Consider the following 136,371-nt stretch of genomic DNA (forward strand, 5'->3'; position numbering starts at 1 on the left):
TGACCGTAGATACGGCGAGGATACCTGCCCTGATTCTGTCCGTAGGACAGCAACTTTCTACGCGGTTAAATATCTTCGTTGGGTTACGCTGTTCCTTTTGATCGTTCTGTCCGTGATATATTTGTTCCCAGATTTTGTACAGACCGTTAAATCAGCCTCAATTTTTTGAAAGATATAACAGCACTGGCCTCAAGGAAAATCTTGCACCTGCCATATGAGCACGCAGAACCACCAGTAAAGACACCACTAGTGATATGGGGGCAAAAAATAGCACATTAATAAAGATCTGACAACAGCATACTCTATTTTTCCATTCAACAAAATTACCTGTTCCACTTATTACTCAGCAGTAGCAAAGGGTAAAATATTGGTGCAAGATTATCTAGTTGCCGTGAATACGGACATCTGAGAAGTCAGATGTGGTGGTAAATAAATGGATTTGCAAAAAATGAGCGGAAACCCAATTTAATGACAACCCCCCCCCCCAAAAGAAGGGGGGGGGCAGAGACCCTAGAGCTGCGCAAAACCTGCCTCGAAGCGCAGCCCTGCCTTGGCCTTAGCCATCACCAGGGGAGCAACCTCGGAAGGACTAAAGCCACGAGCAGACCACAAAGGAGAGGGTAGCTTAAAATCTTCACGAGTTGCCAGAATTACCAGCTGTGTTTCCATTACGGTCTTGAAAAACCGAGATCCTCTTGCGGACGTATTTATCGCTAAACGCATATATACATAGCTCATATTTACGTATATATCTCTCATATATACCTACATATACATATATATATGCATATAAACATTGATGGATTCAATAGGAAGCCCCAGGTCTTTAATCTGAAGAACACATGCCCTATACTCCTGCACATTGGTTCTGCTTTCAAAAGATTAAAAAGAAGGAAAACAATCACAATTTTGAAATAAAACCACAGAAAATAAACAGTAATCTAAGTGGAGTTTATTGTAAATACACCAGATCCTGAAAGCCATTAAAGCATACTAGTTATTTAAACTATTTTTATAAGCTATATAAAAATGCAGCGCAAAATTAGAATCTCGGTTTGACTTTTACATGTTTTCCGCTTTGATAATTGAAATGTTTATATAGTGAAAAAAATACTTTATACTCCTCACCGAAACCTTCCACTGAGAAGGGCGTCAGGGAACAAATAGTAAATGATTAAAGAAAAGAAATATTTAGAGCGATTTTGATGCTCTTACCAGAGTTCAAGCTTTTCTCTGCAATCTTAAGGATACTGGCAGCTTCAAATCCTTGGGTAACATAGCCAGATTTCCTAAAGCTTTATTTAAAAAAGCCCAAGTCATCACTAATTAACGTTAATGTATATCTTGGCTTTTTCCTTCACGGGAACCCACGTATTTTCCAAGAGAGAGGGGAAAAAAAATGTGGGTATTACAGCAGAGCACGGAAGGCCAGCGCGAGCATCGGAAGGGGCTTGGCGGGAAGAGGAATTCGGCAGGTTTCGAGGCGCAGGAGGCCGGGCCGGACTTTATCCATCTGGGAAGCCTGATTCCTGCATGCGGTCGTTGCGTCTCTGCTCGGCAGCTTGCCTTAGAGTAACGGCGAGGTTAAGGAAGCTGAAGGATTGCTAACGTTGGAGAAAGAGCGTTAGCCCCGGGCACTTGCCTTCCCTCCCAGCGTCCTCTCCCGGCCCCGCACGTCTCGCCGTCGAGCGGGGAACCGAGGCGTTGACGAGCGCCCTCGGACAACGACGGATACTGTTCAAAGCGAGAGCAGCTCCCGTGGAGGCAAAGCGGCTGAGATCCTACAAAGGGACGGGAAGGGCTTGGAAACGGGCCGTCCGAAGGGCCGATGGGTCATGGGCGCGCAGGGAGGCACGCGATGACCAACGTGCCGTGGGATCAACGGCACGTCCACTGGCACGTGGCCAGCTCTGGCTGAATGTGGGATACTGGCTTGGGGAGGATAGCACTCATCTCGCGTTTCTTTCCTGGTCCAGCTGGAAATCAGCAAGGCTTTTCACCTTCCTAATTCCGTTTTCCTCTTCTGAGTTGGCAGAACCACGGAAAACCAAGGCTGGAATGGCTCTGCAGAGGCCACCGCCTGGTCCAAAGGCCACCGCCTGGTCCAAGACGGATTATACTTCTGTCAACCCCAAAAGATGGTCATCAAATCTGTCCTTAGAAGCTGCCAATGATGGAGAGCCCAAAACCGCCCTGGCAGTCCGTTCCTGGCAGTCACTCTTCTTTCCAGCGGTAAACCTGAATTACTCTTCACGCACCAGAGGACTTTCTCTTGTCCACTCCTTCCTCATGGATTGCATCTCTTACAGTTCTGCTCATTTTTTGCATCCTCTAACGCAGCTACACCTACGTGGAACCGCATCCTGAGCGCAGCAGAAAGGGATCCTCACCTGCCTTGCAGCCTGCGCATGCCGGGGCGGACTTTGATTTTTTTCCCTACAGTACGATTTGGTCTCTGCTCAGCTTGTGAGACTAACTCAAATCCTTTCCGGATGAATCACTCAGTAACTGCTCGTGACAACCTTGAGGCCAACAGAGGAATTTGTTCTTTTTTTTTTTTTTTCCTTTGTATTTGTCTCTGGCTAAGCAATGACTCAGATTTCGGAGGAGAATAACTCTTCATACTTTATCAGAGCAGACACTCATTAACCACCCAGAGTGGTAAAAATCGATTGCTTGGAGTAGTGGGTTTTATCAGCAGTGGGTGAAGGTCTAAGTAGACAAGAAAGGCAGAGCCTATCGACATCTGTAGTTAGCAAAGCCTATAGCCACCGCATGGAAATTGTTAACGAGGAAAAATGTCTATTTGTCTGATTTCTACCCGCGGCGTTGGCCCCGGAATTTGCTATTTTTCATTTTGCTTCCTCTATCTCCGAAATCTCAGCAGAGAGTATCTCTTCATCCTCTTGTGGCGCTGAAATCACACGCATAGTGACTAAATTGTCCGAAGACGTTGTGACGATTTCTTCTCCCTTCGAAGTGTCTGCTTTGGGGGAGGCCGTGGGCGACCGCCGGTGTACTGGTGATTTTGGTGGAATTGGACTGAAACTGGAATCCTGCAATCCAAAAAAGGCAAAACGTTAGGAGACTCAGGTCCACGGCCAGGTCTCTTAGCCACTATCCCGAGCTACAAGCAGGGCTACACCAACCAGGGCTATACCAGTTTGTGCGTTTGGCCATCTGTCAAAGACAGCAAGGTGTTCTGGAGAGTTTTACCACACCAGACCTCATCTTCAGGATTTCACTTGCTGCAAAAAATTATCACTGAGAGAAGAGAAGCTAGATTATAACCTCAGTATCTTGAGATAAGTGTGCAGAGATTAGTGCAAAGAAGCTTTCTCGTACCCTGTACTCTAACTCTTTTTATGCTCCTGAAGCATTAGGGCATTTGCATGGGTTTGTCTTGGCAATAACTTTGCAAAACTGTTGTCATGATGAAATCAACCCCAGACTATCCTGTCTTAAGGCTCAAATTTCTCCCGTTAGGGACAAGCAGCAGCAGGTTCAGAAAACCCTTCTCTGGACATGCCCCTGGTGAGGGACAAAGCCAAAGGTCCTTTCAACAGGGCACCGGCTGGCAGCTGGGGCTCTCAATAGATGCACCTAGCGGTGATGGATTTTGGTGCCGTCATCATCTGGGCAGCTTTTAACTCATGTTTCATTCGGTTAAACTCTGAGTTGTAGGAAATCTCGCCATGCTTTTGTGAAGGACTGTCGAAATGCATTCATGGTTCTCTGCGTCTCCCCAGATGTTTACCCCACCATCAAGGCCACAGCATGCTTCACCTCGCCTGCTGTTTCAGCTCTCCTGTTTTTACGCCTTCAGATGTGACAGTCTGTATAACTCCACATTGCGGAGATTAATAAGAAGGTCTGCATGGAGATATCATCTTTTTTATGAGATTAGCAAAGAGAGTGGAAAAAAACCCCAAGAACTGGCGGGCATTTCAGTCATTTATGACACAAAACTAAGGGCAATTTCATTCCGAATCACACAGAGCTGGAAGGGCAGTGCGTCTGCTGGTGCATGGCTCTGCCCAAACCACGCTGTGAAAGCTTCGCAGATATTGCCTGCCCCATTGACTCTGGATGTCGGCATCACTGTCCATCCCACCAGCCCATCGATCAGTTATGAGCGGCTCTAGGACTGCGGAATACATGAGACTTTATTCTGTGGTTGTATCCCAGCCAACTAGAATGAGGCTTAACATTGCCAAACATTGGGCAAAAAAAGTATTGTGTTTCCCTTTTGTGTTGCAAAACAAACTAATGCATGAGCACAGGGGACGATGACCCTCTCTCAAGGTCATATATAACCTGGTTGGGTTAGCCCTTCCTGTTTATCCATGCTCCCGCAGACTCAGCTTGACGGTCTGAGTTCAGTTCTTCAAGGTGCCTTCGGCAGCCTTTTGACTGTCCTAGTTGGAGAAAAGCAAAAGCAAGGACCGAGATGCTAGGCTTGATGGTGTCTAGGCTAAATATAAGCTCCGTGAGACCCTTACTCAAACCCTGGAACCCATAGCAGAGAGCGGCGATTTGGCAGTTAATGAAGCACGCCCAAATTCCCATCCTTTCTCCTGACCTGCATGGCCTGCATTGCTTTCAGCTCCTTGAGCTTCCACCGGAGGTGAGCGAGCTTCCCTTTGCCTCCCATCCTCCCTGCGGCAGCCAGGGCGGCCTGGAAGAGTTTTGGCGTCTCAGGTCTTGGGGGAATGATCAGTGAGTCTCCGGGTGCTCCTTTCTCATCTTTGGGTTTGTTATTGTTTTTCAGCATTTTCCTGCAACAAGAAAAACAAGAGGTGATTTCTGTCCGGGGATACGTTATATTAGCTTGGTTTTATAATGCCGGAAGATCGTGATTTTATTGTAAAGGGAACTCTAAAGCCTTAGCAAGGATGGACTAGAAAATCTAAGCAATGCTAAAACCAAAGAGGCTATTTTAGTAACATTTAAAATGAATATACTTTGGCCAAGTTTGTCCCCAAGTCGCATTCATTCTGTGTGATGAAGCTTCATGGGCTCAAAAATATCACAAAAAATGCCATCTCACCCCTCATTAGCTCTGACCTGGTATCATAGGAATAGTGCTTTTTTTTTTTTTTTTTTTTTTTTTTTTTTTGCGGAAAGCTGCAAAACAGCACGTTTGGGCTCTCTCACTCACAGCAGCGCCCGCAGCGCCGGCGGTAGCTAACTGCGAGGGACGGGTGCCCTCTGCTGCCTCACCAGCAGCTCCTTTAAAATCAGGTTTTGTCTTCCTCAGACTTTCCTTAGGCTTGAGCGTGTTTCACTTCTGGGGTCTTTACGCCCAGAGGGAAACGGGCCCACAGGCTTTGGCGGATGCAGCCTGCATTTTCCCACCGCTTTGCACGCGGCTTCTGGAGAGAGCGCGATCTTCCCACCGATTCTGAGATCTCTGCTCCGTCTTTCTAAGGACCCGCGGGCTAGAGAGCAACCTGGCACTCACTTAGCTTTTCTACGCAGCAGTTTTTGAGACTCTGGATAATGCACCAAAATTTCGTTCAAGTCCTTCTTATCCAAAATGAAAAGATTAGCGAAGCCGTGAGCTATGACGTTTGCCGTTCGGCGATTCCCCCCTCCTGCCGCCAGCAAGCTGCGTAAAACGCCGAGAGATGTTAGAGCTGCTGTTAACAGGCTCGATGCAACGTTCACATTTTCGCATCTCAGCTTTCCCACCACGTGCCTCCGGCACGCTATTTCAGAGCGGGCACGGTTTAATTTTTACCCACAGTGAAGTTTTGCAAGCCTGGCATTTTAAGAATGCTGTGAAACATTGGCAGGAAACGCGATACAAAAACCCGACTTGCTTGTTTGTAAATTTTAAATATTGCAATTTGAAACGGGTTAATATGCAGTGGGCTGTGGGGAAGCGTGCTCCAGCACTGCGCGACGAGTTGGTGCAGCACTTTGAGCACCCATGCAAAGGGCGTTGAGACCCCGGGGCTGTTTCTGACGAGCAACCCACCTTCCCTTATTCGTTTTTCTTTCCCTTCATTTAACATTTAACTGTCATTAAACTATAACTAGCTCCTTGGTCGGGCAGGATGACAGCAATGTTTAAAAGCACCAATAAAACGCTGCAGCAGATGTTCATGCGGCAGGTGCTGCGCAGTGCTTATGGCTTTTAATTGCAAAGATCAGAGCGACGATCTGCCTTCCCGAAGCCTCGTTTCCCAAACCCTGCTGCTCTGCGCACCTCCCGCCTTAGTCTCCCCATGCTGATCCACTGTATTTCCCCGGCGATGCTTCGCTGACCTTATTTCTCCAAACACGGATCCGGCTTTCAGAGTTACCAGCACGCTTTTGCCATCGGGTCCCCCGAGCACCTGCACTTGGCCCGCCTGGATGATGTACATCTCACGGCCGATTTCTCCCTGCAACGCAGACGGGAGCAGGCTGTGCGGGGTGCACGGCTTGTCCCTGCGTGCCCGAAAAGCGCCAAAGGGAAAACAAGGAGATCTCCTGATGGACACCCCGTCCGCCTGTTCGTATTGCTCTCTCCAAGCATGCAAGCTGCTCTGTGTGGATGATATTCCCTCCAAGCATCCTCACCTAACCCCAAAGCCTACTCCAACCCAGCATACTTTTCCCAGCGCTCCTGCTGTTCGGGGCTGCGGCAGAAGAGGTCAGTCTCTGCACAGGAGGATCAGGAGCGACACTACTAATTGCTGCTTGAAGGGGTTTTTGCTCTGAATTTCCTCGCCCTGAAGTGGCTCAGCTCCTGCGGTGCTTGGCCAGACCCAGCTTTTACCCTTCCTTAGGGTTCACCCTCCGCCTCCTTCTGGGTTTCTTTGGTATCTGTACAGCTCCTTGCACCTCTATCCTGGGGCCATAGCACGTGGTGACGAGCGTCCAGCTCAGACACGATGCTGCCGAGACGCTGGAGGGATTAGAGAGTTCAAGTGGCTCGTTACCTTCTTGCACACGTAGTCATTAGGTAGGTAGACAACCGATCTAAGCCGCTTCAGCATGTCAAAGATCATCTGCCTGTCGCAGCCCTGAAGCAAAATAAAGCCAACAGCACCGTTAGTGTGCCGCAGCACGCCCCGTTCCCCGTGTCCGGGCCTGCAGGCGCGAGCGGTACCTGGAAAAGTGCCACTTTGCTCACGATTTTGTAGTTCACATCGATCGCAATATCCAGCCTCATCTTGTCCGGCAGCTGCACCAACAGCTCTGACTCATCTGCGAGAGGTGGAGAACGCAAAACAGGCTATTCACAGCATTTTATCCAAAGTGGCAGAGCGTGTCTTTGATGTCTAAGTGGGAAAGTTGCCCACATTTTGGCAGCAAAATGTGGGAGTCAGCTTAACCAGGAAGGTCTCCTTGAACTTTTGTGGGCCTGGGAACCCACAGGTCTAAAAGCAGATGCGTGGCATTGGCCAGCCCTTCTGTTTTCCCTGCCCTGACGGCTTACAGGAGTAAAACAAGCCTGTCTTTAGGCCATACCTTACAGCAAGCCCAAACCTATATATTTATGACCCTGGAGAGCTGGTCCAGGAGTCCATAGGGGACCGGGCAGGGGATCCCACAGAGGAGTCCTGCCACAAAGGCACGTCATGGAGGCTGGTCTGCACTCCACTCTTCGCACTCAGCTTGGCGCAGGGTATTTCTGCCAGATTGCCAGAGCCAGGATGATTTTGCTGGTGGGATGACTTGGTGGAGTTCTTTGCCATGATTTGGCCGGTGATTTCAAGCCACTGTTCTCCGCTCGTGGACAGAGAGTGGCGATGCTGGGATGGGTGTGAGCTGCGAGTGATGCCAGCTCACCGCAACTCTGCATCCTGGCAGCAGCCCAACACGTTATATAGGTGGGCAAACAAGGACATATAGAGAAAAGAGCAAAATAAGTGACATCCTGAACCTGCAGTGCTAATGCCCTATTGCTGTTTTGACATTAATATTTTAGCTCTGCCAAATAATCACAGCTAAACAGTGCGAGCATTATAAAGACGTTAATCCCCAAAGCAATTGGTGCTCACCTAGCATGCCTTGGGAATGCCACGTGTACTCGTACCACGTTTTGACCCGATTCTGAACAACTCGGGGGATTTTGTAGAAGTTCATGTATTTGATAGTACTGTCCATGCAGCTCCGATAGTAAGTTTGCCCTGCCGTAGCAGCGCCAACCACATCTCTCATCTGAATCAGAGGAAGAGTTGGAAGAGACGGTTTGTTTGTTGCTACTTATCCATCATGCTGGTTAAGTGGTCTAGAGAACATGAATGCAAATACACATTGAACCCGAACAGAGGGTTTTTAGCATCTCCCAATTCTTTTTTTTGGCCGCTGTTGATGCTGAGCTAAAGAGCCCTTGCATCAGCAAAACGAACCTGGGAATAACTGTAGAATGAACCAATTGGACCAAAATTTTTCCCTGTCTGAGAGTGAGAAGACCTGCTTGCCATCGCATGGCATCCCAGCTTTGGGAAGGGATGGTAAAATGGCACCTCATGGGAAATGGAGATTCCCACCCACCTGGCCTATCATGACAGAGAAAGCAAAGACGCCCGTGAAATAGTTCAGCAGCTGGAAGACGATCTCAAAGAGCGTCCTGGGGTCTGGCAAGCCCCCGATGGTGATGAGGGTTTTGACTGCCCAGTAATAACAGCGGATGTAACTAGGAGGAAAAGAAGAAGTGGTTTTCAACATGTTTTTTGAACAGGTTGCCTTAGAGCTCAATCCAGCCGCAGCCTTGCAGCACCTTATTTCAGCTGCACTGATTTCTCATTCCAACCCTCTTGTTCCAGCTATTCTCCTTCTCTCCTCATCCTTCCTCCCAGGGCATCCACCTTACATCAAGGTTTTTAGGAACCCAGCTGCATCCTAACGCCTTCTTTTTCGCTCCTGCTCATCACTCTAGGTTGTACCACATGAGGATCTAAGGCCTGGTTTGTACCTGTTTCCTTCCCCATCATAGACCCAAGTTGTGGAGCCCAGTCCTTCATATGCTGATGCCCAATAATAGAGGCAGGAGTTCACATGCAAACTGTAGAGTAAGTAGGCAGTGGTCCGAATCACTCTGTCAAAAAAATAAAAAAAAAAAAAAAAAAAAAAGGAAAAGAAAGAAAAAGAAAAAACAAGAGGGAAGATAATACGTTATCTGCTGGAAGAAACATACCTGAAATCTCCAAAATGTCACGAGTAAAAGGAGATAGGAGTTTTAGGGAGATGAGCTGAGTTTTGACAGCCTAAGTCCTGCTAACCCAGGAATCGGAGCGCTCCCAAATGTGCGGTGCCCCACGGTTCTCTCCAGCAAACATGCAGCAAAAACACCATGCAACTCTCAGAAAATTGAAGAAAAAGCAGCTTAACTGCTGGTTCCAACTGTTCACTGTGAACAGTGCTGTTCCCAGTGCTCTGGGGAGGAGGAATCATATGTGTGTGGGCTCCAGGACCCACACGTCCCCATGCCGCTGGCACCTGTCTTGTGGCATGATGCGCACATCAGCCTTCAGAGAAAAAAAAAGGCTGGAATTACTGATGCACATTTTGTCAAATACGGGGAAGCATAAGAAACTAAGTGGGGAACTCAGAATTGGTGAGCCAACCCAAAGGGAACTTGTTTCCCTGCTAATAAACAGCCAGTCCACAGTATCTCCCTGGATAAATAACTCATCTGTAGTTTCTCTCACCTGTAGATGTATGCCTTGCTCAGGATAGCCTCGAGGCGGTTATTAAACTCAAAGAAGGCCATGTACTGAGAAGAGAAGAAGAGCAGCATGCTTCAGCTTCCAGCAGCCACAACTGCGAGCTTCTTTTGAGCAATTTCCATGAGCAACCAATCGGGAGCATCACATTTTAGCACTGTATCCCCTTAAAAAAACCCTAGTTTCTCCTTCCATTTTACTCATACAGTCACTCTGCAGTAGGAACCACCAAGGACAGCTTGTGATTACGATCTGTACGTGCCCTTTTATTAAAATACGAGTGTGTTTTAGGATTGAAATAAAGTATTTCATCAATAGTTCCTCTCTAAGACTTTGCTTCCATGTCTAGCAAGCAATTACTTGTCCAAAACAGTGCTGGACTCTGTTATAGCCACTTAAAATGATCTTCTGAGTTATTTTGTAAGCTCCGACTTACCTTCAGACAGCGAGGGAAACGTAGGAGCGGATTGACCCCAACTTTGAAGTAGAAGAAGTCCAGAGGAAGGAGGCACAGCACATCCATCTGAAATCCAGCCAAAAAAGCGAAACCCCTGCGGTGAACCGCAAGCACGGCAGGGCTTGTCTGCACCACCACCCCCATCAAACCGGGAAGAGCTACAAGGGGGCCTCGGGGGCGTCACGCTTCGGCAGTCCTCGTGTGCTACAAGCCTTGTGGTCCTGTCTCATACGTGTAGGGTCCATCCGGGTACACACGTGGAGAGACCAGGGCCCTAACAGCCGTTCTTCCCACTTCACAGCCAAGCGGGTCAGCTCAAGCACCTCCTCTAGAGCACCGAAAGACCCACCCCCACTTGAAAATACTTCAGATTAAAGGTTCAAATTAATATTCGAATTGGCTTTGAACACGCAGCAGCGCATGTCTTCAAAAACAGAGCTGCATCACGGGTGCCCTTACAACAGCAAAACGGACAGGACAGGGAAATAAAATGTGCCAGACCTTAAAGCGTTGTGATTTCAGGTAGTTCTCTCTCATGGCCTTTTTATCACTCTGGTTGGGAACAGGAGAGAGAAAGAGAGATCATCACTTGTAGAAAGGAAGGTAAGCCCAAGCACAGGCCCACCGTGCTTCCCCCCTTTGCCCCTCGAAGGGGAACACGCTCCACGCTTCAGAGCTCGCGGGAAGAGCCTTTCTGTCTGCGCCGTTGCTCGGACAAGGGGAAGGCTGGACCTCCAGGGCTCTGTTTTTCACACCTTATTGCACTGGATTTGGAAATGAAATCAAGGGCTTTCACTTCCGTCCTACATCTCGGACAAGTGATCTACGCATTCAGATTGCAACTCCTTTTCTCCCGTCACCAAAACATATTGCCCAGCCGTGCTCTAGGGAATTAAACCCCGAACTGATTATGCCGTTTGCTCTTAGCTAGAGGCATATAAGCTGCTGGCTACGCCGGAGCCGAACAGCACGTGTCTCGCTCGTCTTTGGCAGAACCGCCCTGCGGAGCTACCACCACGGAGCAGCAGCCACCTGGGCTGGCGTCTGAGCATCCCAGATCCTGCAGGGTGCCGGGGACCACGCGTTTTCTGAGTGGGCAGGCACTGACTTTATGCGAAAAATATATACATTCGAAGGATAAAAAGGCTGCCAGCTTATCAGTCGCATGGCAGAAGAGCTGCTTGCAATTCTTGCTTCTCACAAGAACAGGCCCAATCCTGATGGCAAGGGGTGAAAAGGAGTAAATCTCCTTTTTACCTGTGACGGGAGAGCTGCTTGGTAGCTGGCAGGGCTTATTTCAAATCCCTATGACCAAAGCCTTCCTCGCCACTTTGGGTGATGGAGGTCCCCGACATCAGCCAAGGACCCTTAGAGGAGTTTGCCTCCACGGGAGGCAACGCGTGCTACCACTCACTATTACATCTCCCCCTCGGACAAACTGGAGACGGATCTGAAAGACGACGATGTCCAGGAGGTAGATGAGGTCGCAGAGATAGTCCGCAAGCAGCCAGTAGTGGATGTTTCCCGGAGTTTGGTAGGGAAAGGCCCAGCGGACGGGAATCAGCCAGCAGTTCCAGTTCCAGGCCAGAACAACGAAGAACAGCCACAGCACGTACATCAGGTCTGCGCACAGGGAAACACAGGCCTGGATCAGCTAGCAACACTTCCCAAAGTCATTTGAATCCACCAAACATGGAATTTTTCATCTCCTGTCCTGCCCTGAGTACAGTGATGTCTCCCATGAAACCTGCAGAAGTTTTCAGCCCTCTCTACGGTATTCGAATGCAAGTGCCAAGTAGGTTCCAGCACAAGGATGGAAGAGCGGGACTCTAAATGCAAAGTGAATACTGTTTGTCACAGGAAGAAGCCAAATTCCTGTGGGGTTTGCATGGTACAGTGACTCTGTCTGTCCACTGATCGGATCGAAAAGCAGAAATATGCCAGCCCTTCACTGCCTGGTAATGCTCCTGACAGTCACAGCCATCAGGGACTGTTTAGAAAAGCCTATGGATAACAATGGAATCTATAATTCTGATTTTTTTCAGTCACATCTAAGCATAAAGCAGCCCTTTCTTAGCTTCCTGCCCTTCTCCGTTACTTCTCATTTCTTGCAATTCCTCGCCTGCTCCCCTTCCCTTTCCCTCTCTCCTTCCACCGCCAGGTTTCTCACGACCGAAGCAGGAAGAGCCTTTCTCAGTCACTCACTGGTGAGCGGGTCTATGCTGCTTGGGAACTGATAGTTTTTCACACGGTCCAGCCAGGGCCGGTACTTGAACGTGCAGCACAGCATCTCGCAGTAATGCTCATCCTCCGCCGCCCTGGCCGCCTCCGGCTCCTTTCCCGAGGGAGGCGGCGGTGCTTCCGCAGGGGCTTGCTTGGAAGGAGCTGGGAGAATCCATATAATTATTTTCCACAGCAGAAAACCTTCTTATGGTCATTTGCTTTAAGAGTTTTAAACCTTTAATGAAATAACTATCATCTTCCTGCAAACGCACTGTGCGCAGGGACCCATGAATTAAATGATCGCTGTGAAAGCCTGGGGCTTTCATATCCCGTGCTCACGAAGCTCCCCCCAGCCTGAAGATTTCCAAGCACTGACTGTAAAGCTGGAAATTTAGCTTCACAGCCTTCCTCCTGAGCCGGGAAAGTGTAACAACTCCATGGACACCTAAAGCACAAACCAAGTCACCCGAAGCGCCCAGAAGGAGGGACAAGAAAGCTCCTGATTCCCAGCCTTGGCCCATATGCTCCTAGGGGGAAGAATTAGAGCCTTTTTTTTCAAAACATGAGAAACTTCAGTAAAAGCATCAGTCGTGTCCCTGGAGAGCCTATGTTGTACATGCTCACCGCTCTGGTTCACCCAGAGCTCCCAAATCATATTTTATACGCAAGGAAGGCGATATGCTTCTCTTCCTGAGAATCCCTGAGGATTTTCTAGGAAGACAGCGAAGACGTTAAGTTTCCAGCTTAGAAAGCCAAATAACAGTTTCTACTGCTTGAACTTCTCAAAGCTGCAACCACTATCTGCAGACCTACATTTTCTCCATCAACTTCTAGTTCCCCCCCAACAGTTAACATCATCGGTTTCAGACTCCCAACCCAGCTTCAACTCACATGCCACAGGGGTCTCATCGTCAGATGTGACATCAGGGTCCGTCAGCTTCTCTTTCACCTTTTCAGTCCTCTCTTTAAAGAGCTTCACCAGCTCCTGGAGCCGGTCGTTGATGACTGCGCTGTTCTGGCTTGCAGCTGAACCAATGCGTTCAGGGAGGCTGCGAAGAAACCGTCAGACATTTCACTCACTTAGGAAAGCCCTACAAAGAGCAGCTTCATGACCAATTTTTTTAGCCTATGGGAGCCTTAACCAGCATTTACCTGCATGTATATATTTATTGTATAATTGGAAGAGCATGTGTGACCCATAATGTAGATTCAGTAAGACACAATCAACAGCATCAGTGTGACCCTTATGTTTGCTCTACGATGCGAACCACACTTGCAGGTGTTTGGGAAGCCCCAAGGTCCCAGCCTGGATTTCACTTTCTTGGGCCTAGGAGAGCATTTTGAGAGAGACCTGTGGGCTGAAAACGTACTGGAAGTCCCTGAATCTGTGAACTATATTGTCCCTCTTTACTAAAACTAGAGCAGATTCAGTTCAGAATGTTTTACCTAGAAGGATGTAAAACTATTAATATCAAGGAGAACAGAAAATAGCCACGTTTAACATCGCAGTGTCTGGCTGTTACTGTAACTCCAGGCTGGTTTATCGCAATAACTGACACAGCAATTTCTGTCCAAAAAGACAAAATCCTGTATAATGTGGAATTGAAGTCACTTCCCAAGGCTGTGGTGCCTAATGAAGGCCAGTGCCTTCAAGTCTGTCCCATGGATGTGCAGGATAAGGAAGCCAGGAGTGCATCCTGCGTACATTTTTTCTCTTTCTAAATGGACAAAAAAGGTTATTTCCCAGCAATCAGTAAAAGCGAGGTGTCTTGCTATCACTGTAACGTGTGCAGGTTAAAGGTGCATCATCTCCATCGTTAAACCTGGTGTTAAGGAGAATATTTCTATCTGGATAGAGAAAGCAAGAAAATAGTTTCTACTCTGAGAGACATCGTGCTTGTTGGTTTTGGAGATGATGAGTGCGAGGGAAGCATGTTATTCATTAAACAGCATTAAACTCCGTATGTGCACTGCTTCCCCTCTCTTTGGTATCCCAGTATTTCGAAGATCTTCTGCATTTCTGCCCAAGCACCAAGATATGAAACCCTAAAAGCCAACGCCAGTTCCCAGAGAAGCGTTGTGCCTATGCCCCTTGACCTAGCTGCTCACTCTTCTCTCTCCTTGTTGTCTTGGCCAGGCCACATTTGCACGGGAGATTGGCTTGTTGAGGCCAGAGGCATCTCTTCCAGGCTGTCTTGTGGGGCCTGCACCTTCCTCCTGGAGGGACAAATGCGACAGTCAAAGCTCAGAGCACAGGAACGAACTGATTCTCCCCTTTCCTCACCCAGTTTCTGATCCTTCCTCTCCTTTTCTCTGCTCTCATTAATTCTCACTTTCCCTTCTCCTACTTTTGTCTGCTTTTCCCTAATTTTGGGCATCACCTGAGGTCACCTTGTGAAAATACCCTGCTCCTTTTGCTACTAAAGAGCTATTCCTTTGCGTGCACCAAGTCCGTGGCTAAACAGGCATGCAGCAGGCCTGTGCATTTTGAATCCCCCTTTTAGACAGCCTTGCCAGAAGGCTGGAAGGGAGGCTCTGCTCTCTGCTGCAATGCCACTGCCCTGGCGTCTCTAGGAGAAAAGCAAGGAAAATCCAACTACTGGCAGAGCAAAGCAAAGAAGTGAAATTGGGGGGGGGGGAAGAAGGTAACTGCAAAGTATCTGGGATACAACATGGCTCTAAACTGGTTCTGTGACACCTTAAACCCCTGAGACAAAGAGCGAACTGCAGAGCAGCCGATGAGAATTTAAGATGTAATATGGGCCCTCCAATGGCTGCTGATACCTGGAAAGCAGAGTGCAAAGTGTAACAGCCGAGGACTACTGCAAGGTTGAGAAAAGCCTTATAAACATTGTCCTTGAGATACTAAGCCACTGCCTTCCTAAAAGATGTGCCCTAACGCAGCTGATGCATTCATTTCTAACGCTACTGAACGGTTTCTGGGAGAACTTCCTTAAATATTCTTTGCAAACCAGCTAAGTGGTGGAGATAGACCTGAATGTGATGATGATAATGGAAAAAAATCCAAATTGCAAACCTACAGTAAAGTCCATAAGGGAGTAATTTTAACAGCAACAGAGTAATTGGCTTCTGCCACCACCAACTGTTCCTCTAAATTAATAAGGATTTCAAATAGCAAACAGCAGCAGAGCACCGATGTACAAAACACCTCTGCAGACCTCTGCTTCTCTACAATCCCATTCTCAAGCATGGAGTTTTTGAAACTTAGCAAGACCAAGCAGTTTATTCAGACCACTTCGCCATAAAAGCACCCAGGCACAAACTGGGTGGCCAAGAGAGCTAGTCTTGCCATTAGAAATCTCCTCAAGAAAGCCAAAGGTGGCAGAAAGCAGCCAGCTCCACCTTTGCTGGCTCTCAGATGTGCCCCTCTTGACTGTGAGTTTCTGCACAATCTGGCAGAGACCCAGAGAACAAGGTCCACAAAACCTTGGTTACTCAAGTGCAATGTAAAGGTGGAAGAGAAAACAACCCCAATCCTGCTGTTAAAGTGCCCTCATCTTACAGCTTTGTATGCTCAGCTATGGACCGAGAGGTTCCCAAAGCCACGTCAGATTGTCTCCAACAGAAACAGTCCTCCTAAGTCTCTTCATGCTGTTAGGACAACTCCATCACCTCTCACCGGTCTGCACAGCTTCCCTTCCCCACATTTGCCTTCTTCCAGGGATCGTGTTGCCCTCCTCACCCACAAGCAAGCCAGCTCCATCAAGTACCTGATGGACTCCAGCTCAAAAACGTGCACTGCTAAAAAGGGTATCTCCATCTCCCCTCCTTGCCCACAATATTTCACCTGATGTCCCTCAAAGCCCGCTTGGCTTCCTCTGCATATGCACCAAGTTTTTTTTGTGTCAGCTGTTGCTTGGGAAAATTTTCTCTTAGCTTTTTGCTTCAAATGAGAAGAATGCCCTTGGGAAGATGTAAAAGATGATAAACATCCTCAGGAAGGCTGTGCGTCTAGAGATTCAGAACAAAATCCTTTGATATTCTGCAGTGCCTGCAACTCACCTACTTTCCTGACAGATGCTACTGTCAGGGGGAACAGGAGCTACCCAAAAAGAAATGCAAATTTCAGCTCATTTTGAAAGGTTGTGGGTAAAAGTTCTGAAGGAATCATAGATACTGTGGTAAATCCCATGGAGAAACATATGCATCTGCAACTCTCCTATCAGGTCTCAGGTTTTTGGTCATCTTTGGAGAAAAAAAAAGGACTGCGTGGTAATCCATCCCCAGGACAAAATTCAGTCCTTTGGTATCCCCAGGCTGCACTTCCAGTGGATGTTGTTTGGGACCTCCAGAGCAGTGGTCAAACTAGCCCTAAAGCACAGATTTTTCCACTGATACGTGAAGACTTCAAACTGCATCTCCTACAAAGTGAAGGGAACCAGCCGACCTAGAGCTAACTAACGTGGGGAACGCGTATATGCAAAGTAAAAGCTAAAGGTGAGCGATTAGATAAATAATCAACACAAGGAACTAAGGAACAAATTCCAAAGTCTGTTCTGCATAGCGGGAATTTCGCTTTCCACACTGAACGCGCTTATTAATGCTCATTGAAGTAACTGAACCATTGCAATACGATCACTCGTGGACTAATAAAGACATTTTTACAGCGTCGAACAAGATGCAAATCAAATCCAACAGAGCATGCAAGCTATGAACCTAAAAATAGCAAAGTGAAAAGAGCATTTTTAGAAGTGGAAATGTGCAGCACAGGCAGGAAGAGAGGCACAGACCGAGTTACACAAATACGCAGGAAGAGAAGTATGGAAGAATTTGAATACAGGCAATAAAAATGTAAATTGCCCCCTCAAGATCCCAGGCACGGAGTGTAAATGCCTAAATAAAGACATAGTGTGAGACCTACACAGGATGCACAGAGAGCTAAGGCTTAGCAAGAGGTGCAGCACCAGCGTCTAACCACGGCCAGGAGACTTCTCCTGGGCGCTGCCTTGGGATGGCGTTATCCCGCGTATCCGAATATTCATCATCTGCAAGAGTCAGCCTATGTTATTTATCCGGGTGAACTTTGGCAACTGATAAATGGATCAAAGCAAACAATTATCAGCAAATAAATCCAGGTCGTGCTGGGAGAGCAAGAGGCTGTAGAGCCTTTGGTTCCGCTGTGGCCATAGAGCGGAGGAGTGGACAGGGATCCCACGGACTCCGTTCCCGAGGCAGCGCTTGCACAACGGTCAGCGCGGATGCACAGGGCAGGTTTGGAGTCTGTCTGTCTAGAATAGTTTTTTTTTGTTTGTTTTTTTTTTTAACCCCTGGATATGACTCATGTCCGGTTCAATGCTACGTTTCCTAGTACTTTGTTTCTGTAATGAAATAATGGATTTTTTTTTTTCTTTGTACAATGAAATATGATTTGCTTGCCCTTAAAAAGCTCTGCTAAGGGATCTCCAGTAATCTGCTTGAGAGGCGCTACCTGGATGCATGTCAGAGAGATTTATATGCGCATACATATAACTGTGAAAAAGCATGAGAAGACTGAGGTGCTCCAAACAGCGTCTACTTTGGGGAATACCGAGCTCTTTTTCTGGTAATTGCTAATAGGTGGGATGAGTGCTCTGCACTGTCCTCTTCTTCCTCTGGCTGCTGCTATCATCTTGAAAATGAGATACCTTACTAGCACTGAAATGGGCATTAAGAGAGAAAAAATAAAGATTGAAGAAGGAACTAGAGTTTGCATGTGCTAAAAGATGACTGCAGGAGATGGATTCGTACACAGATCTGATTAAATAAGCTAAGGTCATGCCTACGGATAGCTGGATCCATAGGTCCAAGCATGCCTAAGCTTTGCTAGGATGCTTAACTTGGGCATTATTCAGAATTTTTGTCCATTTTCTATGTCTACTGATGGATAAAAGGAAACTCAGGAACCTGAGCCTGATTCAGAGATGAATAAGCATCTGCATCGAAGTTACGCATCTCAACCCTCTGCTGATAACAAGAAGGCCAAATATCACCGGGAAAATAAGGGCAAACACCTAACGTGAACACCTAACCAGAAATCCTTCATCGCTGGATTAACAGGAAAAAAAAATTCTTTTTCTTTCTTTTTTTTTTTTCCAGCTGCCACAGGAGCTCGTTTGCTAAAAGACCCAAACAAGTCGGTCAGGATGGGTACAACACCCGGCTCGCGGCACTTAAAAACCACCCCGTCCGCTATCCTCGCTGCTCCGCGGCGATAAACCTCGATCAACCCTTCCGAAGCCGGCGGCCCCGAGGCGCAAAGCGGCGAGGAGAGGAGAGGAGAGGCAAGGAGCGAACCCTACCTGGGGGAGGCCACCACCGCGCTGGGCACCGCCAGCGTGTGGTTGCCGCTGCTTGTCACCAGCAAGCGCTCGCCTTCGCTCTCCGGAGCATCACCTGGGCTGTCCACGTCCTTGATGCTCACCGTGGGGTATTGGCTGGGCCCTTGGAGAAGAAGAGCGTTGCCAAGTGAGTCACCCGGTTTGGATCCCTCCTAGCCGCGGCTTTTCCCCCAAAAGCAAGCGCCGGCCTGCTGCTCTTAATTTCTATTTAAGGTTACATGGAGTTGCCTCACTCGGATGAAAGGCTCCCAACGGGCCCCAGCTAAGGGCTGGTTTTCGGCGACGGGTCCAGCCGGCAGCGGGGAGAAGCCCTCAGACCCCATCGCCCCGCAGCAAGGCTCTCCCGCGCCGCGCTCCCTTCAAAGCTCTTTCGCCATTTCCCTGTTACGCCGTACTCTTTTCTCCTAACTTTTTGAAGTGTCTAATTTCTTCCCTCCCCCCCAAAAAAAAAAATTAACAAAGTAAGAAAAAAAAAATCGCTGGTTGCTCTGCTTCTGCGGAGTGATTTAAACTTCTCAGCGCCGATACTCGGCCTCCAACAGGGAAAACTATGAAGAAATCGCTAGGATTACCAGCTGCTCGAGCTGCCTCCCGGCTTATAAAAAATCTCCTGGGTCTTCTGAATATGAACATATTTATGCAAAATGCCCTCGGTGCGGGGCTCCCCGAGTGGCCCCCTCCCCGGGGCTGCTGCGGCCTCGCGCACCGTCGGGGGGGCTTAGGCTCCAGAGCGCAGGACCGTTTCGTTTTCACGCAGAACAAGGCGTTATTCAAAGAAGCGCTTAAGGCTTCTCTGGTCGGAGGAGGTAGCGACTGCTGCCTGCAGTAAGCGAGGGTCGAAGCAGGGAGAAAAAACAGTTTATAGAGGATAAACTGAGTTGGAGGGGGATGCGCTCGTGAGGCAGAAGCAAAAACCGTGCTGTGCGACCATCGGTTTGGCTCCCCAGCTTCAGTGCTGCAACACGAAGTGTGCTTTTATTAAAATAAAATAAAATAAATGAAATAAAATAAAACAAAATAAAATAAAACGAAATAAAACGAAATAAAATAAAAGCAACGAAGACCGACGGACGACTCCGGGGCTAAAAGCCGCCCCCGGCAAGCTCGGCAAGCACGCGGCCAAAGCCAACATCGCCACTACCTAGGGGGTGGACAGGGGACCGCTCCTCGTTGGAAAAACTGGAGTTGGCAACGCCAGCCTTCGGCTCTGCGGAGACGAGGACGGGGAGGCGGGAGGCTCGGTAGCTGGGGAGGCCGGGCGGGCGCTCCACGGCGCCCGAGCGGCGCCCGAGCGGCGGGTCGCGCGCCGGCCGGCGGAGCTCGGCGTCCCGGGCGCGCTTGGCCATGCTGCTAGGGCGCCTAGGTGCTTCAAGCAAAGCGCGGGGCGTCTGAAGCTGCAATAAGAAACACAGAGGCGCCTGAGACGGGACGGTTCTTTCGGGGAGCGAAGCGAGCGCCGGGACGCTCGCGGAGCTGTGCCGCTCGGCCAGGGCGGCGGGAACGCGCTGCTGGCGCCGAGGAGCTAAGAAACCTCCAGCCTACGCTGGGGCCAGCGGCGAAGCGTCCCTTGTGCAACGCCGGCGCGGTCAACGGGGTTATGCCAGGAACCAGCGTTGCTCGCTCGGGCTGTAAGAGCAGCTCAGCAGCTAATTTTCATTACCAACCCGTTACCTCCTGAAGCATTATATTAGCACGCACTTTATGCGACCGGTTATTTCCCAGAGTGAACAAAGCAGCGCTGAAAATCCTTTTCCCCGCTCTGCCTTTCTCCCTTGGTGGGGCAGAAGCTCTTAGTTCACGTCAGGGTTTATTTAATCCACGAGACTAAGTGCTGCGTAAGGACCAGGCCTTCGCACCGGGCTCCCGCTGATAGCGACGGTGCCAGCGCGGCCTTCCCGCAGGATGCTTTCTGCTAGGGAACAGCCCGGATTGACCAAGCAGGCCTGTGCGACCGAGGGCAAGGCTCCGTTCTCCCCCTTCCCGGGCGTCTCAGCTCCTGCTTCCGTCCGCCCCAATTCAGCATCGCCCCGCGTTAGCTACGGTACCTTCAACCTCGGCTTCGGCGGCCTCCGCTATCTTCTCTTCCACCTTCAAAACCCAAAGAGCAAGTTTGAGGAGAGAAACGTCTATTCCAGCCGTAAGCAAAACAGGCTTAGCATTTCTGGCCAGTTTTAGGGTGTCCCCAGCATCCCTCGGGCCACGGGCCGGCTGCGAGCGTCTGCTCCGGAGCTGCCCTCCACGGCCGCGCAGGCTGGATTTTAACGTAAGAGCTGCGGGGCTCCTTCTGGAACGGCGAGCTGCCGAAAGCCGGGGGACTCGGACCGCCTCCCACGTTTCCCGCGGGGGCGAGCTCAGCGCCGGCGCTGCCGAGACGACGGCATCCCCACGGTAGCAGCGGCCGCCCCGCTCCGAGCCAGCTCCCGCCGGGATCCCCCAGGGACGAGCCCCGACTTCCAGGCACCCGGTGCGTGCCGGATCGCGATCAGCTTTCCACGGCTCGAAACCTAAGCCAAAAGCGTCGCCGTACCTGTATGAAAGCGCCTTCGAGATCACTTAGCTCGGTGCTTTCGAGGTCTTCAAAATTAAGGGGGTCTTCCACGAAGAAGCCTTCATCCACCCCGGCGTCGTCAGCGCTAAGGCCGGGAGGCTGGAGCAGGGGCCTGCGCGACGCAGAGGGAGCAGCGACGTGAGCCCGGGCGCGTTCGGACAAGGCGCTCGCCGCGCGCGTCGCGGGGGACTTAACAGGAAAAAAATCCTAGGCGAAGAGCGTGGAAAATAAGAAACCGGATGCAAAAATGTCTTGGGGACCAGGTGGGAGGTATATAAACTATACAGAGCATTTTCTGCAGAACGTATTTCTCTTGCGGGGCAAAATAATTTCTCCTGTAGTTAAAATTTGCCCAGGAACAACCCAAGAGCACAATTTCCACGCAGGAGCCCCTGCAAACATCATCCGAATCCCACGCTTGCCTACGTGAGGTATCTATAGGGCCCGTAATTCTCATTCGCCTTTTTTAACTGCCAGCTTCAGCCCCAAGCGCAGGCTCCAGTTCCACCGTGTTGACAAATGGGGCTCATAAGATTATTTTTATTGACTTAATACGACTTTATAACTGAAAAAAAAAAAGTGATCACGCTGCTATCTGCTGCTTTGCTGTTTTCTGGAGAGGGAAGCAAAAGAACAGCTGGGCATGATGGAAAAAAATAGAAGATACCTAAATCTATGAAAACTGAGAAACCTTTCCGCATTTTCAGCCCACCCAAAGTCACGAGATTTATCTAACAAGCAGCAGTTGATTTTTTTTTAAGCTCCATCTCTTAAAAAAAATTTATTTCACAAGTTTAGGGTTTTTTTTCCCCTGTTTTGTGCATTTAAGCCCTCTTCAAAATGCAGTCGCAAACCTTTTCATCCTAGAAAATCTATGGACTTCTCTCTTTTCCTATAACCATACAAGCCCACCGAGGGCTGGAGCAGCAGCTCCTCCGTCGCCCGCCCGAAAGGCAAATCTCTGCAGCGCGCTCGGAGTCAGGAGTTCTTGAAAACCAGGCTTTGACTAAATGAAAAGGTGTTTCCAGTCCTAGCCCTGAAAAACCAGGCGATCTCGGCTTCTTCCTGAAAAGCCGGCGGTTTTCAAACCGCAGGCAGAGAGCGCGGTGGCGCAGCCCCCGAGCGTTTCCAGCACGGGAAATCCGAGCAACCCACCAAAGCACGGAGCTTTTCTGAAGATTATCCAGCCTGACGGTACCGCCTACGAGAGCTGCCGATAGCAGCTATTTTGTTTGCAGCAGGAAAAGGTGGAAAAAACGTACCTACGTGCATTACGTAGCGTTTGCAGGATAATCCCGCCCTTAAATCCAGCTCCGTAGCGCTCGGCGTAATCCCCGCTGCCCGCTCTCGGCGCACGGGGGCTGGAATAACCCGGCGCCGCTCGCGGAGGGCCGGGCCCGGCTGGAGCCGCGTCGGCGTTTTCCTGCCGCCGCCGCTCCGGGGAGCCGCGCGGCTCCGGAGCGCCGGAGCGCGTCGCTAAGAGACGCCCGCCCGTCACCCGGGCGCCGCGCGACGGCGGCGGCGGCAGCATCCTCCAAAACCGGCGTCCGAGAAGCTGCCCCCCCCCGCCCCCGCCGCCTCCTCGCTGCTCCGCCGAGCTCGTCCGCCCGCCAGCCCGTCGGGTTTTACGGCTCGCGGACGCGTTCGAAGCGACGGCCGCGGCCGAATTTGTTTCCGAGGAGATCGCAAACGCGGCGGGAACGGCGCTTGCAGCCCCCCCCCCCCCCCCCAGCGACACTCACCCCGCGTCCTCCGCCTGCTCCTCCTCTTCCTCGGCACCGTCCGGAGAGCACGGCACCTCCACCCTTGGAGAGGGAGAGGAGCTCAGCGGGTTAAACGCGAAAAAAAATACGGCCGCAAAGGGATTGCCGGCGCGGACGCCGGCGACTGGGGACCCCGCGGTTATTTGCCGCTTTCCGGTTATTTCGCTCTCCGGCCGGTCTGGTGCCGGGCGCTCTGGAAACGGGCGCCTCGGAGCACGCGGGCGCCTCTCCTACCTGCACTCGTCTTCCTGAAGTTCCTCTTCTATGGGGGGAAGGCGACGAGCGCCCGCCACCGGCTTGGCCTCGTGTTCCCAGGCCGCCGCCGTCACGCTCGCAGCCTCCCTACTCCAGCCAGCATCCGTCTCCTCCACCACGAGATCCGCCTCCGCGTGGTCGCCCGGGGGGATATGAACTGGAAGGGGAAAAAAGAGGCGAAGAAGTCAAAGCAGCGCTGCTTGGAGGGGCCTCTCTGCGGCAGACTCCGGCCCCCGTTTTAGCTGCCCGTGAGAACCTTTCCTAAGCGCCGAGCTGCTGCCGGGTGCCGGGCTTCAAGCTCGCACGGGTTTGTACGAGTGCTGGTCTCTCCCGGAGCTACGCCAGGCCGGGGCTGGGGTATGTGTTAGGGAAGGAGGAGGAAAGTTCACCACTTTGCTCCGAGTGTGCCAAAGCCCCGTGAAAAACATCGCCCTTTGCGTATAGATGCCTGTTAACGTCCGTAAGGGAGAAGCCTCCACCCGAGGAGGGTTTAGCCCGTCTACGAACGGGCCACAGCGGGGTTCTTGCAAGCACGGGGAGATGCAAGCGCAAGCAGCCCCGGGGAGATGCTCAAAGCCCTCCTCCCAGCACGAGCGCAGGGAGGGCCAGGAGTCCCCCGCGAGCCCCAAGCGAAACGCTGAGCCCGGGAGTCGCGGGGCGCCCGTTTTCCTCGCCGAGACGCCACGTCCCCGCACGACGCTTCCCGAGTCGGCCCTCGCTCCCGGCGAACGGAGCCCCGCCAGGAACCGCTCGCGGTGGCTCCCGAAGCTCCCCCGGGTACCGCCTGAGCCCTCGGCTTTGGAGACATCCCTGCTCCACCACCTGCTTCCCACCACCGTGGGAGCGGACGTATGCAACTCCGCTATCCAGGCGGTCGTCGGAGCAGCTTTCTGCACCGCGAGGAGCTCGGGTCCGAGCCGCAGCCCCGCTGCCTGCGAAGGGCGCTTTCCCTCGCCCTCGGTCTACGCTGGCCCAGGTCCCGCTGGCCCCACGCAGCTCCTGCAGCGCTAGTCACGCGCCGGAAAAACAGGAGGAGGAAGTACATCCGCGTACCGTAAAACCAGTTTATTGGGAGGTCTCACCAGCAACAAAACTCAGGGGAACTTAGATGTCTGCAGTGAAATTAATAGGAAACACGTGCAAGTTTAAATACAGAAAAAAAGGGGGAAAAAAACGCACTTTGGATGCTGCCTGTTCTGTATCGTGTTTACAGCATCGCGCTGTCGCCGGGGGGCGGTTCACGCAGCACCGGGCCGGTGCCGCACCGTCTCCTCCGCTCCTGCTCCACTTTCTCTAGCTCTACCGGCCTTAAAGCACGGGACGAGGGTTTGTTTCGGAGCCCGCTGCAAACGTTTTGACACGGTCCGTGGAAACGGGGCAAATGCTAAAACCGCCGCCCGCTTCCGGCTGGGCTCGGCGCAAATGCGGAGACGGGATCCGTCAGTTTGGCCGTCTGGGTGGGAACCCGTCGTCGAGGCTGCCCGTCCCACCCTGAAGAGCTGCCAAGCGCTGGCGCGTGTTCAAACCAGCGGGACTCAGGGGCGCTCGCCCGGCTCAGCGCAAGGTGCCGGCGCTCCCGACGCCTGCCCGCGCGCGTCCCTGCGGGAGACGTCCCGGCGGGAGCTGCTTTCCCCGCCGGGAAGCTCCCGTCTCCGTGTTTCAGCGCTACATCTAGGAGGCTGCACCAGGGGAGAGCAGCAAAAATCCCGGGCGTATTAAACGCAGTCCTTCCCCTAAGGAACGGCCGGGCAGAGGCTTTTAGCCGTTAACTCCTACCTATTCATCCCAGGATTCATCTCACCCTCCAGCATTTGCAGACCCCCGTTCCCCTGGAAGAAAATACTCAGTTAACGGAAGGAAAGTGGAAGAAAAGCCCGAGGAGCTTTGCAATGCGACAACACCTCCACGGGGCAGAAGAAGATTTGAAGGAGTCTGCGGGCGTTTTTGAGAGCCTCGGGAGCGACTCGAGCGGCAGGCGTTAGTCGCGGCCGGAGCTTCACGGAGCCGTCGCGGCGAGCAGAGGGGAAAGACGCCGCCGGCTGCAAGAGCGCCGAAAGCTGAGTCCCCTCCGGCAGCCGGGCAAAGGTTTTGGCCGCGGAGGACGCGCCGGGCCCGCCGCGGCTACGTCCCGCCGCCGCCGCCGGCATCCCGGGCGCTGCGGCAGAGGCGGGCGTCAGCCTCGGGGCGCCCGCGCTCGGTGCCGGAAAACGTTTCGCAGCCGCCGCTTTGCTTTGGCGCCCCGACTGCGCTCCCGCTCGCTCGCTCTTGGGGTCGGGTTCGTTTTAGCAGGGAGGGGTGGGGGGAAAGGGCGGCTCCGCGCCGTCCGCGGTTTCCGTTCCTTTCGGAGGCGCTAAGCCCCTTTGCCCCCTGAAACGAAAGCAGAAGGGAAACGTTAAGGAGCCGGCGCGGGCGCCCGCCGCTCGCTCCGTCCGAGCCCTCCCGCCGAGGCGCTTTAAAGGAAGCCGGGCACGGACGGCGTCTCGCTGAGCCCCCCGCCTCACCCCTCCTTATTGCCCCCCCCCCCCAAGGAGAGAGCACGCCGCTTCCCGGCGGGTTTCGGGGGCTTTTCCTCACTCGGGAAGGTCCCCGGCGATAGCCGGCCGGCCGCCCCGGGCCGAGCCCGCGGAGGAACGCGCGGAAAACGCCACGAGGGGCCGCGGGAGCCGCCGCGCTCCCGGCGGCTCCGTCCCCGCAGGAGCATCTCGCGGCCCGGCTGACGCTGCCGGCCTCCGTCTCCGGAAAGGGCGCCGCGCCGGGAGCATCGGTTGCGAGCGGCCCCGCCGCACGCGCGCGCGCCGGCGCGAAGGTCGCCGCTCCGCCGCAAAAGCGCGTGCCCGCAGGTAACGTATTTGAACCTACCAGCGATAAGGGGTTTTTTTTTTTTTGGTTTCGTTTTGTTTCGTTCTGTTTTCCCAAGGGATCTCTCAGACCCTGCGCACCAGGCTTTGAAACCGCCCTCGAGTTCGGCGGCAAATAGCTCAGAGGGGTGAACCGGAGGGGCCGCGGTGGGTTTCGTTGCTCGCGCGCACCTCTGCGCAATCCCGGCGGCTTGGAGAGCACCCTCCGGCACAGCTCCGGGATAGACCTCAATGCCAGCGCTACTCTCAAAAATTCAGCTCTCGGGGCTTCGCGCCCCAACGCGCTCCTGTCTCCGCTGCGTTCGGAGCCGTAATCCCAAGGCGGGGGAATCTGCGCGCGGGAGCTCCGGTCCGCAGCAGAGCTCCAAAAATCACTAGAGCTCCCCAAATCGGTGCTCCAGCTTTCCCGGGAAAGGCTTCCACCAGCTTTTACCAAGCTCCTTACTCCAGGCGGGGATCTGTCCCCCGCTCTCCAGCAGCAGTAGCTGCCAACGGCCTCGCGCAGCTCGTCCGGGTATTTGTGGAAGCTCCCAAAACGGCCCGGGCAGCAGGTTAGCGCGTAAAACGGGTGACTGCCAGCAGCTCTTCTTCTTCAACCACCTCATTAAAAGTGTCTAATGCCCACAAGTTAAGCGACATGGCGGGGACGAGCAAGCACTTACTTTCTTCCACCGGAGTCCAGGTTGCTGCTCCTCCCTGCCGCAAGGAAAGGGAAAGGGTGAGATGCCGTCGTTGGCTCCGGGTCGCGCCGCGAGGGCACCCGGCGACGACCGACGCGTGGAGTCCCCTCGCTCCGGCGCCGAGCGTGGTGCCCCGGCCTGACGCCGTGATGCTCCGAGCTTTCTGGGTGGAAAGCGCGTCCTCGGGCCGCAGCGCTTGTCCCGCCCCCCCCTATAAATGTATCACTGCCCTTTCTCGGACGAGGGGAATTATTCGCAGCATTTGGTCAAAGTGTCCCTTTTCGCCTAAATGCCCCATGCAATTTCTACCCGCCAGCCTTTCTCTGCCGGGCTTGCACCCGCTGCTGCGCTGCGTTAAATGGGCTCTTTCCCTGCTGCAATATGACTTTTTGGGGGGCTAAAATGGAAAGCAAATTTGGTGCCAGGTCTCGGGGATTTCTGCCGGGAAGGAGCCGGGCGGGAGGCAGCGGGGCGCATCCCGAGGTGCGCGCCGCTCGCCACGCGCCCTACGTACCCGAGCGTCCCGCGGCGCCGGGCTCGCGGGCTGCGGCATCACCTTCTCCAGCTCCTGGATGAACCAGCCGAACATCCTGCATGGCACAAAAAACCCCCCCGTGGGACTCGGCTCCAGGAGCCCGCGCGGCTCCCGCAGAGCCCGGCCCCGCGCCGCCGCCGTTACCCGCTGCCGTCGGCGGGCAGCGGCCGCCGGAGCAGAGGCGCTCCGGGGCTCGGCTGCGTGCCGGCCTCCTCCTGCTCCGCCGCTCCGGCGCCGCTCCGGCTCTCGGAGTTGCTGCCTTTGGGCTTCCCCCGGGCTTTGCTCCCCTTCGTGTCTGCTCCGATTTATCCAGAGAAGGGGAAAAAGGCAACACAGCAGTAATTTTATAAGCGGACAGGGAGGAGGACCGGGGCAGGAAGACTCGCTGCCGGGCAGAGGGACCCCGGGGACCTTCTTCTCCATCAGCTTGGCCCCGGCGGGGGGGGGGGGCGGCGGGGGACCAGGACCGGGACTGTTTGGGGGCACCCGTGGGGCTGGGAGAGCAGCCCGGCGGGAAGCAGCTCACCTGGCGCCGCCGCCTCTTCGGCCTCCTCCTCTTTCGGCTCCCGCGGCGGAAGGGCACGCGGAGGGGGACGGCTGCCGGAACCCCGCTCGGGAGCCCCCGGCTGCGGCACCACGCGCTCGAAGCCCTGCACCAGCCAGCTGAAGACCCTGGCGGGCGCCCTGCGGAGGGGAGGACGGCGCGTTGCCGGTGCCGGTCCCTCCCGCCGCCCTGCTCCGAGCTTTCCGTTCAGGGGACGGGTGGGAATAACCTGGCAGAGACGCCAGCGGGGCGAAACCCGGCGGCCGGGAAGAGCCGGACCCGCACGGAGTACGTGCCGCGACACCTACCAGCTCGCTGCGGCAGCGTCCGACCCGGCCTCGTCCTCGCAGGCTTCCAACTCATCTTCCTCCGGATCGAAGGGGGTTATCTCTGCGAGCGGGAACGGACCAAAGGGAAGATGGAGGGGCCGGCGCCCGGCGCGGCGGGGATGCGCACAGCCGGATGCCCCCGCGCGCAGGACGGGGCACTTCGTCCAGCTTTCAGGCTACATCGGCGGTCGGCTCCGCTACGGGGCAGGGGTTGGGCTGGGCGCAGCCGGCGCTGGGCACCTGCGCGGGGCTCCGCACTCCGGCCTTAGCCGGAGCATCGCCTTACCTAGCACCTCCTCTTCCTCATCCTTGAGCATCTGGACTTCAGTCTGAAAAGTCAAGCGCAGACTGTCACCGACCCAACGAAAATGAGAAATGGAAAAGGAAGGGGGAAAAAAAATACCCCAAGCCCCAGGGTCACCCACCTGATCGGGAGCATCGATGCTCGTCTCAAAGCTCTTCCCGAGCGTCTGCAGCATCCCAGGGGCCCGGGCTGGCTGGGGCATCACCTTCTCCAGCCCCTGGGACAGCCAGGAAAGCACGCTGCCTCCCACGCTGCCGGGAACGGGATGAGGTGAGGGGCTGCCGCAGGAGGGAGCCGGCCGGCAAGGTGCCCTCGCTGCAGCGCAGTGGCGTGCAGAGCCTCCCCCCCGGCCCCCCTCCGGCCACCGCCGAAACCCGGGGGAACCGAGGGCGGTCACGGCGCCGCGGGCGCACGCGCGAGGAAGCTACCTCTCCAACACGGACGACGCTGCCGGCTCCTCGGGAACCGCAAATTCCACCTTCTTCTCCGCCCCTTCGACGACAGCGGCAAAAAAAAATAAAAAAAATAAAAAATAAAAGACAGCCGGCGTCAGGGCTTTGGCTCCACACGCGGCAGGGCGGGTTGCAAGGGATGGACGAACGCCGCGTAATCGCGTGAATCACCGCGCGTCCCCGTCGCGGGAGCTTACCCTCCGCGCGGTCGGGAGCAGCCCTGGGGCCACCGGCGTTTCCTTTCGGCAGCTTTGGGGTAAAACAGTGAAAGGATGGTTTCAGGGGAAGCACTGGGCATCCCTAGCTCTGTTATCCCTGACTTTAAGCGGAATGAGGCTGCAAATCTCGCGGATTTTTCACCTTTTCCACAGCTTGGACGAGAAGAACGTGCCCCAGCCCACGTCGCACCCCGGGCGCTGGAGCCCGGACGCGGGGGTACCATGGACACCAGCGCTGCACCCAGCCTAGCACGCTCGGGGACCTCAGCAGGAGGCTGCCAAATCACTGCGCACCCCTTCGCCCAGAGCACCTGCCACCCGGCCCCGCTCACCTTCGCCGGCTCCGCATCTCGGCTCTCGGGTGCCGGGCTCTCGTCCTCGGCGGCGGGAGCGGGCTCCGGAGGCTGCGGCACCACCCTCTCGATCCAGGCGAGCATCCCGCCGGCTGCGGGAGGCAAAGCCGGCTCGCCGCTTCCCTCCGGCAAGAGGAGCGGGAGCTGCGCGCCGGGAGCAGCTCCCAGCGCCCGCGCCCCTGGTCCCAGCGACCCGCGAGGCGCTCGGAAGAAAACATTTCTCCCGTTCGGGCCAGGAGCGTTTTCCTGCCTCGTTTCCCAGCTCCCTGCAGTGACGTGCCGGCATCCCGGGCAGGCCCAGCACCCCGCGAAACCGCCCCAGGCTCGCGGCAGAAAGCACGCCCCGAACCGGGCAGCTTGCAAGCCCCAAACCGGGGCAAAAGCATTTGAGAAAAGTCCTCCCGAGAAACCCAGAAACCGCTTTAGAAATTGCCTTTTGCCTGCGCCTGGGTGTATCGGATTAAGGAGCTCTGAAGAGCCGCTTAATCCGTGGACGGCAAAGACAACCTGGTGGCACGACGGCTTCTCCAGCTGCCCTCCGGGACGCTCGCGGCTCTTGAGAGAGGCAGGGGGGAAAAGCACACGCGGTTTGTGCCAAAAAAGCACGAGGAAAAGCCCCTCCAGGGCGGACGGAGCAAGGCCCCTCCGGCAAGCACCGTCTCCCTGCCTGGCCCGGATCTAAGGCTTGCGCAGGTGCAAAATCCCGGCGCTTAAGCCTGTCCTTGGCCGGGGAAGGACGGTGCCGGAGCTGGCGCCGCACGTCAGAGCAAGGGAAGCGCGGCAACGTTCGCACGTCCCCGAAGAAGCCGGTTTGCTGGAAGAAATACGAATAAGCGCCACCCGCCCCCGGGACTGCCGGCCCCCAGTGCCGGCACCGTGTCCCCCGCTCCTCGAGGACGCCGGCACCGCTCGAGCCCGGCGGCGCTGCAAGCTGGCGCTGCAGACAGCCACCCACCCCTAAAACAGGGTGCTGGGACCCCGTTCTCCCCCTCCACCGCCGGCGCAGCTCACCTGGTGGGCGCGAGCCCGGCCGGGCGCTGCGAGCCGAGCGCCGTGGTCTGGGGCCAGGTGCTGCGGGGCGGCTCAGCGCGCCGCTAATCCTGCCCCGGCTGAGCCTGCCGCTTGATCCGTTTAGCCGCAGCCCCGGCGGCCCCAATCTCGCCCGCGGGCGCAGCGCCCGGCGGCACCCCCCACCCCGGTTCGCCCCCTCTCCTTTGGTAGGAAGGGAGAGGAGCGTTCCCATGGGGAAAGGGCGCTGAGGAACGCCGCCGCAGTGCCCCGGCGGCCCGGCGCCGAAGCGGGCGGCAGAGACGAGGGCCGGCGGCGGTCGGAGGCAGCCGCGTCCCCGGGGCCGGCCCCCATCTCATGGACGTGGAGCTTGCTGGCGGCCGTGTCCTGGAGAGCCACACCAGGACCAGCGCACTCTGCACCGAGGGTAATGCCGCCCAGCAGCCGGCAGCACCCATGGGTGGCAGCTCACCAGAGCCCACATCACCCCTACCGCTGGCCGGAGACGGGTGTCCTCCGCGAGGAGCATAACCCGGCCCGTGGGGAGCTGCTCCGGGAACGGGCACTCGGCAGGGTGGTGGTGGTGGCGGTGGCGGTGGTGATGGCAGCAGGGGACCCCCCATCTCCGTAACCCATCCTGCCACGGAGCGCGGGGATCAGCCCCGACGTTCATCAACTGCCCAGTTGCGCACGCAAAGGGGCGACGAGCCCCTGGGCACAGCGGGCGTTTCCGTAGCAGCTTCCCAACGGAGTTTTCCAGGATTTCCCAGGCCGTAGTGCAGGGCTGGCAGTGGGATTAGCTCTGCTCTCGGAGCTGCGGAGGGATCTGCTGGCTCCTGTCTGCATCCTAACGCTCCAGGCTGTGCCCCTTCCTCCTCCTCCTCCTCCTCCTCCTCCGCTTTAGTCGCGTTGCCGAATCCGGAGCAGTTTCTCCGCTGCTTCTTCCGGAGGCTCCGGGCAGGAGGTGCCAAGCCAGGACTCCCGGGCTGCAGCCCGGCTTTCCACCCGCTGCGGCCCAGCTGCGCGCAGGCGGCGGGTGACTGCTCCCGCTTCGTCTCGCCGGCGGAGAGTTCGGGCTGCCGGCGCAGGCGCGAGCGGCAGGCCGGGGCTGGGGGCAGCCACGCGCCCCGTTCAGCCGCCGCACTCCAGCCCGCTGCGTCGCTCGCCTGCCTTCCCTTTAATAAATCTGGAAACCATCCGAGCCGGCGTTCAGCCAGGTGGTATGTGCAGAGCGAACCTAACCGACACGAGCCTGGGGATGGTTTGGGCAGCGGGAAACCCCCTGCACACCCGAGACCGTTCACTCTGAAGCAGAGCAATGACTGTTTACGTTAGCCACTGATTACAACGGCAGAAACGTGGCTCAGCCGGGCTTGCTGTGCTGTCCCTGCTCCCCCAGCTACCTCTGCCCAGCCTCAGCTCTTCCCTCCTTCCCATCCCCAGCTCTCCGGCTAGCGAGGCTTCGACGCAGGGTCCTGAACCCTGAAGCTTTCCCAGCCAGTGACATAACCGGGTTTTTCACCCTCAAAGCAACCAGCCGAGGAGGATGATGGGCACCACTGACGGGGAAAGCAGGGTCCGGGCCTGCAAACGGGCAATGCCAGTGTCATGGATAGGGTCCTCCGTCGATGCCTGCTGCAGGGAGAGAGCAACAGCAATAGGAGCAGCACTCCCGGGGCAGAGGCGAGCTCAACCTCCTCAGCAGCCAGCACAAAGCTGCTTCTCCCCTGACCCTTCCTAATCCTCCCCCAGTTAGACTCTAACCGGAGCTTCACACTGATGCATGCCTGGCGTTTCTACAGCTTTACCATGATTTAGTGAAATTAAAGACCACAAGCAAAAGCCTGGGCAAAGCACCAGTGGCTATCCATGAATTTTGGTTGTCTGCCCTGAGGATACAGAAAATCTCCCAAACGTCAAACCTGCAAAGCTCAAACGGTGACGCTGTTGGGGACTATTAGGTGCAGTTTAAATGTTCCTCTTTCCACGGAAACCATGTAGCAGAGAACTGGGAAGTAAAGCAGCTGGGAAAGGCATTACCTTGCAGCCACGAGGCACAATCCCAAACACTGCCTGGGGCGGCACAAACGTCTCCCTTGGAGGCACAGCGCAGCTAGGAGGGGAGAAGTCCTGCCCCAGCGACGGATCCGGCTGCCCACTATCAACTCTGATCTGACAGGGGTGGGGGTTGGAGAAGTTCACTTTATCTGCAGGTCTCCAACAAACTCAACGCATCAGGCTACGCTGCTGTGCTCATAGGACAGGGGTCTGCAGAAACACTCCTGCAGAGCAGTAACAGCCAGGCACGTAATCGAGGGTCCTCGGAGCGCAACGTTCATCAGTTTCTATCACCAAACCGCGTGCCCGTTTCTGGCCGTTTCTGCCCGGAAGCCTTTGGCGCTAAGCTTCCCTCCAGAAAAAAGAGCAGTCCCATCTTTAGCAAAGGGTAAACCACATCTCAGGCTCTTCCTGCTGCTGCTTTCTGCCAGTGGATGCCTGCCTACTCCCCAGGTCTGGATTCTCAGGCACCAGGTAGGTGAGCCACCATTTCTCCACTGAAACAGTTCATAAATAAATAAATAAATAAATAAATGAAATCAAGCAAGCCAGAGTCATAGAAGCAGCCAGGGCAGGCAATGCCTGCATGCTGCTTCCACTCTAGAAATCCTACACACCCACAGGAAGGTATAAATAACTATAAATTTATTAGTAAAGCAAAACCATTTGACACTCACACAGAAGAGCGGGATGTGTTAATACAATATATATACACACGTACATGGATATCATCTTAGAAACGTACAGAGAGCAGTGTTAAAGGCACTGCGAGCCACACAAACCTCATCATCCTTGGCTACAACTTCCCACGGCCCTGGGAAGTCGGCCTGAGCCACAGCCACAGGTCACGAGGAGCTCCCGGGAACCTGACTGGGGCCGCAGCAAGGTCTCCATCTCAACAAGACTCCCCAGCAATGAAGAACTGCCCCTGAAATCACTGAGGTCCACCACTCAGTGGCATTGAGAGACAAGCCCACAGTGCCTCAGGGTACAACTCCAACCTGAGGTCCTGCTCTCTCAGCAAGTGCCCCAGGGACACCATGACAGCAGCTTCTTCGCGTCCAGAAAGCGCTTGGAGATGGCTGCCAAAGAAGTGCTGCAGAAGGACATAGTGCCTCGCAGCTTGGAAGAGAAGCTGTGCTTGCCAAAGTCCCGACGTAGAGCCGTAGCCCCCCGAATCTTGCTTGCCTGTTATTATTGCATCTCAACGTTATGTACGAGTGTGCAGGAACCCTCCCGCAGGGTAACTCACCACCCAACAGAGAGAGTCATGCTCTGAAGAACAGTGACGTAGAGGCTTTTGGCTTCATTAATTAACACCCAGGCTCTGGTTGAAGCCCAGACTTGACAGTAAATACCCAAAGAAAGTGTAGAAAGTGCTCTCCTCCCTCCTAACAGTGCAAGGATTCCCACACCACAGTAAAATCAGTTTAGCCATCTGCATGATCTGCTGAGCAGCTCAGCAGGCATTCCCAGGGGGATCCAGCTGCCAAACTGCAGCCCAGGCAGCTCCATGACTTCTCCCAGGAACACTTGACAGCCCTATACCGACTTAACCCCCAGTCTTAGGGATGTGGCAATGGAAATGGCAACTCTAGCCCTAGTACCTGTTTCATACAGCTCTGCTCCGGCTCCTGCCCCAATGTGATGGGACACTTGCTCAGACTAACTTGCCAGGACTAGTTGTACTACAGACACAACCCAATAAAGCCAAGACCGCCAGGCCACGGGAGCGTTCCTAGCATCACACAAGCCCAGTGAGACAGGGGCCTCATGGGGGGACGGAGCCAAACCACCCACTGGATTCCAGTGAGATTCACAGTCCCAAACACCCAACTTCACTATCAGTGGTTCCCGTATCACCTGGAACCAGCCCCAGCCTGAGGAATCTGAGGGGAAGGAGAGGGGGAGGAGACCTCACAGAGACAAGCAATCAGAATGGAAACGAGATGAAAACAAAGCATCACTTACAAAGAAGAATCCAACACAGGGCAAAGAAGCCTAGAAGGTCTTACAAAAGTATAATCAAAATAACAGTGGAGGAGGAGGAGTCAAGTCACAGATAAAGGCATCCTGTATGTAGGGGAAGGGGAAGAGAAGGTTGATGAAAATCTCCAGGTAAAAGACTACCTTCTTCCTGGGAGCAAGCACAGAGCAGCCAGAGAGCAGGATGTGTCTCCTGCACAGCCTTCAAACAGCCTTTGGCCAACCTAACCCGCTCCCCTCTTGCCTTCTTTAAGGTGTCTTATGTTCAAACTGCCTGCTTCCCACGTGGGAAAGCCAGAAGAGAAGAGCCCACCAGAAAGGACTATTCCCTACTCTAGCCCTAGAGAGCATCTCCAAACAGCTTGCAACAAGGTCTTGAAGAAACCCATGGCCACAGACTCCCTCAGCACTCACTAAGGGCTGATACAATACTAGCTTCAACATGGTAACTCCATTAGGTACTGCTGGTCAACGAGTAACGTCTGAAGCCAAGTAGAGGCAGCATAAAGAAGCCTGCAAGTCTCTTGAAAGAAACACCAGAAGTTAAGTTCAACACAAGTACAGAGTAGAAGAAACACATTTTGCTCCAAAGAGGCTTTGGCCACAACTGCTCTTTGGTTTGAGAAGGAAATACGAACAGTTAACAGGGAGCCTTCTGCAGCGCCACCCAGGAGATGCCTGTCTCCCCAGGCCGGCCCCTGCCTCCCCACCCAGAGCTGCTCTCCTGATGCTCGCATGCCTCGTGCCCTTTCCATCACTTCTCCCCACCCCCATCCTGAAAAATAAAACCCAACGTGTCCCAAAGGCACAGCAACGGAGACCAACCTGCTCCCCCAGCCCAACCATACGAAACAGAGCTGCTTACGACTAGGCTTGTAACAACTAAACTTGTAACTTCCTTATAAAAATATACTCAGTGCTGTCAGTGGCCGTTCAGAAACGCCTGCTCCGCGCAGGCCTGGTTCACGGCCCGCCAGCCGGAGATGCAGGAACACTCATCCACCAGCACGGCGGTCTAACAGCAGAAGCCATCCTGTGCTCCACCACAAAGGACTTTCACTGGACTTGGGCTGTTGTAGGGCAGCGAAAAAAGACGACGAGTCCAAGTCACCACGGGCCTGCAGGAGCTGGGGCTCCCTTCAGCCCCTCGAAGGGCTTTCCGTGCCGAGCGCGAGGGAAGCAGCGCCTTCCCGGCGACGTTCCCAGCAAGCGCCGATTCAAAGGGGACAGGGCCGGGCAGCGCCGTCGCCGGAGCAAAGCACATCGCCGAGCTGCCATCCTCGGATCGCAGGAGGAAGGCCAGAGCAGCCCTGTTGCGCCCAAATCAGAAAGCGCGACTCCTTTTGCCAAGCCACCGAGGCGGAGAGGAACTGCAGGAGCACTCGGGACCCCGGGGAGAGGAGACGGCAGAGCACAGCCACTCGCTGTCCGCGTTAGCGATTTCTCCTCCAGCCAGCAGGCTCCGTTTCACGCTCTCCTGTCACAAGGGTGAGCGCCCTGTTCCGCCTCCTCCCAGCTCGGGCCCGCAACCCGTAACTAACGGCGGAGCCGGGCAGAGAGCTGCCAGCGTCGGGCTCGAGGAGGCGGTGTGAACGCCTTGCTCCGCAGGGCCCGTCTCCAGCCGAGCACAGCGCTTGCGTCGGGCCGCTTTGGGCACGAACAGAGAGTTACCCACAGCTCGAGGAAGCGCTGACGCCAGACGGGAACGGAACGAGGGTTCACGTGGGTGCCGCGTTTCTAAACCGGCTGCGAAACCATGGCGATGACGGATCGTGTGCTCACAGCTAGCGAGCGGACACCTAAGCAAACAAACCGCAGCTGAGAAGGCAGGAGGAAGGGCCTGTTTCTCAAGGAAGGTAGTCCCCCGTCTTGCCCGTCTCCTCGCTTGAGGAGGGCTCGATCGCTGGGAGCGCACAGGTCGATCTGCCTCCCCAGCCGCCTTCCTTATCTCGAGGGTGTGGTATTTACTGCTCGATAGCCTGCTCTTTGCCATCTGACCGCTTGCAGGAGTCTAAAACCAGCACACCCGCACCTACCAGGCAGCGCTTTCACTACCACCACGAGTCCAGAGAGGACTCGGAGAGAGAGCTTCACCTTCATTTAAAGACTCACGAGCCAGTTCAGAAGCGCTGGTCATTCCCAGCAAGTCTCCGAGGAACGAGCACAGGCCAGCAGGCCGAGGGGTTTCAGAGCTGAAGAGAGGCCAGCTTTGAAAACACGCGCTTTAGTTCCCCAACTCTGAACCTAAACTTCAACCAGCGAGGCCTCCAGCACCACCAGGCCCAGCCCTTCTATAAAGACAAGGTTCACTTTCCTTGTCTTCGATTCATCTTTACTCCTAGAGTTAAGCACACATTGAACTCATCCAGCTACCTAGAACTGGAAAGGTCTTTAAAAATCCGGGTTACCACGTCTCTCTCTCTCTCTCCTTTTCCTTTTTTTTTTTTTTTTTTTTTAAGATCCAGTATGACATCAAGTTAAACTATACAGGATTTTTTTTAATGAATTATCAACAAACTGCTTAAAAAAAATGGAAAAAGAAACGCAGACAGAAAAACTTGGTAGGAAGTTCTACATCTTTGAGGCAGCGTGAAGTAAGATGAGCATCCGCCCCCCTTCCCTTGGTCAGCAGAGAGCAAGGTTTATTTTAAACTCCTTAAAGCCGCACATGAAGAAGCCTCAGCCTCAGGGTCAGACCTGTCACTGAACTGTCCCAGCCCCCTGTGGAAATGCTCCTCCTGACGGTGCTGGAAATGGAGACAAAAAGTCTTCCTCCATCTTTCAGATTAGTGTCCTCTACAAGCAGAGGAGGTACAGCCCGACTTTCTGCAAGGTTAATCTGTCTATATGTGCTGGGGACATTTATTAAACTTGTCCTCATCACCTGGACAGCACATGGACAATTTATTGGCTATTGCTCAGTAAAACAGCTAGCCAGAACACTCCCAGCTCAAATGAGGGCCAGCGAGGATGGAGAAGGGAAGGCTGGTGGGCAACTTAGTAAGCACTCCTTCAACCCTGAAGGCATCTAACTGGCATATAAAAGGCTCTTGGTCATGAGAAGACTGCAAAACCCTGCAGAGGAAAACACCTGAGGCTGCATCAATCTTGCTAAGGGGAAATTTATTTTTAAGTGATGTTTACAGAAACTGTGCAAAACCTGAAAAATACAGAAGAAATAAAGAAAGAATAGGAGGATAAAAAGGGACTCCCATAACAGGGGGAAAAAATACGCTTCTCCTTTACCTCCTGCTAGCCTTCCCCTTCCCATGGCACTGACCCCACAGGCCAGGAGGGACTCTTCCCTACTCACTCTGGACAGAACTATTTTGCTCCCAGCAAATCAGACATGAAGCCCAAGGTGCACAGCGTGGCTTATAGTTGAAGATGGCCAAGCTCATTTCCGTAGATGTAGTTTATTAGTAGTGTTTGCCTCACCCATTAGTGTTCAGCTCCTAGGATGTCCCTTTGCTTGACCGCTCCCTTGGAGGTACGCTAATGGCCCAAGCGGAACAAGGAGGGAAGGGGCTTGGAGGTAAGTCTTCAGAGGGGAGCTAGGTCCTTCAAGAAGCAGACTGCAAACCCCAGGCTCTTGGCCAGTACAGCGCAGAGACTCTCCTCACCACACTCTCGGCGCGCAGTGCTTGTTACTCTTCCCCTTGCTGCTGGGCAGCGATGAGGGACGGGCAGGCTTGCTCGACACCCTTGCAGAGTGTTACAGCCAGTGACTGCAAAAGCAGCAATGCCAAAGTGTATTTTGGACCTGTGCAACCCCATGGCTTTGCCCTTCCTACGCTCTAGAAAGAGGGAGAGAAGGGGAGGTCAGGGCAGTGAATCCATGCTACCGATCTGAAACAGGTCTCTTGAGTCACTCAACTGAACTTGGACTAACAAAGCTGGGACTTCTACTCTGACGCTGAGCAGCACATCTGGAAAGAAGGAAGAGCTGGCTCTGCCTTGTTCCCAAGCACTCTCCAAGAGGAGAATAACCCAGCTCTCTCCACGGATGTTATTGGACAAGAGAGGAGAAAGAGGTCCCGCAATTAGGGCTGCTGTCCATAGAGAGCAGCCGGGCAGAGATCTGCCAGCTCTCAGCACTGGAACTGCATGTTCGGTGTGAACTACAGTCCACGGGACACCAGGCAACTACAGGCATCATCTCCTCTCCCCACCTCCCTCCTTTCCTCTCCACCCCGAACAAGTTTTCACATCATCCATCACCCCTGGAATATAAGTGGCACATCAACCACAGAGGCCAGAGGAAAGTTTACCCGACTGCCCGCCCTACCTCCCCTTTCCCCCACAACTCCCTGGAGGCCATCTGCAAACGAGGAGAGGGAAGGGAAGGCCGAGGCTCAGGAGCATCACATGCAAGCTGAAAGCCGCCGAAGGGCAGGAGGCTCATGGCAAGCAGGCAGCCACCTGGTAGGCGCCCTCAGCCGTGTGCTGGACGCTGTGCTCCTGCAGCAGGCCCAGGTCCAGGAACCGTTCGCCACACCACATGCACTTGTACTGCTGCTCCCGAGCGTGCACGCTGTGGTGCTTGTTGAGGTGCTCGCGCTGCTTGAACGCCTTCTCGCACGAGGGGCACTTGTAGGGTTTCTCGCCCGTGTGCACGCGCCGGTGGCGCTGCAGGTCCGAGGCGTACTTGAACCGCTTTTCACAGTCAGGGCACTTGAGGGGTTTCTCACGGGCCGGGTCGCAGCGATGCTGCACGAACTCGGAGGAGGAGAAGAAACGTCTCTCACAAAGCGTGCACTTGAGCGGCTTCTCAGCGCAGTGGGCCAGCTGGTGCTTCTGCAGGGCCGAGGCCCGCTTGTAGGACTTGTTGCACACTGCGCACTTGAAGGGCCGCTCTGCGTTCTGCACGCACTTGTGCCGCAGCAGCTCTGAGGACTGGTTGAAGCCCTTCTGGCACACGTTGCACTTAAAGAGGTTTTCTATGCCGTGCACGTGCTGGTGGTACACCAAGTGCGAGGGCTGCACGAAGCCCTTCTCGCACAGGTTGCACTTGAAGGGCTCCTCGACCTTGTGCGTGCGGCGATGGCGCATGAGCGCATACTGCTGCTTGAAGCTCATCTGGCAGAGGTCACACTTGAAGGGCCGCTCCTCGCTGTGCGTGCGCTCGTGCTGCCGCAGGTCCGAGGGGCGCTTGAAGGCCTTCTGGCACTCCCCGCAGCGGAACGGCCGTTCCCCGCTGGGCGTGCAAGGGTGCTGCAGCAGCTCCGACGACTCCTTGAAGTGCAGCTCGCAGACGTTGCACTTGAAGAGGTGCTCGCCTGAGTGTGCGTACATGTGGCGCACCAGGTGCGAGCGGTGCTTGAAGGTCTTCTCGCACACCGTGCACTTGTAGGGCCGCTCCGAGCTGTGCGTCCGCTTATGGTGCACCAGGTGGGACGACTGGCTGAAGCTCTTGTCGCACAGCGTGCACTTGTACGGCTTCTCTCCCGTATGGATGCGCTCATGGCGGGAGAGCTCTGAAAGATGCTTGAAGGTCTTCTGACAGATGGAGCAGCTGTAGGGCTTCTCTGAGGGGTCAAGAGGTTGCGAGTGCTCCGCTTCGGGAGGCTTGTAGGTCTTCTCGCAGATAGAGCACTTCATGGCGTTGCCATTGTGGACATTGTGGTGCTGCGCCAGTGAAGTGAGGAGAGAAAAGCCCATCTTGCACACGCCGCACACAAAAGGCTTCTGCTCCACCTGGATGCACTGGTGTTCAAGGAGGTCAGTGGCCTGGTGGAAGATCTTCAGACACTGGGTGCACTGGAAAGAGCGATCATGGCCTGGCAAGCACTGATGCTCATGGGGGTTGGACAAGTGAGCGAGGTCATGGCCACACACACCGCATTTGTGGGACGGCTCTCCAGCCTGGATCGGAGCGTGCTGGTGGTGCTGCAGAGTGGGGTCCGGCTGGAGCAGAATGCCGTAGACGGCGCAGCCCAAGGGGTTCTCAGCAGTACTCGGTGGGATGGAGTGTTCTGGAAGGGTGGCGGCCCCAGTATGGTGCTGCTGCGGTGGTGGTGGCGGCGGCTGCTGCTGTGGTTGCTGCTGTTGCTGCTGCCAGCTTTCTGACATGCTTGGGAAAAAAAAACGGGGTTTTAGCAGTGACAGCTTCAGCTTCTCGGTTGAAAAGGTTCTAGTAAAAATAAAAATCAAAAATATCCAAGATCCTCAAACTCTGTAGCTGATCCTGAACTCGAGGATAGGAAATCCAGCCCACAGCCAGGATCTTGGGAGGCAAGGAGAGACAGAGATGCCACAAGCTCTTCCTTAGGTCAACAGAAGTTTTTTGTGGACTGGGTGTTGGGTTTGGCTTTTTTTTTTTTTTTTTTTTTTTTTTTGACAAAGTAGAAGGAACGCAGAAGCGAGTGTCCTGAAGACAAGTGAAGACAAGGGGAGGCCCTTCTCTGTACTGGCTGTGACAGGCTCACATCTGGAAAGGGCGAGGGATGCAGTGCAAGGAACAGCTCTCTCTGCAAGGAAGAAGACAGCTCATATCAATTCTCAGAGGAAAGCCAGGTAGTTCTCTAGCGCACCCCCTACCCCGTGGCTCGCTTTGAAAACTCTCCTATACTCCTGTAAAGTCACCACCAAGCCCAGCATGAGGCAGCTAACCGGAACTGGCGAACCGCGTGCTGCTTTCCAAACAACCTGGGAAAGGTGTGCGCAGCAGCAGAAAGGGACAGGAGGCTCCCCAAGCTCCCGGCCAGGCCTGGAGCGCAGAGAACTGTATGTGGTTCCCCTGCAGCTGTTGGCTACTAGCCCCTCAACCCTGCTAGGGGCGCAGGTGGAGAACCATCAACAGCTCCTCTCTGAGCACTCAGAGAGGCACAGGGCAGGTTTATTTAAGCAAGACTCAGTTCTTGGTCAGGAAGCATCAGAGCAGCCTGGCTTAGAGACTAGTTCCCGCTAGTGGGAGCATGCTAGTTACAAGATGCATTCCGCCGTTCAGAGTCTTCCACGTTAGCCGTTTCTGAAAAGCACGCAAGGTATGGTCTAACCGAAAGGCTTCCCTCTGGAAGCTGCCCATCCTCTGCCAGAGCAACTTTAACAGGATAAACACATTTACTAGCCTCAGCAGTATGAGCTAAAGTAGGCTAAATGCTGTAGACTCAAAAAAACTGCTAAGTGAAATTTCACAGATCCCAGAGTAAATTCCAACCTGATCTGATCACAACTCAAATACCCTGGTGAAGTCCCAAACCTCTTTCTCAAGCACTGATGCATATTAACAATTCTCAAGCTCAGGGCATATTAACAATTTACAGCATCAGAGAAGGGAGGTACTTAAGAGATTTCTCCTCTCCCCGTAGTATTCGCAGCCAGAGAGCTCTGAGGAAAGTTTTGCCCTGTGGGGCTGCTCTCCACATTATCCTATTTGCTGACTAAACGGAGCACCCACAGGTATCGTGCACAGCACTCTGAACGAAGATTAAAAAAAAAAAGCATTAATGCAATTGCGTGGCTGAACACTCCACCATGCTACGAAATAAAAACATACGCAAACTTGCACGAGATGCTCCTTGGCCTTACTATGATGCATCACAGGGTTTTTGCTCACAAAAGTCAGTCCTTCTCAAGCATGAATGCAGATAAAACCTGAGCTCAACCTAGAAAAGAGCAGTGGATATGACCACCACCCCAAGAGAACATCCCAAGAGAAAGGAATGCTCCAGGCCTTGGCAAGAAAGAAGCAAGCAGCGTTCCTGGGCCGCAAGCGCCCACCCGCGCTGAAGAGCGTACCTATTTCTGCACGAAACAACCTGCCCCGAGTCCAGCACAAGTCAAACCCTTGGTCAGGAAGATGTTTATTTTAGTTTAAACTAAGTAATAACGAATTTTAGAAAAAAAACCCCACTTCCAAACATGCCCATCTACCGCGGCACGCGGCTGAGACCAGGCTACACCTCGCAGCTTAGGGAGCGGTTGAACGTGCTTCTGCCTACGTGGACACCGCGTTACTTTGTCCTTTGGCACGACTTGGGGCAGTGAAACGCCCGGTGGCACCAGCGCGGCCCTGCTGCGACACCGTTCCCCACCGGGATCTCGTATTTCACTCCCCCGCAGCTCATCCTGACCGTCGACACGACGGCAGCCGTCACGATACCTAGAGCGTAAGCCCACGATAACACACAAAACTCCGGAGCCCAGAGCGGACTCCAACCTGCCCCGCAGGCTACGTTAGCCTCGACCTCAGCAACGCAGCGGGAGCAGGAACGGCATCCCAGCCCGTCCGGGCTGCCGGCCGCAGGCGGGCGAGCGGCTCAGATAACCCCGGAGCGGAAGAACGAGGAATACCAACCTGGGTTACCCAGCGCTCTACACAAACAACCGCGCCAGTGCCAAGTCTGAGTCTAACTCGTCCCTCCGTGGGAGGTGCGCAGCGCCAACCATTTAAGGCGAGAACGGCGGAACGACGAGGTACTTTCAAACGGGAGAGCCGGGGCCGCCAGGCAGCCCCCCCCCCCCCCCCCCCGCCCCGGGCGCGCCGCCGCCCCGGCTCTCGGGCTGCCCCGAGGGCGCCGAGCGCGGCCTCGCCGAGAGCGGAGAGGCGGGGAGAGGCGCCCGGCGGCGCGGGGCGCTCAGGGCCCGGCCGCCGCGCCGCGCCGCGGCCCCCGCCGCCGCCGGGCCGCGCTCGCCACGCGCCGCTCCCGCTCCTCCGCCGCCCCGCGCCGGCCGCGCGCGCGCGCTTCAGGCCCCGCCGAGGCGCCGCTCGGCCGCCGCGGGCCCGGCCTCGCCTCCAGCGGCTCCCGGCCGCGCTCCCCGGCGCCGCGGAGGGTGCGGGGCCCCGCGCGGCCGCCGGAGGCCGCACAAAGGGCGGCGGCGGCGGCGGCGGCGCTGGCGGGCCGGGCCCCGCTCACCTGCGGCGGGAGGCCCCTGTCAGCCGCTCGCCGCGGGCGGGGGCCGAGGCCTGCGCGCTCCGCCCGATCCCCGCGCTGTCGTGGCGGCGGCGGCGGCGGCGCGGGGGGGGAGCCCGCGGCCGCTCCCGGAGGCGGCCGGGCGCGCCGGGCCGGGCCGGGCCGGGCTGGGCGGCGGCTCGCGGCCGCGGGATGGAGGGAGCAGCCCGGGCCGGCCGAGGCGGCGGAGGAGGCGGGGCCGGGGCCGGGGCCGGGCCCGGGGGCGGGCCGGCGCCGCGCTGCCCCCTGCCGGGCCGCGCCGCCAACAGCGCCGCCGCGGCCAGCCGGGGGCCGCAGCCGCCCCCCAACCGCGGAGCGGCGGCAGCGGCGGCAGCGGCGGCGGGAGCCGCGAGCCGCGGGGCGGCCGCCGCCCGCGGGCCGAGCGGCGCGGCGGGTGCCGCGGGCCCGGAACGCCGCGGCGCGGGCGGCGGGTTCCGGCGGGCCGCCGAGGCCGGCGCACGCCGAGGCCGCGGGGAGGGAGGGGGGAGCCGGCGAGGCGGGTGCGCGGTGCGCCATGCGGCCGGCCGCGCTGGTGGGCTACAGCAGCAGCTCCGAGGAGGAGGAGGAAGGGGAAGGGGGGCGGCGGGGCGGCGCGGAGGAGCCCCCGCGGGCCAGGTGGGTGCGGGCCCGGGGCTCTGCGGCGGCCCCTCCGGCGCGGCTGTCCAGGAGGGCCCCGCGTGGGGCAGCGCGCCTCGCAGCTCTGCCCGTGGCGGTAGTGGCGGCCCGTGGGCCTGGTCGCGGCGCGGGCTGGGCCGTTCGAGGCACGCGGGAGAAACGCTCCTGCCTGTCTGATTTTCCTCCTCACCCCGCCGTGGCGGCGGCAGCAGCAGCAGCGGCGGCGGCGATGGCGGCGTGGCGGCTCCTCGCCTCCCTGTCCCGGACAGCGTGTTGAACATGTTCAGAGAGCAGGAGGAGGAAGTCGTGGACGACAGCTCCAAGCACGGCGGCCGCGTGCGCAACTTCCCGCACGAGCGGGGCAACTGGGCGACATACGTCTACATACCCTGTAGGTAAACCAGGCTCTGCTCTTGCCACCTTCCCCGCCGGGGACGAGGCGGGCTGGGGTGAGGGAAGGATCGGGACGTCCAGCGAGCAGAGCTGTCTGCCCCCGGCAGCGGTGTTGCCTGGTCAGACGAGACAGGAAAGGCCTCGTGTGTGCCCGGCTTGGGAGCTGTGAAGCCGGAAAGAGAGGGTGGGCTGAGAGGGAGGGCTGTGAAAACCTGCACGTCAGCCGTGAAACGAATGCTGGGGCCGTGCCAGTCTCTGCAAACACCCTGCAAGCAGGGGCAGGGATCGCTGCGTCCAGCACGAGGTGCTGTTCCTTGGCGTTGTCAGCAAACCCACCCGGCTTTCAGACGAATCTAGAAAGGTCTTTTTTCTCTCTGAAGGTGCTCAGATTCTGTAGGGATGGCCTGCCGGCTCAGTGCTCTTCCCAGGAGCAGGAGTGACTGCTGTGTTAGCAAGTCCGGTTATCTTTGATTCTGATGCCAAAGTGCCTGATGAAAGAGTGGGAAGAGCAGCTTGCTAAAACACAAAAGTTATTTTCTGTGCTCTTCCTGGTCTGTGGTCTAGTAAGAACAGTGGTTACTGCATTGGCCCCTGTCAGGAGTAAGGCAAGGCAGCCCTGCTGTTAGCAGTTAGCATGCCAGACTGGGAATCGAGGAGCAAGAGGTGTCGTTCCCAAGTTGTGCTTCAGCTTTGATGTCTTCAAGTTTCTGTTACAGCTAATACTGTTCCATGCTTCCTGAGGGAGATGTGAGGGTCTCTTAATGCTTGGTAGAACTGAGATCTTGAAACATGCCTGGGAGCACTGAGTAGCACCAGCCCAGGCTGCTTCTGCACAGTTACTGCTGCCTCCCCCATCTCTGAGATCTGTAGCAAATGCTCTGAGGTGGGAACAGGCTCTGACTGTGCTGCTCTTTGCCCTGCAGATGAAGTCCAGGAGGACTTCTTGGAGCTGCTGGACCTCCTGGTTTCCCACGCTCGCAGCTATGCTTCGTCACTCACAGCCATGGAAGAGTTCCACATCAGTCTCTCGCAGAGTGTAGTGCTGCGCTATCACTGGATAAACCCCTTTGTCCAGTCCCTCAAGGAACACCTGGCCTCCTTCGACAGGTAGGGACATGGGAGCCCCAGCTAGAGCGCTCCCGCACATCTCTTTCCCTCTTGCTCTGGGTCTGTGCTTCACCTGAGTCCACAATCTACATCTTCCCTGCAGAAGCTGGTGCTGTACCAGCAAAGCCCCGGGAAAGTTTCCGTCTGCCTCAGGATCCAGCGCTGGATGAATCGGGCACACAGGCCTCGTGTGCCAGCGGTGTTGCTGTCGCGTACAGGAACTCCAGTTTCAAGGACAAGGCCGGAGTTGTATCATCCTGTAAACCACGGATATTCACTGCTGATTTTGTTGCTTATGTTTAGCTTAGACACCCACTGAGGATCAGCTGTTTCAGTGCTTCTGTTGCCATCTGGGCTTCAGAAGGCTGGAAACACAAGGGAGTAATGGAATAATTCAAGCTTGAAAAGGTTTCAGTTGCACCGATTCACTCTGACTGGAACAAGTGTTTGTCTTTCCACAGCTAGGCAGAACTTCTAACAGTTCCTGGTAGGAACCTCTGTGCCTTCCCCATCTTCTCCTTTTTTCTCTTTTCTCAGCTTAAATATCTTTCTTATTTCAGGTTCTTCTGTCTAGCCGATCAGGTGAAGGTTTATACAAACCAGAACAAAACGAGGTGGGTGAGTGGCGGGGCAGCCTGGCTGCCTGGGCGGAAATGTGGGGAGAGGTGTGGGCGGATGGAAAGTGCAATGCTGCCTGTCCCACGGAGCCCCAGTGAGCAGAGGGAGCCATGTGAGAGGGCCGGTGGATGATCGCCTCATCTCACTGCCTTATTGACTGAGGTTTCATATCTTTCCCCAGTTGTTTTCAGGAGTGGCCCAGGGCGCATAGATTTTTAGCATCAGCACAGATTTTTCAGTACTGGCAGCCTGAAAAGCTTTTATTGAATTATCTCTGCCAGCTCTTACCTCTTTGCAGTCCCTGAACTTCAGGCTGCAGAATCTCAGCCTCTCTGAGAGAGCAGATCTGTTCCCAACATGACCCGAGGCAAGACCTTTTTGCTTGGGTTAGATTAATGCTCCGGTTTCACATCAGCTAAAGCTTGGCAATGCTGCCAGAAGGAGGCAGCCCCATTCACCACTGTCTGTGATCTGGTTTGTTCTGTGGTTTCACAAACGCTTGTGCCGGCTCAGGGAGTGGGTGGCGGGAACACGCAGCCTGGGGCGAGCAGAGCGGGGGCCACCCCTTTTGGCAGCGGTGCCAGCTTATGCTCTTTGTAAAATTGCAGCGCAAGTCTTCAAAGAGTTTGAGACAAACAGCTCAGACAGTGCCAGTTCTCTCGGGTGCCAGCTCAGAAGCTTGATGGTGCTGATTCCAGTTTTATGCAATTAAGTATTTTAAATGTCAAAGCACATTAAAAAGAAAGGTGATTAAAATTATGAAAAGTTGCTGAATGTAATGGCAGTCCACAAAGATGCGGATTCTGGGTAGGACTTAGGTTTTCCCTCCCCTCTCGCAGTTGGATATGTGAGTGTGGGAAGTGCCACAGAAAAAAATCCTTGAAGAATCTCTTTGTCACTTCTCTTCAGCTTGGAGCTTCCGTATTCAGGCTGTGCATAGCTAGTGCCTTTGTGGCCGCTTCCCCTCCCATTGTACAGTCCTTACAGTAACTTCTGTCTTCTCAAACGTAACGACGACTCCTGCACAGAGTACTGCTCTACTGTAATACACCCATTAAACAGTATCAGCTGCATTTTGTTCACCTAGAAAATGAGTTTTCATGTCACAGAAGGGCACTGAGTTAGTCTGGTAAATCTACTCAGTGTATAATCCAGTCCTGCTTCTTGTATTCCCTCTTTTCCCCCCTCCCCCCATGTTGTTATTTATTCTTTTCTTTGGAATACAGTCGGGATCCTTGAATGTTCTGGGACTCAAATGGCTTAGGCCTACAGTTCCCCAGATTAGGATTTTTTTTCTCCCTTAGATAAGGGCTGGGGAATTTATCTGGTAGGAACGCAGGGTTAAGTACACTTACGGCTGCGCTTTCTGCAGTCTGAAAGGGTGTGCACTCTCTCTTTTTGTCTTCATTTAGGACCTTTATTGGCTTGGAAGTCTCTGCTGGGCATTTCCAGTTGCTGGAACTGGTCTCAGAGGTGGATAAAGTTATGGAGGAATTTGATCTGCCGACGTTCTACAAGGTGAGGCGTCGCCCTGCCCTACTTGTCCGGAGATGTTGGTTGGTTCCTTGTGAAGGGGTATTGGGCTGCAAGTTCATGAAATGTCCAACCCTAGATATAAGAGAGCAAAGCAACTCTGACATAGTCTCCCACAGGCCAGTCAGTAATGGGTGCTTGTCCATAGTAACCTCCTGCACAGGATTTTGCTGGGAATGGGGCTAGCACAAGCCTACAACATCTGTTTTGTGTCCTGTCCAGGAGAGCAACAATATTAACCGCTCTCTGGTGGCCCATGAGAACCGGGTTGCCTGGGGCTGAGTCAGGTGCCCAGCAGCAGGGGAGTATATCAGAGACACTCCCCCGCACTAGGTGGAAGCACAATGATGTCCTAGGGTTGAAAGGGCCTGGGCCAAGCACTGTGCGGTAAGAAGGCATTGCTCATGCCTCTTCCTCAGCCAGTTTCCCGGGGCATCAGTCCAGCCTCTTTGCTTGGTACTAACTTTTGGGATAGGTTTGGATTTTGAGGAACCAAACCTTGATTTCTCTATCTCCAGAGTAGAGCATTACCCAGAGGTGACCAACTTACCCATTCCAGTGCTTTCTGTGAGAGGTTCTCTCTGTACATCTGGAAGAGCTTCTGCAGAGCTGATGGAAGCCTGGATGCCTGGGAACCAGGCAGCCTTGCCAATTGATGTCAGAGGAGGCTGGGGGTGAAGCCCAGACCTCATCTCATTTCCAGCTCTGCCTTATATTGTTTCTGCATCAACTGACCTGGCTGATGGGACTCCCTGCTTCAGGATCCTCCTGCCCATGTATTCAGGGTGCTCTGAGATTCCAGACAGGGCAGCATTGTACCGCGTCTCTCATTGCAGCTGCTTGCTCTGAGCAGAGGCTCCTCTAGTCCCTGAGCTCTGATCCATGTTTTTGTCTTCAAGGACCCATCATTCCATATCAGCTTGGCCTGGTGTGTTGGAGACCTGACTGGCAGGCTGAAAGGGCAGTGTCTGCAGGAGCTCCAGGTATATTCCCATGAAGCGTGGAGGGCAAGGGAGGAGTAGAGCTGCTGTCCAGCCACATCTCCCTTCCTAGGGATGGGGAGATGCAAAGAATTTTCTTCAGTGAGTGAAACAAAAATTTTACTTGATTCAAAGAAGAGAAGCTTTTGCCAGGGTGGGAGGGGAGAATGGGAAGGGGGGGGTCAGTAAGTTAAGTCACCCTCATGAGCCCTAAGGGAAGTTGGAAGCTTTCCAACCACAAACTGCCTTGTCTCTGACATTGTTCAGAGAGGGAGCTGCAGCTTGTGTGCCGTGAGCTTCCGACTCTGTCCTCTGGCAGATCCACCTTCCTTATACTGATTCCTGCTCCTGCTTGTATTTTCCAGGACATCGTGGACAGGTTTGAGGACTCGGCACACCTGCTGCGTGTCCAATGGGAGCAAATCCGCTGCAAGGCAGGGAATAAGTACTTCTCTTTCCCCTTGAGGTAGGGCCCAGTGGGCTATGTGTTTCAGAGCCCTGAAGACCCTGCTCTTCAACACAGAACTGTTCTCTACTGCAGCTCTGAGCAGTGTGGGCTGCCACATGCATCCCACACCCTTCTTGTCTGCTCAGCAGCTCTGGGAAGTTTGTGGCCTCGAGCCGGGGTACTTCCAAGTTTAAGCTGCTGGCTGAAGAAATGTGTGTTTGTAGCAGATTTCTTCCTAGGCTGCTGACAGCACCCTGCTGTATGTGCTGTAGTCAGCACTGGAGGTTCCAGCATCCTACAGTTGCTAATTTTGCAGATTTTTTTATTTTTTTAAACTATATAGAAGCCATAGATGCCTTATGGTGAGGAGAAGGTAGAGTGGGAAGCTGTTGCTAAAGGAAGAGCGTCTCGCACAGTTGGAAATAGCACTGCTTTGTCAGAAGGCTCAGAGCATGCTGACTGTACTGAGCTCAGAGTCCTTAGCGCTGATTTGTAGATACGAAGACACAGAGCTAGACTCTTTCACCAGCGCATTTCCCACTTTAAGCCAACTCAAAAAAGTTCCTGTGTCATGTTCTGTCTTCCTCTCGCGCTATTGCTGCCTCCAGAGAGGAATTTCTGCGTGAGATCCTCCTGCCAAAGAGAGAAAGGATTAAAGCTTGACAGAGAGATTGGATACCCCATGTGTTTCAGTGCTAACTAGTCTGGCTCCAGGCTGGGTTTAAAAGAATGACTTTGGTTTAAGATCAGGTGCTTGTCAAAAGCACCTGAGGCGGAGGGGGGGACATTTCTGATGAGAAGTTTGCCGTTGTGGTAGGGCAAGCCCAAGAGAGGGCAGTGTTGGCTTTTACATCCTGACGAGCTGGAAAGGCAGTGCCTGCTGATAAGCTTCGGTTGGGTAAGTGAAAGGGTGCAGCTTTAACCCATGCTTCGTGCACTTTCCTATTGGAACAGCACCCTGCGTGCTGTAATGACCCTGCTGATTGTGGGTTGAACTCTTCCTGTCGGGAGAAGGTCCTTCCTAGCCTTTGCTCCTGCCGGGAGGTCTGCTGCAGCCTCTCAGGTATTCTGAGCAGAATGCTGATGTGCTGCCCTGAATCTTTCATTCAGCATTTGTCTGATGAAAGACTGAGATTGTTTTTCTGAGCAGTAAAATCTGTCTCCTCATGTCATAAAACTGTTTCCGTGGTGTATTTCAGCCATTTGGTTTCAGACGTGCTGGGCTTCGGTAGCTCCAGCGGATTTCAAATGAGATGATGTCTGCAAGCGTTTCATGGGTTGGGCGCTGCACTGCCCTTCCTCTCATGGGCAGGAGAGCCCAGGGGCTTCGAGGCCATTAAAACATTTGCCTCAACACAGATCTTTTATGCGAGCTGGCTCCCTTGCAACAGCTGGTTTTCAAAATTCCTAGGGGGGTTATAGGAACAGCAGCAAATGCAACGCCTTGTTCACTTCAAATGAAGAAAACTCTTGTTTTCTTTCTGCTCCTTCCTCTGTTGTAGTGTTGTCTTTTCGGGTGGGGAGGGAGACGGGATGGATACTGATACCTGATGTTCCTAGCACTCATTCGTTGGTTTACTTCTGAGTCATTAAGCTGAGTGTCAGCACACCAGTGCTGGCAGAGATCCCTTCTGCTTGTGCAGTTTCACGGGTAGATGCCAGGTCCGTACGACCTGTGAAGATCCACATGAAAGTCTCGATTTCGTGCAGCCAGGGTTTCACTGCAGGAGGGCATGTTATACCAGTGATCTCCTCAGAAGACACTTGGTCTCTTCCCAGTCTGAAACCCAGGCACCTGGCAGAGCACTGTCCTGCTCGCTGCCAGTTTGAGCATTCCCTTTCTCCCTTTTTATGCAGACCCTGTGCGTAACCAGTTAGTTTCTGGGATAGAGATCTGCACGGACCTTAAGTGACTACAGCATGAGGTTTGTTTTGTTTTGAACGTCATTGGCATTTAAGACATTCAGTGAAAGTCGGCTCCTGCCAGACAGAGCCCGGACGCATTTCCTCATGGTTTGAGTCCATCAGCAAAAGGTTAACGCTCAGTGAGTAACTGGGGCAGCTGGCTGTGCTCTCCCCCCCAACGGAGGCTGAGGCTGGCACATCCCAAAGTTTCGCAGTTCCACCAGGCCTCCCTCGTGTGGCTGGTGTCATTGCTTAGGCCAGTCCTCAACCCTCCCAGCTGCGCAGGGCGCGGAGACGCCCCGGCGCGTTGTGCGTGCTCTTGGGGTCAGTCTGCGTGCTTGTCTTTGGGAACTCTCCGCTCTGGAAACGCTGGGCGATGCTTGCCCGGATTCCCCAGAACGCCTCATACAAAAGCGGCTCTGTTTGGGGAGGTGGGGAGCATAAACTCAGTGGGCAGCGCAGTCATCTCACAAAGAAGAGCCTTCGCGAAACTCGGCTCCTCTCTGTTCACCGAAACGCAGCTGGACGAGAGCTGCAAAGACGCTGCTGCGCTTGCAAGGAAGGCAGAGCCCGGGGCGTGCAGCCGCGGGCCCTTGGAGCTGTAGTGCGTGCCGAAGCAGGCAGCACGACTGGGCCCGGCCGGGGCGCAGAAGCGCTCGGCATGTTCCCGGAAAGCACCCTGGTCCCTGGAACAGGCCTTTGGCGCAGGGGAGGCACCGCGCATTGGTGGAGCTTTTCGGAGCTTCCTGGCAGCTCGAGGGAAATCGTCATCTCCCCTCCGAACCCACCTCTATCCTCTTCCATTTAGCAAACAACCGTTTCCTTCCCTGTGGCCGCGCCTGATGGGAAGAGAGGAACGAGCCCGGCCTGCTCCCTTATCAGCGGGGCTGGACTGCTGCTCCCGGAGCCGCGCAGGGCCGTTTGCCTGGAGGAAAAGGCGCTGTGGGACTGCCCGGGGCGGGAGAGATGGGGGGGACGGACGCTCCCTGCCACTCCTTGGCTGTTTGCTTTTCTCCTCCCAGGCGTGGGTGAGCTGTGCAGAGCTCAGCTGCCTTCCAAGCCAAAGGATCCCGCAGGTGAAATGGAGACGCGTGTCGCCTCTGGGTCTCCTTCCAGCTCTCCGGCGCGGCAGGGCGCCCAGTGGGAGCGCTCGAGCCGCTCTGGACTGGCACCAGTGGTGACTAAGCAGAGTCCGGCGCGGGTTGGGGGGGGACAGCGCTGGCTGGAGGAGGCTCTTGTGCCTCCCCGGCCGTCGGGGAGGCAGCCAGGCCCTGTCCCCCTCTGCCCGGGTGCCACCAAAGCAGCGGCTCTCGAGCCGCGCTCCCTGCCGCACGGCAGCGGGACGAGCCCCCCCGCTGAGCAAGGCGCGGGCGTCCCCCCGCAAAAGCTGCCTCGCGGAGGCCCCCCGAGGTGGGTGTCCCCCCCCCAACCAACCCACCCACCCCGCCGCGTGGCCGGCTGCTCGCGGAGCAGCTCCGCGGGACTCGCGCCTTAGCGCGGCGGGCACCCGCGCAGAGCGACTCCCGCGTGGGCGCGAGAGAGGCGCGGGGGGAGACAGCGGGAGACGGCGGGCGGGGACGCAAACCTAAAACCAGCCGCGTGCGGGGTCACTCGCGTGGGGCGGGCCGCGGGCGAGGCTGCCGGGGCCGCGCCCACGCGGGGGGCAGGGCGGCACGCTCCCGCCCCGGCGGCAGCGCGCGCCGCCGCGCCCCGCCCCCCGCTCGCGGCCGGCCCCGCGCCCCCGCCCCGCCCCGCGCCCAGCCGCCGCCGCAGCCCGCACAGCCGAGCCGAGCCGAGCCGAGCCGGGCCGCGCCGCGGGCCACATGGGCCGCGCGCCGCCGGCCTGAGCCCAGCACACAAAGGCGGGCCGGGAGGCGCCGGGCAGCGCCGCCCATGCCCCTTCGCCGCAGCCCCCCGCGGCGGCCCGTCCCCGGGCCATGAGGGCGCCGTAGCTGGGCCAGCGCCGCGCTCGGCTCGGCTCGGCTCGGCGCGCCGCCGTGCCCTGCCGGAGGGCAGCCGCGAACCGGCGGAGCCGCCGCCGCTGCGGCGCGGGGCCCGGGCCCGCCATGGCCGGCGACGGGGGGGGCCGGCGCCGCGGCGCCTCCTGCCGGCCGGGCTGGGCGCCGCCGCCGCTGCTGCCGCTGCTGCTGCTGCTGCTGCTGCTGCTCGGCGCGGGGGCGGCCGCGGGCAGCGAGGTGAACGCCGAGGTGAGCGGGGGCGGCCGGGGGCGGGGGGGGCCGGAGCCCCGCAGGTGCGGCCGGCGCGGGGCGCAGGTGCAGGGGGCCCGGCCGCCCGGAGCCGCCGCGGGCCCCAGGAGGCTCTTTGTGCCCGGGCGGGGGGAGGGGGTGAAAGGGCCTTTGATAGAGACCCCGCTCCACCAGGCCGCCTTGAAGGGGGGCCGCGGGGGGAGCGGGAAGAGACCTCAGATGCCTCGGTGGCGCCCACCGACTGCCCCGCCGCGGCGGCTGGCGCCCTCCGGGCCGGGCCGGGCCGGGCCGGGCCGGGCCGCCCCCTGCCGCTGAGCCCGCCCCCCCGAGGCCGGGGCCTGGCGGATCCCGCAGGACAGAAGCCCCTTTGTGGGCAACGCGCCGGGCTCCCACCCGGGGGACGGCGAGGGGGGTCCCGGGCGGCAGGGGCCGCGCTGCCCCCGGGAAGGGGGGGGGGGATGTGCGGCTCGGCCTCTCTCCCGGCCGGCGCCATCGAGGGCGGCCGAGATCCTGGCCCCGCTTCCATGGCCCTGGCCCTCGCTGACCTCTCTCGAGGGCTGCCTTGGGGTGGGGGAGTGGGGGGTTAGCTGGGTTGGGCGCGCCTGGAGGTGCTCGTCCGGCTTGTTACGGGTAAATTGCCCCGCTCCGTGCCTCAGTTTCCCCGCGCTGGTGCTGGGGAGAAGCTTCGCTTACTGAGCGCGGGGCGGCTACAGCCTCGCTCGAGGCGCCCGCGAGGGAGCTGCGGGGGGATCGACCCGCCGGGGTTGAAAGTAAACAAGCGGCGCGGTCGGACAAGCGCCGAGGGCCGGATCCTGCTGGCGGTGTTGCCGTCCGACCTTGTTCGAGGCTCTTTTCCGTGGTGTGGGGCGGGGAGGGAGCACGCGCGTCCCGCCGGGACCTGCTGCCGGAGGCGCTGAGCCGCCCGGCGCGCGGCTCAAGGGCAGGGAAAGCGTGCCGGTACCTGGCGGGGCAAAGTTTGCCCGCGTCCTCCGTCCTTCGGCCCCCTGGGTTGGGGGCTGCCGGGTTCCGTGCCGCGGCTCCCACGGGTGTGAAGATGGCACCTGGCGGAGGCCCTGGGGCTCCCGGGGTGGGGGGGAGGCGCTGAGACCCGGCGGAGCTCAGCGGTGCTCGGCGCTGGGGGAGGCGAAGGGGCCCGGAGCCAGCCGGCTTCTCGCGGCAGGTCCCGGCGGCCGTGTTGCCTCTCACTGTAAAGCCAGCGCGGGCGAAAGAGCCCTCGCTCGGCTCGGCTCGGCGGGAGGTGGGGACGCCCCGCGGATCCTGCGTGCCGGCTGTTCCTGCCCCGCTCCGGGCGAAGGCTGGGCCGTCTCCAGCCGTTCTCCGGCTGGTGTCTCCGGCTGAGAGCTGCGACGTGTTTTGGGAGCTCTTCCTGCGTTGCAGGCTGGAAGAGGTGATGCAGGGCCTGATCCTGGCTGGTGCCGAGCCCCCAGCCAGTGCCTGTAGCGGAGGTCACTGCCTCCCCGATGAGTGCCAGGACTGCTCCTGCCACATGCCCCCAACGCCGTGCCTCAGTTTCCCCCTCTGGCCTTGGTCAGCAGGGTGAAGCGCTGCTGTTTTAGAAGCACCCGAGCGTCTGCCGTGGCCTTCCCCGGTCCCCATCCCCTCCGCACCCCTCAGCTGCACAGCGCGTTCCCGTTAGCGCCTGTCCTGCGTCGCAGGGGCGCCCCGAGGTGCCAGCTCCCCAGGCAACCTTTGGAGCTGGGCACCCATGGGGGGGAAAAAAAAAAACCTGTCCTCCAGAAGGTGCTGAGCACCACAGCTGCCTGGAGGCCAGGCAGGCCCTGTGCCTCTGCAGCCAGTTCCCTTCGCCCGTGGGTCAGAGCTCCCCAGAGACGATCGCCCCCTTCGCACTGGGGTATTGAGCGGGCAGCGGTGGGCCGAGGGGCTCTCCAGGCCCCCCTCTCTGGTTTGCCCTGGCGGGGCTGAGGCTCTGTTCCTGGCCTCCAAAGCGGTGGCCGCGTGCTAAGACTTGCCCGGCACTGCCCGCCTTCCCGGCATGCCGCCTGGATGCGGCGTTTCCCCGCCGGCGGCTGGCTGGCTGGCACGCCGAGCGCCCGGCCGAGCGCAGGCACCTGATCTCCTCGGGGGAGGAGGGAGAAAGGCTGCTCTGGCTGGGCGGCCGGTGCGGAGAGCCGAGTCAGAGGTGCCAGCAGGTGGTGAAAGCAGACCGGAGGGCGGTGATGGGCTCAGGGTGGACAGATCCAGCCGTCGCTGGATGGACTCAAGGATGGACTCTCTAGGAGCTCTCTCTCCCAGGAGAGCCTGGGTTGGCGGTGAGGGCAGCAGCTCGAAGGGGAAGGTTCCCTTGTCCCTGCCCGTCAGCCTGTTCCTGGGGTGTAAGGAGCAGCGCGCCGTCTCACGCTCACCTCTTGCCCGCAGGCCTGGCTCCGGCTCTATGGCTACCTGCCGCAGTCGAGCCGGCAGATGTCCACCATGCGCTCCGCTCAGATCTTCTCTTCCGCCCTCTCTGAGATGCAGAAGTTCTACGGGATCACGGTCACTGGCGTCCTGGATGAGGAGACCAAAATGTGAGTGGTGCCATGCACTGCCCTCCTGCTCACGTGGAAGGGAGCTCGACTCTCTCCTGCTCACCTCTTCCACAGGCCAGATACCCTTAAGGGGGGATCGGCCCGGGGACGACCGCACGAGTCCCCTTTCCCAGGGTGGTGGAGAAGACTGGTCTGCTCTCGATGCTCTGCATCGCTCCTGTCATCTCCTGTGCGCAGTGAGCCCCGAAAGGGTACGGACGCTCTGCTTTCCGGCCCCAAGGCTCTGCCTGCGCCGAGCACCCGCTGCGTGGGTGCAGCCTCCTGGGGGAGCTGCGTCCCTCCTCTCCGGAGGAGACCTGGGAGCTGTCGCTGCTGTAATTCCTCAGGGTCCTTTGCCCCGGCATGGTGCACTGAGCCCTCACTTGATGCCTTCTCGGCAGGTGGATGAAGCGTCCTCGTTGTGGGGTCCCAGACCAGTTTGGGGTCCAGATGAAGTCCAATATGCGGCGGAAGCGGTACGCGCTCACGGGGCGACGCTGGAGCCAGAACCATCTCACGTTCAGGTACCCAAGACTCCCAGAGCTTCCTCTGGTCCCTACCCGTGCAGCTGGGCTGCGTGCCCTCCCCAGGTGAAGGAGTGGGAGAGGGGTGGAGGGCTGGGAGAGGCCAGCGGGATCCGTGGTGGCATGGAAACGTCATCAGAGACCAGGTGATCTTTTTGTGTTGGCATCGCGTCCCCTGTGGCAGCAAGTCTCCTGACTTGGAATCTGCTTGTGACCACGGGGGGCCACCAGCTACAAACCTCTCCGGGCCAAAGCTGCGGTGGAGTCAAGGGGAGCGAGCCTTGGCCTGGCCGCCCTGAGTGAGCTTCCCTGCTCTTGTGCCCGCAGCATCCAGAACTACACGGAGAAGCTGGGCCGGTACCACTCGTACGAGGCCATCCGCCAAGCCTTCAGGGTGTGGGAGCAGGCCACGCCACTGGTCTTCCAGGAGGTGCCTTATGAAGATATCCGGCAGAAGCGGAAGAAAGAGGCTGACATCATGGTGCTTTTTGCCTCCGGCTTCCACGGAGACAGCTCCCCCTTCGACGGCATGGGGGGGTTCCTGGCTCACGCCTACTTCCCTGGCCCGGGGATGGGAGGGGACACGCACTTCGACTCGGATGAGCCCTGGACGCTGGAGAACACGGACGTGTCTGGTGAGCCAAGACGGAAAGCTTGGGTGGGAAAGCGATCTGAGGAGCCTGTCCACCTTCAGTTTAATCGCCGGTGGGGCTGCTGGCACCTAAGCAACGTGTTGCCCGGCAGGGTTTGAAGGGAGGGTGGGCTGGCATGGACAGGGAGCGGGAAGAGAGCGGCTCCACCAGATGGGTGGCACGGTCTCTGCTCCGGCTTGCTCGCCGAGTGCGGGGCAGCGGGGGCAGGGAGCAATCTCGTGCAGGCCATGCTGACGGCACCTTTCCTTGCAGGAAACAACCTTTTCTTGGTGGCCGTGCATGAGCTGGGGCACTCGTTGGGCCTGGAGCACTCTAGCAACCCCAGCGCTATTATGGCCCCCTTCTACCAGTGGATGGACACGGAGAACTTCCAGCTGCCTGAGGATGATCTCAAGGGCATCCAGCAGCTGTACGGTGAGGGAGCTCGCTGTGTCGGGGCCTGGCATCCCCCGGGATGTGGCCTGGGCTGAGGCCCGTGGGTGCTGGACCAAGTTGGAGGACGGATGCTGTCTCAGAGCCGTGCCTGGCGCGTAGGGGGAAGCGAGGCAGTGGCTGGATGGTCTGCGATCCCCCCCCCCCCCCAACCATTTTCTCTCCCGCCCTATCTAGGTACTGCAGATGGGCACCCTCAGCCCACCAAGCCCTTACCCACCGTGACACCCCGGAGACCTGGCAGACCAGACCAGAGACCCCCCAAGCCACCCCCGCCTGGGAAACCGGAGAGGCCTCCCAAACCTGGCAACCCAGACCGGCCTGACCAGTATGGCCCCGACATCTGCGATGGGAACTTTGACACGGTGGCCGTGCTGCGAGGGGAGATGTTTGTGTTTAAGGTACCTACTGAGACCCCGTCCTCTCTTTCTGCGGTGCCTGGGTCTGTTGCTCTCCCCACTGCGATATCTGCTGCCTGGCAGAGGGGGCTGCACCAAGCTCTGTCACCCCACGTTGCCCAGGGATGTGACAGTCCGTGGGCAGAAGGGCCCGGTGTGATGGCTGCCATGCTTAGAGCTACGCTGGCAGCCCCTGCCACGGGACCCTGTCCCTCCACGAGCCCCCGCTGACGTGCTGTCTGCCCCCAGGGTCGATGGTTCTGGAGGGTTCGGCACAACCGGGTGCTGGACAACTACCCCATGCCCATTGGGCACTTCTGGCGGGGCCTGCCCGGGGACATCGATGCCGCCTACGAGAGGCACGACGGGAGATTTGTCTTCTTTAAAGGTGAGTGGTGAGGCTGGAGATGGAGGCGAGGGCCAAGCCGGAGGACGAGAAGCCCCGCGCCCACCTGGCCCTGCGTCGTGGTCCGGTGCCCCCCAAGTTGCCGAGTGCTGGATGTCTTGGTGCTGCCCTGCCCTGCCCTGCCCTGCTTCCCCAGGCTGCCTGGCCCCAAGGCTCCTGGCAGAGGGACCGGGTGGCCGCAGAGGGGTGCTATCAGGACAGGGGCCAACAGGGAGCTCCTGGTGCCAGTCTGGGACCTGTGCGGAGCAGCGGGCTCTGGGCGCAGCGCGGCAGGAGCAGAAAGGAGACGCGGGGCAGAGCGGGAGACTGGGACAGGCAGCGTTGCGCCCCCAGCCCCATCCCCATCCAGATGTGCGCACACTGCAGCCGTTAGACACCACAGCATCTTCCACTTTCTCTGTTTCCTTCCCTGCCCAGGGGACCGGTACTGGCTTTTCCGAGAAGCCAACCTGGAGCCCGGGTACCCCCAGCCCCTGACCAGCTACGGGCAGGGCATCCCTTACAGCAACATCGACACGGCTATCTGGTGGGAGCCCACGGGGCACACCTTCTTCTTCCGCGGAGACAGGTGGGTGCTCCCGGCTCCTCCGCTGTGCTCTGCCTCTGCCCTTCCCGATGCCTCGGTTTCCCTATCTGGAAGGGAGAGGATGTGTGCTTGGAGATGGGAGAGGGATCACTGCAGGGGGGGGGATGGATGGATAGACGGATGGAGCGGGTTGGCAGCAGATGGCTGTGTGGAGGGGTAGATCAGAGAATTCCTGCAAAAAAAAAAGAGGGGGGGAGAAGTTTGGATGTGCGGATGAAGAGGTGGGTCAGCAGGTGGGATAGATGGGTAGGAAGGCTGGAGCACCCAGGGCACCGGCCTGGATAGCTTCCCTCTCCCATGGGCGCAGCGGGAAGGACCACCTCGCCCTGCCGAAGCTCCTGCTCAGGCGAAGGACGCGGGCCGGCGTGGGAAACAGGATGTGGGGGATGCGCTGTGCGTGCCTGGGGCGAGCCGCCGTCCCCAGGGTGCTGCGGGATCGGGGGGGGGGGGAACGCGGACCGGGGGGACGCGGCGGGGGAGGACCGGGCTGGTCCCTCGCCAGGAGGGCCCTGAGGAAGGATCCCCGGGGCCGCAGGTTTGAGCCCCGGCTTCGGATCACGGCAGCCGGGGGGGAGCTGCCGGCACGGGATCACCCGGAGCAGAGTGGGCATCGCGGGTGCCTCTGGGCCCTCGCGGTGGGGGGCAGCGCCGCCGTGCCCCTCACCCGCTCACAGGGCCTCTTCTATGTGTTTCCCCCCCACCACCCCCAGATACTGGCGCTTTAACGAGGACACGCGCTCGGCGGACCCGGGGTACCCGAAGCCCATCTCCGTGTGGGTGGGCATCCCTCCGTCGCCCAAGGGCGCCTTCCTCAGCTCAGACGCTGGTAAGCAGAGGACGGAGGGGGGCCTGGGCTGCCCGGGGCGGGAAGGGGACCCGGCTGCTCGCCTCTCACCTCCCTCTCTTCCCCCAGCCTCGACCTACTTCTACAGAGGCGCAAAGTACTGGAAATTCGACAACGAGCGGCTCAAGACGGAGCCCGGCTACCCCAAATCCATCCTGCGGGACTTCATGGGCTGCCACACGGAGCTCGTCCCCGACCCCAACCCCAGGTGGCCCGACGTGGACCGGCCGCCCTTCAACCCCGATGGAGGTGGCGGGGAGCGGCCCGGCGGCGGGGCCGAAGCCGCCGAGGACGAGGCCGAGGCCGAGGAGGAGGCCGAGGAGGAGGATTACGGGGCGGGCGGCCCCGAGGCGGGCGGCGGTGGTGGCGGCGACGTGGACGTGGTGGTGCAGCTCGACGAGTACGCGCGCACCATGAGCGTCGTCATGGTGCTGGTGCTGCTGGCGCTGCTGCTCTGCATCCTCGGCCTCATCTACGTCATCGTGCAGATGCAGCGGAAGGGCGCGCCCCGCGTCCTCCTCTACTGCAAGCGCTCCTTGCAGGAGTGGGTCTGAGCCCGGCCCCCCCTCCCGCCGCCGCGGCGCCCCCGGGACGGAGCCGGGGCCGCCGGGGCCCCCTGTGCGGCAGGCTCCGAGCGCCGGGGCGCTGCTCGGCCGCGCCGGGCCGGGCCAGGCCGGGCGGCGCGGAGCGGAGCGGAGGGAAAGGCAGGGCCGAGCTCGCTGCCGCTCGTTTCCTGTTTGCGGCGGGGCGCGGGCGGACGGGAGGGACGCCGCCGACGCCGGGAACGCGGGCCGGGCCGCGGCGCCTAAAGATAGCTCGGAAACCCGAGCCGGGAAAGCGGGCGAGGGGCCGGCGCCCTCTGCCCGCGCCCGGCCGCCGGCCGCCCGCTGCCTCCGGCTCAGCTCCTTCCTCCCGCCGCTTCCTCCGCGCTGCTGGGGGAAAGCGGCGCCGGGGCCGCGCTGGCGCCCGACCCGGGGCAGCTCGGCTGGCGGCGGCGGCGGCCGCTCGGGCCTCTCGCCTTGTACTCGCATTAAACCGGTCGGGCGCGTGGAGAGCTGCGGTGCCGTCCTTTCCCGCCACCCCGCTGCGGCGCGGGCGAGCTGCTGCCGTCCATCCGTCCGTCCCGTCCCCCCCGCCGCCACGGTGCCCCGCTTGCCGGGGTTTTCCTTGTGCTTCTCTTGTGGGAGAAGGGGGTTTTGCATCCCGTAACACGCGCGGCTCCGGTCTGTTGTTTTCCATGTGCGAGGCCGGCGCCGCCGTTCAGCTCCTTTCAGTTCTAGATCCCTTTCGGTCCCGTTTTAACGGCGGTTCCTCCCGGCTTTGCCTGCGGCCGATGGGCCAGGAAGGCGTTTCGTTGCGGGCCGGCCCCCGAGGCCGCGCTGCCTGATTTAGCAATTACTGCTTTGGCCCAGGAAGCTGGAAAAAACAATTCCCCAGCGACACCGCTGCATTTTTCCCCGCAGCTCCCCGGCAGGCGAGTGGGAACCTCCGGCTGTTTTCAGTGCGGCAGCAGCTGTGCCCGGTCCCGGGACCGCTGCTCCCGGGAGGCTGCGGCTCCCCTCCTGCCTGGGGTGCTGAGGGTGCTGCAGCTGCAGGACCCAGCCGCTGGTACTAGCGGAGATGCCTGCGAGCAGGACGCACAGGGCCAGCTGCCCCAGTGGATTTTGGGGGGGGGGGTGAACAGTTTCTTGCTGGTGGTTTGGTGGGGGCAGCGCCAGGGAGCACATCCAAGGCAGGTTGCGGCAGGGGCTTGACAGTGGTGGGAGCAGGGCCCCAGGCTGCCCCAGTTTGGGGAGGGTCAGGGCACCACTTCCCCCCCCCCCCCCACCCCAGCTTTTCCTCGGCCGCTGCAGCGGAGCCGGTGCCAGGAGCCCGGGGCCATCTGGAAACGCTCACTGACAGCAGCGAGGGACCCGCCGGAGACAAAAACCCAGCGTCTCAGCAGCCGGGCTCGGAGCCACGGTGCCGCCTTCCCCCGCCGCAGCCTCCCGGGCTGCCCCGCTGCCGCCTGGGGCACTGGGAGCCGGGTACGAGCTGTGGGTCCAGCCCCCTGCCAAGGCTTCAGCGAAGAGGCATTTGTCCCTCGTCTGCCTGCCCTGCTGGTGTGCACGACCTCGGTGCAGGCAGGGAAGCCAGCTGCACCACCACCTTGCCGGGCAGCTCCCTGCTTCCCAAAAATCAGCTGAAGCCAGACCTGGAAAAGCCCCTGCTTCCTCCAGGCTTTGCTGTGCCCAGAGCGCTCCCCACTACCACCATGCCGAGATGGGAGCGGGGGCCGTGGGAAGCCCCCGGTACCGGGCAAGGTCCTGGAGCTCCTGGCACGCTTGGGCTGCAGCCCAGCTCCTGCCAGCTCGGCCGGTGCCAGGCAGACGGGCACCGGGGCTGGCAGCGAGGCCATCCGGCGGCTGTCCTCAGCCGGCCTGCGCCCGCTTCCTCCACCCTGGAGCACTTGGCCCTGGCTCAGGGTGAGACTGGAGCCCGTAGCTGCGTGACCCAAGGTGCCACAGCGTCTCCCAGCTCTCCGGGGCTGGTTTCCCCCCTCCCGAAGGTGGAGCACCCTGCAACATTGTGGGGTGTCCCGAGCCGTGCTCTGTGCAGCACCCGCTTGCCCCGTGGGTGCCGGGGAGGTGTAAATAGCCACGGGCAGGTAAGCAGAGCCCAGCAAGGCAAAAAGGAAGCTTGTGCACAGGGCTGGCAGCCTGGCACTCACCTGTCCCTCCTGTCGCTGCCTTGCTTTTCCTCGCATTATCCCAAGCAGAGTGTGTCCTGTTGGTAGGAATGGACACAGCCGCTCAGCTGCGTGGCCCCTTCCTTTGTAAAACCTTCCCGTGGAGGCGATGGGACCCAAGGAATCTCTCTTGCCCCAGCTCAGGGTCAATACCCAAGCAAACACGCTTCCTCCTGCCCCGGCCAGCGGGCACAAAGCGGGTGACAGCAGGAAACGGGAGCTGAGGCCGGCGAGGGCAGGAGCACGGCTCCCTGACCTCGGAGCAGGGCCCACCTGCTCCGCAGAGAGCCGCAGAAGGAGCCTCCGCCCTCCCGCTCTTCCTCTCCGGCAGGGGAGAGGACCTGGAAAGCAGAGAGGAAGCGGGGCTCGGTGCGGAGGAAAGGCTCCCCTTCGGAAGCACCGACCGGCCGGCCTCAAGGCCGGAGGAAATCCAGCAGCGGGAGGATGGAGGGAAGAGCCGCGGGAGCCAAAGGACGCGTGAGGAGCAGCTGGAGGGTTCGAACCTGCTGCCTGCAAACGCTGCTGGCAGGGCCGGAGGCGCGGGGTGCTGCCCCGGGGGGTGGGTGCACGGGAGGGTGCCAGCCTGGCTCTGAAAGCTGGACATGTGTCCTCCAGGAGTGCCGCACGTAGCCTGGCTAAGGCCTGCTCAAGGGACCAGCACTGATGGAAAGGCTGGGTGAAAAGCACCACGAGACGATTAGGAAGCGCCCTCCATCCGTCCTTCCCTGCTCTGCCACCCACATCTGTTGCACCTAACCATGGTACCCCTACAGCTCTGCTCTTGCCCCCAGCCTCACCCGCTACCCCAAACCCTAGGGAACCTCACTCTGCAAAGCTATGCTGGGGCTGCCCCATGCTCCAAGCTTTCCCCTTTCCCTTAGCCTACAACACAAGGGGTCTTGCTGTCCTCGCAAGACATACCAGAGCGGCTCCCTCCGCTGGGGAAAGCGAGGTCTATTCTAGCACAACGCCACTTAGCGTCCGTCATCATCTCACCTCCAGCAGCTCCACAGCCTTCCCCATCATTCTCAGGGCACACGGCCATTCCCTCATCCAAATAAAACCTTGCTTGGGTGGTCCCACTTTGCAGCTTGCCCGGGGAAGCTCTAACCCCTTTCTCACGTAGACCAGGAGGGCAGGAAGATCTGCTCTCCCCGTGTGCAGAAGTGGCCAAAGTCTCCAATATGGTCATTCATTTTTCCTGGGCAGTGGCCAATGGCAAAACTCAAAATAAATATTTCCCTCGCCTTCAGCACCACCCACCCCATGCTACACAACAGCTGCGGAGGATTAATGTCAGCCAGGAGGAGCAATCCCTCTACAAAGACAGCAACATTTGGCCCAAGACATCCAGGGAAACAGAAAGGGAGACAAAGACGGAGAGAAGCAGTTTGGCCCAGATTTTGATGATTCCTGGAGATCCTCTTGATGATCAGATCAGAATCAAATCTGACTTTCTCCTCCGCAAGGTAAGGAAAGGAGAAACTACAACATGGTCCATGAAGGCTATCTGTCACTCCCTCTCACTGCATACTGTGGGGATCCCAGCCTGGGCTCCTGCTCCTTCGCATAAGGTGCTTATGTCAGGATCTGCTTAACACAAACGCAACAAAGCAAGGAACAGACCCAAGAAGCAGAAGGTCACAGTCAGGGACAGACACTGGGACACCTGCTCCCATAGCAGTTTCCAGCTCCACTGGACTGGACTGCCTCTTGCCTGGACCGCCTCTGTCCCAGCTGCAGCACATGATGGGCGGAAAACCTTCTAGGAACATCCCGTCATCCACTTTCCCTGCTGGAGGCCATTCACTGCTGCCACCTGCCTGGGCAGAGCTGCCCCAAGGAGATCAAGAGGTGAGAAGAGTCTCGGAGTTGGCTGGACCTAGCTGGTGACCATCGATGGCTTGCCAGCACTCCTGCTCAGGACAGACAACCCCACAGGGAGCCGTTCTCTGGCTCAGCGGCGGGCTGCCAGAGGAGGGGTGCAAGGGAGGGTTGCTCTCCCATCGCTTGGCTCCAAGGTGCTGCAGCCCGTACACTTGACATCTTCCGGTGGCGAAGATTTCAAAGAGAAGCTTTGCCTTTGATGTAGAAAGCAGGCTCTGAGCACTTCTGTCCTGATCAAAGCACACGCTTTCAGGACCTTGCCCCAACCAATAAAAAGAGGAGGACAAAAAGCTCACAGAGGCAAGGAAAACTCATCTTTGGACAGACCCTGCTCCACCCTGGATTGAAACTTTCCAAGGGCTCCCCATGAAGAGAGATTCCTTTCTCTCCCACTAGACACGAGTTGCAACAAAGCTTTAAGAAGGAGCAATCCGCCCACAGAAAGGTGAATGAGCAGGAGATACTTCAGACCTACTTTTTGCAGGCTACTTAAATTAAGCCAAAAATCCTCCCTCTTCTCCTTGCCCCTCATATGTGTCCCAGCCAGGACAAAAGCTAACTGAAGCGGTAAAAAGATGGGCCCTCGATCACCAAAGATTTGCTAGTGTGCTTTTACTCTAGAAAACTAGTGCTGACGGGATTTCCGTGATGTTTTGGTCTATCTGCCAGCACCATCCTGCTTTCCTGGGAGATGGGGAAGAACATCCAAGCTTCACTTTCCCTTATGCCAGCGAGATAGTTAAGGATTTGATGGGAGAATGGGATTAGACGAGGAAGATTTTTGAACTACACTATATAAATCCACCACCGTCTGGCCCTAAAGGAAAGGGCCAGTATCTAATGATGCTCCACTTTGTACAACATGTAAACAGGAAGATTTGGTATTTTGTTTCATGTTAGAAGATACACAGAGGGCCCACGTGGATACAAGGGTTTGCAGCTGGGAAATCATCCCAGCAAATCTGCTGGCACAGCTCCCTAGAGGTCAGGCAGGAGTTGGCAGCAGGGCCCATCTAATCTTTCTGCCCAGGCAGCCGGCCCGGGGACCCAGAGAGCCGACCCGGCTTTAATGTGTTAAGGTCACTCACTCGGAGCAAGTCTGAATCCTCAGTGGACAAGGGGTGACTATCCCCTGCCAGTTCCCCACAGCATCCTCCAAGATGGGCCCCAAGGGGGCAGGGAAATGCAGTAGTCTTTCCCAGGGAGTGTTTGGCTGCCAGTGACTACCGAAAATATGTGCTCAAGAGCAAAGGCTTGTGGGAAAGGATGCATGCCTTACCTTGCCTGGGCTTGATGGATTCCCTCTGCCGCTGAGGCTCCCCCATTCCCCCGGCCCTGGCAAGCCTTGCAAACGTGTCAGGAAAGCCTAGCAACGGACTTCATTAAGGCCAAGCCTTGGCACAGGATACAGCGCGATTCTACTTAACAAATCTCAAGTCCAGCCAAGCCTTGACAGACGTCAAAGCAAGACGGATGGTGCCTTCCCATGTGGGCTTCCTTGGCTGGCCAGAGCTACCAAGCTATTCCGTCACTATAACAACTGGAAAGGTCTTCTCCAGAAAGCCTTCTGCAAGTGCAGCCCAGCACCAAGTGTCAGCATGAGGTCGGCCCCTCTGTTTCAAATCCTGCTAACTTAACAATGCAAAAAAGGCAGCTGCATGCTAGCACACCCCAGATGTACAGGCCACAGAGGTAAAGCAGGTTCTTCTGTGTGAAGGACCTGACTCTGATGGTGCACAGAGCCACCAAACCTTTACACCAGCTGGACAGTCAGCAGCCAGGATCCAGCCCAGGACCTGGAGCACATGCAGAGCAGATGTCTCCAACACGCTCTCCTCCTGAGAAAGACCAGCTTTGTTTCAATACAATTGTACAAATTGTGTAGCAATATAAAGGCAATTTTCCCAGCTCACTGCACCAGAGATGGATCATTACTAGCCTAGGTACCTGCTGACCTTATTAACTGCTGGGGCCTTGGCCCAGGGAGGAAAGGTGTCAGCTAACCCCCAGACTTTCTCTGTTACTGGTGCAGGTTTGCAGCCTCCTCTCAGCAAGCCCTTCTACAACAAAAGCAAATTGGTTCGAAGCCGGGAAGGGCTGCTTCAGAACAGGAAAAGACTTCCGCTTCTGTTAGGCTGCTTTGCTAAATCTCCCCTTTGATCCCCAGGGAAAGGGACAATTTGGCAGCTGGAAGACTATTGTGTGTCTTTTGCTATAAGTAGCTGCTAAAAGCTTGGTTGAGAGCTGGAGTGAGTTGTATAACTACACAGCTAACAGGACTGTGCCCTAGCAGGCAGATAAGACCAATTTGTCACTGCGGAGAAAACGGCTTCAAATAAGGGAATGAAAAGTCCTTTTCCATCTACTAAAAGTGAACAGCATGAGTGTTGTTATAGGTCGATTATCATGAACCTCAGGGACTGGAGCAAGCCACAATAGACAGATCTCATCTCCTGTATTGAAACCTTAGTGCTTTTTCCCTTCTTCAGATTACAGTTGTCCACAGCTGTGCTCTCCCTTAAAAAGGGAAGCTGCCAATCGAAATCAAATTCTAACATCTGGGTTCCTAGCAAAATTCCCCAGCACCTTCTGAAGTGCTAACATGTGCAAGCAAATGGAGCCATCATGGTAAGAAGGCACCAGGAACAGACTTACAAACAGATTCAAATGTTTAATAACTTCCCAAGAGTGAGTATTACATCCATATTTAGAGTATATATAAAATAAGAGATGGAAAACCAGGAAAGGAAAATAAAATTGTTATCTCCAAGAGGGCACACTTAACCCTGTAATTCCTGCCGAATCCTCTCTTTGGATGCACAGTGGCCACTTTCAGCGACCCCTCTGTGCAACACAAGGGATTAGGTACCACGCCACTTGCATTGTTTAGACTCAGCATTTTAGGAATGGCCAGGAAATCTCTGATTCCGTACAACTCGCACACCAACAACGCAGTCCCAGACCTGTTACATGGTTAACTGTGTCCTGTCCAGAAGAGGGATCCCAGATGAATCAAATTTACCCTAGGCAAGGTGAGCTGATCTAAAACTTGGTTTCAGTAGGGCCTTCTCTTCCACCTGCTTTTGTTTTCCTACCGACCCCAAACATTTCTTGCGTCTCTTCCCGACACGGTGTTATTGCTGGACAGAGCAGGGAGAAGAAAGGACACACTTATTAGACACTCAGCATACAGGCAGCACCAAGCAGACTGTACTGGGAGGACTCCAAGTGTTCCCTGGGTGCCTCTCCAAGGCTGCAACAGCCCAGAAAGTAGTGACAGGTTCCCTAAAGGCATTATCTATTGAAAATACTGCCTTTTACCTCCCACCAAGATCAGCGCCCAAGTCCCTCCTCCTTCAACTCCTAAAAATTTTGCCCAGGAGTCTTCTCTACTAAAAGTAGAGGCATCTGCATTGGGACAGCCTGGCTCTGGCAAAGAAAAGGCTTCCCCACTTGCTCGAGGCTACTGCCAATATGCTGGGGACTCCTGCCCCATCGCTGTAGAGGAGGAGCTCAGCATCTCCTCCAGCCAAGCAGCCACAGTCTTGCCCATCCCTTTCTCACTTCATACCACTACCATCTGCACTAGGCAGGGAAGAGAACCAGAGGGGAGTAAGTTTTGGCTGGAGGGAGGCAAATGACATCTCTCCTGAGAGACGAGCATGGAGCTGCAACCAGCTCTTACAAAAGCCGTTGCATTGAGTCACGGATTAATCTGAAGGTTACCAAGCTGCTCTGCCCAGAATCCTTCAGCACTACCTGGATGGACACTAGGAGTGGAAGCATAGCTCACTCTAGCAGAGTGAGCCCACGTAGATGGGAATGACTATTATTTCCTTGTTGTTTGGCAGGAAACCCATTCAGCAATACACCAGACAAAATACTCACCCTCGCACCAGCAAGGGTGCTTCCTGGCTGTATGCCAAAGCATAAAACATGCTGAGAGCCACTCTACTCTTAAGAGAAACTTCAGATTGCAAAGGCAGAGGGAGGAGGAATGTTAGCCCTGGTCCACTTATTGCTCCCACTCTCCTGGCCCATGGCTAGCTCACCTTGGCCTTGTTCTGGACAGGCAGATACAGCTTGAATTCAGCTGGGAGCTCATCCTCTGAGTAAAGCCGGTCGGAGAAGTACACCCGTCGGATGCGACAGTTGGCATGGATCTAAGAGTCAAAATAGAGAGATTCCCTTTTTCCATATGCTCTCTCCACATTCAGCTTTGCCTTCACACAGTGGCCTGGATTCCTTAGTTCAGCAGCCTGCCCCCTCTGAAGCCCTTCCAGTCTGCCCATCACTGCTGGGTGGCTTCCCCCTTCTGCCCCAGCGCCCTCACTGCTTTCCTCCAGAATGTCTCAGCATGCCATCAATTCTCAGTCGGTCTTATGGGGACTGAAAGCCAGCAGACCTACAGCTCAGTGACAGCCAGCAAAGTATTTTGTTGGCTTCACAAGGAGGGAGACTTATTTTGGCTACCCTGAGTAGTTTCCAGCCTGGGCCTTCTCAGGAGACTTCACTGCCTCTCTCCAAATCTAGTTGGCCCATGCTTTCTGTCCTGTGCTACACGCTCTCTCCAGCAACTCGAGCAGACTCCAGAAACTTGCCCAAACTCTGGCATCTCCACAAATTCAGTTCCAACCTAGTGGCTTAGCAGCAGAAGATTCTTTGCTGTGAACCTACCTCCATTTCCCTGCTGGCATCAGCACTAATGAGGAAGACACTCTCAGCCTGCTGCATTTTTAACACCCTCTCTTTAGGCCCTCCATGAGGAAGGGAATGAGACTGTCCAGTCTGCCCATAAGGCAGAACTGCCACCAATAGCACCCAGCAACAAAGTCATCATTCTAGCTGCCTCATGGGACAAAACACATGTGAGAAGCTAGACACTTCCCAGATGTTTACCCTCATATCAGCAGACACCATCACAGGGAACTGCAGCATTAAGGAAAAAGGCGTTCTCTGTACGCAGATATTCCTCATAACAATTCATGTCATTTGACATAGCAAACGTGAATACCCAGCACTAGGGCCAAGTCTCACGTTCCCAAAAGAGACAAATATTACTTCAGCTCTGGTTCAAGAGAATCAATAAAGGCAGGGCCACTCCACCACCTTAGAAAACAAGCCTAGTCAGGGACACGTAAAGAACATATCAGCCGGTGTCTGTACCAGCTGGGCAGCCACAAGAACGATTGTCTGATCCAGTCATGCCTGACCCATTGCTGTCTGGTGTGTTTGAACAGTGCCGCACTACACAGCTAACTGAGCAGGTATTCTCCCAGGGGACGTGTGTGGTGCGCTGCTGCAAACTAAGTGGACTGCAAATTTTACCCTAGTTGACAGCCAGAAAGAGGAAAATAGAGACAGAGATGGGCTCTTTCACCCCAGAGAAGCCTAGTGAAGTGAGGCAGGACTGAGATCTCCATTGTCTCAGAAGGGCCTTCGCTCTCCTCCTACGGCGTGCCACAAGGAGTGGGACTGGCAAAGCAACCAGCGGGGTAAAGCCCAGACTCCTGATCTCCCAAGAGCCTGTCCCAGTCAGTCAGAAGACTGCCACCAGGTGACTTCTGTATGCAGAACAAACCTGTTTCGTACCTGAACTCTCAGGGTCTCGATGTAATTTGTCCCATAAGCCCGGCGCGTGAAATCTGAAAGGTTGAACTGAATTTGGTTCCAACCATCATCCAGCCGCATAGGCATAGTGCAGATGAAGGGCTTCACCCGAGTCGTGCTCTGGTAGTTACTCGCTCGGAAGCGCCGGCGTACGTTCTTATCATCCAGAACCTGGGGTGGGAAAGCAAGGCAGCTGATTCAGGAGCGAGTGGCTCGCAGCTCTCCGAGGCAACAGCCAATCTAGACTTGAGCTCTATTTGTCTAGAAGAGAGGGCTTCCCTATTCTTACACCCTCCATTTCATAGCAGAAGTATTTTTAAGACAGCAAATTGACCCAGTTTCAGAAATAGCCATGAAGTGCTTGTAAGCTGACTGGTGCTCCCACACTGTCCTAGCAGGAGACTGACAAAGCATATGAACAGGAACCCACAACTGTTCTGGGGACCACACAGTGTGTGGAACAAAGACAAGAAGACTGCAGGCTTCTTAGGACCTTCCTCAACAGTTACTGCAAAGACACTTTCCAATTCCTGGAGGGACCTCCCCACTCCGCTCTCCTCACCTGCACTTCAAAAGTGAAGTACTTCTTCAGGTTCTTGATGATCATCACTAAGAAAGGTAGTTTGATGCCCAGGGTCTTCTTTGGGTCAGCAGGGCACGTGATGTACGTGGTACTGAGAGGGACAGAAAGATGCTTTAGCATCTCATAGGGCACAAAGCATACAGCTGAATCCCAAACCTCTTACTTGACCTAATGTAATCCTAGAGGACAGGTAGACAAAAGACAGCTGTGTCTCAGCAACAACCTATAGGGCTTCCTATAACAGGAGGGACTTTCAGAGGTAGTAGCACAGAGAACAAGGTAAGAGGCCCAGAGAGTGTATTTCAAATCACTTTTCCCACTTAGGGCATGGAACACTTTCCTAGACAGCTTCACCTCCCTAATTTCTTAACACAGCCTCCTCCTAGCCCTTGACAGAACAGGTAGAGCCATCCAGAGCACAGCATAAGCCCTGTGTACTGTATATGGCTAAGAAAACAGAGGCCACGAGCCCTAGAAGTACACGTCACATCTGGCAAGTTCTGTATCAACACATCTTGGGATGAAGAAAAGCGTTGGCTCAGCCTGTCTGTAGGAGAGGAGTCTCCACTGCCCTTATAAGGAGCGCCCTGCTCTCAATCTCCCCTGGAGAAGCCTTGGAGACTCCGAACCCGTTAATGGAGGAGACTGCATCTCTCCCCCTAGTCGATGAGGACGAGGTTGTTAAGTAAAGCACCATAAGCAATTCCCCTCATAAATCTCCCTTTGATCTTTCTTCCTGCTGTCAGGAGAGTAACTGTCACGTGGGGAGAGCAGCAGAGCAGGCCTAAGACAATAAAGATGCAGAAGGCAGAGTGCTGCTTTGTCAGCAATTGGCTGCACTGTGTGGGGACCAGGTATCAAATATGACTTTTTTCCTAACTGACAGGAAAATAAAGCAACTCCTCCCTTATTCCCACTGAGGATGACAGAGAGCTCTACAAGTGTGTCAGAGAAAGGTACAGTAGTTCCTCGGTGCTAAAAAAGGGTGGCAGCGATCTGACCCCAGATCACTTTCTTCTATTTACTGATTACGAGACCATGGTAATGTCTGAAGGAAACGGCTGCTGAGCATCAACATCCTCCGCTCTGCTCCAGGACCAAGCCCCCAGCGCATGCTAGGAGAGAGCGAGCCTTCTTCTCATACCTGACATTAGTTCCTTCTATCTCCAGCACGAGCGACTGGATGTCATTGTCAGTGATTCGTTTGATGTGGCCATTCCGCACCTGGAACAGAAATGGGGGGAGAGAACACAGAACATTACTTGTAATGGGAACAAGAGATACCACAGCTCCAGCACGAAGGGGACAAAGATCTGGAGAGAACCTGCCTATATTCACTTGCCTCCTATTGTCCTGGCTGTCACTATTTCAAAGACTTTGATCATTACCCTAGAGCGCCAGAGCTCCAAGTAAGAGTTTATGGCCCAGCACACTGCATGGACACTGAGCATAAGACTTCAATCTATCAAAATACACTACACTGAACACAAATGACTCAAGCCTCACACAAGAGGCCCAAATAAACAAATAGGAAAAATGTTAGAACAAGATCAAGCCAGACTGGGATAAGAAGTTAAAAAAAAATCAAAAAAACAAACAAACAAACAAAAAAAAACATCAAGAAGCATCAGAGAGAGAGAGGCTAGGAAAGGAAGCCATCAGCCAGCTACTAGTCACCAAGAGGACTTGCTTTCTATTGCTGGACATGACTGACTGCCCCTATGCAAAAGCAAGGCCAGAAGAGAGCATGGTTAAAATTCTTTGTAGTTACAGAGCGCACACAAGTGCGGAGCCATTGTCTGTGCTGTTAAGTGGCACGGGGATTCAGCTACACGGATGCAGCCAGCTCCCCGCAGAGCTCAGGGAGGCCAGAGCAGAACCAGGAGCCAACACAAACTCGTTTTTCTCTGCAAGTAATGTGGCTGAATCCCAGGGTCCGAGGATTTATTTTTTTAATGAAGCAGCTCATTTCCCATCAAATTTATCTCCATTTAAAAGGCACTTTTGCTAATTAAGCCCTTTCCTCTTCCCCAACGCTAGATCAGCAAATTGCAGCGTTCCTTCTGGTTCCATGTATTAATTTCTTTAACATTTATCACTGCTGACAATATATAGGATACATTAAGCTTCTAATGGGATGGTTGCATTCATAGGTACAAAATGAGTTACAAGCTTGGCAGTTCATCTTCAAAACTGCTAAGTTCATTTCTTCATGTGGACCTACCTGAGCGATGCTGCATACATTTGCTGGAAGAAAGAGATAAGACCTGTGAACAGTTCACCTCGCTGGCCTGTCTCTGCAGTACAGGCAGTTTCAAGAAATCTCTGCCCGGATCATCTAACTGCTGCCGATAAACATGAGAACGCAGCCTGCCCTGCCAGACAGTTCTTAACCCTGTTTCAAGCCCACACAAATACTTCAAGAAAACCTTAAGCTCAGAGAGAGAAAGACAGGATGATCCTTACAGGATAAGTCTTTCTCCTTTGCATCAGATGCAGCTCCCATGGATTTACAGGTCTGCTTAGGAGAAAATGACTGCACTGGGTCTGGACAAGTTGGCAGCTTTTTTGTTTGTTTGTTTGTTAAATTACCAGAGACTGGAACCAGGCCACTAGAAGCTCCACGTGCCTCTCTGCATTAGCAGTAGCAATTGGCATACTGCAAATTAAATCCTGGAATCTACAGGGATACTGCGTGCTGATTTAACACCAGGAAATAACCCTGCTTAACCAGGTCACAGCAGTACGCCAGAAAGCCTGCTTCCACACCATGTAAGACAGTTTTCACTAGGGGTAGCTTACAACTCCTTAGAAGGGAGAAGGTTCTGGTTTGGACTTCTCTGGAGAGGACTGTAATAGAGGAGACAGTTAGCTAAATATGCTTTAAATTGATTAGTCAGCAGTGTCCCTCTCTGCAACCGGGTCACATTCCTTAGTCTGTGAAAGCTTTTCCTTCCCCAGATTAAAGAGACAATGTAAAAGCAGCAAGTCGTCTTCCTCAGCATTGCCAGAAACAGGATGAAAGACAGCAGAGAAGAAAGGAGATAAGAAAGAAACATCGGCAGATTGTGGCTGAGGCCTTCATCCTAGTCCCAGCATGGTACAAACTTGTGTTAGCTGCACTGCCACAGCAGCTGGAGAGATAAGGTAGGCAGGTCACGCAGGCGTCCTTGCACACAAAAGACAGCCTGTCTGCGCGTGCCTGCAGCGAGCGCTTCCAGGACAGACAAGCAGATATTTATGAGTATGACATCAGCCCAAAGCTTCTGACCCAGAGGCAATGCCCACCGGATCAGAAGTCCAAACAGCCTCACCATGGCGATAAGATAAGGCTGAGCTGCACTGAAAGCGCTCGCAGCCACGAGGGGCTCAAAGCATTGCCTTCCAGGGCGCAGCGGCACACCGAACCCCCTCCCCAGCCAAGCGGTCACGCTCAAGGGGCGCTCCTCGGCTTCCCCTCTGCTTTTATACAGCAGCTATCGTTCTGAATACGCCACAGAAAAGAAAAAACAGCAAGCATCCAGCTCTCCCTTCCCCTCACCCAAGCTCACCGGAGAGCCTTGCTCCCCCCTCCAGGAAGCTGAGCTCCCCTTGCACGTGCTTCAGGGCCTGTCTCCCTGACGGGGGACACATTTCAGTCACAGGTGGAGGAGCACTTCTGTCCCTCCGCCCAGCTCCAAAGGTTGCTTCCCCACAAGCTCACGCAAAGCAAGAGGCGACCGCTGATTCCGTCAGCCACATCACCCAGCAAGAGCGCTCTGTTCAGCACCGAAAGGCAAAGGATGCACGCTGCTAAACCAGCAGCTGTCGTTCAGCAATACCGCCGAGTCTTCAAGGGTTTTCCATTACTTCAGGGGTGCTCAAAGACATAAATTTAGAAAAATTTTGAAACAAAACACTCCACTTCTCTACTTGACCAGTATTTTCCAGCCATCTTAAGCCTAAGAGGAGGATTTTTGAAGCTGGAGGAAAAGCCAATTACCCTCTTAAAAACAAAAATCCTACAAATGCCTAATGTACTCTCAGTTAGGACAACCAGGAAGTTATCTAATGTCTAAAGACATACTGAAAAAGGTTTTTTTTTAAGTTTTTTTTTTTCAGATGCACATCCCAAAGCTGGCAGGGTTTAGAGGAAACAACAGCTTCAAAGACAGCCATGTCTGAACATATATACATATTTTAAGGCAGACGATGTTGCCAGTAACATATTGTCAGACAAACGTAACAAAGACCACAGGAAAACAAGTAGATGAGTTCTCCTACACAGGCTGCGCTATCCTGGAGGATAAAGCAGTTCGAGGCTGACCTCTGGAGGCCCACTCCTGAATTGTTTCTGTCTGTCCAAGGCTGGCACCGCCGTTGTTAAGCGACCGGCTTCTGCACGGCTGGAACCGTACTAGCAACGGCCGAGCAGAAACATAGCTGTCGCCACCTTCATCTCTAAGACTCCTGTTGGTACGGGTACGCACTCACCTCTAAAGGACTTTGCTAAAACTTCTCAAGCCAGGTGGCAAATCCAGAAGGGGCATGAAGCTTTTGTGCTACCTTCCTCCCTCAAGAAGGGAAAGGGGGTAAAATGAAAGGCAAAACACAGAAGCTAAGTGGCGTCGCTGTAGCTTTTGATGCACAGATTTGGAATGAGGATAAGCAGCATGGACTGTAACGTTCAAGATGCAGAGACCTGGGGCAATCCAGGCTGGGATGCCGTAGGGGAGCAGCGAGGGAGGGTCCCCACTGTATCGAGTCAGAACTGCTGCAAGAGAGGACTCGGCCACAGCATTAGCAGGCACTCGGTCCCTGCTGTGTTAATCAGGGAAATTGCCATCAGAGAGCACTCATCTGACATTCAGATGGATATTGAACGCTAGCTGACCTCACATCCTCCCAGTAGCATTTGAAATTGCTATGATATTCTGTCTCGATCTGTCAGCAGCAAGAATATAGAGAAATTAGTAAGAGGATCAATAGATTTGACAAGTTTCATTGAACTGTTTCCATTTGCTCTGCAGAAAAGCTCCAGTGAGTCCCCCAGAGACTGCTAAGTGCCTGCCTGGACACTGGCAGCAGAAGGAAAAGCAAGCTGGTGGGATGCTTCAGGAATAAACAGAAGGCTCTGAATGCAGACAGATCTTGCAAACCTTGCCTTGCAAACAGGTCTCCAAACACGGCACAAGAAGCTCTGGAAGGCAGGAGAGGATGAGATTACAGGCCAGCGGTTACTAGCTCTCTGCAAACACAACTTAAAGTGGAAGTTCTGCCCACAAGGATGGTGGGATAATTACCAAGCTCTTCCCAAGGCCTAGCCACTTCAGTCCTGCCAGAGTCCCCTGGGAGGGGATGCTGGCATGCAGCAGGACAGAGCAGATTTGGTAGGTCTCACTGCCAAGGCCCACCCAGAGCTTACCCACAGCCCACTGTGGGGAAAGAGAAGACAAGGGAAGGATAGCATCTTAATACAAAGAGTGAGAGGTTACAAATTGTCTCACAGTGTAACAAGAAATGGCTTCTAGTGCCCAATTTCCAGTTCTATATTGGATGAACAAGCCTCTTAATTCGCATCTAACCATCTCCATTAGATCATCAGCACAAAGAGAACATATCCTGCTAGGGCTAAACAAGAAGTTTTTTTCTCCATGTCACAAAGCTCTGAGACTCCATGAATTCTTCATTTTGCAGGAGGAAAAAAAAAAAAAAAAAAAAAAAAAAAAACCACAGCCTGTTTGCATTGCAAAGATGTAAAGAGAATCCATATGAAGGCAGATAAGAGTCTGCTAATCGGGGCCTTCACCTAGGACACTGGAGGGCATCAACTCCCCTGTTTTCAAACCACACCAAAACTACAGGTGTATCTCCTACACCCCAGGAAATGGGAGCAATCACTTATTTCCAAGTTTAGGTTGCTTTTCCTCTTTCCAGAAGCCTCAGCCTAGCCCTAAGAAGCCTTCTCCAGCAGATGCCAGAGCTGGAAAATTCCTGGGATGTCTGGGTTTGTTGGAAAATGTTAATAAAATGTTAATCTATCCAAACAACTGCACTGGAAAATCCCTTACCAAGCGTGGACATTTACTCACTTAACATCTGCAGTTGTTCCCAAGCCCTCTCTTCCAATATGGTCTGCAAAACCAGCACGTGGTCACTATGTTCAGCTCCAGTAAAACCACTCAGTCCAGCAGCAGCCACCACCAGTCCAGGGTGCAGTCTGTGACCATACATCTCCATCACACCGGTAAACATGGTAACAAACGCAGGGCACAACCTTGTCGGCAGGAACACGCTGCACAGGCCAGACATGGGGTTTGCCCTAGAGCTTTGCCTTGGCAAGTTCTTCCATCAAGTCGGAAATTTCATCAGCAGCTTAGCACCCAGTTCCTCACTACCAGCAGGCTGTACAAGGCCATCAGCACTCAAAACACAAGTGGCATTTTCCCAGGGTATAAGTTCACACAATCTTTACAGTATCCAATAAATGAGGCAAGAGCACAAGTACGATTTTTGAAGGGACCAAGGAAGGGAGTGATGATAACCACTCCTTAAAGGGTAAAGACTTGCAGGCAGTCCTCTTCCTCAGTTCCATGGCAGCATGATGTCTTACTCCCTAAGTGCCCCCCTACACTTCCCATTGCTGTTCACGTATCAAGTGTGTAGGATCAGCAATGACAATAATGTTTTAAACCCCTCACCCCAACTTCTTTCAAATGGAAAAGCAAGTTCAAAAGACTGAGCCATGCTGATACCCACAGGTAAAGAAGCCAAAAAACCCTCTCTGACTTCCCTTCACACCTTTGTGGTCATCCTCACAAGCTAGCCCAAGCTGGACATGCGTCCTCAGGGCAGACAGGTGCCTGAGCAAGGAAGAGCACCCACACCCAGCTCTGTTGCTCACAAGGGAGCAAGGATGTTGCCACCACAAGCTCTACAGCAGGTGATGACAGCTCAACTTTTTCCAATCTTTTCAGACCCAATCCAGTGATATTTTGCACCTGAATGGATTGCTGCTTTACACCAACCTCTGCAGGCAGACTTGCTGCCTGACATCCAGGAAGCCGCACAGTCACTACTGCATCGCTCTGCATAGCATCATAGGATAAATCATGTTAGAAGGGACCTCAGGAGGTCTCTAGTCCAACCTCCTGCTCACAGCACGGTCAGGTCAGGCTATGCAGGGCTTTATCTTTGTCTAAGTGCCTTTAACACGTCCTGTTCTTAAATCATTCAGATAAGCTGCTGACCCCTCTTCAAATTACAAACGCTTGAACACAAGGCCTAATGCACTCACAAGAAAGAGTGCAACAGATACACTGAGGCACATACACACAATCAAAACAGGCCAGCCCATGCCAGGCAACAGTCCTTCACAGAGGAGCACGCATGCCCTGCTGATGGGAAACAGAAGGGGTTAGCAGGGCCTGTCCCCCATCCTGTGACTTGTGAATATTCACATCACCCTCCTGAGGTCCAAAATATAACACTGCTGTCCGCTTTGGAAGCTTTCACTCCTACCGAAACTCCATTAGAAATTCAGGTTAAGATTATGACATGACAATAAACATCATAACCTTAGAGAGGGGAGCCAACTCTCAAATGGTATCGCAATTGTTTTGCAGAATCACTTTTAAGGAGTAACAGTAATGAGTACAGATTTACAGAGAAGGAGATAGAGGTAACAGCAACAGATGCAATACTTCCAAGCTTTCCAACACAGGCAAGAGCTCACAGATACCCAGGAGAATGCAGGGAACCTTCAGTATCACCATTGTAGAAATGGTCAGAAGAGAAAAAAAAAGAGAGAGAGAAGAAACATTCGTGACTTTGGTGTACACCTAAAGGACTAGCGTAAGGTCTAGCTTTAAGTAGCTTTTGGAGGCCATATTAAAAAATGAGCCATTTCACGAGAAACAAGAGAGAGAGAGAAAAAAAGACGCCTATCTCGCTGTTACATGGAGAGTCCTGCTCGGCATCGATCAGCGTATTTCAAGCGTCTGACTTTTTTTTTTTTTTTTTTTAAGCAGTCACTTTCAGTGCTTCCTTGCCCAGCTCCTCGCTGCCCTGCCATCTTTGAGCGGCCGCTCTGCTCAGCGGAGAAAGAATAAATGATTTTAAAAATTAAAAAAGAAAGAAAGAAAGGGGGGGGGGGGAAAGAAAGAAAGAAAGCGCCGAGGTCGCGGCGCGGGGACCGGAGGGGGCCGGCGCCTCCCCGCAGCTTCTCGGCGGCGAGAGCCCCCCGCCCCGGCCGAGGCGGGCAGGGAGGCCGCCCCGCAGCCCACCGCCGCCGCCGCGCCGCCTCAGGAGGCCGCGCCAGGCCGCGCCGCCCGCCGCCGCGCACCTTCTTGTCCCAGATCTGGAGCGGCTTGCTGCCGATGCTGTACAGCACGGAGAGGAAGCCGCTCTGGAACGTGTTCTTGAACATGCCGGGGCCGGGGGGAGGGCGCGGGCCGCGGCGGGCCGGGTCGGGCGCGCTGCTCCGCCGCCGCCGCCGCCGCCGCCGCCGCCGCGCAGCCCAGGCGGCCGCTCCGCGCGCGCAAGGACACGGCGGCGCCCGCGGATCCCTCCGCGCCCGCGACGGCCGCGCGCGCCACGCGCCGCACTTCCGGGTCGCGCGGAGCCGCCGTCACTAGGGAACTACTTGCCGCGCGCGCCGCCACCGCCGCCCCTCCCGCACTCTCCGCCCTCCGTCGGATCTACTTCCGGCCGCCCGCGGAGGGGGCGCGCGTCGTCGGCGTGCGCGTGTTGCCCTGGCAACGGCGGCGCGCGGCCGCCCCGCCCCGCCCCGCCCCGCCGGGGGCGGAGCCGGCGGGGGAGGCCGAGGGGAGAGGGGCTGAGAGGAGCCCTGGGGAGAGGGGTGGAGGTGGGGAGGCCGGGGGGAGAGAGGGGCTGAGAGGAGCCCTGGGGAGAGGGGTGGAGGTGGGGAGGCCGGGGGGGAGAGGGGCTGAGAGGAGCCCTGGGGAGAGGGGTGGAGGTGGGGAGGCCGGGGGGAGAGGGGCTGAGAGGAGCCCTGGGGAGAGGGGTGGAGGTGGGGAGGCCGGGGGGAGAGGGGCTGAGAGGAGCCCTGGGGAGAGGGGTGGAGGTGGGGAGGCCGGGGGGAGAGAGGGGCTGAGAGGAGCCCTGGGGAGAGGGGTGGAGGTGGGGAGGCCGGGGGGAGAGAGGGGCTGAGAGGAGCCCTGGGGAGAGGGGTGGAGGTGGGGAGGCCGGGGGGGAGAGGGGCTGAGAGGAGCCCTGGGGAGAGGGGTGGAGGTGGGGAGGCCGGGGGCAGAGGGGCTGAGAGGAGCCCTGGGGAGAGGGGTGGAGGTGGGGAGGCCGGGGGGGAGAGGGGCTGAGAGGAGCCCTGGGGAGAGGGGTGGAGGTGGGGAGGCCGGGGGCAGAGGGGCTGAGAGGAGCCCTGGGGAGAGGGGTGGAGGTGGGGAGGCCGGGGGCAGAGGGGCTGAGAGGAGCCCTGGGGAGAGGGGTGGAGGTGGGGAGGCCGGGGGCAGAGGGGCTGAGAGGAGCCCTGGGGAGAGGGGTGGAGGTGGGGAGGCCGGGGGGAGAGAGGGGCTGAGAGGAGCCCTGGGGAGAGGGGTGGAGGTGGGGAGGCCGGGGGCAGAGGGGCTGAGAGGAGCCCTGGGGAGAGGGGTGGAGGTGGGGAGGCCGGGGGCAGAGGGGCTGAGAGGAGCCCTGGGGAGAGGGGTGGAGGTGGGGAGGCCGGGGGGGAGAGGGGCTGTGAGGAGGGCGGTGCCGAGGGGTGAGCTGGGACACCCCTCCTGGGCCCGGTGGGTGGCCGCTCTCCCGGGGCGGGTGTCCCCAGCGCTGCTCCGCGGGTGGAGCGCGCCGAGGATTCAGCCGGGCCCGGCGTTTCGGCGTCCGGCCCTCCCGGGAGGCGCTGCGGGGTGCTGCCGGGCCGGCAGGAGCTGCGCCGGCCGCGCACGACTGCCCCGCGGCGCAGAGGCCGGCGGCTGCGGGGAGCCTGCCCGTGCGTGCCGTGCCTCGGCGTACGGTCCTCCCTTCAAGCCTCCCTCCACCCCTGCAAGCTTTGGGGGTCCCTACCGGCCTCCATTCCCACGCCTATTCAATCTTCCCAGTCCGAGCCCGGCTTTGGGGGGGACCCGCGTGTCGCTGCTGATTTCAAGCTAAAAAGGCTGATCCGCGGTGCTTTGCGTGAACATACGTTTGAGTAACGTAGCGCAGCACAGCACAGCTAAGGAGGGACCCTGAAAAGCAGCCACACCCGACCTCTCCGCTAACGTCAGCGCGTACCAAAAAGCCCTTATTTCAGCAATGAATCCGAACGCCTGTCACAGGGGGCAGCGAAAGAAGCGGTGCCTGACGCGAGTCCCCGTAACCGTTCAAGATGCCCAGGGGACAGAGAAATCCTCGTTGCATATGACTGGCGACAAGACCTACTGCACACGCGATGCACAGTCCTCTGGGAGTGCCCGGTGTCGGATGGGCTCCGGGGGCAGCTCCTCCTTGGAGCTTTTCCAGCTGGGAAACCCGGAGCCTGGGCCCAAAGACCTGCGCGGTGAGAGGACGCTGTTGTGCCCCTAGTTGCCAGAAGCGGACGCACATCCATAGCCAGTCCACTGTAGCTAATGAATTGACTAACATTAGATTTAATGAACGCTTTTGACTTACATGGATACATTTTTGAGATGCCCCAGTTCTCCCCCTGTGGTTTGCAGCCGCCGGACAAAAAAAGGCTTCTTGCTTTTCTGTTTCTGACAACGCGTTTCTTTTTTTCTTTGAGTGTTTCACAGTTTTGGCCCTCCTGTGTTTTGTCTTGGGGGTCTACATTTTTCTCTTCACTAGTTATAAAAGAACGGAGCATCTGGACAACACGTGCACCACTTTGGTACTTAGCCTAGATCTTGCATCCCAGATTCCCAAGGTTAATTTGCCCCGTGTTTCTACTGGCAGCGGCCATGCCCAGCAGCTGACATTCGGCTGCCCACACCTTTGGTCAGGAGGGAAGGGAAGCTCGTTGCTGTCACACGATGATTCCCAGAGCTGCAGCCATGTGCTCAAAGCTTTTCGCTTCTGTCGAGCACTGATGCGGCACTAACAGGGCGCTCTGGTGCCGGAGGCTGCTGCCTCGTTAGATCAGAAACTGTCTGCAAAATCTGCGTTTTCCAGAAAAGCCTCCTACACACCGGCTGATGCAGGAGATCGTCCCACTGCGGCGTCACGCTTGCTCTTACGATGGCATTTCCCCAGAGAGCATTTCAGGCCAGAATTATCCCATTTCAAGTGTTGAAACGGGCCAGATTCTGCACTCACTGACACCAGACGTAGCCGTTGTAAGGCAGACCAGACACAGTGGGAGGAAGGGGAAAACACTCGAATATAGCGGCGGCAGCACCTTCAGTACAATAACTCCAGCTTCTGCTAAGCGCCAGTCACATTTGCTCCGAGCCACAGCAAGAAACGCCGGCGCTGCGCAAGGATCGCTCCCCAAGGAAGAGAGGGGAACGGCTCTGGCTGCTCGGCTCATTTGAGGTGCAACCTGCTGATCTGTGCTCACGTAACGAATCGGATTTCTGCGTTAGTGGGAAGGGATGTGCTTGCACTCCTAGAGCAGCGCCGCCGACCCCCAGGCTGAGGAGGACTGGGGAGGGGATTGCCTTGTTGCATTCTGCTGGGAGATGGGCAAATATCGCTCGGTCTTTACAGGAGCCCAGATCAGACAGGACTAGACAAGATCCAGCCCCCACCGACTTCTGTGGACGGACCCAGCTCGGTGCACGCAAGGACAAGTGGTAAAACCCAAGCGTGAAAGTATTTGCCCAAGCCAAAACAGGTGCCTGAGGGATGAGGCTCTGGAAAATCATCCTCAAATAATAACAGATGCAAGAAATGAAAGCGGCTTTCCATGAATATAGGAAACAGATGATGTGATGTGGCTGCACGTAGGAGCCAGGGACTCTCTCTCCCTGCCCTCGGCCAGCCCAGCCCAGCCACCCACTGCTACTGCTCAAGCCCAAGCGGTGGCTCTGTCTGTTGCCAGCGCCAGTAAGAGAAATCTGAAATCAGGATTCACAGAAATCTCCTCGCACACGGTGGGTGGGCAGAGCTCTGCGCCTGCTATGTTTGCTGCCAGGCTGCCAAGGGACCATTTATTTTCCAGGAAATCTCTGTGGCACAGGGACACGAGCCAAATCCAGCTCATCTTCAGAAACGAGCAAGAAACAGCGCTGAGCATGGTACAGCCCTCATTTTTCATGCTGTTTACTTACTCCTTCTTTTAAATCGTTATTGCTTTCAGCTTTGGCCTAGCCTCCAGAAGAAAGCTTTATCTGTTGGAATAGGTCCATCTTCACGCTCTGAGATAACCATGCCGGCAATAACCCTCGTCTTTGACTGTGTAACAACAAACAAACTTTCCCCCCCCCTTTCTGTCAACAGGGATAAGATGCAGTACCTTGCCAGTGTAAAGGGGGGGGCTGATGTACAGCTTTACTAGTGTGAAAGTGCTTTCAAGTATAGACCAGGCCTTGCGCAGCTGAAGAGACTTAAAAGGGACAATTTTGGCTTTAATTACATTTTTAAACTTGCTGTAGCAATAAATACAGCCCCTGTCTTCAATGCACAGACACTAAATAGCATAAAATTTACCATCCTGCGTCAACTTAACAGCCCTGCAGCTTAACTCCAGGCCCCCATATAGCTCTTATTCTTAATTAACGCCCCAGCCAGATCCCATCGATGGCCACGACGTTGTCCACTCGTTGTGCTCGCCTTTCCCTCTGCAGCTCCCCGCTTAGCAGCACCTTCTCCTCCATTTACTGATCTTCACGGTCAGGCTCTCAGTCCGCACACAAGCACAAGGAACACACCAAAAGCAAGGCGTTACTCAGGAACGATCGCCTATATTTAGTCAACTGGTTAGCGTACACTTTAGGCAGCACAGCCAGATAACTTATTCCCTTAATCAGATGGTAAGAGACAACTGGGACAAATATCCAGCTGCCATTCCTGAACAGCCTGCTGCTTCACACGCTCTCCGCTTACCGTTTTAATGCCATGTTTTGCTGCAAGGGATGTACATGGAAATATGTTGCGGTTTCAAATCGTTTGCCCTTATTTCTCGGGGAATTTTAAAGAAAAATAATATCTGTTGTCTTTCCTCTTTCCTAAGGGCATTTATGGGCTAAAGGAGAGGGAAGAAACAGAGGAGTCTAATAGGATGTTGACACATATTAATAGTCCAGACCAGAATTCAAAAAGAGGCCTGGGGGAGTTGTATTTCACTGGGATTCAGGCCCAGATGTCCCTTCAGCACCTCAGAAAAGTCCACCCCAAAACCACGTTGCACACAGAGCCGTCTGCATCTGCAGCCTAGTCACCCCCGCCTGGGGCCAGGCCCTGGACCTCTGGCTGCAGGTGAACCTCACCCAGCTGCTGGCTCCTGGGTGCTCTCCCTGGGATCCCGTCAACGCCACCGGGTGCTCGCTGGGCAGAAAGTGGTTGGCTCACCCTGCAAACCGAGGCCCTGCGATGGTTTTCGGCAGGTTGTTTTAACCGCATCAGTTCCTCAAGAATTATGTTATCCACCTGGAGGTTGCTGGGAAGGTGCTGGCATATTGCATGCTCTCCATCCTCACTCCCAAAGTGTTGAGGAACTGGATTTGGGAATGTGCAGAGGGGAAGGTTCATCCTGAGAGAATCTGGCCTGAGGACTGACTGGACGGAGGTGCCTGCTCCAAAAATAACTGTCCACTAAAGCATTTCCTGCCCTTCAGAGTCCCCAGCAACCTGATGCCTTTAGAGGAATGAGATCTTCAGGAAGCTCGTGAAATGTTGCTCCTCTGAAGTTTCACATTGCTGGATGCATTTACGAGAGTAAATGTAGTAGCTCTCTCCAGTATCATCAAGTCCGTGCTTGCCTTGGAGGTGGATGCACTTGCCCTGGGTTCACAGCCTGGGCAATCCTAATCTGGATGGTCGTAGTCTGACCTCAAGCCATCACTAGAGAGCAGAGAAGACTGCTTAGCGCTGCAGGTCCCAGTGGGCCGGCTGAAAGAACAGTGCTTGGACCAGTAAAACCAGAACCAGATACAGTCACTACCTCTGCGAGCCCAAAATCTTTCTTGCATGGCAAAAACAAGAGCAAAGCATATGACTTCTACAAGGCACATGAGATCCTGGCACGAGCTGCGCTTTGGCAGGGCTTTGTCCAGACAACTCCAGCAGTCTCTCCTGACCTGAATTATCCTGTGCTAGTGGAACTGGATGAAGGGGCACTTTAACGAGAAAACCAAAAGGGAAATTGGGAAGGGAAAACATAGCTAGAGCGTGCGAGGGGAGCAAGCTGCAGAAGTGGCTTTGGGTGGCTAGGGAACCTGGGCGAAGGCTGTGGAAGGCCTTGGGATGCCAGCTGAGCTTGTAGCAGTGCACACTCACCCCAGGAGGAGGCAGAGGAAGTTAGGCTGTTGGCGAACATAAGATCAAAAGTGAAAAGGGGACCTTAAAGGTCAGTGAAGAGGTAGATGGACGCTATGGCAGCATGTGCTGGAATAGTCCAGCAGAAGAAGCCAAGGAAGCAGGACATGCTGCCACAGAGAAACCAGAGGACGTGCAGAAAGGGTGTCAGGGTGGAGCAAGGGGGAAGAATACATCAGCTCCCTCTGGCTCTGGACAAACTGAAGGGAAGAAGTCAGTGTGGCTGATTTCTGACCTATTTCTGGGAAACCAGTAAAAAACAAAACCGTAAAAAACTAAATAGTTATTGGGAGCATCCTTAAGAGAGAAACTGGGCTGTGGATGGCAGCGTGGTGGGGACGGAAGGCCTGTCCCAGGAGGCAGGGGGTGTTAGGAGAGGGAGGACTGAGTCGGCAGCGGCACTTGGGGCTGCGGCGGTGCGGCAGGGACCACCGCTCTGTCTGAGCTAGCCTCGCGTCTGCACAGCGCGAGGGACCTCGGGTGGCCACTTTGGGCTCTTCCACAGGGCTCTCACCTCCAGGTTGGTCTAAGCAGGGCAAGCGGCAGACTTGGCTGAACCTAAGCATCAGAGAAGTCAGATCAGCACAGCTCTTAGCTACCCTAGGTGTCACAGGGACTATCATTACACCATGCCTCTGCAACAGACCACACCCCACCTTAAAGCATCAGTACCTTGAACACACCTGGTGGATAAATACACACCAACCCCGCACATCAGCGCATCTCCAGATGTTACACGTGGACGGTATTGGCATTTCCACGCGTGATCCTGCACTGCGTGGCTCTGCCTGGACACGAGCCCACTGCTTGCCTTACCCAGCTCCCCTCCCTAGGAGCCACCGCTAGGGCTCTGCTTTTCACCACGACGGCATTTGGCGCCTGCGTGTCCTCGCTGGGATCAGAGCGACGGTAGTGCAGAGACCTGCTCTGTGCTCCTCACTCTTCCACCTGCGAGACCTCTGCAATCTCCTTGCTCCCCACTCGCCTGCGTGCGACATGGCACCACGCTCGGCTACACAAACCCGCACGTGCAAACACAGCTAGCAGATACCAAGTTTGTCTATGCACGTGCACAGCACCGCTTCCAGGTGCTGTTTTACAAGGTATTTAGTGAGCATCCAGATCGCTGAAACAAAAATCAAACTAGCACAGCTGAGAGCTTTATCTCAGAGGTGGCCTTACCCCAGGCAGCATCTGTAACCGGGAAATCTAGGAAAAACCATATGAGCAAAGAAGGAATGGGGCAAGGGAAACGACCAAGTACAGCAGTACACAATCCCACCAGAAGATTTTAGATTGGAGAATCAAGCGTCTGCGGAGGCAGACTGGACTGAAAGACCAGGACACGCACCGGAGTCAGGAGAAAGCATACAAGGAAACACGTTCAGGAACGTACCCCGGCCTCCTTCCTTCCTAAGGACGAGATACGAACTAGCTAGCCGCCGTCTTTACACGCAGGAAAGCACTTTGCTAACATGCAGGGGAAAGCAGAGCTTCCTGTTTTGAGCACTGAAAAGGCTGATGGGCGCAAAGAGGAACTGAACCGAACTGCAGCCAAGCGCACGCAGCGCAGGCAGAGCCGGAGAGCGCGCCAGAGCCGCCTGCGCAGCGGGCGCCCTCCTTACGTACACGGCTGCGAAGGATCGGCCATCTCCGTCCGTTTGGGGATGAACTTGCCACAGCTTATCACAACCCTCAACTGGATGCAGGGAGATTTCTGGCAGGTTGTTCCTACCCCTCTAGGCATTGCAACCAGGGCAAGTCATTTACCTCTTTCAAACCACTTGAATGCTTCCTCCCCTTAAGAGAGTACCAAGAAAGCATTTGCAGCACTTTGGAGGAACAGACCTGGTACTTCCTTGAGTACTACCTTGAAACCCCTCATCAGGTTTGGTTCCTATACCTCTGTAGGGTGTATCTGCAGAGGAGTTACGGCCAGCGAGGGTCAGCTCTTTGGTGTAGCAATAACATTGCAGTTGAACAGCTCCTCAGCCTGGACACGTCATACAGCTTGCACGCTTCTCTTCGCATCCCAGGGTGGAAGGAAAGCGTAGCTACTCCCTCCTCAGCCTATCTTTGGAGAATGCCATCCCCCCTCACCATCCCGAGAAGAGACACACCTCTGAGTATGCGTGTGGAGAACTCCCAACTTTCAGCCACAAATCAGTGATTTCTGAGCTTAAGTTACTTCTCTCTCAACCAATAGTGTAACATACAGAGCAGGCTGAGTAACACGAGCAGCAGCTGTTTGAGTCCACCAAACCAGAAGAATTGACTCCCAAGATGCACGGAAAACCTCACGCTTCCTCCGAGGCCCAGAAGTGGGCACAGTTTGCCGAAGCGAAACTCTCGTGGCTGACAGCATGAAAAATTGCAACCAAAGACCAAGAGATCCCACTACCCTTCTGATAAGAGGGGCTGCAACGGACAACTTGACCGCCTTCAGCTGTTGCTCTTTCTGGCTATCCCATAGATTTGAGACGACAGATGTTCAGACGTATAGATATTTATTGGTTTCAGTGAATTATACAAATGGATTGACCTGCTATCGATGCCAATAGAACTTTATTGGAATATGGAATGTAAACAGATGTTTCAAATAGAAACATTGTAACCTTATAAAAAATTAACTATTTCGACAATGCCGCAGAAGGAAATTCTGTGTTTAGGTGCTGGTGGGAAAACACTATCTCCAGCTTCTAGGTTTGAGTATCACCAGAACCACTTGATGAAATTACACACAGAACAAGTAGAGGAGGCAACTGTGAATTGTGGGGCTATAAAGCCATCAAGGGATCTGATGAAAGAACCCACAAGACGAACCCCCCACCCCCCACAACAGGATCGGCACCCCAGAAGTCAACAAATGGCTGATTTTGTTAAAACACTACGTGGATCCAAAGTCCTGGATCAGTAGCTGCACAGCCCCCTTCCCTGACAGCTCTGCTCCCACCACACTGCTGTTTCCTCATCCTTCCCCCCCTCCCCCTGCTCTCCTCCCAGGCTTCCTCTCCACTCCTCTGTCTCACTTTCCTTTCTATGGTGCTGGATTGAACCACTCCAGAGCTGCGCTCTGGCATGAGTCTGCGTCTGGCACGAATTCTCATGGGAGTCACGTCACGAGGTACGTGGTTGCACATCTATCACAACAAGTCTTGCAATATTGACTTTCCTGAGCTCTGTGGGAAAGTCTAGGTATTCCCTCCTGCCACAAGAGCAGCCCTTCCCACTCACAAGTTTCCAAAGCAGGTCTATTGAGTTTCTTCTCAGACAGAGCCTTTGTCAAACACACCTGGAGGGGGGATCCCACTTCTCCCCAGCAACTCAGATAGTGCCTTTGTTTTAATGTTCAAAACCAATCCTGAGTTGCTACTGGGTGAGTGGCTTTTCTGTTGAACTCCCTCCAAACCCCCTGCCCTGGTGTCTGCAATTGAAACTGGAATTCAAGGGTCAAATTCAAGCCCAGAGTGAGCAGAAGGACTAGAGCCTCAAGAGAGTTGCACCTGCTAACCCCCAGCCTGAATTTGGTTCACCCAGAGTGTAAGTCAGAAAGGCATGTTTAGAAAGAGGCATGCTAAGGACTGATGGTGGAACGGCAAATTTGCCCCCACCAGGATGGTGGGGAAGGCTGGACTGAGAAGGAAGAATAGGATCCAGAGAGATGCGAACCAGAATCAGTCGTGTTGAGCCCTGGGGATATCACTATACGTTTAGCTCCTGCAAAACCATTTGCCCAGGGCTTTGGTACCACAGGGTTAGAGTTACATTAACCACAACCACCAGAGAGGAACTGAGGTTTATGACCCCCCCCTCAAGGTTAGATTTCTGCCGAGTATAAAGGGGAGGAAGGGGGGGGGGTCCTTGGTTCATTTCCCTTCACTGTGTGACCGAAGGTTTTGTTTTTATTTGTAAACATCTTGAATTACCCGTCGTTTTCCAGTCTTCATCGTGCTGTTGTCAGGCCACTGGAGAGCACAGCGTTTTCTGAGCTGGGCTGGGACTGCTCCTTCACCACTGGATCTGCAGGAGACACAGATCAGGCAGGAAGGGGAAATAGCATTTAATAATCGGAAGCTCCACCCTGGCAAACCCTTCCAGAAAAACTGCCCTCAAAACCTACAAACCTGCTAAGGCTCCTTCAGATCAGGGAGCTGACACTTCCCCTGCAACCCAACATCCCTCCTCTTCCCAGCTGGACCCCCGTTCCAGCTTGTCTCCACACTCACAGAAATAGGGGTGCTCCATTGCCTCTTTGGCAGTCAGCCTCTGTTGATGGTCATATCGCAGAAGCTTATCCAGAAGGTCTAGGACTTCCGGGCTGACCAGATGTCTGTTCTCACTGTGGATGAAGTTCTCCCAGCGTTTCCGGGAATGCCTGTAAAGGGACTTGCTGTCACTGCCCAGGCTCTGACCAGCATAGTGGTACCAAGAGGTCCCGGGGGAATCACCCGTTACGTTCCACTTGTGGGAAGAGATGGCTGTGATGGATTCTGCCAACAACTCTTCCTTGCACAAGCTACCGCTCAGCAAGTGCTTGCCAGAGGGGGAAAAACCTTCTTCTTTAGCTACACAATTGTGTGGATGACGTCCTATGTCTGGGAAACGGTAAGCTGAAAAGGCACAATATTGCACGTTCCATTCGAACTGCAGGGACTAAACACCAACATGCAAGCAGGCACGGTGACACTCATGGGACCAGAAGTGCTCTGGTTTGCCAGTCAGCCAGCCTCACACAAGCTGTCCTAACTTTCCCACCCAGCTCTAGTTGTCTTAGGAAATCCGAACAGGGAGACTTTGAGCTTTTATAGCAGGATAGAGGATTTTAGTCAAATATCTCCCAGAAAGACAATACACAACTGAGCTCTCTGCCCCAATCTGAAACCTCAGCCCATGTCATTCTCGCCTTTCCCCCACCATTTTTCTTACACACCAGGGAAACAGAAGCTGTGGGGACAATGGGGGAGGCAGTCCTGGACAACCGTCAGGACCAAAGCAAAGCTCTGCCTGGGACACAAGGAAAGCAGAAGCAAAACCTTTTTGGAGAAGGCCACCACAAGAAGCTCTCTTCCCCTCAGCCCACACAGTACTCCAGTGTTTACATCTTCACTCTAGGATGTCAACAAGCCAGAGAAGAAAGAAGCAGGGGACAGCTTGTGGATCATGGGAGAGGTGAAGGAAAGAGCCTGCACTTCCGTGACCTGCTGAGATAACATGAGGAGCCAGCCAGGAGGCCTGCAAGCAGCACTGTGACCCTGAAGATCAAAGCAGGCATCGGCTGAGAGTACTTCAGGGGATGGACATTTGGGTCATCTCTTTCCGTTACAAGAAAGAAAGGCTGCATTTCACTTCTCCACTTACTGCCCCAGAATATCATTGAAGTGCGGGTCCAGTTCTATGTGGTACTTCTTGAGATACCCATACAGCTCATCTGTGCCCAGGACCTTTGCGATGCGAACCAGCTGGAACAAAAAAGATGTTGAGAGAGAGCGGAAGGGCAGGCCATCAGCTTGGAGAAGGAGCAGATCCTGTTGGGGTGACTGCTATTGAACTTGTGGCTCCTTTCTGGTCTGATGTCTACAGATAGGACTATACTGTCTTGCAAAGGCAGAGCTACCCAAATGCAAGAGCCTCTGTCTTGAAACTTCCCAGACTGAAGGAAAAAAAATCACCCTTGAAACTTGTTTCTGCAACATGAGCATAAAACAATTTCCTTCTTAAGGCAGTGATGTGTAAGCCCAGATGGCTCAACTAAGCATGTAGCAATGTCCTCCCAGCCAGGCCGTCATATCCCCCAAAACCTCCCCTTCACACATACACCCAGATGAAATGATAAGAAGTCTCTCATGAGCTAAGCTACGTAGCAAAGTCCTTACCTGGTCATAATTATCCTGGCCATGGAAGAAGGGCTCCTTTCGGAAGATCATGCTAGCCAGCATACAGCCTAAACTCCACATGTCTAAGCTGTAGTCATACATCTGAGGGGTGGGGGGGGGAAAGGAGAAACTGTCAGGGAAGGCATGCTCACCATAGCCTGCTTCCCCAACAGCAGGAGGCAACCTCAGCCTTTTAACTTCACAAGACTTTCCAACCCTGGTAATTCCCTGACAGGCAAAACCAGACAACACAGTGGCCAAAGTGCAACCACAAGCAATACCACTGGCTAGCAATGAGAAGGCAGACTCTTACTTGGTAGTCCACAAGGAGCTCCGGTCCTTTGAAGTACCTAGAGGCCACACGGACATTGTATTCCTGAGCTGGATGGTAGAATTCTGCCAAACCCCAGTCTATGAGCCGCAACTGAACATGCAATAAAGAGACACAGAGTCAGGAGCTATAGGCTTAGTTGCCTCAGGACAAACGAGTTAGGTGAAGCCACATCTGCCATAGCCTCTCAGTTCCACGGTGCAAGTGTGGAGCCCTGGATGCAGGGAGGCACTCTGAAGACAGGAGATGCTCTCAGCAGTTCTCTGGTTAATTCTGTCCCCTTCTCCCTGCCACTGTGCAGTGCTGGGGGGATTAACCTTGGCTTAAGAGAGCTCCTCTGTCTCCCAGTTCAAATCAAATCATTATTATTGGGTGAATTGTTCTCTACCAATGTGACCAGCCAAAGAAGGCAGGTCATTGCAAACTAGGGAACAAGCAAAAGCCAGATGCTGTTTCAGGTTGTGTAGGGAGGCTGGGCCCAAAGGCAACCTCAATATTAACTGGGATCTGAGGGTAGGAAATGAGGCGGGGGGGGGGGCGGAGGGGGCTACCACATCCCGAAAGGGAGATGGTCTTCTCTGTAGCTACAATGGAGGGCGATCAGCTCCACTACTGAAGGACAATTGCTCTAATAAGAGATTCCCTCTATTAGCAAGCCTTGTCTTGCCTGTACAGCCACTGCTGATCCACACGGAGGGACCTGTGGGCAAGCAGATCATTTGCTGCTGCAAAGGTCTCTAGGGAGATGGGTAAGCACGCACAGAAAGAGGTATAAGTACCATAACATTGAGGACAAAGTCCCTTTCCTGCCTAACTCCACTGTAGCGAGCCAGGTACAAACATTCCCAAGCTCTAACTGTCAAGTCCCAGAAGTGGGGAAGCCACACCAGGACAGGCAGGAGGTGCTCCAAGAAGAGCTTTTGTTCCCAAGTGAAAATCACCCACATGCATTACAGACAAGGCCTAAACAACTGCCCAACAGAGAAGCCTCCAACCTTATACCCCAGGGCCTCTGCACTCTACCACTGCAACTCTACAGGCATCTTCTGGGCTGAAGTAACAGCCCAGATCTGCTCCTCTCAGCAAAGAGGAAGCCTGGGGGGTAGCTGGGGAGAGGAGCAAGCTTCAAGGCATGGACTCCCACTCTGGCACTCTCCAGTGGGACTTTGGCTCTCTCCTGATACAGGCACAAGCGGAGAAGAGCAAGAGCAGCCCAGACTACAACTACGGAAGTGACAGAGTATCAAGCTTCCCTGGAAAACACCCTCCTATAAGCCCTGGTGCCATGGTACCTTTTTCTGTTGGTGGTCTATCATGACGTTGTGGGGTTTGACGTCCCTGTGCATGATCCCCATGCTGTGACAGTAATCCAGGGCCTGGCAGACACACACAGGTACATTAGACATGGCTGTAACCACATGCACAGCATTAACAGTATAACAGACAGTTCTCAGTCAGGAGCAAGAATACTCCATCCACAAGGAAATACTGCAACCCTGAGATAAGGAACAACTGACATTTGATTAAGCAGCAAGCTGGCAAGAAGATGGTAATCAATCGCATGTCATACTGTAGCCACAGGTCCTGGACCCATGTTCCCTGCATATCTTTGGAGAACATGGGCCAGAGAGGTATCCCACTTGGAGGTGGGCCCAATGCTTCAACCCAGGCAGCTCTTTGCTTCCTGGCTTACACTAGAGGCACTCTTCTCCCCAGAAGGGGCCAGTTCCTACATGCACCCACTTTTATGGCCATCCAGTGCAGCCTTCCACCAGTGCCCTTAAACATGTTTAAGCTCAAAAGTCACCACTGCCCTGCTCATTTAAGCCAAATCAGTGCTTGCAAAAGGCAGGTGATGGCATGCAAGGCACAGCAATGCTGCTTAAAGCCTGAGGGCTGGAGCAGTGAAGCTCTCCAGCTCCATGACCTTGCACTGTTCACTCCCCCTGCACAGCTGTTCCCTTGAGTTAGGGGAAAGAGAATGCTATTTTTCCTCTCCAAGGGGGGCAGGGAAGGGAGTTCCATCCATCCATCAACATCCATCAGATGCTCCGAGGTCTTCAGAGAGGAGCACTGAAGGAGGACACGACCTGTAGTCATTCAATATGCAAGACACCAGTGCCAGGGGAGTAAGGCTGCCCTTGAGTCCCTGTCACAGCAGGAAGCACATGGTGCAATGGCTTTAATCACAGCAAGGTCTCAGGGAATATCCCTGCAGTCACATACTGCCTCACAAACAACAGGACAGTTATGGCCAACAGTAATCTTGGGGTCTCCATCACTGAAGATGTTTAACATGCTAGACAAACCGCTTCCAGGGACAAAATGGTTCTAGTGCCTTGCTTATCCCAAGGCTGGGCCAGCTAAATAACCTCTTTTCCTCCCTCCCACGCTTATCCTAGGCTGCCTTGGGCTCCCCAAGCTTCATTAGGAAGATCTTTCCCTTGTGGACAAGTACAGCAAGCTTGGTGGTGTAGAGGAAGAAAGCCTCCCTCAAGCTCACCAGATGGATTTTTCAAGAGGTTTCCTGCAGTAACCAAATTCTGAAGCACAAAGGTCCTTCCCTAACCAGTCCCACTCACTTCCAGAGGCAAGGGACCCATGAGGAGCCAGCCAAGAAGTCTGAAGGTCTTGCTGACAACTGACAGAGACATGAGCTACTGTTCCAGCAGGTCATCACAAAACAGCCCCAGGCTCAGCTGAAACCTATAAGCTCTGCCTAATGCCCTTGCTGCCTCCTGCACTCTGACAGGCAGCACAGGGGATCTTAGAGATCTGCCACATGGGTCTGTGAGTATTTCTACAGGAAGGTGCGGGTTAGGCTAGGGAAGGAGAGTCATCTATGGCATTCCTCATCCTTCCAGAGGGATAGGGAAAGGCTTCAGCCAGCAGGTCTGGACAAATACCAGAGTTTCATCAAACACCAGGAGAACCAGAAGCCTTGTTCTGAAGACCAAATTCGTGGGGCTCTGTGACTGCAAGGTGCTGAGCTGGCTAGCTTGCTCCTGAAGTAATACACTAGTTTACCCTCCACCCACAGATATCAAGCAAATAAAGTCACCCTTCTGCATTTGAACACTGCAACAGAAGGAAGCCTGAAGCTGATGATTCCTCTTTTCTGTCTCTCTACAGCGTTAAGAGTCCCCAGGTCCCCACTAATGCCACTTGCTCAACCCTCCAAATGCCTCCCCATGCTCCAATCACAAAGCACACCTTTAGCCAGCCACTAGCAATTACAAATGCTTCATCGGGAAAGAGCAGATCCTAGAGAATCAGAGATTCTTCAGAGATGACTGAAGGTCCCCAGTTCAGTCTAATGCCTCCCGACAACAAGCTAGGTAGATCTCCTCCCAAGCCTTCCCTGCTTACGAGACATGGATTCTGCACTGGACACCAGAGAAGTAACTGCTCAACAGGTCTTTCCAACGTTGCCCCAGGAATCCCACTACTGCCTCTCCCCTTTTTGGCCTCTATGGAGAGACTGCCATATGCAATACCACTCACCTTCAGCAGCTCATACATATAAAATCGAATATCAAAGTCTGTCAGGATCTGGTACAGTTGCTGAAATAGATTTGGGGAGGGAGAAAAAAGAGAAACAAAAATAAATACTCCAGATTTGGATTAGTTTTGTTTCCTACATCCCACCAGCCTTGAATCACAGATCCCATTCCAGATCCCTTGTGAAAGCTGCCATTGCTGAGGGCTGTGCTGGACTTGGAGGGAACACCAGACACCTGCCAGAGCTACATGCTAGGAAACCCAGAAAGGAGACAAGAGCTTCCATGAAAAGTTATTGGGATCCTTCAGACCCATCATGACACCCTTCCAGCAACAGACAGGCAGCCTGCTTATCCATGAAGAAGACAGCAAGTCCTTCAGACCATGCTGGAGTTGGCACAGATGATCTTGCCTCTCTGTTCATATACAAAGTGATCCTAGTGATTCTACAACACTGACAACAGCATTCAGAGAAGGCAGGCTGGGAGCACATGAGCAAGGCTTCAAAGCACCCCAGGTGGGGTGGGGAGAGAAAACACATTAATCTGATAGAGCACAGAGTTGGGAAGCACAGAGGGTAGATATAGCCTCAGATTGCTGGAGACTCCAAAGCTCTTCCTCTTCCCCCACCCCAGAATAGAGGTTAACGCCACTTAATAGCACTGAAATGTTGGTGGGGGCAAGGAGAGTGCAGCACAATATTTCAGTGAAATGCTTGTTGCTGGTACAAGTCTGCCACCCTCCTCTCTGTCATGTCCTTCTGTGGCTACTCATCACTGCTGAGGAAGTGACAAAGATTCAAGGAGCATTTTAAGCTGTACCATGTCACCAGCAGTCACTAGAGAAATCTTCATCCCATCACTCCCACACCAGGTCACAACTGGCCCTAAGTTTGCCTATGGTGCCATATCTGGCATGGGCAGCTGTGCCAGTCTGATCCCACCGGGCTGCTACTCTGCTCCAGGGAAAGCAAGGCGACAGGCAGGACGATGGTACGCTGCAGGTGCTGGGCCAGGAAAAGCAGTCACAGGAGAGCCGCAGGACCAGACCCCTTTGTCTTTTCCAACACGGAAAGCTCACAGCTCAGCTGAATCACCCACTGCATTAACACTGAGGCCAGCTGCCTGCCACAAGCACCACCTGGCAGCTTTGAGAAAATCCCAGAGCAACGGATTGAAATCTGCATTCCAAGAAAGCAGTTCTGGTCCTGGATATTCTCCAATCCTAAGTCATGATCCTCGGAAGGGTTAGGAGGATTCTTACAGCGCCATATGTAGGGCCAGATCCATACTTAGGGGACCATTCCCAATGCTGCTCTGGGAAGTCATCTGGCAGCATACATGTGTCATTTACGCACAGAGCTTAAATGGCCTCCAGGACACAAGCTGCACTTTAGTCTCATGAGCTGGGATGATCTTAACACTTAGGAGCAACCCAGCGAAGCAGACAAGTCAGCAAGAAGCAAAAGGGATATAGCCACAAGCTATAACAGTGATAGATTTCCTGACTCGGTTGCACATGGCTCTGTTATGCACCAGCCAGGGTGCCAGCAGAGGACAGCTGAGCTCTTTCAGGAGTTGAAATGGCTTGCTTAGATAACAAACAGTTTTGAGGGATAAAGATGCTTAAAAACATGTCTTTCTGTGAATCATCAACCTTGTTCAACACTAACACACTTCACCTGGCAACATCAAAGCATCTGGGGAAGGTTGCTAAGGGCAGCCTCCCCCTTCTACACAACACAGTGACATGCCAAGAACAGGAGTGGCAGCAGCAGAACAAGGCTGGAGTCTGCTTTGCCTGTGCCCTGGCTCCTCTGCCTCTCTCTGCCTGTAGGAAGAGATGGGACAGAGGTCACTGATCCTCTTCTGCTCAGATCCATGATGCAGTTGCTTCAGCTCAGTCTCTCCAACTCTGCTCCGCTCCCTCATACTGCAAAGCAGAGCTGCCTCTGCAGTAGAAGCAGCCATTGGGCAACCAACTTTCGACAGACTTCCTAGAAGAGCTGCCTGCGTAACTTGGCACCTCTGACCCTCTCGCTGCGCCATGGCCAGTGGTGTGGTAGGCTCTGCTTGCTGCAGCGAGCAGTCCTTCCACGAGCCCTCTTGGCCCTTCTCTGTTCCCCTGCCAGATGGATGTTTCCACTGCAAGCTGGTCCAACCTAGCAGCTGCCCTGGGAAAGCTTCAACAGGGAGCTCTAAATCCCCTTTGCCCAGCCTAGCAGGTGAGAGCAGACCCCCTGCTTTGTAGACATCTCCCATACTCTGCTCTTAAAGCCTAGCTCTTGGGAGTAGAGCTACCAGAAACATCACTGCGGGGTTTGCCGTCTCAAATCTCTCCAAAATATCTGCTCAGCTATCTGTCAGTGGTCCAGGTTACACAGGGCCTCAAAGGCCTGGGCCAGTCTTCTTCCTCTGCATCCAACACTAGGAAAGGCCAAACTCAGCCCTTAGCAGTTTCCACTCCTCCCCAACTTTTGGTACTTTTTTGGGCACACACGTAACCAATTGTAAACTAATCCCATCAGCACCCTAGAAGGCATAGACATGCTCCCCCCACCCTCCACAGGGCTGACAGGAGCTAAAGGCTTATTCTTCTCCCTTGGATGAGCAAGCACAGCTGGTTACGTGCAGGATCCATCCTTCCAAGCCAGCTGCAAACCTGCTAGGTTTTTCTGTTTGTTTGGGTCTTTTTTTTTTTTTTTTAGTTGTTTGAAGATCAAAGTAGCAAATCCACCCAACACAGCACTGCTGCTGAAGTCCCAGCTCTGCCCCTTTCTCACCCAAGGGATTTGTCTCTTCAAGTCAGTGAAAGGCCTGCACAGTGCCAGGTGCACTCAGGGATTAAACAAAACACATGACAACTTACGGTGGTTGAGGGACAGTGTCCCATTTCTACTTTGAAACCAATTAGAAATAAGGCATTTCTTTTCGCTAAGATTACTGTAGTTGTATTGCAGAACCACGCAATCAAACCAATTTAAAGCAGATGACTATGTGTAGCTTGAGTACTCACAGATGACCAGTTATACAACAGATCTGAAGAGGAACATGGGCCACATATACAAGCTGCCTCCCACAGCAGAATATACATTTAATCAAAGTCCTGGCTCATCATCCCTGTGAGCATAGAACCATCAGTTTAAGAAGGGATCTAGCTAGGTAGTTTAAGACAAGATAATTCTAGAGGGGTATTATATAGGGATCCTGTTTATCCTGTCATTTAAAAATGGTCAAATCAAGTGGAATATGAGTTTGCACTGATGATCAGGGAAGATTTGTAGCCATAGTCTAGGTAGGACCCTAGCTTCAGTCCACACATAGAAAGTTCAGGGAATCTAGCTGCTGTTTTCATGAGTACACAGACATCAGTAGCAACAACTGCCCTTCGAAGGGCTGGAATAATTATCATTGCACAAAAAGGTCATTTTGTTGAAGAAAAGCAACTGCCAGAAACAAGACAACTGATAAGGAGATATCCAAGCTTGTGAACAATTACTACGAACAGGATGGAGAAAAATGCAATCCTACAAAGTAGCTGGCAACCACCTGTTGTACACAAGGTGCCTTGGAATTTCTTGGGAAACCCTTCACACACCCCGAAGATGATTTTACAGACATACGGTACTCATCAATATTGCAGAGAGAGCCTAGAAGCCAATGCAGAGATCGGTGGATTAGGAGCTACCACCTCAAAACAAAGAGAAGAGGTCCCTATCACCAGGATTAGCTCATGTGGCATTTAATCCCAGCTGAATTTGACTGCATAGGGGGGAAGTTAGGACTGTGAGGCAGAAGGGACAATAATACAGACAACTGGGCTCTGGGTGCTCTCCAGCTTGCTTCATGTGTAGAGGGCTGGACCAAGCTAAGGCTTCAAACATGATTGGTCTCATCTACTCTATGCACTTTCCACTTGGCATCACCCCAGAGTAAGTGAAGACACAGCTCAGAGGCTTCAGTATAAAAGAAGATATCCACAGGCACCTGCGTGCATGCAGCAGTTCTGCAAGCTGCCAGTTGGCTGTGACCCTAAGAAACCTAGCCAGACAGATAGTGGAGCAGACAAGCTCAAATAATCCACATGATCCATACATAGCTAGTGAAATTCAGGTTACAAACAAGCTCTGAACATGAACACTGCATGCCCTTGGGGGACATGACTGCATTCCCAAGACGAGTTATTCCTGCCTTGTACCAATCAATGTCAGCAAAAGCATCAACTCTCTCAGCCTTGGACTTTTATGGCTGCGATTCTGGTGGTTCCTCAAGATTCAGGCCGCCTCCTACAAGCCTAGGAGCAACCTGCCACAAAATAATATAGTTGCCTCCAGTTCAGCCAGAACCCAGCATTACTCTTTCTGCTGTGGCCAGATCAACGTCGTCTTAATGGCTGCAAAAGTGCCTGCAACTGCTCTGAGCGAGGCAGTGGCAGGGGCTGACCTACATCGCATTCCAAGGCCTACCAGCCAGAGTTGCATTTTTTAGTCAAAACACCTTCTGGCCACCAGTCTCAAGTACTACCTAAAGCTCATGAACACATTTCAGTTATTGAGTGGTATCTTTGAGGATAATTTTTCCCCTCTAAGGACATCACAGATTGGCACGACGTCATTTTGACTAAAGATGCACAAAGCAATCCTCAGCAAGGGGTCCCTTTGCCCTAGGAATCCAGTCTGTTTCAAGATATATTAAAAAAAATCTAATTAGAAAGTTAAAAGTTTCTGGCATCAGCCTTATTTCTTGAGAGTCCTTGGGTCACCAGGAGAAGCACAGGCACACATTCCCCACAGTGCACAAGGCACTGGAATAACCCTGCCGATGCTAGCGAAACCCAGAACCCAGACAAACCAAACCTGCTTTAATTAGTCCTGAAAGGTCACCACATAGGACTCCTCTCACTGCTGTTTACATGACAGGGTAATGCTTATCTCCCCGCCCAGAGCTGTCAGGCAGACACAGCTGTAAGTTACTATTATTCTACTCTCTGTAGTCAGTCTCTACAAAACATTAAGTAGCAGGAAAAACACCACAGCTAGAATAGCTACAGCTCTGGCTATGCTCAGTGTCCGTCAGCAGCACTCAAACCTGCTAGACCAACTCCAAAGGAATGGAAACATGTGCGGCCTCACAGCCCATCGGCCAGCTTACAAACTCCCTCCTTTCTACCACCACCAACCACAAGGCCTTCTCAGGGTGTTTAGTATACATGTTAAAGCTGCACCCTACAATGTGTTGACCTACACAAGCTTTAGATGTGAAGAAAAAAAAAGCATTGTCCTATAACAAGGAACAAAAAAGAGCTCCGAGCAATGCAGTAAGTGCTCATTGCTGGCTTTCTAATGACAACTGCTCAATTAATTCTCCACCACTGACTTAGTAACTTATGGTAAAAATTCACATGGGAGAAATGAAGATACCATTAAAATTGGTGTGGTTACTAATTACATATCCCTTTTGTATATCAACTTGTTTCTGCTAGCCAAAAGCATTTCACAGCAGCACATCCACTCGCTGCTGCGCTCAGCTAGGAGGACTCCTCCTTTGGAAACAAATAACTCCACCTGGAGATCCCCAGAAATCAGAAGACACAATGAATACGCTGCAGCCTGTGATGGGAGAAAAGCTCTTATGACTCATTCAGGCCTGCTTGACCAATTACTCAGGCCCACTGGGAGTGGGAGATCTGCTCTCCAACCTCAGGCACCCCACAGTCCCCAGGTCTGAGGGATTTCAGCACAAAGCAGAGTTCCTATCTCCATCAACCGCACTGCCATAAAGACAGCAGCACAGCACAGGGATTAACTTGGACTGAAAATATAGCACAACAGCAATTACTAAATTGAGAAGGGAGTAAGAAGATCTGATCATCCCTATTTTCTACACCTGCTGAACTTACCCTTCAAAGTTGGGAGATGCAGCACACAAGCTTTTTATTCATTCTCATCCAAGTCTATTTAGTAACTTCACAAGTTTCTCATTTAAGCCAGGGAAGAAAGGTAAAGCTGACAGAGGGGACAAATGTCAACTCCCCTCTCAGCCTCTCAAGGCATATCTAATAACCCACATGCACAGCACCTTAACAGAAATGGGAAGCTTCCCCCCTCCACAACCAGGCAGACTCACCTTAAAATCTGTATTATTGATGTACTCAAAAACCAGTGCAGGGGTCTTTGACTGCAAGAAAAAGAGAAAGAGAGAGAGTCATGGTTTAAAAACCCTCTTGACCTTTATTTGCTTCAAGAGACTTGAGAAAGCTCTAGCTTCCTGCCCAACCCTCCCTGCAAAGAGCAGGGCAGGAGCAGGAATGCGAGAGAAACACAACCCTGCTCCGTCACCAGGCTGACGCAAGCTCCCCTTATGCCCCACGCAGCCAGCACCAACACAGCATGTTCGGCCAGTGCTGCTCCCCCACTCCAGTGGGCAGAGATAGCACTAGGCAAGGTGAAAGGTATCACCAGGGGCTAAGACCTCACAGCCGATCGCAGGAGGAAGGTCAGCCAGGACTGCCAACACTACAACAGCGTCATTTCCTCTCCACGGCTGACAGCTGGGAGTCACAGGCCTCAGCCAGCTGCTAGTTAGAGAAAACTTCCGGGGAATGGGGAAATTGTGGCAATGCAGACAAAGGATATAACCTCTGGTTAGTGGCAGGACAACAACCAGAAGGATGAGAAGTGCTTAATAACTAATTGCCTTGGGAGACACCTATGTTCCAGAGGCTAGACAGCAGCTGGAAGGCTGCAGTCTCTGCTTTCTTACAAAATGTGGAAAACCACAAAACTTCTCCCTCATCAGCCAGGGGAAACTCAAAGAGATACAGAGGGGGCATAAAAGAATCTGGGCAACATGGAAAGGAACATCAGCTCATCCAAACCAATTCATCTCAGGAGACCCTAATGAGCTGGACACTGCTCACCCCCGGCTAGCAACAGAGGCACGGGAACGGTCAGCACCAAACCCGAGCCAAGAGCAGAAATCACACTGGCAGCGGCCAACAGGAGGCCCAGGGCCATGCCTGTAAGCTGGCGGGAAGGCAAGCCCACCACTCACACCAAGACACACAGGCACCTACCACCGGATCCTTGACAGTGTCAATCAGATTAATGATGTTGGTGCCACCACGCAGATTCTCCAGAATCTTAACCTCACGTTTTATCTTCTTTTTCTTCACTGGCTTAAATACACAAAAGCAATTAGAAGTGAGAGTCCTTTCAGAAATTAACACCAATTTTTGCCAGTGACTTTGACTGAATCACATCGCCTCCCTCCTCCCACTGCTCCCACCCTCACATGAGAACATTTCTAGCTTCAAAGAGCAGACACAAAGGGGCTGGCACACAGGAGACAAACACCTCAGACTAGGATCTTCCTCTCTTCAGTGAAAGCTTTCCACCCATCAGGGGAAGTCTAACCACTCTAGACATAAACATAGTTGTGACTCCAAGTAACAGTGGCTAAAAGTGTCTTGGACTGCCATGCAGAAATCTCAGCACACTAATTCCATGTTATATGTTTAGAACCACGGGACAAACATGGTAGATCTCATTCCCAGCCTTTGTTTACTGGCATAATACAATTTTTTTTTGCTCCTTTCTGCTGCCGAATGCTCTTCTTCCAAAGAGTGCTTTAATGCTATGAAATGAAGACCTGAGATTCTCCAACACCAACATTTTTAATAAGGCACCAAATTGCTGTGTCTAACTATGTGTGAGACTTTTGCAATCACCCCAAGAGCAAAGACCCAACTGCATGACCTGTTACTGTACCTATACATACCACATTACAATTACTTTTAAAATGTAAGACTATTTTAAACAGTTTATTGACTCCTCATTAAATCTGTGCAGTCCCAGAAATCCCCTTTGCAAAGTAAGCTTTGCTCTGGACATCACCCTGCAGAGAGTGACAAAGAACAGCTGCTCCCAAGTCAAGGGGCTTGTAGGTTGGGTTAGCTGTTAACTGCTGGATCAGCAGAGTGTCATTTCCGTGCAAAGCAACGATCATTTCTGTAACTCATCCACTTCCAGGAGAACTTTAGTGCTGTGCCTGCTTGAAGGAAAAGGCCAACAGAACAGCTTAAAACAAAACAAAACAAAAAAAAAAGAAGAAGAAGAAGGGAGAGACTCCTGACCAGTGCAGACATCACCAGTTGTGTATCACTGAAGACTCCAGGAGTCTTGCCTCATTGCAGAGCTGGAACGGCCTCTCCTGCCCAATTAAAACCACTACAGAGAGCCACAAAGACTTCTCATGTGGACCGGTAAAGCCCCTGCCCTATCTGTGAGGTTTGCTCATGGGAACACTTATTTCCAGTAGTTTAGTTTTCTGCAACATTTGTCTGCCAGCTTGGAGAGTCTGGTCTGTTAGGAGAGGAGGAAAGAGATGAAGAGGTAAGAGGCATCTTATCAAACTGACTCAAGCTATGAAGTGTCAGCAACTCCACAGCAACCTTCTGCGCACAGGATGAGGAGCCACAAGAGCTCAGCAGCTCTCAGTGCCCATCAACTTGCCTCTGCTGCAACCTCATTTGCACAACTGCTGCAGAGTACCAGCATGGCAACTGATGTTCCTGTTACAGGTGAATCCAAGACAATCCTTGGGTTTTAAATCCCTCAAAGGAATGTTCGTGCAGAGAAGAGAAGGAGTAGAAACTTTAGATATACTGGGAAAAATCCAGTTTTTATATACGTGATAAAATATGCTATTTTTCTAGGCTCTTCAGGTAGCTGAAACTTTCAGATTCAAATTCTGCCCTCCTCCAAGTTAAAAGGCAGGAGCTGGACTTTCAAGCCAAAAGATGAGAATCTCAGCCTGAAGCAAAGTGCCAAAAATAACAGCAATGCTGGTACGGGGAGCGTCAGCACCTCATAAAGCCACTGTGTAAAACAGCAGCAAGGCCACTGCAGCTGTCAGCCAGAGCCGGAGCAACTCCCTGGCAGGGCTCTCCGGGAAGGGACAACAACGGAGTCCCAGGGCAGCACCAAAACACACTCGGAGCCAGGAACAACGTTAGACAGATAGGGAGAGGCAGCCAGAGCAAGGGTTGGAAGCACCCAAGACAGAGGGCCACGTTTCTGAACCCGACAAGTAGACACTTTATTAGGGCCTAATTTCATCTACGTCAGCATGGCGACGGACATCACCCTTGCTTTGTTCCCAGGCACTGATCCTCCCCAGAAGGCCAAGGTGGAATCAGAGGCCGTAATTCAGTTACTCTGCCCATCCAGTGAGGCAGATGCACACACAAGCTGTACTCCAAGTAACTTCAAAGAGATCGCTCGGCTGCTGCCGTCCTTAACGAGCTTGCTGGACAGCCTGGCTACTGTCAGGCCCTTGCGCGCAGAGCCCCTCCGCCGTGATTCTCCCACCTGACCGGGAGCCGAAACAGCGCCTCAACACAGCCGAGAGCAGCAAACCTCCAAAGCCCGCTTTGAAAGACCTTTTCCTTCACACTGTACTTATTTTAATGGCCTTTTGCATCAGCTAAGTAGAGGGGATATCCCTCTAATGCGAGGTTTCCATTTCTTCTTCCATAGCAACCACCACTCCCACCGGGGCAGATGATGCTTTCTTTCCCCTCACAGGCACTTCCATGTGTTTCTACCTTTTTCAAAGTGAGATAAAGATGTCCCATTCAATCTCCACCAGAAACCTACCCCCTCAACACATACACACTTCTCAAAAGACGTGAGCAGAGAGAATCAGCAACTTTTGGAAAGGAGAGAAGACGACAGACACCTGAAGATAAGCACTGAAATATCAAAAGCATCATCTCCATGGCCACCAAGGGAAAACACTCCAGCAAACCTCATCTCAACAAAATGGAGAGCTGAGAACTGCTCGCTGTTTGCAGTCCTCCTGCTAAGCTTCGGCAGCATCCAGCTCGGAGCGGGTTGAACTGCCTTCCTGCTGGGTGCAAGCCAGGGCAAAGGCCCTGCAGGCCTCCCTCGGGCACTTCCAAACCTCAGCTTTCACCCTCTAGCCTTGACTAACCATGTGCCATCTCCTACCTACACACGTTATACCATGCCACACAGAGCCCATTACTCCAGTTAAAACTGTAAATAGAATTTACTGCACAGTAACATGTTATTGCCCCAAAACTGAATGCTGGTAGCAGATTCCAAGCTCCTGGATCACCCCATCTGCCAAGTCAAACGCAGCGGTGCAAACCACCGCAGCACATGGCCAGTACTGCACACCAGCTGACTTGAGCTAAATGGCCACAACCACAGAAATTCTGCTGCTTTCCCTCCCATCCCCGGGCCCTGGGACTGCTGAAATCGCAGACAATCTGCAGCATATCCTTCAAGCACCAGGATTAAGTCTGGGTTGCTACAACTGTCTCGCACGGTCACCCGATCTGTCTCTCCAAGGGTGTTGACTCCAAACACACATGGATTACTGCAAACTGCTGAACCTATTATGGCCTCCAACCATCTGCCTCTCCCAGCAGGGATGGCTTCTAAGACACTACCCCTTATAGCCCGAGTATTTTAATAGTACCTATTTGAGGCTATTTGCTTATACCAAACTATGAACTGTGGCATTTCAGGTTATGCTGCATACTCGGCTCAGTTCCCCCTGCCCTGGAAGGAAGATTTCTAGCACAGGAATGGAGTCGACACCTAGATGAAATTCACTATTTCCGAGTTTGATCAGGCTGTATTTGCAAGGCAACATTTTATAAAGGTGCAGAGTCCAACTCAATCCATTCCCACAGTAGAGCCACTTCAACGCTTTCTTTCCTGCTTGGCTTCTCCAGTGACCACTATGAGTCAAAAAATCTTGTTACAGCTCCTCCCTCGAGAGAGAGGCTCCGATAGAATCCTTCTGCTCTATGCAAACACCTATTTCCATGAAATCTGTAGAAACTTGACAGCTTGGAGACTTCTGTCACATTTGGTTGAAATTGGCCAATGAGTGCAAAAATTATGGGGGGGGAAAGCGGGAGAAGAGTCTGTCAGACAGCAGGATTGCATAAAGCTCGTTTCCATAGGAAACCAGGCTAAAAGACATGTCTCAGTTTAACTGTGTCTACACTGGGAGGGGTTTAATTACTTCGACTGCAGCAGTACCCTCAGAGCAACATGACTGCCTAGCACAAGCCAGTCTTCCAGTTTCCTAGGTAATCGCTTCCTTTCTCAGGCGAACTAGACGTGAGGCGGCTGTGGACAGTGGAGACAAAACCTAGAGCTTATGGTTGTCCGCTATGCCGAAAACCCAGAGCAGAGGGACGAGGTGACCTCAAGGCACAGGAGGATGGATGGTCCCGTCGGGACTCAGCAGCTCACATGCAACTGTCACCAGCCGGTGACCTGTCACTGTAGGTCTCCCATCGTACCAGCTGAAAGGCTCACATGAGGATTCTTCAGTCTACTTCAGTGTCAACTGGGACAGAACAAGCAATGAAAATGGCCAGAGCTAACACAACTGCTTTTGTCTGAAGAGAGCACGGAGCATTCACATGGGGTCTTCCTTTGGCAGAGGCGAGAAGCGGCATGCGATGAGCAGTTGCTTTGTACTCAGGTAGGTGCAGGAGAAAACCTCTCTGTGACCAAGAGATCAGATCCTAGATCAGCACGGCAGAAATCATGTAAACTTGTAAGAAGGGAAAGAGTCCAGCTGCAGCAAACACCAGCTGGGAGAATTAACATTGTTTGCTAAGATAAACCTTTAAATGTAAGGCCGCAATCATCACTTCCTGTCTTGAATGAATAGATGTCTGCCTGGTTAATCATCTTTTCTGCTTGGTTTCTAAAGAAAGGGAAACACAAATTTGTCAGATTTTTCGATTCTAGTCTTCTCCAATAGCCAGTGGACACATCACTTGAATTCAAGCAAAGGCAGAAAAGTAAATAACTTTGAATTTAATTAGGATCTTGCTTCTTTTCCTAGTCACTCTTTTTTTTCCCCCTATCAGTATGGAAATATTCAGAAAACTCCAAAAAACAGTGTAAAAATCATTTCACATTAGCCAAAAGCAGTTAGTGAGGCAGCATGCACTTACTGGCCAGCCGAGGAGCACACATGATGCTCTGAAGGACTCCCAGAAGGTATCAGGTTTTGCCTAGCAGGTGCTCTGAAGAGTACAGCAGGGCAGAAATTCTAGCATTCAAAAGATACAAATCCTGAAGAAACTAATGCCATTTGTCCCACTGCACATAACTTCAAACAAAAAGGTCTATTCTTCGTTTAAACCTGAATAGCCAAGAAACCCCACAACCATTCCAGTGATCAAGTAGGTAAATCTCAACATACAAAGTCCAAGACCAGAAAAAGGTTTGACCAGCATCCACATGACAGGCTTTAAACATGTAAGCTGGCACTAAAAACCTCATTTATCTCCAGCAAGCGTCATCAAAAGGGTCCTAATCATCAGCCTATAAAGCCTGATGCCAGTTGCTCAACAGGAAAATTGGCTTCGGGACAGCAGTTTTTGTCAGACATCAGCTGGGAAACCAAAGAATCATACTCAAGAGCCACACAAAAAAAAAAAAAAAAAAAAAAAAAAAAAAAAAAAGTGTTAGTGATTTGTCAGTTGTTTGCACCTTGCTGCTTCCGTTATGGGAGTTCAAACCTCCCTCTCCAGAGCTGCTCCTGAATTTTAGAAAAGAGAAAAAAAACCCACTCTCAGTTTTTCTTGTGCTAAAGGACTTGTTTTTTAATACAAGTTAGACATTTTTCTCAGAAACTTCCTGATACCTATTTTCTTCTGAATGCCTTTTCTCCTCCTGCAGCACATCCCTGAAATAACCCCTTTCCGGAGCTACAGGACACAGGACTCTGCCCACAATGCATCAAGACTCCTGCAGTCAACTACAGGGGAGACACACAAGGACCAAATCCTGATTCACCACCACCATCATAGCAGGGAATTGCAAACACTAGTTCAGATTCTGCCCGAGGCCAATGCAAACAAACAAATTACCCTAATTCATGCTCCTCCTCCTCCCAGGAATCGCAATTTTATAACTCACCAATTCCTGGCAGGCAGAACACAGCTCCTCGAGTTATGAGCTGCATCTCCAGACCTCTTCTAGACATCCTGTACCATTTTGGTTGATCTCAGTTCCAAACAAGGCTGGACTGCAGCAGCAAACTGTGCCAAGCTCAGTGTGGGCAACAGGTGTTTAAAAGAGAAGAGCTGGGCACCCAGTTCTCTTGCAAAAGGGCTCATTTCAGCTCTGCCAGAGGAGGAAGTGGGCCAGCGAGAGCTCATTCAGTGAGTGCAAATGCAGGAGTAGCAGAAAACACAGAACTATCAGGAGCAGACATTGAACGGCGTTGGTGGAAGGTCAACGGCTTTGGTGGAAAGTCAGTGATGCGGTCAAAAGCTCCAGCCCTGAGGGACCAACATTGTCCGATCCTATTTCCCTGTGCGGTCCTGTCTTCATACCAACAGAATCATTTCAAACCCATTTCCCCATGCCCCCTTAGGGCATGCCTATATACGACAGCTCTAAAGCTTTTAGAGACAGCAAAAAAATTACTAGAGCTGCAGGGCTATCCCCCAAACTGACCCCTAGCTACTAAAGGAACAATTCTGAGAGCAACACTAGAAGGACCTTGTAGCAGCCCCTAGGAAGAGCAGTGGCTCTGAAGGGTTTATCCAACCCAGAAGGGGGAACAGGGAAAAAACAAACAAACAAGAATGCACTTGTGAAACCAAGTACACGGTTGAAAGTTCCAGTTCATGGACTCGGCACAGAGGGACAAAAGCCACCAAAGGAGAAAGGGGCTATTTCATCATTGCTACAGAATCTCTATCGCACTGGTCCCTCTCCTTATAACTGCATTCTTTCCCTAACTTTTGCTTGTGTATTTGGCCTATTCAGATACTAGCTACGTAAAGGAACAAAATAGTCTCTTTATGTGGCAGGTTTAATGCTTTACAGGCCAATAGACTGTACATACACACACATATGAGGAAATCAGGAAGGCTCCTGCACAGAGTTGACAATATTGATGCTATAAACTCTGCCTTGGGCAGACACTCAGATGGCTGGTAACCGGTACAAGAGAACAGGCTGTGAAGGACATTACAGTAGAGCTAAAGCTCACCAACAGTTACCAACCTGTAGCTAACTTTAACAGCAGCATTCTCACCACAAAGTTACCCACAGAAGTTACAAGCAATGTAGAGAGTTTATCTTTTAGAGCAGCAACTTGCAATGCTGTCCACATCTCCCAGGAACATGTTTTCTTCCTCCAGTATGGAGGACTCATTTCTAGGTATGCAAGAAGATGAGACTGCAGACACTTTGGAGCTACATTAGCTGGTAATAGAAACAAGAAGTCCGTCAAAGAGACAGCACAAAGGCTGCAGACCAAACTCAATGGTCCATCAAAAAAAAAATAAAATAAAAAAATCTTGTGGTTACAATAAGAAAGATCAAAGTTGTGCTTTAGATAGCTGCACCGGACATAGACAACACGTAACTCACTGGAAACAAATGTCTTAAACTTCGCTTGTACGTACAGAAGAATATAAGATCTCATTCTGTGAGCCAAATAGTCGCATCAAATTTAAACATGACATAGAAATACAGACCCGACATTTTCACGTGTTCCCTGCTCCTGGCTTGGCCCTCCTCTAAGCATGCAGGAAGCATGCCCACAGCTGCACTGAAGTCAGCCAGATCAAAAAGCCCACAAGAGCCTCACACACCAGCTGGGGACTGCAGGAACACAGCTGCTGATCAACTCCATGCTCTACACCTGAGATGGGTAGGAAAGACAGCACAGAGCTGAGCACTCCACTACATACTGAGGGTGACTTCAGCTCTATGGCTCTTGTTTTGCTGAAATTTTTACTCCCTGAACATGCCAAAGAGCTGGGGAGTTGCCCTCTGTCTCACTTTTAAAGATAAAAGCTTTTGGAGAATGCTGGCAGAGGGTGTCTGTGGGGCAAGCCAGGGCTCCTGCCTTGCCTTTGCAAATGCTCTCCTACACAAATGTCCTACACAGAGCATCCTAGTGTCTAGCAGCAGTAGTATGCCAGGGAACTTGCTTGCCTCATTTATTTTTAAATGAGAACTGCAAAAGTTTCTTGAAGACAGTGACATTAGGACATAGTTCCAAAGCAAGGCACTTGGCCCAAGAAACGGTAACGTTATAGTCATCTGCATGACCTTATTTCTGCTCCTTTGCTGATGCACATTATGACTACAACTAATGGCATGATCACATCTCATTTTCCTGCAGGATTATAGGTGATTCTGCACATGGGGTAGCAGAACAGGAAGTCACCGTTCCGTACTAGAACGGTCAGGGGAACGAGGCATCTTGCTTTATACAAGCCCCAATGGCCTGCGGCATTCTGATGCCAATCAGAAATCAGAGCTGGCAGATCCCTGGCCTTGTCCAGGGTAAGAGTCACAGGGCACTTAAAGGAGACAAAGGGCTGCTTGAAGAGGAAGGGCAGTTATCTTGTTCATGCAGCACTAGACTGGCACCTTTGCTCTAGTCTTGACTTTGTTGAGGCTAAGGGACTTGCCCAAAGTCACACAGGAAATCTCTGTGGCTCAGTTCTGCATCTGAGGCAGGGTGATAAAGTTTCCTGACCTCTCTGGAGGAGGATGCAAGACGATCAGGTACCACAGTACCAAAGAAAGGGAGAAAAAAAGCCAGGAGAAAGTACTTGCCCCACGCTAACTTCAGCTCAGTAAGGATAAGTTCCTTTGAAGAGCAAGGCTGGGAAGAGATCTCCATCACCTAACAAGAGGCAGATAGTGACTCTTGCTAAAGCTCCCTCTAACGCGTAACGTAAATTCTCTTCTCAAGAAACTGTACAGAGAAAGAAGTGACTGTGCTAAATAGGAGCATCCATCACCCAGCAATTCTTCCCTTTGTCCCACCCCCACGACCACACAAAAACATTATGACTTTTAGTTGTATTTCCCACCTCATAAAATCCAACTTGAATTAAGAGAAACAGAGGCCCAGCCTATTTGTTAAGGCTTCACTGAAGACGCATGTAATTACATTTGCAATTAAGTTTTAGTCTAGCTACAGGAAACGAGGGGCACTTTCCACAGATCAGAGTGATGTTATTGCCACACTTCACAGGTTTTCATAACGTATACAACATGATGTTCGCAAACATGCTTTGCACTGACCCACTTTCCACCGAGAAGAAAGTTCATCTTTATTATCTGGACTTTCTGCTTTTCCTTGCTCACTTGCAGGAATGCTGTTAGCATATTAATGCAAGTGGGGGGAAGCCAGGGGAACTAGTAGCAATGCCATCTACCTCAAATCTGGGACAATCCAATCCCCTGTTTGCAGGACTTTACGGCAGCACATTCAGGCCCCAAGGAAAAGGAGCACCCAGCCTCCCTCAGATGACTCCTGCCAGCTGACTCACAGCTCAGTGCTGACAGGCTCCCAAAAGACGGAGGAGTTCAGCTGCCACAGGGAGAGGAGCATTGCTCCAGGGGAGGCTCTTTAGGCTAGGACAGGCAAGGAAGAAGACTTCCCAAAGACTTTCTTTGCAGTCTTGCAGCCTACTGGCACTTTTTTATGTGGGGCAAGACAGACAGTCTCAACAAACTGCAGCTGTCCTGGAGAGACCATCGAGGCTCCAGAGGAGCACACAGAAGCACACAGTTTCCTCAGCCTAACCACAAGACCTTTTGTTGTAGCACACCATTCTGCACTGGCTACCTCTGACCACTTTCTCTCCAAACAGAAACACCTCCCTGCCCCTGCTTAAAATATATATATATATACACATATATACATATATAGAGAGAAAAAATAGACTACCCTATGTAAAACATCTAAAGGAGGGGGAGGCCCAAGCAGCAGGCCAGAAGAACTCCAAGAAGACACAGAAGCATCACTGCTCTGCCCTTACGACAAGGCTTGGCCGCAGGGGCTCTCCTCAACGGTTCACCTAGCCACCACCTCGACCACAGTCAAGGTAAGGATATGATTAACTCTTTCTCTGACGGGAAATCACACCTTGCCTAGGAACTGTGGCTGGATAGACTATAACAAATTCTCTGGGAAGCCAAGTAGGACCCCGAGGAAGCAGGAACAGTGGGTGAGTGGGAAAAATGAGTAAAGACAAAACTGGCCAGATAACCACACTATCAGATTACATCTAGTGAACACCTCCCAGCCTTAAGGCTACGACCCTGCATAGAAATGCATATCCTAGGTAGTTACTAGCCTTAGTGTCTGCAAGAACAAGTTTTCAGGCTCTGAACCCTCCTGAAAGCTGCAGATCAACACATTTTCAAATACTTAGCATGTCCATGATCAGAAACTAGCTCCCACGTGCTCCTGAGGAACAAGTAAGAAGTGTTGCTGTTTCCACAAAATACAGCCACAAGCATCAGCCAAACCAAAGCCAAAAGCACTTTGGTTCCAACCTTTTTGTTTCTGTTTCTTGACACCCCCCTAATCTCCACCCCCAGATCGCCATCACAGACTTCTGTGAACACAGCTACCACACCTCTCAGTAAGCATCAACCACGGTAAGGTGTGCCCTACAGAGGCTAATCCAGTGCATTTAACCATCCCAAAGCACAACCAGTTACTTTTGCAAGAAGGTCCCCACACCCTAACCACGCTACGATCAACACACCAGAATATGTCACCAATGCTGGTAAAAATCAAATGGTCTCCTTCAGCCTCCTCGAATTTCCAGAGTATTTTTGAGCCGGCCACGGTGAACTCTCTTCCATATAACAGATCCTTTCTAAAGGGCCAAATCTAAAATTTTATTTGCTTTACTAAATCCCGACTGCTGAGCATCCCGCAGCCTGATCCTCGAGAAGGCTGCATGCCAGCTGTCTAAAGGTTAACCGCAAGGATTCCCCCTCCAGGCTTCATATTCCTTGTTGACATGGCAGCCCTTGGGCTGCTTTAGACAGGCATTGCCAGATACAATTTACCAGACATAGGCAGCACATGCAACACTGTTCAAATGTCAGGACTCACAGCACTCCTCCTCCAGAGGAGCTCTCGGCCTGGAGCAGGCTCCAGCTACTCTGGACAGAAGGGGTGGAGACATCAAAACATCACTACAGCACACAGGATATTAAATCCATTTTCCAAACATGGTCCTGCACCCAAACGTCCATAAAGCAAAACCCACGAGTTTTGGGGTGCAGCAATAAGATCTAACAAGTCTTTTGGCCCTAGCACAACTTCCTTCCCTCCAGCTCCCAGCTCAAAAACGAGACGAAGGCCACTGCCACCGCAAAGCCCCTGCGGCCACCAACGGGACACTCACCTTGAGGATCTTCACAACTACCCTCTCGTTGTTGGTGATGTTGATGGCCTCGAAGACCTCGCTGTACTTCCCCCGGCCGAGCTTGCGAACCAGCTGGTAGTCGTCCTGATTGCTGCTCGCACCAAAAAGAGAGAGGAGAACGGAGGGAGAGGAAAATAAACTGAGAGGGCACCAGGCTGCGACGGGGGCGAGGGGGGCCTTCCCTCCCCCCGGCCCTCCCCGCGGGGGGAACCCACGGGGACCCCGAGAAGTGCCCCTGGGTGGAGGGGGGGGGGCGGCTGGGCGCCTGCCCTCGGGCAGGGCCTGCAGGGCCGAGGGCGGCCGGGGGCCGCCCGCGGAAGGGGGGTGCCCGCGGGGCGCTTTACCCCCAGCTCGGGACGTGCGCCTCGTAGTCCCAGTACTCGCGGCTCCTCAGGCTGTTCACCTCGGCGTACACCCGCGCCCGGCTGCCGGCCGCCGGGCCGGGCATGGCGGCGCCGGGCGGCGGCGGCGGCTGCAGGAGGAGGAGGAGGAGGGCGCGGGGCCGGCGCGGGAGGCCGGCGAGGCGGGGCGCGGCGCGCAGGAGGGCGGCGGCGGCGGGCGGCGGCAGGGCCAGGCCGGCCGGGCAGGGGCAGGAGCCGGCCCCGGGGGGGGGGCCCGCGCGGAGCTGGGTGCCGAGGCCCGAGGCCGCTGCCCGGTGCCCGGCGGCGCTGCAGCCTGCGCCGGCGCCGAGCGCGCCGCAGCCAACCCGGAAAAGGCGCCGATGCGGCCGCGCCGCCGCCGCGCCGCCCGCCGCGAGAGGCGGCCGCCCGCCCGCCGCGCCGCCGCCCGCTGCGCCGCGCCGCGCCGCGCCGCGCAGCGCCCCCCGGCGGCGCGGAGGACGCGCCGCGCCATGGCCGCCGCGCGCCGCGCTGCGCTCCGCGCGCCCGCCCGCGGCCCCGCGCAGGCCCCGCCAGCCGCTGCCCCAGCGCCTCTCACCCCCTCAGCCCCCGCGACAGCCCCAGTCACGGTCCCCTTCGCCCCCGTCACAGCCCCCCGCCCAGCCCCACCGGCCCCTCGCACCTTGTCGCGGCCCTGTCACACCCTGTCACCCATCACGCGCCCCCACCACACACGCCATCGCTCCCCACCGCGCACCCCGGCACTCCCGATCACCCCCGTCGCCATCTCGCGCCCCACATCGCCCACGGCCACGCGCACCTACCGGCCCCGGCCCTGCTGCCTTAGCCCCCAGGGACCCCCACCTGCAGGGACCCCCGTCCCCCCCAGAAACCCCCAAACGCCAGGGCACCCTCAGCCTCCAGTGACCCCCAGACTCCTGAGCACCTCCAGCGCCCAAGGGCCTCCCAGTCTCTTGGGCAATCCCAGCTCCCATGGGACCGCCAGCCCCTCTGAGAACCTCCAGCCCCAGTGGGACCCCCCTACCCTTGAGCACCCCCAGCCCCTGGGGCATTCCCAGGACCCCCTGCTCTGGAGTCCCTCCACCCTCCCACCTCCCGCACTTTTCACGGGTCCTGCTGCCCCTGCCCCATCACCCGCCGGTCCCAGGGACCCAGTCCTGCTGGTGGTCCCCACCCTGAGAATCCCCTGCCCAGCTGCCCAGCCTTGGGACCTGCCACCCCTTCCCTCTTCCAGCTCTAGGTTGACCTCATGCACCCACTCACCTGCCCAGGCTGGGACTAACCCCTGTGTGCCCCCCGCCGCCCTGGGCTCCTCGGTGGCAGCAGGCTCCTGCTCCTGGCCATTCCCTGGGGAGGGGACCATGACAGAAAGCTTGACCTGGTGTCCAAAAACACAGATGTGAGGAGGCAGTGGCCCCTCCACGCATCTCAGAGAAGGGGAAGCAAGGTTCGTTACTTAGCTTAATTATTGCTACAAGTATGGAGAGCTTCAGCAGACACTTCTGCTTCTGCTCCTGTGGCTCGCTTCACCGTGAGCCGTAAAGCTGTGGCTTTTCATGGCGCTAATTCACTTCCCCGAAACGTGGCAAAGCCCACTGGCTGTGCCTTGACATGAGCATCAGGTGTAGTGGGGCTTATCCCTCCAGAACCAGGGCACATGGTTTTGGAGGGCCCCCACGGGTGACAGTGGGCAGGAGCAGGTCTGTAGCCCCACCAGGCACACTTTTTGCCATGTTCTGCGCCTTGCTTTGACCAGGGCTCATGTCCTTAGTCTTCTCCAGGTCAAACTGACTAAAAGAACCCCGTGTCACCTGCCAGTCTCGCTTTGGCACTGCTTAGGAGATTTTCCGGGTGATGTTTGAAACATCCTCACTCAGGAGCTTATGGACGCTGATTATCTTCAGGGCAAGAGACAGAGATTGCTCCTTGCCGGTTTCTAATCCCCGCTTTTCCTTGACCACCAAAGAATTTATCAGGATTGCCTCTTTCAAAGGCTCTTTGAAAATCCATAACAAAATCTCTCAGCTGGTTCTCCTATTTTATTGGCCTGAGGAGAGAACAGAGGCCTGAGGATAGATTAAAGGCTCCACTTTCCTCTCTGCACTGCGGAGAAACACCGATTGGTCCCCATCTTCTTCTATGGCTTCATCAGTCTCTTTTTAATGATTGCTTCACTCCTTCCTCCTGCTGCCGAAGGGAGATTAGTTGATCTGCAGGCCTTGGGATCACCCTAAGGCCTTTTTTAGGAGGGGTACAGCACTGACCACATTGCGGTTCCTCAGTTCAGTGTTTTGTCCAAATGAGAATGCAGGTTTTTCTTCACAGCTCAGCCACTTGGGCATAGAAAAGAGTTGCCTTTGTAAGCAGGGATTTATTCCAGTATTCTACTATCCTGGGCTTTGACACAGCTTCATTCTCTCACCCAAGAAAAATCGTGAGAAATTATCACGCAATGAGGTTAAGGTTGGTGCGGTAAAACCTACTTCACTTGGTAGGCCCTGCTGTCTTCTGAGGTTGATGAGGCTCAAGGAGTAAAAAGAGAGTGACTAATAAGCTGGAAAGGGGACACCAGTGGGTTAATCTCCAGAATACTGAGTGACCCTATGGATGTGCTGAGGTTAAAGGGATTTGAACACTTGCATTAACTCACTGAACTGGAGAGGCAGGCTACGACATCAACATTATTAATACCAGGTTCATGCACTGTTGGCTTGCCTGGGTACCTGCAACGGTACTGTGTGGCTTTTTGGTATCTCAGACCCGCTTCCCTCACCCAAATCCCCACCCCAATGGTTGTCTTTCATTTCAACAAAGCTGATAGAGTTTGCCCAAGCACCCAGATGCTTCCAAACCATCCTGCCAACTGGATACTTGGTAGAACCAGTAAGAGTCAAATCAGCCCAGCAAGAATGCTGAACACATCGTGTGTGTGGACCCTTGGTCACAACTAGGCAAGAATGACCTAGGACCTGAATCTAAACTGGATCTGGTCCCTAACCTGCTGTATGAGAACAGCCATCCCCTTGAACTGTCTCCTGACAGCTGGGATGTCGGTGCACAGCTTCCAGGTGCACGTTTGTCTCCCTTGTGCTTGGTGAGTCACGGTGGGGAGTTGCTAATTCCAGCTTTTCTCCAAGGTCCTCGCCTCATTGCTGCATGCGTTCAGTGCCAGCCTCCAGCTAACAAGGCGAGGAGAGCCGCGTGGATTGATCAGCGTGGCAGATACTATCTTCACAGATTTAATGAGGCAGTGACACAGCAGCCAGGTTGGAGCAGCATATCAGCATCCCTGTCCTTGTCATGGGACCATAAGTCTGGCTTTCGGGCAAGCAGAAGAAGGTTTTAAAACTGTCTCAGGAGATAATTCCTATCTGCTAGAATTTGGTGGGGTCTCAGCACAAGAGTGAACAGGGAGAAAGATGTCATCAGACTCATGGGTAGTGTATGGGGAAAGAATTGGGGATCAGGACAGTGCCAGTGAGGAGCTTGTGCTCCCAGGCCCACGTGGGACAGATGAGTCAGGCTGGCTGCTGCGGAGGAAAGAGGAGAGAAACCAAAAAGTATAGGGGTGGGCGAAGTGGGGCAGAAAATGAGCATGAGAGCTGTGTGGAGAGCCTTCCTGCTTCTGAAAGGTTAAACTAGTAGTTGTCTGGCAGTTCTTCCACCCCTCTGCAGCTGAGCGAGGAGCAGGGCCAGGCAGGCAGTTTCTGTGATGGAAAAGAGCAATTTACAGGCGCTTCAAACCAGCCCTTCAGGAGGCAGGTTGTCTCAGGCAGGAGGCATGGGGTGTCGAGCCCGACAAGCTGCCCAGCTTTGCCCTTGGTGCCTCTCACGTCTGGATCAGTCTGCTGCCACCACCCCAGAGCCAGTGGCATTTTCATGCTGCTCTCAGGAGGGTTACGTGTTGGGGAGGGGGAGGCAAGGAGAAGTACATCAAGAAATCCCTGGCCCTGAAGGAAAGGGGATTGAGGGAGAGATGTCAGCTCACTTGGAGCTTCCCTTTCATGGCTGCTCCTCAGCATTTTCATGCACTGAGAAGGACGTGCTCTTGCTTGCTGAAGCCCTTCTGGAGAAGCTCTGCTTCTTCTGCCTCAGGCTGGCATTTGGGAGTGTTACAGACTCACAGATGAGCCTTTGTGCTTGCCCCAGCAATGCTGTATTTTTATCCACTGAAGGGAGAACTCTCTGGTGCTTTGCTTCAAGCAGTGCAGGAAGGCCAGCAGAAACAGTGGGAGAAAAAAGCATGCAAAGGCCAGCCTGAGCTGGGTCACTGTCACCAGTGGTCAAGGGAGACTGTGGGCCACCAGCCATGCACTGAGGGGCATCAGGATTATTGCCCAAGCTCAAGGATGCCAACACCAGAGGAGATCCACTGCAGGTGACAGCATAGGTCACAGGCAGGGAAGACAGAGCTGTCTGGAGAGCTCTGGATGCAGAGGATGAAGTATCACTGGTTTTCGAGAGGAGCTGGGGCTGCTGGAGGAGAAGCAATAGTGGCCTTTTTGGCCTAGTGGTCTGTAGAAATGGAGCTCGTGGTATTGCACCACCTCTGCTGCCCATCATTCCCCATTAAAAATCAGAGCAGGTCTAATTGCTGTCCAAGACCAAGCTGATGTTTGGCTGATGAGATAAAGGAGCAGGGATCAAAAAGCTATTGCATTTCTCCAAATATTGCAGAAATAAGAGGTGGGGAGAAAGAAGATGCACTATCTGGTGCCTCTTCTGCCCCAAGAGCGGGCTGGAGTGGGAGGGCAGCCACGCGCTGGGATGCAAGGATTGCCACAGGAAGGCGCGCGTCGTGGGCGCTGCCGGCCTGATGGTTGCAGGGCGCTGGCCCGGCGTTTTGAGCGTGGGTCGGGCCATGGCTTACTTGGTCTTACAGCAGCACCATTCCTGGTGAGTCCTCTGGCAAATCTCAACCGCTATTTTTAATGTTGCTGCTGCTCTCACCAAACGTACACCATATGTTCAGCGCTGGCAACCGACTTCACAAGTGCTGGGCTGACTTAGGCTGGCACTGAACACGGCTTGTAATATTGCAGAGGAATTAATGCTAGCTTGGGATTACATTCCTGCCCATCACTATGCTGCCTGAATAGTGATGTCAATAGTATCACAGCGGCCTTTTTAACACCTCGGGAAGGCCAAAGGCAAAGGGGGTTTAAAGCTGGAGCCCTCACCTGAGACCATCCAAATGTCAGCTTAGTCTTGGCTGGAAATTAGACCTGCTCGAGGCTGTTCTGTTTTATGTTGGCTGCCAAGGGGCCTTTCAAACCATCAGGTCAAGGGCCACCACAGGCGTGCTTCCTTTTCTGCAGACACACACTTTCCTGTCTGAAGTCAAAGACAAAGCAACGTTTCCATACTACATAATGATTTTGTATTTCTGCATACTGCCAGTAATGAGGAAAGCAGCACTCAGGCTGCTAAGAATATAAGCTTTAGACTGCATTCCCATATGGAAACACACATAAGAGAGATGGTTTTCTTTTCCTTTGGGCACTAAGAAAGGAAAAGTTTCAATTCATCAGGCTAAAGCTGATGTGGATACCGGACTTTGAGGTTATAGAGCAGGCAACCTAAGGAAAGTCTCACTGAGATGATAAGCACAGGTCAGCCACAAGAGTCACACACAGCAAGAGTCAACCACACATGGAAAAACCCAATGAACTTTCCAGGTGCCTGGGAGTGAAGTGAATTACCAGGAAACTAAACAGGACTTTATAATTTTATACTTTGGGTTCTGACAGTAAACAGTCCAGGCAAGACTTTCACAGGATTTTTGGAAAGCTAGGTGGACGGGTTCAAGCTGCTTGCTCTCCCAAGGCATCCAGCATAGGAGAGAAAAGGCAAGTCAGCAGCCTCTTCTATAAGGCCTGTCTTAGCAAAGCAAGTGGAAGGAAGGACTTCCCCCTTGGGGAAGTCTGGCACAGTCAGAGGACAACTTTGCAGCCTCTTGTTACCAGGATTACAGACTGAAAATGCAAATCATCTACCAATGGCAGTGTGTGGTGGAATAAGACTCAGAGAAGATGCAGAAGTGCATCAGCTTTCTTTCAGAGCAAAGGTCCTTGGATAAATTAGAATTTATGACAGTATATGCAAAGGTGTTGAGTCATAGCTTTTAAACAGCACCACAATACTGGCACATACGTATGGTTCTTTCTCAGTGCAAGAACGATAAAGCTGCGCCATTACACAGCTGAGAAGTTCATCTGTCCCAGTAAACTCTACATGGGAGCATGTTAAAATCCAGATCCAAACACTACCAAGTCATGGGGAAGTTTGGATCCACATCCAGGCCCAAGTTCTGAAAGCTCAGGTGCCCGTCGCCTGCCATCAGCAGCCAGGGTGCCCTGCAGCAAGCTGTGGTGGGACACAGACCTACTTGCGTGCTCCGTGGGATGGAGACAGCATCTAAGGTGCCTCCCTCTGCACAAAAACAAAGACATGGGGCAGGGATGTGTACAAAGCCGCTCTGCTTGCACCTGGACGTTTGAGCAATGGTTAATTATGGCAATCTGCATATGCACTCCCTGCTCTGCTTGTACGAGCTGGAGAATGAAGCAGATGTGCCGGTCCTGCAATCATGTACCTCCCTTAAGGAAGAATCAGACCCCTGAAAGGCTCATGTTTTACAGTGTGCTGCCATTTAGGCATATCCGCTTGAATGTCAAGTCGCCCACCCTTTTTTACCCTTTTCGGATTTTTTTTTTCCCAGAGGACTATGCTGGCTTGTCAGCAGTAAATCATTTCATCATAGGTGACATGTTCCTGAGAGTTTTCCAGTGGGGCACAAGCAGGTTACAAAACCAGCTTGCTGGGCTCATTTCTGGCAGGAAACCCACCTGGAGTCCGGCCAGCTTCTCCAGCTGACTCCTTGGCTGCCCGCTGCAGGTCTGTCCCAAACGCAGGAACTCGAGGCTTCCTGGCTCCTGAGACAGCTGGTTCCTGGCATTGCCGAGTCTTAATGTTGCCTGACACTTCCCACAATAGAAGCCCTGTTTGTAGTTAATTTGAAGCTTGTCGAGCTTTACCTACTTTCTCCGAAATGTTATCAAACTATTTTTACTGTTAGCACTATTTTCAGATCCAGCCCAAAAGGTCAGCTGTTTTCCAGAGTAAAGTTAGGAAATCTATGCTTCTGGTTTTTTGGCCACTAGAAACACTATGAGATCTTGTCCTGAAGGTACTTTAGAGGTTTGGAGCAAATGCCTGGCATTTTGCAGGGGACAAATTTTGTGGCAGAGACGTGCTGAGTCTCTTGCTGACCTCTGAAGAGCTTTGCAGAGAAACAGAGAAACTTTCCGAGGTCCTCACTCCTCTTGTGAAGGATTCCTGTAGGGGTACAAAACCCTGAAATCTCAGATAAATGGCCCCATTTATGGCAGGGGAGACACTGCCAATCTGTCACATTTTGGATGTGCTGGACTGGTGCAAATTCACACATCAGCATCACAGAGAGAGCAGGTTCCCTCCACTTGTGGGAGCGTGGGTTTGTAAAATCTTCAAAAGAGCTCTGCAAGATGAGGGGGAAGCAAGACAAGCCTCTGGGCAGACCTACAGCAGGCAAAGCAACTGGTGGGGAATAAAAATAATAAGCCAGTGCTTGAAGCTTCCCATCATTTCCTCTGGCTGTCAATGAAAACCATTGCTGGTTCTTGCCTTTCTATTCCTGCATCTTACCTTTGCTCCTCTGCCAGGGAATGTCTGGGTGGGACACTCACTGGCATGGGACATGGCTTACCCTGCTCAGGAGAGGGCCTGCACGGAGGCTGACAGTCTAGGGTTTTACTTGCCTACATGGTCTTCAGCGGCACAGCTTTTAATTTCATGATCTCCCGTTAAATTTTTCCATGGGGTCCCTGTCTCTGCATGCACAGAGGGCTCCTCTGGAAATGAACCAAGGCGGCGCCCGCACATACGTTCTCCCCTTCTGTTTTATAAGCACATATCTCAAAAATCTCTTTATTTCGCTTTGGCACTGAGTTCCTATAAGTGATGAAGAACCTCAAGTAAGCGCTGTGCCTCCTACAGCACTAATGAGGCCAGAAAGTGTGTTCCTTCGCCTATGGATCAGATGCGATTATGACTCAGATGTGTCCTGAAGATGAGTTTTGACATATTCTGGCCATTATGTGGATTTGCAGCATCCTTGTCAGATTCTTCTGCAAAGCCCGGTGAGATCAGGAGCGTGACATAATAAATCAACTCTGTCAACGGGCCAGAAATAGGACTGGCATTGCCATTGTATTATTTTTTTCCTCCAGTTATATAAGTAGGTTGGCTTGCGCCTCTCATCCCCAGAAAAGCCATGTTGCTGCGGCACTGGCTACGTCACCAATTTTAGGGGGAAGAGATGCGCATTGTTGGGACCGAGCACCCAGTCCAGGGCTGCTGTTTGGAAGTGAAAGGACATTGGCGCATCACGAACTGGATCTGACTCATGATCTTCCGGTAGGGTTAGTCAGACATGATGCTCCACACCCTTATAATGCTCCGGAAAACAGGCATGCCCGTGGGGGCTCCCACCTTCCTGATCAGGTCCTAAAGTTTCCCACAGTTTTACTGTCGGATGCAAGAAGAGCGTAATAAAGCAAATTCTGAAACAAGATTAAAGCATCACAGATGAACTCCTGCAATCACGCAGGGGTATTCCCATCGCACAACCAAACCTGGGCTGGGGGGATGGTGTTACTCATATCTCACCTTAGGCTTTGCCTGCACAAAACAGTGAGCTGATGGACAGGATCCTTTCAGGCAGCAAGCCAAAGCACATCAGCAAGTCCCCTCGCTGAGATGGTTAATGAGAACCCGGCTAATGATGGCCCTTAGGCACTGGCAAGAGAAATGTGGAGGGAAATGTTTAAGCTGGGAGTTTCTGGAAGTAGGAAACCCAGAAGAATAGGAATGATGCAGACCTTCACCTTGAGCATCTCGAACACATCCTGTTTAACTCTCACAAAGCCACGTGGATGTGTTTGCACCTGAAATCCTGGCTACCTTCCCAGGGCACCTGGCTGTGTCTTTTGCAGAGGGAAGAAACTGCTCCCCCCCTCCACAATCCCCAGAAAACCCTTAGCTGGAATTAGCTGGGCCTGGGCTAGGGCCCAGGAGTGGGTGGCCAGCACCAAAGGGGCAAGCAGAGACAGGGTGACAGCAGGATCCTTTTCTCTCTGGAGATCCTCCCCATTGGGGGTTGGCGAGTGGATCCCAAGCCACCGGTGAGCATTGCACCCAGGTGCTGCGGTGGGGAGGGTCATCCGACAGGCGCGGGCAGTGCGGTGGGTCCTCCTTGCGGGGATGCCCTCTGCACCTTGGGGTTCAGGGTGACCCCGGGAACCAGTGAGGTGGCAAGGTGTCCCCTCCATGGTTCAGGGTGCAGGGTGGCCCTGGGGACCAGTGAGGCGGCCTGGTGTCCCCTCCATGGTTCAGGGCGCAGGGTGGCCCTGGGGACCAGTGAGGCAGCCTGGTGTCCCCTCCATGGTTCAGGGCGCAGGGTGGCCCTGGGGACCAGTGAGGTGGCCCAGCAGGGGGGTGTAGCTGTATGGGAGTGTTCCCAAACGTGTGTGTGTGTGCGCGTGCCCCGTGTGTGCCCCTGTGTGTGCCTTTGTGTGTCTGCACGTTTGCCTGTATGTGTGTGCCTGTGTGTGTGTGTGTGCAGCCGGGGGTGCCCCCCGTGCGCATGTGCCCCCGCGTGTGTCCCCGTGTGCCCCCGCGTGTGCCCCGGGGTGCCCCCCGTGCGCGTGTGCCCCCCGTGCGCGTGTGCCCCCGTGTGCCCCCGCGTGTGCCCGGGGGTGCCCCCCGTGCGCGTGTGCCCCCGCGTGTGCCCCCGTGTGCCCCCGCGTGTGCCCGGGGGTGCCCCCGCGTGTGCCCGGGGGTGTCCCCCGTGCGCGTGTGCCCCCGCGTGTGCCCCCGCGTGCCCGTACCGGCGCCTCCTCCCGGCCGCCCGGCGCGGCCCGCGGCGTTGCCAGGAGACGGCGATGGCGGCGGCGGCGCCGGCCGCGGCTCTGGACCCCGCTCAGGACCCCGCTGCCCCGGTTTGGGACCCGGCTCAGGACCTCGCTCAGGACCCCGCTGCCCCGGCTCAGGCCCCGGCTCAGGACCCCGCTGCCCCGGCTCGGGACCCCGCTCAGTCCCCGGCGCCGGCTCAGGACCCAGCTCAGGCCCCGGCTCAGGACCCGGCTCAGGACCCGGCTCAGGCCCCGGCTCAGGACCCGGCTCAGTCCCCGGCGCCGGCTCAGGACCCAGCTCAGGCCCCGGCTCAGGACCCGGCTCAGGACCCGGCGACGCTGCCGCTGCCGCAGCTGCGGGCCCTGCTGCGGGAGGCCGGGTACCGGCGGGCGGGGGCCGCGCCGGGGCGGGGGGAGGGGGGGGCCGAGCCGAGCCGGGCCCGGCCGGGCCAGGCCGGGCCGGGCACCTCCAGCGCTGCCGCCCCTCTCCGCGGGCCCGGCCTGCGCCGCGGGCTGGCGGTGACAACTTCTTTTTTTTCCCTGACGGGTCAGATGACTCCGTGTGCCAGTCCAGGGAGGCGTAAAGCCGGGGGGGGGGGCACGACACGACATGACACGATGTGACACGACATGACACGACACGACACGACACCTCCTGGCAGGTCGCCAGGCTGCCACACGCCCTTGCACGGGGCTCTGGGTTTGCGCGAGGGGTGTCCTGACGCCGGATAGAAGGGAAAAATTCAGGTCAGCGTAAAATTACGCGTGCCTCCGGACCGGTGTGGTGAGCGGTTGGAAGCAGCGCCGCCGCTGCCGCGTCCTGGTTTGGCGCGCGAGGATCCGGGGCCCCCGAGGGCGTCCCGGGAGGCCTGTTTCGGCCCGGATGGGGCTGGCTCCGTCAGCGTCGCCTTCGGCCGCAGGCGGTGAGCCCGCGCTCGGCCCGGCTCTCGGCCCCGAGGAGCGCAGCGCGCCTAACCCCCACCTCTTTGCAGCCATGCCAACGCCATGCTCAGGATCGAGACGGAAATGTTTGAAAAATGGTACCGTAAGATGGAGCCGCAAAGCCTGTCGCACCACCTGCTCCTGGACACGCGGGACTCCTCGCCGGAGATGATGCAGGTACGGTTACGGAGTTAGGGTAGCAGCTGTGTGTTTGCAGATAACTTTGTTTCCAGGTCTGCCTCCCAACATGACTGCAAATTGCCATTCCCCTTCCCTGTCCCGCGGTTCTCTCTTTGACCTCCCCATCGTAAAGCTTGTGTGACAAGAGTTTTGAGGGCAGCGCTATGCACAGATTGCAGCAGATGAGCTCCTCTTACTGCCTCTCTCAGCTGGAAATATGTCCCCAGCTATTTGAAACAGAGTGAGCAGAACAAGCCATGCTGCTGGTCAGGAAGGTGTATGTCTCTCCCCTGACTCACATTATACTTAGACTTCACAGTGATGAACAACTTAATCTAGACACCTACTTGAAAAAAGATGCTACAGATGCTACTGGTATAGCTATAAGAATTTGGGCTCCCTTGCTGTTTCTGCATTCAGGCCAAAGGCCAGGCTGCCTTTTGATTTCTCCTCTTTCAACCAATGTTGTTTCTTTTCTGTATGACAGCACTTTGTCCTCTTGAACAGCAAGTGCCAGGGAGATGTGGAAACACATCACACACACGCACCAATGAGTTAACCCCCACAGAGCTTATTTTGAAGTAGATGTTAAAAAAATAGGGAGGCTGAGGCAAAGAAAGTAGGAGACTTGCCCACGGCTATGTCAGATCTGCGATAAGGATGCTCTGCTCCTCATCTTCTCCCTCTTGAGGAAGTTCCAGATAGACTTAGATCTATATGTGTTCGCATTCATTTGCTGCTGTTGAATGCATGTTGCTCTGTCTCTTTTCACTGGAGCTTGTGAGGAGCCCTGAATAGACTTTTGAGGGGATTTTTGTCTCTTGGCCTGAACTTCACCTTTTCACCAGCAACTCAGTGAATAGAAGTTTATGACTCTTCATGGTGGAGCTCCTTTCAGCCAGTATCTTGCGCTAGATTTTAACTGCTGCCTAAGTCCAAAGTAGCCACTTTCTATTTTTCCCACATTGAGCCCTTGGGAACTTTACCCTTAGCCAGATGGGAGCAGTCCCACTGCAAAGTAATGCCTCTGTTGTTGTGTCTCCACACAAACTGTAATTGCTTCTGAGTGGTATTAGTTCTGAGAGCAAATTCCAGACTACTCATGCTGCAGTGAGCTCAGTTCGTCAGTGTGTCTGACCCAGGCAGTTGTAAGAGATCTCATCTGTTCTACGTGGAAAGTTGTAAATAATGTCTCTGTTAATTAGCATCTGTACTACAAAGAGATGGTTTACCTGCCCACGTAAAGCCCTAGTGTTGGCTTTAACCTGTAGCCCTGGATTTGCCTGTTGGATTGAATTACAAGTACTTGTGTAGGAGGGTTTTCTGGGTAGATGGGGCAGAGGACAGATGGGGCAGCCCAGGTGTGGCCATGTGTTACCTGTGTTCTGGAGATGTCTCCTTGTTCTTGCTGTAAACTGGAATCCCTCCAACATGTGACCCTAGGGATTATTATGTTTTTGAATACATGAAAATACAGTAACAGTTGGCCAGTGATGGCTTGCTAATGGCGTCTGTGTTGTTCCTTGGTGGTTGCAGACACATGTCAGGTACAAATCCAAGTCGCGTGGTCCAACGGACCGTTTTGTAGGCCTGACAGCGGAGCAGAAATGTGAGCTGGCTGAGCGGGAGCTGGAAGAGACAAAGGAGGAGATTCAGAGGCTGAAGGAGGACTCTGAGCAGACCCTGCAGGACCTCGAGGTATGGCTCTCCAGGGGCATTAGAATCACCAAGGTGTTGAACAATCTTGTTACTTTTCACACCTCTTTCAATATGCCATCCCTCATGCCAGTGAGACAGACATGTTTGGCAAGGGCTGTTCATAGCAGAGCACTGGTATGAGTCATCCTGAGTTGAGGGTGGGAGCCAGTACCTCACCTCACCCCTTTCTTGAGGGCAAACACACCAACAGAGAGGTCCCCAGTCTCTAAAGCTGCATTTTGTTATAACACAAACTAATAAAAGTACAGATCAGAAGACTTTTTAATAGGGAAGCTCAGCCTTGTTGTTGAGATGGAAGAAATAGATTCTTGAAAGCAAAATCTCCCTTTTGTCTGCTTCTTGAATGTTTGTCTTCTTTTGCCAGACATATTTTTCAATCTAACAGCTCTCAAGAGCTTCCTGGTTTGATTGGACTCCGTGCAGGGTCTGTCTTTCTGCTGTCTTTAAGATCTATTCGGAGTGTGCTCCAAGTTTCCTACTTTGTGTTCCTGCTGTAGGCTCCTTGCTGCTGTATCACCATCCCTGCCTGCCCTATGCAGTCTGCCAAGAGCGCCTCCTTGCCAAGATGATCAAGAGCTCTTGGGAAAGGAGAAACCTCCTCTTCTTTTGATTGGGGCCACCTAATGCAGCATGCAGCAGCCAAGGCAAGGGAAGCAGACAGCCTGTCTCCCTTGTGTGGCCACAGGACACATGCAGTGAACAAACAGTGCTACTTTTCTGTCTTTTGTAGGTTTAGTCAGACTGGCAATGTTTGTAGCTCGGGATAGAGTGACAGACCCTGAAACTCAGGCATAAGAGATTTTTTTTTCTTTTTTGGGGTCAATGAAATAACTACTGTATATGACTATACTCTGTGTCCCAAGCTACATAGTATGAAACAGTGCTCCCAGAAGAGAAATGTTAATAACATTAGCAGAAAGTATGTCTGGTCCTTTCCTGTATTCTCTACCCCCAAAGCTTTCTGAATAAGGGAAGTTGGCACTTCTTGACTGCTGTGTGACTTTATTCCTACAGGCAGTCATGGAAGAAGCAGATATTTGGTGGGCTGATATTAAGAAAGCCATCAGTGACTTTGACAAAGATATCATCAGTACTATCTCCCAGAAGAAAGGGAGTGTCTTAGCTTCTGAGAAGCTGCTGAGATACATGGAGGAGAAGAATCACAAGAGGGTCAGTGCAGCAGGGAATTTTTGAACCTGGTCTGTCATCTGAAAAGTACGTCATTTATGCAAAATGCTAGTTCCAGTACTCAAATGTGGTCTGTGTTAAATTTTCAGACCTATTTTAGCAAGTCTGTTTGGACAACTCTTGTCACACTTATCAGCCAGTGACTAGTTCGTGTGCTCATCAAACTAGTGAGCTGCAGTGCAGCTGTGGGTAGGGATTGTACAGGGTTCAGCCCTCCAACTTAATGGAGCCTGGGAAACTGTACAGCCAGTGTTCCCACATTTGGGGCATGGTGTTGCTGAGCAGCGTTTCTCACAGAGAGAAAAAATGCTCCTTTCTCAGCTAGAGGTGAAGCAGTGTGAAGGATGCAGAAGATGAACAGGAACTGCACAATAAGGAGAGGGGTCCAGGGCTGGAGCATCTGCCCTCTGAGGAATGGCTGCGAGAGCTGGGCCTGCTTAGCCTGGAGAAGAGAAGACTGAGGGGGGGATCTTATCAATGTGTAGAAGTACCTGAAGGGAGGGCTTCAAGGGGACGGAGACAAACTCTTTTCAGTTGCCCTATGTGAAAGGACTAGAGGCAACAGGCACAAACTGAACCACAGGAAGTTCTGCCTGAATGTGAGGAGGAATTTCTTCACTGTGAGAGTGACAGAGCAGTGGAACAAGTTGCCCAGCGAGGTTGTGGAGTCTCCTTCTCTGGAGACCTTCAAGGCCCGCCTGGATGCAACCCTGTCTAACATGCTCTAGGTGACCCTGCTTGAACAGGAGGGTTGGACTAGATGATCTCCAGAGCTCCCTTCCAACCTTACTGATTCTATGATTATATGATCCCAGACTTTGCTGTTCAGCTATAATCTGTTGTCTTTCTTTAGGATCTGATGAAAGAAAAGTTGCGCTTGAAAAACAATTCACTCAAGAGTTACAAGAAAAAGCTGCAGCAACAGCTCAGGCAGGTGCGTGTGGCCATTGAGAAGAAGCTGGGACTATACAGTCCCTTGAAGAGCAAAGGGGTACAGCCTGGTGCAGCGATGTATGGCCTGCCCTGTGCACGGGTGCATGGCCCTCTTCCTCCTCCTTGCTCTCCTTCCTTCGCTTCCAGCCTTGCTGCCTTTGTCAAAGGGCACTGTCATCTGTCAGAAAAGGTTCAAACCTGGAACATTTCTGCATGCATAAGCTGAAATCAGAAGTCTCACCAAGTGGAAGTTGGCAGACCTCTGTGCCCTGGAAAAGATCTGTGATGGATCAGTGCAATCCCCTGTGGAAGGGCTGCTGGCATGGCTAGAGCCTGACCAAAGGGAACCTGCCTATGTTGCTTGGATCTACCAAGCTAGGACACAGAGCACATGGGGAGCAGCATGCTATGTCTCACATTTCTCCCTAAGCCCCAGGTCTGCAGCTAGGTTGAAGTCTGTTCATTAAGTCTGCTTTCACCACAGAGCAAAGCCCTCGTGTTTGGGATTTAACTGTGGTCAGTAATCTGTAGCTTTGCTTCCTTGGGGTTTGCAGAAGGAGCAGATGGGAGAGACGTTCCGTGAGGTCCGTTTTGAGCAGCTGCAGATTAGAAACATGCAGTACCAGGAGAAGATTGATGAGCAGAATGAGGAGCTGCTGCAGCTAAAACTGACCTCAGGAAAGACTGTCCAGGTCCTCAACTTCTATAAAGTGAGTGAAGCTCTCAGCACCTCCATTTTCCCTCTCTTCAGTTTCTAAAAGTCAGACAGCTCATTAACAGCTCTTGCATGCTTTACTTTCTCAGCCAAAGGATGCTGAACAGCACTCTGCCTTTCCACTGATTTAACAGTTCAGCTGGGAGATTTGCTTGACACGCCATAGAGTCCCACATCCCTCTCTTAGCGGTTGTGTCCTCATTCATATTTGACTGCATGCTGGTGACATGGCTCATGCTTTCCAACATGGCTATTTTACATGCCAGGGAAAATTCTAGTTGGAAAGAGCTTTGGTGCTGACCTGCACAGGAAAATGCATTTTTATGTAACCTGTGACATTTGAAAGGATTTCATGAGCTGCAGCCTCGCCTCTAAGGCTCTGATTATATCAGTTGAAGTGCTTCTCTGCTGGGAGTATTTGCTTCACCAGGAAGGACCTTTCTATCTGAATCAGTCCTAAACCTAAGCTGCTGTGCTGTGGGCTGTGCTACAGTGTTTAGCAGTGTTTATAGAGGACTAACAACTAGGTCGCTTGAAGTAGCAGCTGTGGTAACCGGATCAGTCCCCCTCCACACACACATACCTCCCACCCTGTGCCCACAGATTTTAATGGCTTTTGCTCTTTTTCCCTGTGTCTTGTCCATAGTTTGGTTCCAGCTTCCTATCTCAGCAGTGACCATGCTAGATGGGGAAGTGATTGCTGCCCAGCAGGATATGTATATACCTTACCTGTCAATAAACAGAAAGGGGAACATTTTCAAGGGGACATGGCTAGTTAGATGCCCAACTCTACCTGCAGAGAGTGTAGGACTCCTCTGCCATTTGTGTTTCTGAAGACTGGAGCTCATAATCTACATCAAGGAGTGGCTGCTGCAATGGCTCAATTCTCCTTTCTTCCATTAGGAAATGTTGGGCTGCAGCAATAGCTCTGTCTTTGTCAGCACAGTGTCTTAGCTCAGAATTACCTGCTCTCCTGGCTAATATTGCCTCAGCGCTTGGCAGCCAGCACTAGGGCATGGTGCTGCCTTCTGCAAGAGACATGAGGTGTCATGTAGCTCCATTTGGAGCATGGTTCCTGCACCATCAGCTGACATAAAGCCTGAGGAGGGCCTGTGCTTAGCAAGCAAAGATGGGTGGTTTTGCAGCTACCTGAAAGCTGTCATTGTGCTTGCTGACACTATCCTGCTCTTGTATTCCAGAGGAGGCTGCAGAATGCTATGGAAACATCAGTCTGCCTGATGAAAGATATCTCTCAGAGGAAGGAGCTGCTGGAGAAAATTGAAAGAGAAGCCATTCTGGTGGAGGAGGTAAAAGACATCTGTTCTAGGGTTTGGGAATCCCTGGGAGTTCACTTGAGGGGACCCTTTTAAGGTATTTTTTGTGGTACACTGAATACCAATCCCCATTTGAGGCACTGAATTGAATTGGATACCTGCGTATCTTCACTGATCTGAGAGTAAGTCTTGGAGCTTCTGCTTATGCCAGTGAGAGTCAGCAAGTTTGCAGAACAAGGCCCTTTGTGGATTTTGGCCTCAGCTTCACAGGTATCAGCCATTGGTTTCTTGAAGTTGCATTTCCTCAAGCTCTTCATCAACAGTGTCCTCTCTAGTGAGACATGGCACCACTATCATACCAGCCTGGGATACACATCCTAGCTGGGACACCAGAGCTTTGGGCAGTGGGTTCTAAGGGCTCCCTAGCAACCATGGCTAGCAGATAGTTCCTCCCAATTACGCAGCCAATGTTGAGCGTTTAGTTTATCCTGATGGCTTGCTTCCCTGGAGGACAGGCCACCAGCTGGCAGAAAAACATTTCCCTGGGATGTCCTTGCCCTCTGTCCCTTTTCCTCTTCTAGGAGCGAGCCAAAGCTGAGAGCCTGAATAAAAAACTGCGGAGGCAGCTCTCAGATTACAGAGTTCCCCCTGTTCTGACGTACGTGCATGAGAAGATGGCCATTACTGACCTCCAAAACAGTCTCAAAGCCTGGGAGAGGAAAGTGGCGATCGCTGAGGTGAGTGGGACAGGGCTGGGCGTGCATCGGCCTGGGCTTGTGTTAGATCCTAGTGGGATTGCATCTGTGCCTGCCCACTTGCAGACATCCTAGGGACCAAGGTGGTTGCTCTCTACCTGCTGGGAAGCATGACTGATAGATCTTGAGCTGAGGTTTCACTGATATATAATAGAGCTGGAGGCACTTCCTGTTTACCAGGCAGTGATTGCTTCCTGCTCGGGGACAGAGGCTGACATTTTAACAGTTGAACTCAGAAGAGAAGCCGGGGCAGGGACATAGTTTGTAATTTGACAGGAAGCACCATCGGGCTGTTGTTATACTGAAACCTACAGTGTGTGTAAGGAGAAAGAGATGTGCAGGGGCTGATGCATTTCTGGCTCTGTATGTGTCAGTGAAGGGAAATGGGCTTATCTGTGGCTGAGATTGGAAAGATTTTGGGCTGGTATCCATCTAGCACTTAGTCCCAGAACACGCTGGTCCATGAATGACGGGGCTTGTGTGTGTTCGGATCCAGCCTTTCACAGAGATCAGAGCTGTGTGAATTTGGGCTTGAACTATCAGAACAGGTGCTGTGAGTTCAAAAACATGGGTCTAATTGTGGCTACCCCAGTGCTTGCAGGGAGCTTGGCTACAGGACCCTTCTCACCCAGCTGCTCCCCTTTCATCTAGCACATTGGCCTGGCAGAACCGCAAAACCTAGGCACTGACTTAATCGCTGACCATATGGCAGTGCCAAGACCTATGAGCTTCTGGGCGCTTGAGAACAGAGAAGTAAAAGAAAGACCCTGTTGTCGTCCCTGGAATAACTGGAATGGTACCATGCACCATCTTGTCCCCTGTCGGCCCCGCCACGGCAGCACACCCTTACCGCTGTGCGGGTGACTGTGGGTTTCAGCACACTGCCACTGCGCAGTCTCCAGGCTTCCCGTAGCATTCAGAGGAGAGAATGAAGTTGTGTGAAAACTGCAGAAGCTCCCCTCAGTATGCTGTAGCGAGCACCAGCCTCAGGTAGGAGCGGAGAGGAACGAAGGGATATGCGATACAGCAGTTCAGGCCAGGCTGGATTCCTGCCTAGCAGCTTCCTCTGCATCGTATCAATTCTGTCTGAACGTGTTAAGGCCCTTCTGCTTTCTTCTCTTACAGATGTCCTTGCAAAGCTACCGCAGAGCATGGAATCGGGTCAAGATGACTAGTAACCAGCACTAGACTGGTCTGATGCTGCAAGACAGCCAGTGGCAGCTGCAGAAAGAGCCCACCCTGTCAGGGAGTTTGCTGTCAAGTGGGTAAACGTAACACGCTGCCAGCTGCAATGAGATGAAACCGTTTCTGCATGAAATGATAAAAGAAACCCATAGCTCTGTTGTGAGGCCATCTCTTTTGTCAAGTCCCAGCATATGCCAGCTTCCATCAGACACTATTGCCTGGCCTCTTTGCAGGCCCTGCTAGGACAGTCAGCTGTGCTCTGGATGCTCCCTCCCTCCCTCCCACCCCATCATTACAAGCAGTTATTCTCTGGTGATCAAATCTGACATGTTTACAGGAGCTGTCCTTTCTCCCTGGGCCAACCCTGGTGATCACTGAAGGCAGGAGGAACCAGAAGAGATTCTTTGGGAGACTTCAGAGTTTAATAGCTCAGAACATGCTCCCACGGTAGAGGAGGCCTCAGCAGTGCGGGTATAGAGGGCAGGTCATTTCAACGTGATGTGCGTGAACCAAGAAGGCTTTTCAATTGCACAAGGAAACCTCATGTAAAATAACGTGTAAAATAACAGAACAGCAGGAGAGGAACAGCAGTCATTTCCCCAAGCACCTGAGGTTGGTATAAGTGTCCACTGGAGATGGGAAGTTTTTCCCACTTGTAGCAGTCATAGTGATCTTGTCCTTGGTGGGTTCTGGCCCTGCCTGGCCCATCCTTAGGTGAGTTCAGGTGCATCTTTTCCTGCTTGAGGTTGGAACTGTCTTCCTGAAATACTCTCACTACTGATTTGAAAGTCTCTTTCCAGTCTTCAGGTGGAGCCTGCAGAACAGCTCTTGCTCTGACTAGTGTGGGGAACACAGGGGCTCCTGCCCTTTCTGTGGTAGCTGAGATCCAGTCACTGTAGTAGGACACTATTGTGTACAGGAATGGCCCGTAGCATCTCATGCCACCCTCACTGAGCACTCCTTTGAGGATCCATTTCTCAGTACCCTTAATCTGGCACATGACAGGATTGCCTGGGTCACCCTTTGAGAGACAAAAAAGCAGGGTTATATCACCACAGCCAAATTTCCCTACTGCTGTTGTTCTTGCATCTGGTGGACTTTACTGGAGTGAAAGGAGGGCAAGTTGCATCAGTCCCCTCCTTTATCATTGGTGACAGCAAAGCACTGCTGATGGAGGGGCTGACTGTCTTTGGGCTGACAACATCATCCCTAGGTACCCCAGATGAAGTGACCAGACTCTTAGGGGATCCGTAAGCCCTAGACTGTCAGCCTAGCTCTATGCCTGACCTCCCTGTACATGCCACAAGGAATCCTTGTCTGTTTTGCCTTCCAAGGATCAAGCAAGATGCTCCCTGGCACTGGCCATGTCAAAGGGCTCTTGGAGATAAGGCATGTGGCCTTGGTGGTGAGAGAGGCTCAGAGACCAGAGCAACACCTTGCAGCTTACAGGGAGATGTTTTTCCCACAGCCTGCAGGGAGACGGATGTCACACATTTACGCACAGTCTCCCACGCCTGCTATTTGCAAGCTGTGCTGAAGGGATCTTTTCCTGTAAGGATCGAGCAGAAAAGACCCAACAAGTGTTTTGGTTGCTCTCCAAGCCTTGAGTCAGAGCTGTGTGGAGCGAGGAAGAACAGAGGAAGAAGTGGTTTGGCTAGATGTCCGCCCAGTTTGGGTCAGCGCTGCATGTCCCTTACCAAACAGCCTGTCACGTTATCAGAGTCCCTGTGGCTGCAGCACTCGGTTGTAGTGATCCTTTTCAGTGGGCAGGGATCCACGTCCATCACAGTGATCATCCTCAGAAAGCCACCGCAGCACTTCTCCCTGGCTGGCCAAGAAATCCCAGTCAGCCCTTTGCTCTGGGCAGCCTCCTGACCTCCAGAAAACAGGAATGGGCAACTGGCTGTTGTTTCTTCTTCCCAATACTCAAGGAGTGAAGAAGCGCTCTGTCCCCTTCCCTCCCATCAGGGATGCAGAAGGGAGGGAGCGGAGAGGCAGCTATCCGCCCTGTCAGGAGGGAGCTCCGTTTGCCCTCGGAGCAGGGGGTTACCTGCCGTGGGATGGAGCCAGCCTGAGACCCAGCAGTTCACGAGGTCTGACTTAGAAAGGCTCCTCTGGGGGAAGCAGATGGGCTGAACGGTGTCGTTGAACTCCAGCGGGGTGGCCGTCCTGAGCAGAGCTATGTTATTGTAGAGCGTGATCTTGTCGAAGTCCTCATGGGGGATGATGGAGCTGATCCAATACTGGGGCTGGTCCTCCCATCGCCTCTTCATGTCACTTAGCCCAACCACGGCCAACACCTGCTGCCTGCAGAGGTGGCCGGGAGGGGAGGCAAAGGCTAGGGCTCACCTGTCTTTGTGGATCACGGTAGAGGGATGACCAGCAACTGCTGGCTGGAACAGTGTTTCTGCAGAGTGATGCTCTGGGCTTGGATACGTTGCATGAAGCAGGGCCTGAGGGCATGGGGAGGGTTTGGGGAACTGGTCTAGGAGACAGAGTCAGCCTTGGCACTGGCTGTGTTAATGCCATATGGCTGGAGCAGGGCCCTAGTGTGACAGTCCTGTCCCTGTGCCAGGGCCAGGTGACCTCCCGGGGGGTGTGGGGGGGATGCCAGGCACATTCACACCAGCCCTTTTTCAGCTCCTTTCCTAGCCACTGAAGAGGAAAATGGTATTTCCAAGGAGAGGGGGAGATCATGAGCCCTGCGCACAGGAGGGATGTGAGACCCCCTCCCCCCCCCCAAGTACTTTGGGACTGCTCTCGCTGCTTTCTGTGTCACCTTCAGGGAAGGGACACACTGGGCCTTAGATAGGCAGACACCTGGCAGCCTTGTATGTGGAGAAGGCAGCCAAGGAGGAGCTGCTAGGGGAAGCTCTTCCTTGCCTTGGCTGGAAGTGATGGAAAGGAGGGCAGGCGAAACCATGAGGGCTGTTCCCAAACCGCCTGCAAAAAGACCTGCTGATGGACCTCGCAAAGTGGAAGCTGGGGAGATCCCGGATGGACGGAAAAGCCTGGTTCAGACTATGCCCCTGGCTCCAATTTCAGGGCAGTTCTTCCAGCTGCTGCCTCTGGGCAGTAGCAACCCCCTTCTGAGCATTCAGAGGTGGTTTTAATCCCTGCAAATCCCTGAGCCTTGCCAAGGGGGGTGTGCAGATCCCCCCTCAGCCTCTGGAGCAGGGTGCCAGGGCACGGACCTGCTCTGCAGCCTGGACGCAGCGCTGAGGAGCCAGTGCTCGCTCAGGATGGAGCCAAAGGCCAGGTGGTCGTGCTGTGGGTCCTGCAGTGCCACCACCCATGGGAACTGGGCCACAGCGGCAAACTCCTGCGTTGATCTCGAAGGGGACAGAGTGGCCTGGATCCCACAGGCTGTAGAGCAAACGTGGGGCACGTCACGGGGTGCCTGTGGCCCTGCACCTCTCCTGCTGTCCCCCCCCCCCCCACACACACACACACTTCACTCTGATTCCCTCTTGTCTTTTAGGCTGCCTGTGCTCTCTCTACACTTCTCCTTCTCCATTTTCCTGCCTCTCTCCTCCCTGGTGGTGGCAAGCTGCGGAGATGCACACTGGTCCCTCCTGCCACGGCAATCCCAGACGCTGACCCTGCCTGGGCCCGATGCCAGCAGCATCCACGCTCGGTCACCAGCGGGGCTGACCCGGCAGCACGGCTTGAGGTACGCTAGGAGCAGACCACGCTACTTCACTCACCTGCCACGGCGGACTGGGACAGACACAGCAACACGAGGCCTCGCACGGCCCTCGCTTGGCAGGAAGCCGGGGCCATGCGGACAGAGCCGCCCTCCCCTTCCCGGCCGCCGGGAAAGGAGCAGGCGGTGCACCGGGGCCCAGGCCGCCTTCGTGCCCATGCCGGGCCGTTTCCCCTCTCCAGCACTCGAGCGCTGCACTCAGGCACCGGCTGGGGCCGGGCAGCGGGCAGGGAGCCGGGGAGGCCCGTTTGCAGCTCCCTGGCTCCCAGCCCTTCCCCCCGGCCCTCATCCTGCTGAGCTCCGCCACCCCTCTGCCGCAGTCCAGCCCGCTCCACGTCCCCCCCTTGCTCGGCGTCCCGACGCCTCTCCGATGCCCGGGCCATGGCCGTGCCGTGCCACGTCTCTCCGGCCAAGGGCTGCCGAGGCCTCGCGCCCGGAGGCGGCAGAACGTGGGTGCAATCCGCTCTGTTGGCTCAGCGTCGCCACGGCGGCTCGCGGCACCCGGCACCCGGCCGACGGGAGGCTGTGCAGCAGCTGCGATCCGCAGCTCCTACTGTGGGTCGTGGCCAGCTTGCAAGTCCCTGTTCAGAGGGGCAGAAGTTCCCCA

General features: G+C 54.2%; 7 protein-coding genes and 1 long non-coding RNA gene across 16 annotated transcripts; 3 read left to right on the forward strand and 5 right to left on the reverse strand.

Annotated features, from left to right (window-relative positions):
• Positions 1-936: 936 nt before the first annotated feature.
• On the reverse strand, positions 937-29,678 carry CNGB1 (cyclic nucleotide gated channel subunit beta 1). Its single transcript, XM_062586843.1, has 33 exons — positions 29,502-29,678; positions 29,149-29,200; positions 28,928-28,991; positions 28,621-28,750; positions 28,482-28,524; positions 28,175-28,256; positions 27,849-28,006; positions 27,467-27,617; positions 27,302-27,377; positions 26,770-26,803; positions 23,229-23,406; positions 22,974-23,036; positions 21,211-21,343; positions 20,729-20,771; positions 20,540-20,595; positions 19,825-20,077; positions 18,645-18,786; positions 14,455-14,562; positions 13,237-13,394; positions 12,328-12,507; positions 11,537-11,745; positions 10,624-10,674; positions 10,102-10,188; positions 9,651-9,715; positions 8,915-9,037; positions 8,494-8,635; positions 7,998-8,157; positions 7,103-7,200; positions 6,933-7,016; positions 6,274-6,392; positions 5,465-5,611; positions 4,583-4,778; positions 937-3,056 (listed from the first exon to the last, which is right to left on the reverse strand). Exons 1-33 carry the CDS (start codon positions 29,604-29,606, stop codon positions 2,853-2,855), a joined length of 3,894 nt encoding a protein of 1,297 aa, XP_062442827.1. The 5' UTR covers positions 29,607-29,678; the 3' UTR covers positions 937-2,852.
• Positions 29,679-33,215: 3,537 nt separating this feature from the next.
• Positions 33,216-43,537, reverse strand: ZNF319 (zinc finger protein 319). Of its 2 annotated transcripts, none has more exons than XM_062586402.1 (2): positions 43,433-43,537; positions 33,216-41,044 (listed from the first exon to the last, which is right to left on the reverse strand). In XM_062586402.1, the coding sequence occupies exon 2, from the start codon at positions 40,644-40,646 to the stop codon at positions 38,976-38,978; it is 1,671 nt and encodes a 556-aa protein (XP_062442386.1). In that variant the 5' UTR covers positions 40,647-41,044; positions 43,433-43,537; the 3' UTR covers positions 33,216-38,975. The 2 variants fall into 2 exon arrangements, with proteins under 2 accessions (XP_062442386.1, XP_062442385.1); XM_062586401.1 differs by lacking the exon at positions 43,433-43,537 and adding an exon at positions 42,874-43,029.
• Positions 43,538-43,982: 445 nt separating this feature from the next.
• Positions 43,983-50,653, forward strand: USB1 (U6 snRNA biogenesis phosphodiesterase 1). Of its 3 annotated transcripts, none has more exons than XM_062586269.1 (7): positions 43,983-44,083; positions 44,293-44,474; positions 45,400-45,583; positions 46,144-46,197; positions 47,614-47,719; positions 48,634-48,717; positions 49,080-50,653. In XM_062586269.1, the coding sequence occupies exons 1-7, from the start codon at positions 43,983-43,985 to the stop codon at positions 49,182-49,184; spliced, it is 816 nt and encodes a 271-aa protein (XP_062442253.1). In that variant the 3' UTR covers positions 49,185-50,653. The 3 variants fall into 3 exon arrangements, with proteins under 3 accessions (XP_062442253.1, XP_062442254.1, XP_062442255.1); XM_062586270.1 differs by having other exon boundaries at positions 44,296-44,474; XM_062586271.1 differs by having other exon boundaries at positions 44,299-44,474.
• A 2,523-nt stretch (positions 50,654-53,176) lies between these two features.
• Positions 53,177-60,715, forward strand: MMP15 (matrix metallopeptidase 15). Its single transcript, XM_062586539.1, has 10 exons — positions 53,177-53,274; positions 55,672-55,820; positions 56,222-56,344; positions 56,672-56,979; positions 57,250-57,411; positions 57,607-57,830; positions 58,077-58,215; positions 58,651-58,801; positions 59,530-59,645; positions 59,733-60,715. Exons 2-10 carry the CDS (start codon positions 55,717-55,719, stop codon positions 60,215-60,217), a joined length of 1,812 nt encoding a protein of 603 aa, XP_062442523.1. The 5' UTR covers positions 53,177-53,274; positions 55,672-55,716; the 3' UTR covers positions 60,218-60,715.
• Positions 60,716-66,929: 6,214 nt separating this feature from the next.
• Positions 66,930-78,939, reverse strand: CFAP20 (cilia and flagella associated protein 20). 2 transcript variants are annotated; one of them, XM_062586288.1, is made up of 6 exons: positions 78,795-78,939; positions 71,616-71,695; positions 70,451-70,562; positions 69,871-70,059; positions 68,331-68,441; positions 66,930-67,418 (listed from the first exon to the last, which is right to left on the reverse strand). In XM_062586288.1, exons 1-6 carry the CDS (start codon positions 78,876-78,878, stop codon positions 67,413-67,415), a joined length of 582 nt encoding a protein of 193 aa, XP_062442272.1. In that variant the 5' UTR covers positions 78,879-78,939; the 3' UTR covers positions 66,930-67,412. The 2 variants fall into 2 exon arrangements, with proteins under 2 accessions (XP_062442272.1, XP_062442271.1); XM_062586287.1 differs by lacking the exon at positions 66,930-67,418 and having other exon boundaries at positions 68,322-68,441.
• Positions 78,940-87,370: 8,431 nt separating this feature from the next.
• CSNK2A2 (casein kinase 2 alpha 2) lies at positions 87,371-113,342 on the reverse strand. 4 transcript variants are annotated; one of them, XM_062586285.1, is made up of 11 exons: positions 113,200-113,342; positions 112,835-112,946; positions 101,660-101,761; positions 100,711-100,761; positions 94,589-94,648; positions 92,377-92,460; positions 91,067-91,177; positions 90,754-90,855; positions 90,239-90,339; positions 89,107-89,255; positions 87,371-88,900 (listed from the first exon to the last, which is right to left on the reverse strand). In XM_062586285.1, the coding sequence occupies exons 1-11, from the start codon at positions 113,301-113,303 to the stop codon at positions 88,824-88,826; spliced, it is 1,053 nt and encodes a 350-aa protein (XP_062442269.1). In that variant the 5' UTR covers positions 113,304-113,342; the 3' UTR covers positions 87,371-88,823. The 4 variants fall into 4 exon arrangements, with proteins under 4 accessions (XP_062442269.1, XP_062442266.1, XP_062442267.1 ...); XM_062586282.1 differs by having other exon boundaries at positions 101,660-101,757; positions 113,259-113,339; XM_062586283.1 differs by lacking the exon at positions 101,660-101,761 and having other exon boundaries at positions 113,200-113,337.
• Positions 113,343-121,174: 7,832 nt separating this feature from the next.
• Positions 121,175-123,220, reverse strand: LOC134146177 (uncharacterized). Of its 2 annotated transcripts, none has more exons than XR_009959793.1 (3): positions 123,144-123,220; positions 121,924-122,052; positions 121,175-121,782 (listed from the first exon to the last, which is right to left on the reverse strand). It is a non-coding gene; the product is annotated as an uncharacterized LOC134146177 (long non-coding RNA). The 2 variants fall into 2 exon arrangements; XR_009959792.1 differs by having other exon boundaries at positions 121,175-121,817.
• On the forward strand, positions 123,164-132,221 carry CFAP263 (cilia and flagella associated protein 263). Its single transcript, XM_062586411.1, has 9 exons — positions 123,164-123,547; positions 124,160-124,286; positions 125,826-125,987; positions 127,023-127,178; positions 128,050-128,130; positions 128,684-128,839; positions 130,044-130,151; positions 130,700-130,855; positions 131,999-132,221. Exons 1-9 carry the CDS (start codon positions 123,198-123,200, stop codon positions 132,059-132,061), a joined length of 1,359 nt encoding a protein of 452 aa, XP_062442395.1. The 5' UTR covers positions 123,164-123,197; the 3' UTR covers positions 132,062-132,221.
• The last annotated feature ends 4,150 nt before the right edge of the window (positions 132,222-136,371 follow it).

The sequence above is a fragment of the Rhea pennata genome, chromosome 13 (genome assembly GCF_028389875.1).
Source record: "Rhea pennata isolate bPtePen1 chromosome 13, bPtePen1.pri, whole genome shotgun sequence".
Taxonomy (NCBI): Eukaryota; Metazoa; Chordata; class Aves; order Rheiformes; family Rheidae; genus Rhea; species Rhea pennata.

Excerpts from the sequence above, each read along its gene's own strand:
- MMP15 (XM_062586539.1), top strand. The coding sequence starts at position 55,717 with ATGTCCACCATGCGCTCCGCTCAGATCTTCTCTTCCGCCCTCTCTGAG. Across the intron at positions 55,821-56,221 it reads CTGGATGAGGAGACCAAAAT|GTGGATGAAGCGTCCTCGTT; the intron begins GTGAGTGGTGCC and ends CCTTCTCGGCAG. Across the intron at positions 58,216-58,650 it reads GAGATTTGTCTTCTTTAAAG|GGGACCGGTACTGGCTTTTC; the intron begins GTGAGTGGTGAG and ends TTCCCTGCCCAG.
- ZNF319 (XM_062586402.1), bottom strand. The coding sequence starts at position 40,646 with ATGTCAGAAAGCTGGCAGCAGCAACAGCAGCAACCACAGCAGCAGCCG.
- CSNK2A2 (XM_062586285.1), bottom strand. The coding sequence starts at position 113,303 with ATGCCCGGCCCGGCGGCCGGCAGCCGGGCGCGGGTGTACGCCGAGGTG. Across the intron at positions 100,762-101,659 it reads ACACTGTCAAGGATCCGGTG|TCAAAGACCCCTGCACTGGT; the intron begins GTAGGTGCCTGT and ends TTTTTCTTGCAG. Across the intron at positions 90,856-91,066 it reads AGCTCCTTGTGGACTACCAA|ATGTATGACTACAGCTTAGA; the intron begins GTAAGAGTCTGC and ends CCCACCCCTCAG.
- USB1 (XM_062586269.1), top strand. The coding sequence starts at position 43,983 with ATGCGGCCGGCCGCGCTGGTGGGCTACAGCAGCAGCTCCGAGGAGGAG. Across the intron at positions 45,584-46,143 it reads CACCTGGCCTCCTTCGACAG|GTTCTTCTGTCTAGCCGATC; the intron begins GTAGGGACATGG and ends TTCTTATTTCAG. Across the intron at positions 48,718-49,079 it reads AGTGTCTGCAGGAGCTCCAG|GACATCGTGGACAGGTTTGA; the intron begins GTATATTCCCAT and ends TGTATTTTCCAG.
- CNGB1 (XM_062586843.1), bottom strand. The coding sequence starts at position 29,606 with ATGCTCGCCTGGATCGAGAGGGTGGTGCCGCAGCCTCCGGAGCCCGCT. Across the intron at positions 21,344-22,973 it reads GAGCAGGCGGAGGACGCGGG|GCCCCTGCTCCAGCCTCCCG; the intron begins GTGAGTGTCGCT and ends TGCGTCGCGCAG. Across the intron at positions 7,017-7,102 it reads GCAAAGTGGCACTTTTCCAG|GGCTGCGACAGGCAGATGAT; the intron begins GTACCGCTCGCG and ends ATTTTGCTTCAG.
- CFAP263 (XM_062586411.1), top strand. The coding sequence starts at position 123,198 with ATGGCGGCGGCGGCGCCGGCCGCGGCTCTGGACCCCGCTCAGGACCCC. Across the intron at positions 127,179-128,049 it reads AGGAGAAGAATCACAAGAGG|GATCTGATGAAAGAAAAGTT; the intron begins GTCAGTGCAGCA and ends GTCTTTCTTTAG. Across the intron at positions 130,152-130,699 it reads AAGCCATTCTGGTGGAGGAG|GAGCGAGCCAAAGCTGAGAG; the intron begins GTAAAAGACATC and ends TTCCTCTTCTAG.
- CFAP20 (XM_062586287.1), bottom strand. The coding sequence starts at position 78,878 with ATGTTCAAGAACACGTTCCAGAGCGGCTTCCTCTCCGTGCTGTACAGC. Across the intron at positions 70,563-71,615 it reads ATAGAAGGAACTAATGTCAG|TACCACGTACATCACGTGCC; the intron begins GTATGAGAAGAA and ends TGTCCCTCTCAG. Across the intron at positions 68,442-69,870 it reads TCGAGACCCTGAGAGTTCAG|ATCCATGCCAACTGTCGCAT; the intron begins GTACGAAACAGG and ends TTTGACTCTTAG.